Source organism: Sus scrofa, chromosome X, assembly GCF_054392235.1.
Source record: "Sus scrofa isolate SSC_HxYL_T2T_F1_AM1 chromosome X, Sscrofa_HxYL_maternal_Yorkshire_Landrace_v2.0, whole genome shotgun sequence".
NCBI lineage: Eukaryota > Metazoa > Chordata > Mammalia > Artiodactyla > Suidae > Sus > Sus scrofa.
Window position 1 is genome coordinate 16876652 of NC_139401.1, and position 137580 is coordinate 17014231.

Sequence of the window (137580 nt, forward strand, 5' to 3'; positions counted from 1 at the left end):
TGAAAAGTTAAGTATGCACTTCTTTAATCAGCAATTGTCCTAAAGTCTAAAACGATGACTACTCAGGAAGAAAATTACCATTATTTAGTAAAATCGAAGATAAATCAAAGGCTACCTTCTACATGCAACTAGGTGGCAAGTGCAAAAATAACCCTGGGGTTATGCAACCTGGGGGCCTCAGGCTGCACCCAACCCAAAAGTCCATCAACGCATGCTAACAGGTGAAGAGGCTGTGAATGGAGGAGTTCCGATCATGGCACAGCCGAAAGGAATCCGAGTAGGAACCCAGACGTTGCGGGTTTGATCCCTACGCTCCCTTGAGCTTCTGTGTATGTCGCAGACTCTGCTTGGATCTGGCGTGGCTGTGGCCGTGGTGTAGGCCTGGGAACCTCCATATGCAAAAAAAAGCAATTTATGATCATAAATAGAAATTCTATGGATCTCACACAATTTAACCTTTTTTTGGGTCTTTTTGGAAGGTCTAATTGGAGTTACAGCTGCCGGCCTACACCGTAGCCGCCTACACCACAGCCGCACCAGCTCCGAGCTGCGGCTGGAGCCTACACCAATGCTCATGGCGACGCAGGAAATCCAACCTGCAACCTCCTGGCCGGATTCGTTTCCGCCGCGCCACGACGGGAACTCCCCATCAACAAAGAAAAAAAAAAGGCAAACAGGACATCAGTTTACGCACCACTAAATCACAACGAGAAAATAAGAAAAACAAACAGGAGTTCCCGTCGTGGCGCAGTGGTTAACGAATCCGACTAGCAACCATGAGGTTGCGGACTCCATCCCTGCCCTTGCTCAGTGGGTTAACGATCCGGCGTTGCCGTGAGCTGTGGTGTAGGTTGCAGACGCGGCTCGGATCCCGCGTTGCTGTGGCTCTGGCGAAGGTTGGCAGCTGCAGCTCTGAATCGGCTCCTAGCCTGGGAACCTCCATATGCCACGGGAGCGACCCAAGAAGTAGCAACAACAACACCATCAAAACAAAACAGAAAAAAAAAAACACAAGAAAACGAGAACAAAACGCTCAAGTTCTGCTTTTTCACCCACAATTAGCAGCCTTGCCAATGCAAGGCCTCAAAAAATTGAGGCCAAATTCGCGAGCTCCCTCACACAATAATCTTTAGTGAAAGACACAAAGCTTATACAGTGTGAAGAGAAGCATGAGTAAGATAACAACACAACGCTGGAGGACCAAATATGTAGCACGCATCACTCCTGGTTCGGTAACGGTGAATGTAAACCCAGGTCAAGCGCTTGCAGCAGCTTTCTCCAGTCAGTTGCATAAAGTCTCATTCTTTCAAATAATGCCTTTAAAGGAAACTACAGCTTTTTAGCTTGAAAATACATTGCATGCCGTGCATTGTGGTTATGCAAATGAAGGCTGAGACCCCGCCCTCGAGATTCCGGGGTTACTCCCTTACCTCCGTGGAATAGCTTGGACCCCGACTCCATCTCTTCTGCTCATCCGGCTTCTGAGTAGGATTTCGTTTGAATAAAGGATTTTGCTTAAGAAAATGATATCGGAGCTCTGCATCTGACTTGAGAAAAGATTCACGGTATAATATCACATGAAATATAAAAGATATAACAATATATTTAATAGTACACTTTTTTCCTTCCCAAAAGAAAGGTGTACGTGTGTTGGGCACGTATATACACAGAAAAATGCTCACACCAAAACTGCTTACACTGAAAGAATAATGAGTGTTGGGCCTTCTTGTCTACGTTTTCAGAAATTTCTGTACTTGACATATGGAGAAAAAATAAGAAAAATCAATAAGATGATTTCATAAGCAAAGATGAAGAAATACCAGACAGGCCCTTTAGCCAACTAAGCAACACAGAAGATAAATTAGAAGGAGGAGTTCCCGTCGTGGCGCAGCAGAAACAAATCCGACTAGGAACCATGAGGTTGCGGGTTCAATCCCTGGCCTTGCTCCGTGGGTTAAGGATCCAGCGTTGGCCTGAGCTGTGGTGTAGGTCTCAGACACGGCTCGGATCCCGCATTGCTCTGGCTCTGGCGTAGGCTGGCAGCTACAGCTCCGATTAGACCCCTAGCCTGGGAACCTCCATATGCCGCACGTGCAGCCCTAAAAGGACAAAAGACAAAAAAAAAAAAAAAAGAAAGAAAGAAAGAAAAAAAGAAATTAGAAGGAAAATAATAACCACAGCAGAAGGACAAAATAAAGAATCAAGGAAGTCAGAATGAATTATTAATTTGATCCAGGGGAAAAAAAAGCAGGCGTGACTAACATAAGGAATGAGAAATGGGGTATAACCAAAGATACAAAAGTGTGGCTAACCAAGCCTGCTCCCTATCCAGCGTCATTTCTCTGCATTCCCAGGGGCAGCAATCTGTTTGCTCAGTTTGGAGGATAAAACTACATTTCCCAGTGTCCCTAGCAGGTGAGACTGGCCAATGAAAAACAAAAGCCTTTAGGCGAACTTCCAGAAAAGCTGAGTCCGCCTCCCTCTTTCCTGTCTCTTGTTCCCTGGAACATGGATGTGACAGCTGGAGCTGCAGGTACCTCCTTGAGACCAAGAAAGAAAAGTCAAAGAATTGCAGATGTCAACTCCCATAGTTGAGGCTCTAAACCAAAGGTCAGTTTAAGAATCCCTGGAGTTTCCGTCGTGGCACAGTGGTTAATGAATCCCACTAGGAACCATGAGGTTTCGGGTTTGGTCCCTGGCCTTGCTCAGTGGGTTGAGGATTCAGCGTTGCCGTGAGCTGTGGTGTAGGTCGCAGACGCGGCTTGGATCCTGCGTTGCTGTGGTTGTGGTGTAGGCCGGCGGCTACAGCTCAGATTGGACCCCTAACCTGGGAACCTCCATGTGCCGCGGGAGCAGTCCTAGAAAAAAGGCAAAAAGACAAAAAAAAAAAAAAAAAATTCAAGAATCCGTATTAACTGATGGGTTTAAGTATATTTTATGTCTGTTAAGTATATTATTAAGTATATATATGAAGTATATTATGTCTTTTAAGTATATTTTATGTGAGTGTATTTTATGTCTGTCCATTGCAGTTTTTATCCTTATTATTTTAATTGTCCTACCTTAGGCCAATAGGAGCTTCTTCAAGGAAGTCCCTGAATCCCTTTGACTTAACCTTAGTAAGTTGTCTTTGATAGCTCTTTGCTTTGTGGCGCACACACGCGCGCGCACACACACACGATAACTAGATATTCCATACACATCTTTTATATTTCCTGTCCCAGGCTTGAAATTAGGCGTTTCGGGAGTTCCCGTCGTGGCGCAGTGGTGAACGAATCCGACTAGGAACCATGAGGTTGCGGGTTCGGTCCCTGCCTTTGCTCAGTGGGTTAACGATCCGGCGTTGCCGTGAGCTGTGGTGTAGGTTGCAGACGCGGCTCGGATCCCGCGTTGCTGTGGCTCTGGCGTAGGCCGGTGGCTCCAGCTCCGATTGGACCCCTAGCCTGGGAACCTCCATATGCCGCGGGAGTGGCCCATAGAAATAGCAAAAAGACAAAAAAAAAAAAAAAAAAAAAGAAATAAGGCGTTTCTCCAAAGAGCCCTGATTCCTTTCAAAAGAACCAATTATTGGGAGTTCCTGTCGTGGCTCAGTGGTTAACGAATCTGACTAGGAACCATGAGGTTGCGGGTTCGATCTCTGGCCTTGCTCAGTGGGTTAAGGATCCGGCATCCATGAGCTGTGGTGTAGGTCACAGATGTGACTCAGATTCTGCGTTGCTGTGGCTGTGGTGTAGGCTGGCGGCTGTAGCTCCGATTCAAACCCTAGCTTGGGAACCTCCATATATATGCCACAGGTGCAGCTCTAAAAAGCAAAAAAAAAGAAAAAAGAAAAGAAATAGACCTTTGCTTTTGCTAGCCATCCTCAAAATTCCCTCTGAGCACCAAGTAACTGCTCCCTTCCTCCCTGGAAGACTTTAAAAAAAAATTTTTTTTTAGTATAGTTGATTTATAATGTTCTGTCAATTTCTGCTGTACAGCAAGTGACCCGGTCACACATATGTATAAATTCTTTTTCTCATATTGTCATTATCATGTTCTGTCGCAGTGACTGGATATAGTTCCCTATGCTATACAGCAGTATCTCATTGCTTGTCTATTCTAAAGGTAATAGTTTATATCTACGAACCCAGACTCCTCATCCATCCCACTCCCTTCCCGCCTCACTCTTGGCAACCACCAGTCTGTTCTCCATGTCTGTGAGTCTGTTTCTGTTTTGTAGATAGGTTCATTTTTGCCATATTTTAGATTCCACATATAAGTGATATCATATGGTATTTGTCTCTTTCTGGCTTGACTTAATATGAGAATCTCTAGTTGCATCCATGTTGCAGCAAATGACATTTTTTTATGGCTGAGTGGTATTCCATTGTGTACATGTACCACATCTTCTTAATCCATTCATCTCTTGATGGACATTTGGGTTGTTTCCATGTCTTGGCTGTTGTGAACAGTGCTGTGATAAACATGCGGGTGCGTGTGTCTCTTTCAAGGAAAGTTTTATCCGGATATATGCCCAAGAGTGGGGTTGCTGGGTCATATGGTAGTTCTCTATTTAGTTTCCTGAGGAACCTCCATTCTGTTCTCCATAGTGGTTGTACCAATTTCCATTCCCACCAACAGTGCAGGAGGGTCCCCTCTTCTCCACACCCTCTCCAGCATGTGTTATTTGTTTACTTGTTAATGATGGCCATTCCGACTGCTGTGAGGTGGTACCTCACTGTAGTTTTGATTTGCATTTCTCTAGTAGTTAGTGATGTTGAGCATCTTTTCATGTGCCTGCTGGCCATCCATATGTCTTCTTTGGAGAAATGTCTCTTTACATCTTTTGCTCATTTTCCATTGGGTTTTTTTTTTTTTTTTTTTCTGCTGTTGAGTTGTATGAGTTGTTTGTATATTTTGGAGATGAAGCCTTATTGGTTGCATCCTTTGAAACTATATTCTCCCATTCCAAAGGTTGTCTTTTCTTTTTTTGTTTTGAGTTTTTTTTTTTGTGTGTGTGTGTGTGTGTGTGTGCGCGCGCACGTGTTTAGGGCCACACATGCAGCATATGGCGGTTCTCAGGCCAGGGGTCTAATCAGAGCTACAGCTGCCAGCCTACACCACAGCCACTGCCACACCAGATCCGAGCCGTGTCTGCAACCTACACCACAGCTGGCGGCAACTCTGGATCCTTAACACTGAGGGAGGCCAGGGATCGAACCCGAGTCCTCATGGATCCTAGCTGAGTTTGGTACCGCTGTGCCACAACGGGAACTCTCAATCTCGATTAGTTTTGATCACATCCACACAAGTTTAGGTGGTGGCTGTTCTCAAAATCAGGAGACATGGGTGGTTTCTCCCAGCGGCCCTTGGGAGCTGTTGATATTCGGTGCCTGGCTCATCCATTCACTGGGGGGTTGCGAAATCACCCTTTTCTATTACTAAATGGTTAAAATGGTAAATTTCATGTTATGTATATTTTACCATATAAAAAACCTGAAAAAGGAGTTCCCGTCGTGGCGCAGTGGTTAACGAATCCGACTAGGAACCATGAGGTTGCGGGTTCGATCCCTGGCCTCGCTCAGTGGGTTAACGATCCGGTGTTGCCGTGAGCTGTAGTGTAGGTCGCAGACGCGGCTCAGATCCTGCGTTGCTGTGGCTCTGGCGTAGGCTGGTGGCTACGGTTCCGATTAGACCCCTAGCCTGGGAACCTCCATATGCTTCGGGAGTGGCCCAAGAAATAGCAAAAAGACAAAAAAAAAACCAAAAAACCTGAAAAAAATGCATGTTCAGGGATGTGTGCTGGCCATCGGTGTTATGTGGAAAACAAAACTGGAAAGGCAAACAGTATGGTGTTGATGATTCTATCTTGGTGGTAAATTACAGGCAATGATTTTTTTTTTAATTAATAATATTCATTTACTTACTCATTCAGCAAATATTTTTTTTTTCCCACTGTACAGCAAGGGGGTCAGGTTATCCTTACATGTATACATTACAATTACAGTTTTTCCCCCCAGGCAATGATTTTTAACTCTTTATATCTGTCTGAAATGTTTTCACTTAGTATATATACTTTTAGGACGTAAAACAGCAATAAGGTAATTTCATTACAGATCAAAAAGAGTAAAGAACAAAATAAAAAAGATAACAGAAATAAATGAATAAAAACCAAGATTGGGGTCAATGGAACATTGATGCAGAAAGAAAAGAGAACGTTTAATAATATTAGGAATGGGGAGTTCCCGTCGTGGCGCAGTGGTTAACGAATCCGACTAGGAACAATGAGGTTTCGGGTTTGGTCCCTGCCCTTGCTCAGTGGGTTAACGATCCGGCGTTGCCGTGAGCTGTGGTGTAGGTCGCAGATGCTGCTCGGATCCCGCGTTGCTGTGGCTCTGGCGTAGGCCGGTGGCTACAGCTCCGATGGGACCCCTAGCCTGGGAACCTCCATATGCCGCAGGAGCGGCCCAAGAAATAGCAACAACAACAACAACAAAAAGACAAAAGACAAAAAAAAAAATATATATTAGGAATGAAGGGGAGTTCCCGTCATGGTTCAGCAGTTAACGCACCCGACTCGGGTTCAATCCCCGGCCTCGCTCAGTGGATTAAGGATCTACCGTTGCTGTGGCTGTGGTGTAGGCCAGTGGCTATAGCTCGGATTGGATCCCTAGCCTGGGAACCTCCATATGCCACAGGTGCGGCCCTAAAAAGACTAATAATAATAATAATAATAATAGGAATGAAGGCGTTCCCTGGTGGATCAGCAAGTTAAAGATCTGGCGTTGTCATGGCTGTGGCTTGGGGGTCACTGCTGCGGCTCAGTTTCAATCCTTGTCCCAGGAACTTTCACATGCCTCAGGTGCTGCTAAACAAAGGGATAATAATTGGAATGATAAAGTGTTATAGTCACTGCCATATGCCTTTCCTCATGAATGATACTTTACAAATTCTATACATGTGTGTATGTGTGTGTGTGTACATTATGCTAAGTGAAAGAAGCCTCCCATAAAGGTTGTATGTTTCGTGATTGCACTTGTATAAAATATGCGGACAAAACAAAGATTGGTAATTGGGTGAGGAAGGAATGTGGACGAATTGCTTAAAAAGTAAGCGGTTTTATTTATTTATTTACAATTTATTTTTTTTAACAGCTGACGGGTTTTATTTTGGAACAGTGGCAATGCTTTGGAACTAAATAGAGATGGTGGTTACTCAGCATCGTGAATGTACCAAATACTACCGAATTGCTCATTTTGAAATGACTAACTTCAGCGTTCCCATCGTGGCACAGTGGAAACGAATCTGCCTAGCATCCATGAGGAGGCAGGTTCAATCCCTGGCCTTGCTCCGTGGGTTAAGAATCCGGCATTGCCGTGAGCTGTGGTGTAGGTCGCAGACATGGCTCGGATCCCGCGTTGCTGTGGCTGTGGTGTAGGCCACTGGCTACAGCTCTGATTCGACCCCTGGCCCGGGAAACTCCATATGCCACGGGGCTAGCCCTAAAAAAATTAATAAACAAAATTAAAAAAAAGAAAATGACTAACTTTAGAAAGTTCCCTTGTGATACAGTGGTTTAGGGATCTGGCATTGCTGGAGCTGTGGTGCAGGTTGCAACTGCCGTACGGGTTTGATCCACATGCTGCAGGTGTAGCCTTCAAAAGAAAAAAATAAAAAATTAGGAGTTCCTGTCGTGGCGCAGTGGTTAACGAATCCGACTAGGAACCATGAGGTTGCGGGTTCGGTCCCTGCCCTTGCTCAGTGGGTTAACGATCCGGCGTTGCCGTGAGCTGTGGTGTAGGTTGCAGACGCGGCTCGGATCCCGCGTTGCTGTGGCTCTGGCGTAGGCTGGTGGCTACAGCTCCGATTCAACCCCTAGCCTGGGAACCTCCATATGCCGTGGGAGTGGCCCAAGAAATAGCAAAAAGACAAAAAAAAAAAAAAAAAAAAAATTAAATAGCTAACTTCATGTATGTGACTTTCACCTCAACAAATTAAAAAATATAGCATATGATATTAGATATATATGTACACTTTATACATTCTTGAAACAACAGGGTAAATTTGAAAATGGACTGGATATTGGATGATGTTAAGAAATTATTGTTGGAGTTCCCTTGTGGCTCAGTGGGTTAAGGACCCACTCTCGTCTCTGTGAGGATGTGGGTTCGATCCCTGGTCTTGTTCAGTGGGTTAAGGATCTGGCATTGCTGCAAGCTGCAGCTTAGGTCACAGATGCATCTCAGATCTGGTGGTGCTGTGGCTGTGTTATAGGCCTGCAGGTGCAGCTTTGATTCAACCCTTGGCCCAGAAACTTCATATGCTACAGGTGTGGCTGCAAAGAAAGGAAAAAGATAAATTATTGTTAGGTAGACTTCTCCGTGGCACAGGGGGCTAAGGATCCCGTGTTGTCACTGCAGCAGCTCAGGTCGCTGCTTTGGCACAGGTTTGATCCCTGGCCTGGGAACTTCCATATGCTGCAGGCACAGCTGAAAAAAAAATATTGTTAGAAATTTCACATTGATAATGACACTGTAGGTATATTCCTCTGCCATTCGGGCCACTGACACCGAAAAAGCCCGGCCAAGACCCCAACCAGTCAGAAGCTGAGCCCCTGTGGTCATTACACTTTCGTCTGGAGCTTCCCCCGCCCTGCTTTCTGTTGGCCACCCGCCCCCTCCTTTTAGTTCCTGCCACTGCGGGGCACTAGAGGGCAGGCGGGAGTCCAAAGGGGACTTGATTCTGGCTTTTGCCAACAACAGCAGCCCCCTTCTCCTGGCTCTAATTGGTTTCAGTGGTTGCAATTGATTGCCTTTCGCAGCTTTTCCCCAGAACCTAACTCACCTTGCCCTCTGAGACCTTGGCATCGACAGCGCCCCCTCTTCAGAGGTCTGGGCCCCTCCTCCAAATTTTGCAGTCTTTTTTTTTCCCCTCTTTCTTTTCTTTTCTTTTTTTCTGTGTGTGTGTGTGTGTGTGTGTGTGTGTGTGTGTGTGTGTGTTGGTGTTTTCTTTCTTTTCTTTTGGCCATGCCTGCTGCATGCAGAAGTTCCAAGGCCAGGGATCAAACCCGAGACACAGCAGGGACAATGCTGGTTCCTTAACCTGCTGAGCCACCAGAGAATTCCTTTTCTTTTTTCTAATTAAAATGTTTTTTTTTAAATTGAAGTATGGTTTATTTACAATGTTCTGTTAATTTCAGGTGTACAGCAAAATAATTCAGTTATACATATATATGAATTCTTTTTTTATTCTTTTCCATTACAGGCTATTCCAACATATCGAATATAGTTCTCTGTGCTATAGTTCTCTTTTTTGTCAGTCAGTAATAATAACCTCTTTCTTTTTTTCCCTCCAGTTCTAGAAGCCATAGCTGTTTTTAGCACCTGCTACCTTAGTGTTCCCTTTTTGTCTTTTCAGCTCTCCAATACATGAGTTAGCCATTCTTTATTATTATTTTTTATTTGTTTGTCTTTTTAGGGCCGCACTCGTGGCATACGGAAGTTCCCAGGGTCTAACCAGAGCTGTAGCTGCCGGCCTACACCACAGCCACAACAACATGGGATCCAATCCAAGTACATCACAGTTCATGGCAACACAGGATCCTTAAACCACTGAGCGAGGCCAGGAATCGAACCTCCAACCTCATGGATACTAGTCAGATTCTTTTTCGGTGAGCCACTGCAGGATCTCCTATTTTTTATTTTTTGCTTTTTTTTAGGGCTGCACCCCTGGCATATGGAAGTTTCCAGGCTAGGGGTTGAATCATAGCTGCACCTGCCGGTCTGTGTCACAGTTACGACATTGGCGAGCGACACCACAGCTCACAGCAATGCCTTATCCTTAACCTGCTGAGCAAGGCCAGGGATCAAACCCATGTCCTCATGGATCCTAGCTGTGTTCATTACCACTGAGTCATGACAGGAACTCCTATTTTTTAATTTGTTTAAAAAGTTGTTTATTATAGTTAATTTATGATGTTCTGTCAATTTCTGCTATACTGCAAAGTGACCCAGTCATACATATATATTCATTCTTTTTTTTTTTTTGTCTTTTTGTTGTTGTTGTTGTTGTTGTTGTTGTTGTTGTTGCTGCTGCTATTTCTTGGGCCGCTCCCGCGGCATGTGGAGGTTCCCAGGCTAGGGGTCGAATCGGAGCTGTAGCCTCCGGCCTACGCCAGAGCCACAGCAACGCGGGATCCGAGCCGCATCTGCAACCTACACCACAGCTCACGGCAACGCCGGATCGTTAACCCACTGAGCAAGGGCAGGGACCGAACCCGCAACCTCATGGTTCCTAGTCGGATTCGTTAACCACTGCGCCACGACGGGAACTCCTCTTTCTCTTTTTATTTCAAATGATTGTTTTTCCATTATAGCTGGTTTACAGTGTCCTGTCAATTTTCTACTGTACAGCAAGGTGACCCAGTCACACATACATGTATACATTCTTTTTCTCACCTTATCATGCTCCACCACAAGTGACCAGACAGTTCCCAGTGCTACACAGCAGGATCCCATTGCTTATCCATTCCAAAGGCAATAGTTTGCATCTATTAACCCCAGATTCCCAGGCCATCCCACTCCCTCTCCCTCCCCCTTGGCAACCACAAGTCTGTTCTCCAAGTCCATGATTTTCTTTTGTGTGGAAAAGTTCAAAGGTTCCTTTGTGCTGTATATTAGATTCCAGATATAAGTGATATCATATGGTATTTGTCTTTCTCTTTGTGACTTCACTTAGGATGAGAGTCTCTAGTTCCATCCCTATTGCTGCAAATGGCATTTTGTTCTTTTTGATGGCTGAGTGGTATTCCATTGTGTATATACACCACATCTTCTTAAGCCATTCATCTCTTGATGGACATTTGGGTTGTTTCCGTGTGTTGGCTATTGTGAATAGTGCTGCAATGAACATGCGGGTACATGTATCTTTTTGAACGAAAGTTTTGTTTGGATATATGCCCAGGAACGGGCTTGCTGGGTCATATGGTAGTTCTATATTTAGTTTTCTTTCTTTTTTTTTTGGTCTTTTGTCTTTTTAGGGCCACACCCGTGGCATATGGAAGTTCCCAGGCTAGGGGTCTAATTGGAGCTGTTGCTACCAGCCACAGCCATAGCCACAGCAACGCCAGATCCCAGCCATGTCTGTGACTTAGCTCACAGCAATGCCGGATCCTTAACCCACTGATCGAGGCCAGGGATCAAACCTGCGTCCTCATGGATGCTAGTCAGATTCATTTCCACTGAGCCATGATGAGAATTCCTATATTTAGTTTTCTGAGGAACCTCCATACTGTTCTCCATAGTGGTTGTACCAGTTTCCATTCCCACCGACAGTGCAAGAGGGTCCCCTCTTCTCCCCACCCTCTCCAGCATTTGTTACTGGTGGACTTATCAATGATGGCCATTCTGACTGGTGTGAGGTGGTACCTTGTAGTAGTTTTGATTTGCATTTCTCTAATAATCAGGGATGTTGAGCATTTTTTCATGTGCTTGTTGGCCATCTGTACATCTTCTTTGGAGAAATGTCTATTCAGGTTTTTGCCCATTTTTCCATTGGGTTGTTGGCTTTTTTGTTGTTGAGTTGTATAAATTGTTTGTATATTTTAGAGATTAATCCCTTGTCCGCTGCATCATTTGAAACTATTTTCTCCCATTCTGTAAGATGTCTTTTTGTTTTTTTTTATGGTTTCCTTTGCTGTACAAAAGCTTGTCAATTTGATTAGGTCCCACTGGTTTATTTTTGCTTCTATTTCCGTTGCCTTGGGAGACTGACCTGAGAAAACGTTCCTAAGGTTGATGTCAGAGAATGTTTTGCCTCTGTCCTGTTCCAGGAGTTTGACGGTGTCTTGTCTTATGTTTAAGTCTTTAAGCCCTTTTGAGTTTATTTTCGTGCATGGTGTGAGGGTGCGTTCCAGTTTCATTGATTTACATGCAGCTGTCCAGGTCTCCCAGCACCCCTTGCCGAACAGACTGTCTTTTCCCCATTTTATATTCTTGCTTCCTTTGTCGAAGATTAATTGACTGTGGGTGTCTGGGTCACTCTTTTTCTCATATTAGCCCGTCTTTATGTTAAATTTAGTCTGTGAAAATAAATTTTATTTCTGTCTTTTGACAGGATATGACTGATGCATCAACTGTGGACAGTTATTCATTATATTTTCTGTGTAGCTTATGGCATGTCTGAAATATTTCATTCTAATGCTTCATTTTGCTGTTTTAATTAGCAACCCCAAAATATAAGGTGGCTGAGAATAATACATGCCATGTAGGGGTATTTTAACACCTAAATAAGGGAAAGATACACTACATTCGTGGATGGGAATCTACATTCATATCACTAAAGATGCCAATCTTCAAATTAGAGCTTGGAAGGGAGCCTGGAACCTGTATTTTCCCGTCCCAGGAGAATTTGAAACTGTGGCTTTCAGACCAACTTTGGAAAACACAGGAGAGCAAGGATAATATTTCAAGTCAGAAATATTTTCTCAGAGTTTCTGTCGTGGCACAGTAGTTAACGAACCTGACTAGTATCCATGATAACTCGGATTCGATCCCTGGCCTCGCTCAGTGGGTTAAGGATCTGGTGTTGCCATGAGCTGTGGTATAAGTCGCAGACACGGCTCGGATCCTGTATTGCTGTGGCTGTGGTGTAGGCCGGCAGCTACAGCTCTGATTGGACCCCTAGCCTGGGAACCTCCATATGGCACAGGTGCAGCCCTAAAAAGACAAAGGACCAAAAAAAAAAAAAAAAAAGAAAAAAGAAAGAAAGAAAGAAAGAAAGAAAACGAAATATCTTCTCAAGGAAAACTTGACATTTTATATAGTGATTTTAAACAGAACCTAACCCCACAGGTATTTTGTATTTTTCTTTACTGTTGTCTTTACACGTAACTATAGTTTCCATTTCCTTGAAAGTCTGTAATTCTGGCTGAGAATTTGCAGAAATAAATCAGAACAAAATTCGTGAAGCCTAAATATGCAATATACTTATTTGAATTTTTGAAATGCATCTCCTCTCTCCCAATATTTCATACCTGTCAAAAGTCTGAAGTGTCCTCCTCCTGCTGGAGCTGGCACCCCCGTGAGTGCCAAACTAATCGTATACTCTACAGCCTGCCATCAATAGGCTTGAGCAAGCTGGGTATAAATTATCATTATTTTTTAAATCTTACAGTGTCTGCCAGAAATGTGGACGTGTATAGAAAAGTCGAAATCAGCCAAATTCCTACAAAGGACCAGAATGAAAGTGAGCGCAGAGGGATGGCAACACTGTGTATGTCTGTGTGTTGTGTTAAATTAAGGGCTTGCAGTGGCCTGCCTCAGGGTTTCACACACCAGGGGTTAGATGGCTGTCATAATCAGAGGGTCCATATTCCATATTCCAGATTCTTGCTATTACAAATGCGTCTGTTAGTCACAGCCAAACAAGAGCAGAAGCTTGGCTAAGTAGAGAAATGAAGGTTAGAAATGGGTTTTCATTGGTGAAATTAGTAGCTTGTTGGCCAGTGTGAGAGGTGTCGGAAATGGACTCACCACGGTGAAATTAACAATATTCAAGACACGTGCGCGCTGCTTGAAATTTCTGAGCGTCTCCTCACACTTTCATTGACAAGCTACAAGAACCTAGAAACCTGAAGCGTGTTCCCTTAGACGAAATGCTACAGATCAAAACCTCTAAATGATGCTATGTCCAGCTCTGAACTCTGTGGGTGCCATTTTCCTGATATTGGCTATTATGAAGCCCAACAGAGTCCTGCCTCTGTAATTGTGGTAAGCTGGCCTCTGAATAGGACAGAGAGCTGAAGGCATCAATGAGCTTACTGCTTTGAAGAATTTTCTGCCTCAGGCTGCTGGCAGTTTTACCAAGCATCTGCATAAGGGGGCCCACATTCAGGTACACGCATAGTCTTTAGGAAGGTTGGGGTTGAGAGAATACCAACCCCCCCCACAACCGCTGGCAAGGAGCTCTTTGTCTTGTGACTTTCACCTTTCTGGCAGGTACAGTTCTTAAAAGAGTCAATAACTCCCTGAGCGAACCTGAGAAAAATTAAGGCAGACAGAACATAGGATGTCTCCTAAGGATTTGGAAATAAAAGAAATGATAGCCCTTGAAGACCTAAAATAAAAAACTACAGATCCCAGCAGAGATAAGCGTATTGCTTTACAAAGCCTTGGGCTAAGGCTAGACAGAAACCGCTTTGAAGGCATTTGAGATAAGATTCTAAACAAAGAATGGGTCTCTCAAAAATCAGGCTAGTCTGCGGAATTCCCATCGGGGTTCAGTGGTTAATGAATCTGACTAGGAACCGTGAGGTGGCGGGTATCGATCCCTGCCCTCGCTCAGTGGGTTAAGGATCCAGTGTTGACCTGACCGCAGGGGTGTAGATCACAGATGCGGCGCAGATCCGGAGTTGTTGTGGCTGTGGCCTGTTTAGGCCAGCGGCTACAGCTCTGATTGGACCCCTGGCCTGAGAACCTCCGTATGCCCAGGGTGGGGCCCCAGAAAAGACCAAAAAAAAAAAAAAAAAAAAAAATCAGGCTAGTATGACCCAAGAAAGAAGAGAGTGATCTGAGACCCAGAGAGCCAGGCAGAAACTAGTCTTTCTCTCCCCAGCTTTGGAAACTACAAATCCTTGCTGCTGCTAAGCTGTCTTCCTTAAAAGCCAATCACTAAGCCTAGGGACATGCAAGAAAAGGGGAATCAGATTCCTTTTTTTGAAGGGAGAAGGATCGAAAAACTTGTGGACAGATTTAAAACACACCGTTGCCTCCAGTGAAGACATTATAAGAAGCAGATTGAAATTGATATTTCTCCTGGGAGCAGTAATAGCCATGTTTCTCTTAAGCACTCAGTTTAGGTTTAATATTTTGTAATGTTGTGAATCACTGTGTAAATTGTGTTTTCTTCTTTTCTCAGCTGTCAAGAAGCTTAAAATAAAAATTTCGCTCATGTTCAGCTTGTGGACAAGACCTCACGGTGTGTGTTTTATGGGCTGAACTCACCCATGACGTCATCTTATTTTTCCCCCATCCTTCTTTCACTTTCACTTTCTTCTCATTTCTCTATTTTTTTGTGTATAAACGAATGATGTGATATGTACCTACGCGATATGTATATCATGGCATATTGTGTCTATTTTACAAGCCTTCCAAATACCTTTGAAATAAGAATGTATATAAAAAATACAGTTAGGTATTTTTCATTTCTCTGAAGACTTGAGGTCACTTGCATAGTCCTTTTGTTTTCTTTGTTTTCTTTTTTGGCCATACGTACCCTTGGCATGTGGAAATTCTCGGGATTGAACCTGAGCCATAGCAGCAACCTGAGTCACAGCAGTGACAACTGCAGGTCCTCAACCCACTGAGCCACCAGGGAACTCCCTAAATGGATTTTTTTTTTTTTTCTTTTTAAAGCTCACTGTGCTATGTATATTTTCTAGGTCAATTTAAAAAAATGTTTAACGTTTTTAGTAGCTGCATGGTGTTCTATGGTACCATAATTTAACTACAGTGCATTTTGACATCTAGTTCTCTGGATGTGTTAGAATCATTACCGATAGACTTATTCTGCATCTCTCTGGGACTTTTGCCTTTAAAAAGGTGAGGAGTGGTGGTTGAGGCCATGAGCTTTATACACAGTCTGGGTAAGATTCATTATCTACTACTCTAGTTTTGAAATCTCAAAACTGGACTGAGGAAGTTCCCTTGTGGTTCAGTGGATTAAGGATCCCACATTGTCACTGCAGCACCCCAGGTCACGGCATCCAGCCCAGGTTCGATCCCTGGCCCAAGAACTTCTGCATGCTTCAGGAGCAACCAAAAAAACAACAAAAAAAGCTGGACTGAGGTGTTCTGCCAGTGAAATAAAATAATGGTACTTCTCCCCAAATGTACAGAAATAATTAAAATTAATAGAAGTAATTAACCCAATATTGGAATCTACTCTCAAATAAGTTATTAAATTTGTGGTGCCTGCTACCACTGTTTTGTATTCTTTATTTTAAAAAATGGCATAGGAGGAGTTCCCCTGTGGCTCAGGGGTAAGGAACCCTACTAGTATCCATGAGCACTCCGGTTCCATCCCTGGCCTCGCTCAGTGGGCTAGGAATCCTGTGTTGCCATGAGCTGTGGTGTAGGTCACAGATATGGCTGGGATCCTGCGTTGCTGTGGCAGTGGTGTAGGCCAGCAGCTCTGATTTGACCCCTAGCCTGGGAAAGAAAAAAAAAGAAAGAAAAAAAAAGGCATAGGATTTACAAAAATTTTCATAATGAGTTATTTAAGGCAACATGTCAGGATTTCACGATGGTCTGTGACTATCAGAAACTCGGTCATTGGAACTCTGGTTCCATCAGATGTAAATGGGGAGTATTTCTGAGGATGGGGTATTTTCTCCATCTTTGCCCCAGTCACGTCAAGGAAAAAAAGAATCGCTTCAGCTAACCGAGTTAATTAAATTTCAGTGACGAAACGAGTGGTGAAGAAAGCAGGGTACGTTCAATGTGTATTAACCGCCAACTAAGGGGGGAGAAATGTGCTAGAAGCCGGGCAGTTCAGCCAAGATGAATACGACGCAGCCCCCACCCCGCAGGGCCTCAGGTCCAATAAACGATGCTGAGTGCTCAGTGGAGGGGAAGGAGTCGCGACAGGTGTTGGGGCCAGAAACTGTCAAATTACTGAGCAATTACAACTCTCCCACCTTGAAGCAATTACAACTTGCCCCCATCCCCCAATCATTCAGGCTCACTTCCGAAGAAAAGCAAGAAAAACAAAAGCACATCAATGTGCCTCCAATCCCGCTCCCTCGCAAACACTGAAATACTTCTAAACTTTTCCCCTAGGATAATACAGAGTACCTTCCGGTACAGGTACATCGCCCCTAAAAAACTACAAGTCCCAGGAAGCTGCATGCTCAGCACGGCAGAGTCTCTCCCCATCTCAAAACGCTGAATGACGCTCCAATCCTGATCCGGGCCTGAGAGCCGTGGCCGCGCAGCCTGCCGGGACTTGTAGTCCGTCCTAGAGTCCCTTTTTTCGTTCGCGCAGACTCGCGCGGCCTCCGTTCGCCCTTCGGCCCTGCAGAAGCCCGGCCCAGGCTCCAATGTTCCCCACCCCCATTCTGCTCAGTCCCCTCGGGGGCCAACCTCCTCCGGTCACGTGAGGAGTCCTGCAAACGGCGGTTGGCGGAGGGGTTCAGGGGCGGGGAGCGAGGCCCTGCGAGGTTCCGTGCCCCTTGTCGGGCCGCTTGTTTGGCTGCTGCCGTCACCTCATGGCGACGCGGGTAGAAGAGGCAGCGCGGGGAAGAGGCGGCGGCGTCGAGGAGGCGATTGAGGCCGGACGGGGCGGACGGCGACGCAGCCCGCGGCAGAAAGTCAGTCTGGGGGGCGCCCGCCTTGTTGCCGGGTCGGGGGAGTGCTGGGGCTAGCGAACTGGGGTCCACCTCTTCACACTCGCGGGTTACCTCTAGCCACGGGACGAACATCCGGCCCTCTTCCCTCTCGGGGGTGACGGCAGTGGGAGCAGGTGGGAGGAGTGGGACCAGGATGGATGTGGGAGGGGGCCATGGTTGGGGTTTGGAGGCGCGCGCGCGCGGCGGAGGCGGGAGGAGGGCAGGGGGGCGAAGCCTGGTGGGAGGGGGAAGGGGTGTTTGGCGGGGGCGCGCCAGGTGTGACAGCCACGTGCGGCCGGCGCCGCGGGGCCCCGGGCGCCAGGTGTTCCCGCTCCCAGCCGCCGCCCTCCACATGCTTGCCGTGTTCCCAGCGCTGGGCGCCGCCGTCGGGGAGCTGCCCGGGGTCACGGGCCGGCCCTCCTCGCGCGGGGCAGGTGCGCAGGGCGTGCTGCGGGGTTGCGCCCCGGCGGCGCGGTTGAGGCTGTTGCGCAGTAAGATAACCGCGCGGGAGCCGGGGCTGCACTGCGCCCCCCTTTACCCGCCCCCCCTCCACCCCGCGCTCCCCGCCACTGCGCGGGCTGGCGAGCCGGGCCGCTCGGCCCGCGGGACCCAGGCCCTGGGGCTCGTCTCTGGGCTCCACGGATTTGGCTGCACGTGGGGCGGCCCTTGGGGACGGGATGTTGGCGGACCTGGGTCCCACAGAGTTGGGAGCAGCATCGCGGAGAGCTGATCTTCCCAATCAAGCCCTCATTCCCTCTTCTCGATATTCCCTCCCCCCCCCCGGCCTTTTTTTTCTTTTTTTATTTGATGGGTGAAAACTCGAGCGCGTCCCCTACCTTGGCCTTTGGTCTCTTAATCTGGGAGTCAGTCTGGACCGTTTCCCTTGCCTTACTTGACTCACGTCAAGGAGCTTTCGGTGACTCCCTGGATACAGGAAAATCAAGACCTTCAGAACGAGAGAATTCCACTTGTTCTGGAGTCAGTGGGTGGAGTTCAAAAAAGATTGCACAACAAACGGGGTACAGGGCTGTCAGGGCCCAGGAATAGAGAAATGCGGGGAAAAGGACTAGAAAGGTGGAAGAAGGGCTGTAAAGATGGAAAGGTGGAAGTCTCTTTCCTTGGAGTTGAGCAGATTGAAATGTTCAACTTGTTGGACGTCCTGCTTTATCACTCGGGGCTATTTCGTGTTACTTAATTACGCATTTGAGTACTCAAAGATTGCTCCTGTAGAAAATTACGAAATAATATTTTCCTAATGCGATTTGTGTACTTGAAAAAGGAGAACAAAGGTTCGGCTTACCTCTGCAGAGTGTCAAGAACTAGCTTGAGGGGGGGAGCTGTTTCTAAGGTCGGGTGTTTTCACCTCTCTGCATGAGGGTGTTACTGCCTCTCAATTACCTCTCTTTCTTTCCCTCTTTGTGCTCTAAAAGAAAGATCCAGCACTTGCAGGACTGAAAAAAAAGCCGTGGACGGAACGTACTCTAGGGATTCAACACTGTCACTTTGGACACCTCACTTATTTATTCCCTGAGGGTGGGGAGCCAATCTCAGTGTTTGATTTCATAGGTTCCCCCAGGGGAGAACTCTGATAAAAAGCTGCTGCAATTGAGGGCGTAAGTTCCTTTTTATGCCGCAAGGATAAGGACAAAAAGTCTGAATTAGGAACTGAGGTTTAATCAGCCAGCATTTTAAATGGTAATGACCCTTTGAGGCAGTGCTCTGGTGAACAGCTGGATAAGAATAGTCCTGTGTGTCTACTGTCTCATTTTTGTTTTTTGTGTTTTTGTGTTTGTGTGTGTGTGTGTGTGTGTGTTTGTCTTTTTGCCTTTTCTAGGGCCGCTCCCGTGGAATATGGAGGTTCCCAGGCTAGGGGTCTAATCGGAGCTGTAGCCACCGGCCTACACCACAGCCACAGCAACGCCAGATCCGAGCTGCATTTGCGACCTACACCACAGGTCACAGCAATGCCAGATCCTTAACCCACTGAGCGAGGCCAGGGATCGAACCCGCAACCTCATGATTCCTAGTCGATTCGTTAACCACTGCACAACGACAGGAACTCCCTCATTTTTGTTTACTTATCTCAGACACCTTTCCTCTTTGCTCGGGCTTCTCTGGGCCTCTTTTTTCCTTTTGATTTCCACTTGACTCTGACATGGAATTAAAATGCATGGTTCAATATGAGTTTTTGAATTTTCATTAAAAAATTGGTTGAATATCTCCTATTTGCGTAAGTCACTTTTAAGTTCTTTCCTTAGGACCTTTCGTTTTTTTATTTCCTCTGGGCTGCTAGCTTGAAAACATATTCCTAATTCTAACTTGACCTCTGCCCTATTTCTCAGGACGCAGAAATGATATTTAACTCATTGGGTGGTTTTGAAAATGTTGAAGGAGTTTAAGGAACAGTGACCCTTCTGTCACTTTTGTGTTACATTATGGGACTTAAAGGGAGAAAAAATGGAGATGGGCTTTGTTGCTTCCTGGTTGTCCTGACCATCTAGTCATTCTGGGCCTCCGCTCTCTGTGGTATTGTTTCATAACTCCAGCCATTTGAATGGTTTCTTAAGGTAACTTTCTTAAAGTTAGTATTCCACTGCATTTCTACGAATCCCTCTCTCTCTTGTTTTTGTTTTGTTTTGTTTTTGGCCTTGCCTGTGGCATGTGGCAGTTCCCAGGCCAGGGATTGATCTTGTACCACAGCAGTGACATCACGGGAGCCTTAATCCACTGAGCCACCGGAGAACAACTCACCCTAAGGGTCTCTTGAATCTTCTAAACCTGTGCTCATGGGAATTCTCACTGTGGTGCAATGGGATCGGCGGCATCTTGGGAGCGCTAGGACACAGGTTCGATCCTCGGCCCGCCACAGTGGGTTGAGAATTCGGTGTTGCTGCACCTGTGGGTTAGGTCGTGTCTCTGTCTGGGATCTGATCTCGTCCGGGAACTCCGTATGCCGATGGGTGGCCAAAAATAAATAAATAAAAAATAAAACTGCTAATGTGATAGCCATTAGCAGTCTCTGGCTATTTAAATGTTAATTAAAATTAAGTTACATTAAAAATTCTTCAGTATAGTAGCCACACTTCAAGTTTTCAGTAGCCATATGGCTAGTAGCTACTATACTGGAGCAAATTTAGAATATTTCCGTCATTACACATCACATAAAGTTCTGTTGGACAGCACCGGTCTGAAAAGAAGGGATAGCTGCAGGTGCAGTACTAAAAAGAAAAAATAAATAAAAATAAAAAGGGATATTACTTTGTCAAGTGTTCCAGACATTTTTTAGAATACCAAGCTCATTCATAGTCTTTCCTATATCCCTGTGTAGAATTTGTTTTTTTATAAGGTTGAGGTTTTTTGGTTCTCTTGTTTGTTTAGTTTTGTTTTGTTTTTTGCCACGCTGGTGAGGTATGTGGAAGTTCCCTGGCTAGGGATCAGACTTGAGCCACAGCAGTGATCCAGGCCACTGCAGTGTCAGTGCTGGATCCTTAGCCTTCTGTGCCACGAGGGAACTCCTATAAGGTTGAGGGTTTTTTTTTTTGTCTTTTTAGGGCCACACCTGTGGCATATGGAGGTTCCCAGGCTAGGAATCTAAACAGAGCTGTAGCCACCGGCCTACGCCACAGCTCACAGCAGCACTGGATCCTTAACCCACTGAGCGGGCCAGGGATCGAACCCACGTCCTCATGAATACTCGTCGGGCTCATTAACCACTGAGCCACGATGGGAACTCCAGGTTGAGGTTTTTTTGTTTTTTTGGTTTTTTTATTTTTTGTTTTTTTGCTTTTTAGGGCCACACTCGTAGCATATGGAGATTCCCAGACTAGAAGTCTAATGGGCGCTGCCGGCCTACGCCACGGCCACAGCAACACTGGATCCAAGCCATGTCTTCCACCTCCACCACAGCTCATGGCAACCCTGATCCTTAACCCAGGGAAACCTGTGTCTTCGTGGATGCTAGTCAGATTCGTCAGCCACTGAGCCACGCTGGGAACTCCAGGTTGAGGTTTTGAAAAATTAATAGACTTCATTTTTTTGGAGCAGTTTTAGCTTTTCAGAAAAGTTGAACATTAATTGCCGAGTTCCCATCTATCCCCTCACATCACACCCTTTTCCCCATTACTTATATCTTCCAATAGTGTGATAGCGTTTGTTACACTGGAGCCAATATTGATACACTCTTAGTAACTAAAGTCCATAGTTGGCCTTAGGGTTCATTGGCGGTGCTGTACATTCTAAGAGTTTTGATGGTGTATGATGACGTGTCTCTACCATTACTATACCACGCAGAAGAGGTTCACTGCCTGAAAAACTTCTCTTCATCCCTTCCTCCCCCAAACTACTGGCCACCACCGATCTTTTTGACTGTCTCTGTAGTTTTTGCCTTTCCAGCATGTTTAAGGTTGGTATTTTTTCCCTCGAATTTTGCTTGGGGGTGTTACAAATTATTTCACTACTATTAAACTTATTTTTAGGAGTTCTTGTTGTGGCTCAGCCTTAACGCTCAGCGCGTTAAGAACCTGACTAGTATCCATGAGGATGTGGGTTTGATCCCTGGCCTCACCCATTGGATTAAGGATCTAGCGTTGCCACAAGTTACAGCTCAGATTTGACCCCTAGCCTGGGAACTTCTGCATGCTGCAGGTGCAGCCATAAAAAGAAAAAAAAATAGGAGTTCCCGTCCTGGTGCAGTGGTGAACGAATGCGACTAGGAACCATGAGGTTGCAGGTTCGGTCCCTGCCCTTGCTCAGTGGGTTAACGATCCAGCGTTGCCGTGAGCTGTGGTGTAGGTTGCAGACGCGGCTCGGATCCCTCGTTGCTGTGGCTCTGGCGTAGGCTGGAGGCTACATCTCCGATTCGACCCCTAGCCTGGGAACCTCCATATGCCGAGGGAGCGGCCTTAGAAATGGCAAAAAGACAAAAGACAAAAAAAAAATAAATAAGTAAAATAAACTTTTTTTTTTTTTTTTTTAAAGTTCTCTGGTGGCTCTGTGGGTTAGTTTTTTTAGGTAAAATGGGAAGGATAAAGGTGCGTGGAACCTGTGCTCAAATTAATGAAATCTTACATTTACATGGTGCTCTCTAGTTTTTATGGCATATTTACGCATTAACTCTGTCAGCATCACTGATGCTCTGGAGAAGGCTGGGCAGCTGTCATTATCCTCACTTACGGATGATAAATTGCTCAGCAAGGTCAAGTGATTTGCCCAAGGGGTGAAGCCGAGTCTGAAACCTAGTGCCCTTTCATCTGCACCACAGTAATAAGTAGCATGGTAGTAGGCAAATAGGATGGATTTGGAGTCAAGACTCCCGGCCCTTTGCCACCTCTTAGCCGTGCAGCCTTGGGCACGTTTCGCCATCTCTCTGTGCCTCAGTTGCATCATCTGTGACGTGGGGATGATGCTCATCCCTCCCACATAGGAGTGTTGTGAAGCCTGAGTTGATGTGACACCCTCAGCACAGTGCCGGGCATGCAGACTTTTACTTGGTCTGGAGAGGAGCATAGAAGAAAGATCCATTGCTCTTGCCTTTAGGGTGCTGCTCTGTGAAGCTGTCTTGCAACCCTTGTCTTCCTTCCTCTTCCCAGAATCTCTCCGCGGTGGACCAGAGGAGGAGGCATGGGGGGAGGCGCAGCGCATGGGGTGGGAAGAAACCATTTCATTATCTTGTTTTTCTCGCCATTTGTGGACTTGATAATGAATTTCCACTCTTCTGGCATGAATAAAAATTAAAGTGATCATCTGTTTACCACACTGTCATCTAATTCTGTCAGCAGGCTTTGGTAAATTTTATTTTCATGGAGAGGCAAACGGGCGAAGCAGTAATGAGAGCAGACCAGATACCCCACGTCCCTCTAGCAGTACCAAGTTCATAGATCATAATATGCCACATTTATTTATGACGTTACTGGAAGGCATTGTTTATGTCATCTTCCGTCCTTTATATTGGTCTTGACTAGACAAGCTTAGGCCAAATCCAGATTCCATAAAACCGAGAGAGTGTGGTTTGCCTTTGTGTGGGATTCTTCACAGGAGTCACTATAAGAGATTTCTTTTCAACAGATGTGCTGTTTAGATTGTACAGTTTTTCGGAGAGATGTGTTTCAAAGGAACTGTTGGCTGCATTATGTTGGCCACTTAAAAATGTGCTCGAGTTCTAAGGTCTCCTGACCTCGGCAGAGTAGGTGGTATCCGTAGTATACAGATAAGGCACCTGAAGCTCAGTCAAAAAAGAAAACGCAAAAAAACAAACCTTGCTCAAATTAAATAACACAGCTCAGAGTTGAAGTTGGCTAGAGCTGGTATATAACTGTGTAGTTGGTAACGCAGCTGATGGCCCCTACTGCATGGACAGTTGCTGCTTCCCCAGGAAGTTTGGACCTAATATCCCAAAGAAATCCCTTTGCCTCTTCCTCCCCCTTCCCCCAGCTGCCTTTTTGTTTGGTTCTTAAGTGGTTTTCAGTAACTCGTAGTTAGTATAGTGTGTGTGACAGTGAGGCGTGTAAGCAGTAAACAAGTTTAACATAGTATTCACTCGCATCGAGAATGAGCTGCGCTTCAAATTTCCCCAAGTGGGGAACTTCAAGAAGAGGATAAAAATAGGTCAGGTGACCCTTTGAGGTTTGGAACCTTGAGTATGTATTTTTACGATTCAGTTTATTTCCTGGTTGAAATTCTCTTGGTACTTACAACTACTTAGATTTTCTTACTTGGAGGAAAAGACATCTAAAATGACCAGTGTTGTCCTCTTGTGTGGGCAGCTGTATAACTGTATTAACATCTGTTGCTCAGGGTGCTGATTTGCGTTCTGTTACATTTCCGTTACGTCCCCAAATTGACCACCATGATCCCCCACTTCCCACTCTGTAGTCTGCCAGGAGCAATAAACTGCTGAACTCTCACTTCGTCATTTTTCTTCTTTTCCTCCTCAGGTCAGAGTAGAATGGTTCCAATGGTTTGGTGAGGAAGGTGTGCCAGTAGCTTAGTAGTGTGGGTTTTTTTGGCCGCAGCAGGCAACAGCTTAATGTGGGATCTCAGTGTCCTGACCAGGGATTGAACCCAGGCCAGTGGTGAAAGCACCAGGTCCTAACCACTAGACCTCCAGGGAACTCCCACCAGCACATCTTTAAGGAAGTTTTGGATTGACAAGTGGGCCGTATTGAAAGTGAGAATGTAGGCATTGTGCATAATTTGCAGATGCATCCTTATGTAAATCTTGAAAACAGTTCTGCTGCATGGTAGCAATGTATAGTCCTTAATATAAATCTTCTCAGCAACTCTAGAAGGAAGGTACTGTGCATCTGTAAGTTTACAGATCAGGAAGCTGAGAGGTTCACCTCCCGCAGCCAGACAGGAGGTAGTAAGTGGTGTATTCAGAGGCCGAGCTCTTGGGGCTCCGAAGCCATTACCCATATTCCACGTGTCTTGTGCTGTCTAAACACATTGCTTTTTTTTTTTTTTTTTTGCTTTTTAGGGCCGCACCCGAAGCACATGGAGGTTCCCAGGCTAGGGGTCCAATGTGAGCTACAGCTGCCGGCCTACGCCAGAGCCACGGCAGCGCCAGATCCGAGCCGCGTTTGCGACCTACACCACAGCTCACTGCAATGCTGGATCCTTAACCCACTGAACAAGGCCAGGGATCGAACCCGCCACCTCGTGGTTCCTAGTCAGATTCATTTCCACTGTGCCACAAAGGGAACTCCTAAACGATTTCTTGAGGAGAGTAAATAAAAATGTGCTCCTTGTTGAACATGAGTAAAACTTGGTGGTAGTGGGTAAAATGAGTAATAGTTTTTGCTTAATGAAAACAAATTATGGAGTTCCTGCTGTGGTGCAGTGTCTTTAGGATCCAGAGTTGCTGCAGCTGTGGAATAGGTCGCACTTGGGGCTTGGATTCAATCCCTGGCCCTCGAATTTCCATATGCTGTGCGATAACAACAACAGCCATAACAATGACAAAATTATGGAGGGTGCACTGGGGTCCCTGGGGGTATAGGAAAGCTGTTGTAATCTGGGAACTGGGGGAGTGTTGAGCCTTATACCTTTAATACCTTTTGTTGCACTCCCTTAGTCTCTAGGTTGATCTTAAGAGATGTGATTTAGGAGGTGTGCTGCCCTGTAAATCCCTCCAAAGGCACCTCCAGGTGTCACTTGGATGAATTGAAAGAGGGTTTAGAGAGACCTTTCTTAAAAAACTCTTTTAAAGTCTACACAACACAGTGTTAACAAAAACTCGAAGTGGTCGAGTGAAGCAGGCAGGGCAAGTAAAAAGAGAAGGCTTGTTTCAAAGGTGCATCCTGATTGATCCACCAGGAGCTGGTGAGGCTGACCTCGTAGAGTCTGGGCAGGGATGTTGCATTTAGGTAACCCGTAAAGGTTGAGGACCGCTTTACGTCTCAGGAGCCTGGCTTGAAGATGCTAAGTGTGCAGCCCAGCCCCTGGTCCTCTGAGAAATAGGTCAGGCCTGAGCATATTTCAGTAGCTTTGGGCATTAAAATCTTAATTCCTGATCCCTTTGTTGCCTAGATAGGTGTTGAGGCTAATACAGGTATCTCAGATTACTGACAGTCACTGGATTAGTTTTAGAACTGGAAGTGATTTTTGCAAATCATGGAGCCCAGTACCCTTCCTGTTTTTTTGCTTTTTGTTGTTTTGGTGTTTTTAGGGCTGCACCCGAGGCATATGGAAGTTCCCAGGCTAGGGGTCGAATCAGAGCTGCAGCTGCTGGCCTGCACCACAGCCACGGCAATGCCAGATCCTTAACCCACTGAGCGAGGCCAGGGATCGAACCTGCATCCTCAAGGATACTAGTCGGGTTTGTTACCGCTGAGCCACGAAAGGAGCTCTTTCTTTTTTTTTTTTTTTTTTTTTGTACCCTTCGTTTTAATAAAAGAAATGGCCATAGAAGTTAATGTGAAATCTACTGCCATCATCCTCGGATTAACAGGCACATGACGTGCACTGGCTGAGATGGGTGTTAGCACAAACCCTCTAGATGGAGCGCCAAGCCAGAGAAGCTGCATCCCAACTGGGCCTCTCATGGACCTATTGGCTCCTTGGCTTCTTCACCATTGGGAGAAATCAAGTGCCCTCATCTGAACTTCAGCACTGGCTTGTCCCTCTGCTTCTTACCTCGTTTAATGCCTCCGTGTGCTCCCCTGTCCTCCTACATACTGTGACAAGTCACTTGGGAGCCTTGTGCTGCCTCGAGTTGGGACAGCTCCAGAACATTCATTCAGTTTTTGTATCATGATTTTATTGAGGTATAAATCATATACCCTATCATTCATCCACTTAAAAGCACACAGTCCATTGGCTTGTAGTATATTCACGGTTGTGTGACCATCACCCTTATTCTTTTTTTTTTTTTTTTTTTTTTTTTTTTTGTCTTTGCCATTTCTTGGGCCGCTCCCATAGCATATGGAGGTTCCCAGGCCAGGGGTCGAATTGGAGCTGTAGCCACCGGCCTACGCCAGAACCACAGCAACGCGGAATCCAAGCTGTGTCTGCAGCCTACACCACAGCTCATGGCAACGCCGGATCCTTAACCCACTGAGCAAGGGCAGGGACCGAACCCGCAACCTCATGGTTCCTAGTCGGGTTCGTTAACCACTGAGCCACGATGGAACTCCAACCCTTGTTCATTTTTAACATGTCCTTGGAAGAGCGTGTTCTTCCAGGGGAATATTTGAAAGGTAAGAAATCAGTCTCTCTTTTCCACGTCCTAGGCCCGTGACTGGACACATTACTTAAAATTAGCTGGTCGCTCAGGCTGTTTGTCCGTCCTACCTGGCTTTGAGATAGTTCTGAGGATTAATGAGGCCATGTATCAGGTGCTGTTGGAGAGGCTTCTTTTTTTTTCTTTTTTTTTTTTTTTTTTTGTCTTTTTGCTATTTCTTTGGGCCGCTCCCGTGGCATATGGAGGTTCCCAGGCTAGGGGTCGAATCGGAGCTGTAGCCACTGGCCTATGCCAGAGCCACAGCAACGCGCGATCCGAGCCGCGTCTGCAACCTACACCACAGCTCACGGCAACGCCGGATCGTTAACCCACTGAGCAAGGGCAGGGACCGAACCCACAACCTCATGGTTCCTAGTCGGATTCGTTAACCACTGCGCCACAACGGGAACTCCAGGAGAGGCTTCTGAATGAACCACAACTCCAGAGAGGGCTTAGACCAGTTCTCCCTCCCACCCCTGTGAATTATACTGACCCAGAGGGAAAGAGGCTGATTTGTTAGGTGTAGTTGAACAAGAAGGAAACGACGCTCCCCTCGCTGTCCTCCTGCCTGGTCCCAGGGCATGTTCCCTAGAGATGGGTCTGCTAGGTCGGGGAGCCCTCTCGGACTGTCCTGTGACTCGGCTGGCCTCCTAGTCTCCCTCGACCCCTGCGCCACCTCAGCCAGCGCAGCCGTTCTCAAACATTTTGGTTTCAGGATCTTTTTGCACACTTAAAAATTATTGAGAACCCCAAGGGATTTTTGGTTTATGTGGGTTCTGTCTAACAATGTTTCCCATATTTTAGAAATTAAAACAAATTTTAAAATTATTATTCATTTAAAAAATCAACTGGTGGTGTACTGGTGTCTGTTGCCGTAGGACATGTTGTCCCAAACTTAGTGCTTGAACCAAACAACCTTTGTCATCTCCCTCCCGGTGGGTCAGGAATTTGGGAGGGGAGCGGCTTAGTTGAGGCCTCTGCTTCAGCGTCTTGTGGGCTGCTGCAGTCATCTGGAGGCTCGACCGGGCAGCATCCTCTTCATCGCAGGGGTTGTGGCAGGAATCGGTTTCTCGCCGAGTTGTTGGACTGGGGCCTCAGTTCCTCGGGAGCTGTCAGCTGGAGGCCTCCCTTGGTTCCTTGCCAGTGGACCTTTCCGTAGGCATCTCACATGGGGGCTGGCTTCATCGGAACGAGCAGGAGAGGGTGCAGTCTTGTCACGTGATCAAAGAAGTGCCGTCCTCTCACTTTTTCCAGATTCTTTCTTCATTAGAAGCAGTCACGAGGTCCAGCTCCCCCTCAAGGGGACGGGATTATACAAGGTCGTGAATACCAGGAGGATCACTGGGGGCCATGTCACAAGCTGCCCAAGACACAGTAACGTAAATAATGTTTTTAAAGTTAAAAATCACTGATTTCCCAGAATAAGCATTGAGAACAGTGGCGTTGTTTTATGTTTTTGCAGATTTCTCTAGTGATGGGCTTAATAGGAGAGCTGAATTCTGTAGTCTGCTCCTGCACCCCGACCGCGGCAGTATGTGCTGCTGTAGTTGAAGTATGAGACCACAGTCTAGCCTCACACATACATGCAGGTGAAACAGGGAGGAGTATTTTAATAAATAGCCTTTTTACGTAATGGTGGAAATTTTTTTTTTTTGTCTTTTCTATGGCTGCACCCGTGGCATATGGAGATTCCCAGGCTAAGGGTCGAATCGGAGCTGTAGCTGCTGGCCTACACCACAGCCACAGCAATGCCAGATTCGAGCCGAATCTTCGACCTACATCACAGCTCATGGCAGTGCCAGATCCTTAACCCACTGAGCGAGGCCAGGTATCGAACCGACAACCTCATGGTTCCTAGTCGGATTCGTTAACCACTGAGCCACGACGGAAACTCCGGAAATTCTTTGATACTACATCAAAACTCAGCAAGTGGTAGTTGTTGAAGTTCAGGTGTTGCCAGGGTGGGACCTGAAACCCTGTCAAAGTTTTTGTACTGCTTTAAAACTACGGGTCTGTTTTGCACTTTGAATGGTTGTTTTCCCCATGCATCATTTTGTAACATCATCCATTAGTCATTTGGAAAATACTGGTTTACTGAAATGTGTTGATGTTCCAAATGTTAGCACTTGTGTGTGCGTGTTGGGGGGGCAGGGGGGAAGGCTTGTTTATTTTTGGCCAGCTCACGGCATATGGAAGTTCCTGGGGCCAGGGATTGAATCTGAGGCACACCTCGGACCTGTGCCTCAGCTGTGGCAATACCAGATAGTTAACCAATGGTGCCACAGTGGGAACTCAGAGCATGTGTTGTTTCATGATATCGAAATGACATTACGAGTTGTTCTGTGGTGCTGTGGGTTAAGGATCCGGTGTTGTCACTGTAGCAGCTTGGATCGCTGCTGTGACATGGGTTTGATCCCTGGCCCAAGAATTTCTGCATGCTGTGGGCACAGCCCCCCCCCCCCAAAAAAACCTAATTTTTTTTTTTTGAATATCACATTTTATCTTTGGCAACAGACACTGTAAATTGTTTGCCTTGAAGTGACAGGCTCACTTCGTGTCTTTAGGAGAAAATGTCTGCCAAATACCCAAGTCTGAATAAACAGCCATAGATTGTTATTTCTTTTCTTTTAAAAACAACAAGGCAATTCATGAAAAAGCTTCTAGTTGGACTTCTCATTCTAACAGCTGCATGCGTGCTTTTCCTCAAGATCACGACCATCCTTCGTTGTGTAGCCGAAGTTCTTTCTGAATAGGAAACGATAAAGTACTCGAGGGTTGAGACTTAATTAAGACTTTTTTGTTGCTGTCTCAAGGGCACTGTTAGATAAAAGGGCCCCCTCCGCCCCGCCTCGAGTGCAGGGCGCAGTGACAGAAAGTGTGGCTCCTCATCTAGTTGGTGCCTCTGCCTCCATGTGTTGTAAGGAGCCAGCAGTGTTGCTCGTTACTGCTTTTGCACCGTCAGTGCAGGTGTCAGTGCCACAGAAGGCAAGTGCCGTTTCAGTGTAATCAGGAACATAGCTGTTCAGCTTGCAGACTACCTGAAGGGGTCCGCAGGCCGCACTTGAGAACCGCTGTCCTCCAGCTTTATCAGAAATGGGATCTATTTTTTCTTGTTTGATGTTTCCCAAGACTCTTCTGTCGGAAGAGAATAGGCTTATTTTTCCTGAGCCTTTTCCTAAGACCTGTTCTGAGGAATGTGGCATTCCAATTATCCCTGACTCACCTGCTTTATCTTGCTAATGGAGCACGTCAGCAGTCCTATAGCAACCGGAATGTTTTTACATTCATTCCTAAGGACCAGTGTAAGGTGAGGTTTTATGTGCTAAAGGCTTGAATGTTCAAAATCTTGATTCTTTGTCTGTGGTAAAACAGTCATAACGTAAAATTGACCTTTTTAAGCATTTTTAGGCCATTCAAGTTCATTGGCCATGAGAAGTTAGCAGCGTTGTGCCAGTTCCATCGCCGTCCATCTCCAGAACGTTTCCGTCTTCCCAGACTAACCCTCTGGACTCTGCTCCTGGCGGCCCTCGTCCTTGGTATCCACCATCCTGTTTTCTTTGTCTGTGAATTTGACTGCCCCAGGTGTTTCACACAGGTACAGCCATGCAGTGCTCTTTTGTGTCTGGCTGTTTTCACTTAACAGAATGTCTTCAAGGTTCATCCACATTGTAGCCTGTGTCAGAATTCTTCTTTTTTAAGGCTGGATAATATCCTAATGTTCTCATATACAGGTGCACCTTGGACGTATTGCAGGTTTGGTTCCAGACCACTGCACTAAAGCCAGCAACACAGTAAAGTGAGTCCGACGAAGTTTTTGGTTTCTCAGTGCATATAAAAGTTACGTTTACACTAAACTGTAATCCGTCAAGTGTGCATAGTGTGGTGTGAAAAAAGTACATACCTTAGTTAAATAATAGTTATTGCTAAGAAATGCTAATCACCATTTGACAGCGTAGGGTTGCCACAGACCTTCAGATTATAGAAAGATGCACTATCTGTCAAGCACGATAAAGCGAAGCACAATAAAATGAGGTGTGCCTTTACCATATTTTATTTAACAGTTCATTCATTGATAGACATTGTGTCTGTCTCAAGTTTTTAAACTTTTTTTTTAATTTATTTATCTATTTGTCTTTTTGCCTTTTCTAGGGCCGCTCCCACGGCATGTGGAGGTTCCCAGGCTAGGGGTGGAATTGGAGCTGAACCTGCCAGCCTACACCACAGGCACAGCAATGCAGGCTCCGAGCCGCATCTGCGACGAACACTACAGCTCGAAGCAACGCCAGACTCAACCCACTGAGTGGGACCAGGGATCGAACCCACGTCCTCATGGATATTGGTCAGGTTCATTACTGCTAAGCCACAATGGAAACTCCTTGAAACCAACTTTAAACGAGATATTTCAATTTTCAGAATTGTTTTAAGAAGAAATAAATCAAAATGCCTACAAAAATTCATGCTTAGTAGATCCTACTCCTGTTATAATCCAGTAGAATATGTAGTATAAAGATTTGAGGGGACAGGCCCAGAGGTCCATAGAGCAAGGGGAAGGGAGATGACATGAAATTGAGACAGACTTCCTGTCATCTTCAGACTCTGAGCCTAGGGTGTGGTAGAATAGTGAAAAAAGGAGTTCCCGTCGTGGCGCAGTGGTTAACGAATCCGACTAGGAACCATGAGGTTGCGGGTTCGGTCCCTGCCCTTGCTCAGTGGGTTAACGATCCGGCGTTGCCGTGAGCTGTGGTGTAGGTTGCAGACGCGGCTCGGATCCTGCGTTGCTGTGGCTCTGGCGTAGGCCGGTGGCTACAGCTCCGATTCGACCCCTGGCCTGGGACCCTCCATATGCCGCGAGAGCAGCCCAAGAAATGGCAAAAAGACCAAAAAAAAAAAAAAAAGAAAAAAAGAAACAACACCACATCCTTAATCTTTGGTGCTGTGCTGGGCCAGGGATTGAATCCTGTAATTGTAGCACATTAACCCACTGTGCTACAGCAGGAACTCCCTTTTAAAAAAATTAGTACTTTTAAGTTTTATGGCTGCATCCGAAGCACATGGAAGTTCCTGGGCCCAGGACTGAATCCAAACTGTAGTTGTAATACCTGTGCCACAGATGTGGCAAAGCAGTATTCTTGAACCCACTGAGCCACAGAATGAACCTGTGCCTCCATAGTGACCTGAACGGTCTTTTTTCTGGCCGCCCTGTGGCATATGGAGTTCCTGGGCCAGGGATCAGATCTGAGCCGAAGTTGTGTCCTGTGCCATAGCTGTGGCAACTCTGGATCCTTTTAACCCACTGTGCTGGGCTGAGGATCGAACCCGCGTCTTGGTGCTGCAGAGATCCTGCCAGTCTCATTGTGCCACAGCGGGAACTCCTGCAGTCAGCTTCTTAACCTGCTACACCACGGTGGGAACTCCTAGATGTTTCTTTTTTTCCTCCTTAATTGTACAGTGAAGATCTGTTTGTATTGACATGGCTCTACCTTAGTCCTTTGAATAGCTGCCTCTTTTTACTTTGTATGAATGACCATTATTTGTTTAACGAGTTCTTCATTGGTATACATTCTGGTGGTTGTCCATCATAACACGTGGTGGTTTGCTGAGTAGCCTTTGCCCTTGAGTGAAAGTATCTGTGGGGTAAACTACAGTGGACTCAAGAGTAGAAGTGAATGCGCATTCATACATGAGCTGCTACAAAATAACCTCTGCAAAACTAATATGCTACCAGTATAGACTTCCCAGGATTGTACTGAGGGACCTGTTTGCCCACATGAAGGTTTTTTTGTTTTTGTTTTTGTTTTTTTTAATCCTTTTAAATCTGGTCAGTAGAAGATAGTGTGTTACTTTGATTTTAATTTTTATTTGTATTTCTCTAGTTAGGTATTTTGGGGGCCGCATCTGCGGCCTGGGCCAGGGATCAGACCCACATCACAGCAGTTACCCAAACTGCTGCAGTGCCAATGCTGGACCCCTAACCTGCTGTGCTACAAGAGAACTCCTGTATTTCTCCAGTTATAAATGAGGTGGAACAGGTTTTTGTGTGGTGGGCATTTTTAGTTCTTTAACTGTGATCTGCTTGTTCACAGACCTTTGAAAATTGGGTCTCTGACTCATTTGAAGCCCATATGAACTTAGTCTTTTGATTAATCTGAACTTTTCAGTTAATATTTAGTAAGGTGATCTTCTTCTCCTTTAAAAAATAAAATAGCTTATTCCTTTTCTGCTTTACTTAAAAAGTCCTTTTCCCATGCCAAGGTTATGAAAAAAAAGATTTATTTTTTGATCCTTTTGTCTTTTCTAGGGCTGCACTCATGGCATATGGAGGTTCCCAGGCTAGGGGTCTAATCGGAGCTGTAGCTGCCGGCCTACACCACAGCCACAGCAAGGCCGGATCCTTAACCCACTGAGCGAGGCCAGGGATCGAACCCGTTAACCTCATGGTTCCTAGTCGGATTCGTTTCTACTGCATCACGACGGGAACTCCATGAAAAAATTTTTTACTTAGAATGCTTCTAGTTCTTTGTAGTGTTGCATTTTTATGTTTCAATCTTGGTATATCTGGAGGGGTAAGATAGGATATCCCCCCACCCCTACCCCCAGAATGGCTTGGGAGATAGCGCAAATCATTTATTTCCTTTACCAATTTGAAGTGACACCATCTTCTGTTTTCTTTTTCTTTCTACGGCCACACCCGTGGCATATTGAAGTTCCTGGACCAGGAATTGAATCTGAGCCACAGCTGCAGCAATGACAGATCCTTTAACCCAGTGTGCCTGGCTGGGGATTGAACCCGCACCTCTGCAGGGACCCAAGCTGCTGCAGTTGGATTCATCACCCACTGCGCCACAGCAGGAACTCCGACACCATCTTTAATACAGTAAATTCCCATACATGGGTCTGTGTGGTCTGTTTCTGGAGACAGTGATGTATAATTAGGAAGTCTCAGGCAAGTATTTATTTCATGTCTAAGTAAAAATAAGATCTCGCCTTGGGAGTTTATTTATTTTTTGACTGCACCCGTGGTATGTGGAAATGCCCAGGCCAGGGATTGAAACCTTGCTGCAGCAGCAACCTGAGCCACTGCAGTGCCAGTGCCAGGTGCTTAACCTGCTGCGCCACACAGGAATTTCCTTAGGAGTTTATATTTTGAAATATTAATAATTTATTGTCTTACCATATGATATCACTTATATGTGGAATCTAAAATACACTATCAGTGAACATATTTATGAAACTAATTCACAGACATAGAGAACAGACTTAGGGTTGCCAAGGGGAATGGGGGTGGGGTGGGGGGGCAGGGTGAGAGTTTGGGATTAGCAGATGCTTAGGATGGATAAACAACAGGGTCCTATTGTACCGCACAGGGGACTATACTCAATATCCTGTAATAAACCATCATGGAAAAGAATATGAGGAATTATATATATACATGTATGTATAACTGAATCACTGCTGTATAGCAGAAATTAACAGCATTGTAAATCAGCTATGCAGTAATGACATTTTAAGAAAAAAAGTGTTACAAGGAAAACAACACCAACCTGGGGCAATAAAAAAGAATTTATTGGAGTTCCCGTCGTGGCGCAGTGGTTAACAAATCCAACTAGGAACCATGAGGTTGCGGGTTCGATTCCTGGCTTTGCTCAGTGGGTAAAGGATCCAGCGTTGCCATGAGCTGTGGTGTAGGTCGCAGATGCAGCTCGGACCCGAGTTGCTGTGGCTCTGGCGTAGGCCGGTGGCTACAGCTCTGATTCGACCCCTAGCCTGGGAACCTCCATATGCCCTGGGAAGCAGCCCTAGAAAAGGCAAAAAGACCAAAAAAAAAAAAAAGAGTTCCTGTCATGGCTCAGTGGAAACGAATCTGACTAGTATCCATGCGACACAGGTAGGATCCCTGGCCTTGCTCAATGAGTTAGGGATCCGGCGTTGCTGTGAGCTGTGGGCCGGCAGCTGCAGCTCTGATTGGACCCCTAACCTGGGAACTTCCATCTGCCGTGGGTGCGGCCCTTAAAAGCAAAAAAGGAAAAAAGAAAAAAAAAAGGAGGCATTGAGTTATGTAATACATATTTTAAGGGCTTTGGTCCAAAATGGTTAAACAATTTTGAGATGAGTGATCGATAAAAGTGTTAGCTGTGTGGAAAACCTTGCTATCCCGAATAATTCTTTGGAAGATTAAAATAGCCTTAGTATATAAACTATTTTAAGTGATATATAAAGTTAAAGCTACCTTGCTAATGAATTATCAACTCCCTCCACCTATTTTTAAAAAGTAATAAAGCATGTGAAAAAAGTCATTTTTATATTAGGTTTGTTTGTAAAATTTGTATTTGGAAGTTGTAAAAGCCCCTCAAAATACTGGAAGCATTTAGGGAAGAGGTTCATAATTTCAAAACCAAATGAGGCCAAGAGTGCAGTGCCTGCTGAGAGGTCTAGTGTCAGCCAGGCATGTGCACTCAGGTTCGTAGTTGACGACTCAAGGGAAATTATTAGAAACGTAGGGTTGAAGGGGTTTTTAGACATAAGTTGGTTTAATCGTAAGACACAAAAAAAGTTAAAGAGAAACTCTCAATGCCTTAAATATAATCGCTTAAAATTATTTAAAGATTCCCCCCCATTAGTCTTTTCTCACCTCCTTAAATCCCGGAGTTAATTACTACTAAAAATTCTCCAGCTCTTTCCCCATGTTTTCCTAAATTCATGCTGGTATATTTAATGTCTTAGATTTCTTGTGTAACTGCATGTTTGACTTTATGTTCCAAGGCTGATGTGTGGAGGGAGGGGGAGCAGTGTAATGAAAAGAACAAAGGCTCTTCAATTTGGCAGGCCTGGTTTTGAGTTGGGTTTTTTTGTTTTTGTTTTTTGTTTTTTTGTCTTTTTGCCTTTTCTAAGGCTGCTTCCCGTGGCATGTAGAGGTTCCCAGGCTAGGGGTCTAATGGGAGCTCTAGATGCCGGGCTACGCCAGAGCCACAGCAACGCCAGATCTGAGCCGAGTCTGCGACCTACACCACAGCTCACAGCAACGCTGGATCCTTAACCCACTGAGCAAGGCCAGGGATCGAACCCGCAACCTCATGGTTATTAGTCGGATTCCTTAACCACTGAGCCGCGACAGGAACTCCTGGTTTTGAGTTTGGGTGGCTTTTTACTGACTTTAATATCATCTTGGGCAAGTTATTTTCACCTCAGTAAGTGTCATTCTCCTTATCTGGGAGCAGTAAAACCTCCCTTTCCGTGGAGTGGAGGTTATATGGGGTAACAGGGCTTGTAGGATCTAAATGTTCCTTTTATCTACTTGGTAAATTTCTCAGGCTGTTTGGGAAGCAGAGGCAAACTCAGGGCCTGGGCCTGGGCAAGGCATCCGTGTACACAGCCTTGCCCTGCTCCCTCTGCAGGCCGAGGTCTGAGCAGCTCTGCTCTCAGCACCTGCGCCCGAGGCCTCTAAGCTGATTTAAGCAGATGGTAGTGGAAATGATTAGGAAATGAATGTGGGTGTTGGCTTTTTTGTTTTTTCTTTAAACTAGTCTTGGTAAAAGAACAACCATCACTAAAAATATTTAAGCTCTGGAGTTCCGTCTTGGCTCAGTGGTTAACGAATCCAACTAGGAACCATGTGGTTGCAGGTTTGATCCCTGGCCTTGCTCAGTGGAGTAAGGATCCGGCGTTGCTGTGAGCTGTGGTGTAGGCCAGTGGCTACAACTCCAATTAGACCCCTAACTGGGAACCTGCATATGCCGCGAGTGCAGCCCTAGAAAAGACAAAAAAAAAAAGAAAAAAAAATTTAAGCTCTTTTAAACAAAATAAGCCAAAGAAGTATGTTTTTGTTTTGTTTTTTTGTCTTTTTCTTTTTTTCCAACATTTTATTCTGAAATTTTTAAAATTTATTTATTTATTTTTTTTTTATTTTCCCACTGTACAGCAAGGGGGTCAGGTCGTCCTTAGATGTATACTATTCTGAAAAATTATAAACATACAGTAAAGTTGAAAGAATTTGATATGAACATCCATATTGGTAAACTCCAAGTTCTGTCATTGACAGTTTCTTCTCCTTGTCTTTGTATTTGTCTGTCTATCTGTGCTTTCACTGATGAAGCCATGTTATGTATGGATGTGCTGCATTTTAACAAATGCTTGCAGCTCTGGAATGCAGACCCGTATCAAGATATATAGTATTGGAGTTCCCGTCGTGGCACAGCAGAAACGAATCCGACTAGGAACCATGAGGTTGCGGGTTCGATCCCTGGCCTCGCTCAGTGGGTCAAGGACCCGGCGTTGCCGTGAGCTGTGGTATAGGTCGCAGATGCGGCTCGGGAACCTCCATGGATGCCACAGGTGTGGCCCTAAAAAGACAAAAGATGAAAAAAAAAAAAAGATATACAGCATTCCCGTCACCCCAGAATGTTACCTTGCCCCCTTCCCAGCCCTCCCCCCACACCTGTCTTCTTTGGTAACTGTAAGTTTTTCAAAGTCTATGAGTCAATTTTTGTTCTGCAAAGAAGTTCATTTTATCCTTATTTATTTATTTATTGCTTTTTTAGGGCCGCACCCACGGCATATGGAGGTTCCCAGGCTAGGGGTCGAATTGGAGCTCTAGCCGCCGGCCTACACCACAACCACAGCAATGCAGGATCCAAGCCGCCTCTGCAACCTACACCACAGCTCACGGCAACGCCGGATCCTTAATCCACTGAGCGAGGCCAGGGATCGAACCCGAAGCCTCATGGTTCCTAGTCGAATTCATTTCCGCTGCTCCATGACAGACACTCCAATTGTATCCTTTTAGATTCTGCATATAAGTGATGGCCTATGATGTTTGTGTCTCACTGACTGACTTTACTTAATGTGATAATTTCTAGGTCCATCCATGTTTCTGCAAATGTCATTTTTCGTTCTTTTTATGGCTGAGTAATATTTGATTGCGTCTCTGTACCTCGTCTTCTTGATCCACTCCTCTGTCGATGGACGTTTAGGTTGTTTCCATGTCTTGGCTATTGCAAAGAGCGCTGCAGTGAACATCGGAGTACGTGTGTCTTTGTGAGTTGTGGTTTTCCCTGGATAGATGCCCAGGAGTGGGATTGCTGCATCAAATGGTAGTTCTATGTTTAGTTTTCTGAGGCATCTCCATACTGTTTTCCACAGTGGTTGCACCAATTTACTTTCCTACCAACAGTGTCATAAGGTTCCCTTTTCTATACACCCTCTCCAGCATTTATTGTTGGTAGATTTTTTTGATGATGGCCTTTCTGGCTGGTGAAAGGTGGCACCTCATCGTGGTTTTGATTTGTATTTCTCTAATGATGAGTGATGTTGAACATCTTTTCATGTGTTTTTTGGCCATCTGGATGTCTTCTTTGGAGAACTGTCTGTTGAGATCTTCTGCCCATTTTTTGATAGGGTTGTTTGTTTTTTGGGTATTGAGCTGAAGGAAGTGTTTATACATTTTGGAGATGAATCCCTTGTCAGTTGCTTCATTTGCAAATATTTTCTCCCTTTCTCTGGGTTATTTTTTTGGGTTTTTTTTTTAGGGTTTTCTTTGATGAGCAAAAACTTTTAAGTTTGATTAGGTCCCATTTGTTTATTTTTGTTTTTATTGTCATTAGGAGGTGGATCTGAGAAGATAATTGCTGTGGTTTATGTCTGAGAGTGTTCGCACTATATTTTCCTCTAAGAGTTTTATAGTATCCAGTCTGATATTTAGGTCTTTAATCCATTTTGAGTTTATTTTTGTGTACGGTGTTACAGAGTGTTCTAATTTCATCCTTTTACATGTAGCTGTCCGGTTTTCCCAGCACCATTTATTTTTTTTAAATGTTGTTTGCTCTTTAGGGCTGCACCCATGGCATATGGAAGTTCCCAGGCTAGGGGTCAATTTGGAGCTACATCTGCCAGCCTATGCCACAGCCACAGCAGCATGGGATCCAAGCCATGTCTCTGACCTATACCACAGCTCATGGCAACACGGGATCCTTAACCCACTGAGTGAGGCCAGGGATTGAACCTGCATCCTCATGGATACTAGTCAGATTTGTTTCTGCTGTGCCACAATGGGAACTCCTGAATTTCTTTTGTTTCTTTTTCTTCTCTGATTGCCATGGCTAGGACTTCCAAAACTATGTCGAAAAGTAGTGGCAAGAGTGAACATCTTGTCTTGTTCCTGATCTCATTGGGAAGTCTTTCAGCTTTTCCCCATTGAGAATGATGTTAGTTGTGGGTTTGTCATATATGGGCTCTGTTATGTAGAGGTAGGTTCCCTCTCTGCCCACTTTCTGGAGGGTATTTATCAGAAATGGGTGTTGGATTTTGTCAAAGGTTTTTTCTGCGTCTATTGAAAGGATCATATAGGGTTTTTTTTTTTTGTTTTTTTTTGTCTTTTTGCCATTTCTTGGGCGGCTCCCGAGGCATATGGAGGTTGCCAGGCTAGGGGTCGAATCGGAGCTGTAGCTGCCAGCCTACACCACAGCCACAGCAACGTGGGATCCGAGCCGCGTCTTCGACCTACACCTCAGCCATGGCAACACCGGATCCTTAACCCACTGAGCAAAGCCAGAGATCGAACCGCAACCTCATGGTTCCTAGTCGGATTCATTAACCACTGAGCCACAATGGGAACTCCTGAAAGGATCATATGGTTTTTACTCTTCAATTTGTTAATGCGGTGTATCACACTGATTGATTTGCAGATATTGACAAATCTTTGCATCCCTGGGATAACTCCTGCTTGATTATGATGTATAGTCAGTTTAATGTATTGCTGGTTTTGGTTTAGTATTTTGTTGAGGATTTTTGCGTCTGTGTTCATCAGTGAAATTGGCCTGTAATTTTTTTTTTTGTGGTATCTTTGTCTGGTTTTGGTATCAGGATGATGGTGGCCTCATAGAATGAGTTTGGGAGTGTTCCTTCCTCTGCAGTTTTTTGGAGTAGTTTCAGAAGGATAGGTGTTAACTCCTCTAAATTTGTGATAGAATTCACCTCTGGTCCTGGACTTTGGTTTGTTGGAAGTTTTTTTTTTTTGTTTTTTTTTTTTTTTTAAGGCCACACCTATGGCATATGGACATTCCCAGGCTAGGGGTAGCTGCCGGCCTATGCCACAGCCAGCACAATGCAGGATCCAAGCCATGTCTGTGACCTACACACAGCTCGTGGCAACACCAGATCGTCAACCCACAGAGCAAGGTCAGGGATCAAACCCACATCCTCCTGGGTGCCTGTCGGGTTTGTTAGCACTAAGCCACAGCAGGAACTCCCTATTAGAAGTTTTTTATTTTGTTTCACTTTTCAGTACTTGTGATTGGTCGCTCATCTTTTCTTTTTCATTTTGGTTTAGTCTTGGAAGATCATACTTTTAAGAATTTGTGCATTTCTTCTAGGTTGTCCGTTTTATTGGCAAATAGTTGCTTGTAGTATTCTCTTATGAGCCTTTTTATTTCTGTGCTGTCTGTTGTAACTTTTTCATTTCTAATTTTGTTGATTTGAGTCTTCTCTCTTTTTCATGATGATTCTGGCTAAGGGTTTATCAATTTGTTGATCTTTTCAAAGAACCAGCTTTTAGTTACATTGATCTTTTCTGTGATTTTCTTTGTTTCTATTTCATTTATTTCTGCTCTGATCTTTATGATTTTTTTGCTTCTGCTAACTTTGGGTTTTGTCTGTTCTTTCTGTAGTTGCTTTTGGTGTAAAGTTAGGTTGTTAAGTAAAACAAGATTTTTCTTGTTTCCTTAGATAGGATTGTATTGCTATAAACTTCCCTCTTAGAACTGCTTTTGCTGCATCCTGTAGGTTTTTGGGTTGTTGTTTCTTTGTTGTCATTTGCTGCTAGGTATGTGTGTACGTATTTATTTATTTTGCTTTTTAGGGCCACACTTGTGGCATATGGAAGTCCCCAGGCTAGGGGTTGAATCACAGCTACAGCTGCTGGCCACAGCCACAGCAACGTGGGATCACAGCCATGTCTGTGACCTGCACCACAGCAATAACAACACCAGATCCATCCTGCAGCTATGACCTACACCACAGCTCATGGCAAAGCCAGATCTCCTAACCCACTGAGCTAGGTCAGGGATTGAACCTTCATCCCCATGGATACTAGTCGGATTCATTTCTGCTGCATCACAAAGGGAACTCCCACTTCTAGGTATTTTTTAATTTCTACTTTGATTTCTTCAGTGATCCATTGGTTATCTAGTAGGATGTTGTTTAGTTTCCACGTGTTTGTGGTTTTTTGCAGGTTTTTTCTGTTGATTTCCGGTGGTATGGCATTGTGGTTGGAAAAGATAGTTGATATAATTTCAGTTTCTCAAATTTACTCAGGCTTTATTTGTGGCCCAGAATGTGGTCCATCCTAGAGAACGTTCTTTGTGCACTTGAGAAGAGTGTGTATTTTGCTGCTTTTGCATAGAATGCTCTATAAATATAAGTCCATCTGGTCTAATGCATCAGTTAAGGCCTGTGTTTCTTTTTTTTTTTTTTGGTCTTTTTGTTGTTGTTGTTGCTATTTCTTGGGCCGCTCCTGCGGCATATGGAGGTTCCCAGGCTAGGGGTTGAATTGGAGCTGTAGCCACCGGCCTACGCCAGAGCCACAGCAACTCGGGTTCCAAGCCGCATCTGCAACCTACACCACAGCTCACGGCAACGCCGGATCCTTAACCCACTGAGCAAGGGCAGGGACCGAACCCGCAACCTCATGGTTCCTAGTCGGATTCGTTAACCACTGCGCCACGACGGGAACTCCAGGCCTGTGTTTCTTTGTTGATTTTCTGTCTGGATGATCTGTCCATTGCTGTAAGTGGGGTGTTAAAGTCCTCTGCTATTATTGTCAATTTCTCCTTTTAAGGTTGTTAGCAATTGCCTTATATATTGAGGTGATCGTATGTTGGGTGCACATATATTTAAAATTGTTATATCTTCTTGGATTGATTCTTTGATCATTAGGTAATGTCCTTCTTTATCTCTTTTAATATTTCTGATTTTAAGGTCTCTTTTGTATGATAGGAGTACTGCTACTCCAGCTTTCTTTTGATTCCCATTTGCACAGAATATTTTCTTCCATCCTCGCACTTTCAATTTGTATGTGTCCCTAGAACTGAGGTGGGTCTCTTGAAGACAGCACATGTATGGGTCCTGTTTTTGTATCCATTGAGCCAGTCTATGTCTTTTGGTTGGGGCATTTAGTCCCCCCTTTTTTTTTTTGGTCTTTTTAGAGCTGCACCCATGGCATCGGAGATTCCCAGGCTAGGGGTCAAATCGGAGCTGTAGCCACTGGCCTACACCAGTCGCAGCAACACCAGATCTTTAACCCACTGAGTGAGACCAGGGATCAAACCTGCATCCTCATGGATGCCAGTCAGATTCATTTCCATTGAGTCTCAATGGGGACTCTGGTATGGTTTTGTTTTTTGTTTTTGTTTTTTTTTTTTTTTGCTTTTTTAGGGCCGCACTTGCAGCATATGGAGGTTCCCAGGCTGGGGATCTAATCACAGCTGCAGCTGTCGGCTTATGCCACAGCCAGATCCAAGCCACATCTGTGACCTGTACCACAGTTCATGGCAACACTGGATCCTTAACCACTGAGCGAGGCCAGGGATCAAACCTGCAACCTCCTGGTTCCTAGTCGGATTCATTTCCGCTGTGCCACAATGGGAACTGCTGGATTGCTTTTTCTTATTTGTGTGTGTGTCTATTATAAGATTTTTGGTTTGCAGTTACCATGAAGTTTTGGTAAGTTTCTGTATACACACAAGTTTGTTTTAAGTTGTTGGTCTCTTAATTGCAAGTTCATCTCCCGGATCCTGCATTTGTATCCTCCTTTTCTCATGATTTCTGTTTGGGTAGCATGTTTGTATGTGGGTGATTTCCTACCTTTTCTGTATGTGTGCCTTTACTGATGAGCCTTGTCATTTGTAATATTTGGGGGGGGTGCATTTTTTTTATTACTCAATGAATTTATTAGATTTATAGTTGTACAATGATCATCACAATCCAATTTTATAGAATTTCCATCCCACAACCCCAGCACATCCCCCACCCCTCAAACTGTCTCCTCCGAAGACCATAAGTTTTTCAATGTCTGTGAGTCAGTATCTGTTCTGCAAAGAAGTTCATTCTGTCCTTTTTTCGGATTCCACACGTCAGTGAAAGCATTGGATGTTGGTGTCTCATTGTATGGCCGACTTCACTTAGCATGATAATTTCTAGGTCCATCCATGTTGCTGCAAATGCCATTATTTCTTTCCTTTTAATGGCTGAGTAATATTTGATTGTGTCTCTGTACCACATCATCTGGATCCACTCCTCTTTCGATGGACGTTTAGGTTGTTTCCATGTCTTGGCTATTGCAAAGAGTGCTGCAGTGAACATTGGAGTACGTGTCTTTGCGAGTCATGGTTTTCTCTGGATAAATGCCCAGGAGTGGAATTGCTGGGTCACGTGGTAGTTCTATGTTTAGTTTTCTGAGGCATCTCCATATGTTTTCCACAGTGGTTGCACCAATTAACAATCCCACCAACAGTGTCATAGGGTTCCTTTTTCTCCACACCCTCTCCAGCATTTATAGTTTGTGGAGTTTTTGATGATGGCCATTCTGGCTGGTGTCAGGTGGCACCTCCTAGTGGTTTTGATTTGCATTTCTCTCCTAATGAGTGACATTGAACATCTTTTCATGTGTTTTTTGGCCATCTGTATAGTCTTCTTTGGAGAATTGTCTGTTTAGATCTTTTGCCCATTTTTTGATGGAGTTGTTTTTTGGTTATTGAACTGCAGGAGGTGTTTGCAAATTTTGGAGATGAATCCCTTGTCAGTCGATTCATTTGCAAAGATTTTCTCCCATTCTGTGGGCTGTCTCTTCATTTTGTTTAAGGTTTCCTTTGCTGTGTAGAAACTTTTAAGTTTGCTTAGGTCCCATTTGTTTATTTTTGTTTTTACTGTCATCACACTAAGAGGTAGATCTGAGAAGATGTTGCTGTCATTTATGTCAGAGAGTTTTTGGTCTATGTTTTCCTCTAAGAGTTGTTTTTTTTTTTTTTTTGTCTTTTTGTCTTTTTTTTGTTGTTGTTGTTGTTGTTGCTATTTCTTGGGCCGCTTCCGCGGCATATGGAGGTTCCCAGGCTAGGGGTTGAATCGGAGCTGTAGCCACCGGCCTACGCCAGAGCCACAGCAACTCGGGTTCCAAGCCGCATCTGCAACCTACACCACAGCTCACGGCAACGCCGGATCGTTAACCCACTGAGCAAGGCCAGGGACCGAACCCGCAACCTCATGGTTCCTAGTCGGATTCGTTAACCACTGTGCCACGACGGGAACTCCCCTCTAAGAGTTTTATAGTGTCTGGTTTTATGTCTAGGTCTTTAATCCATTTTGAGTTTATTTTTGTGTATGATGTTAGGGAGTGTTCTAATTTCATTCTTTTCCATGTGGCTGTCCAGTTTTCCCAGCACCACTTATTGAACAAGCTGTCCTTTCTCCATTGTATATTTTTGCTTCCTTTGTCATAGATTAGTTGGTGTAATATTTTTTTGTTTCTATTTTTGTAATTTTTTTTGTGGCCTTTTCTTTTCCATCTAGAGAAGTTTCTTTAGTATTTGTTGTAAAGCTGGTTTAGTCTTGCTGAATTCTCTTATCTTTTGCTTATCCATAAAGCTTTTGATTTCTCCTTCAAATCTTAATGAGACCCTTGCTGGGTGGAGTCATCTTTGTGGGAGGTTTTTTCCTTTCATCACGTTAAGTATATTATGCCATTCCCTTCTGGTCTGCAGAGTTTCTGCTAAAAAATAACTGGTAACCACATCAGGGTTCCCTTGTATGTTATTTGTTTCTTTTCCCTAGCTGCTTTCAATATTTTCCTTTGTTTTTAATTTTGGTCAGTTTGTTTGTTTGTTTGTCTATTTGCCGTCTCTTGGGCTACTCCCGCGGCATATGGAGGTTCCCAGGCTAGGGGTTGAATCTGAGCTGTAGCCGCCGGCCTACACCAGAGCCACAGCAAGGCGGGATCCGAGCCGCGTCTGCAGCCTACACCACAGCTCATGGCAGTGCCGGATCCTTAATCCACTGAGTGAGGCCAGGGATCGAACCCGCAACGTCATGGTTTCTAGTTGGATTCATTAACCACTGAGCCATGACGGGAACTCCGGGAACTCCAGTTTTGGTCAGTGTGATTAATACGCGTCTCAGGGTGTTCTTCCTTGCGTTTATCTTATATGGTACTGGTTGTGCTTCCTGGATTTGAGTGAGTGATTCCTTTCCCATGTTAGGAAGGTTTTCGGCTATCATCTCTTCAGATATTTTCTCTGGTCCTTTCTTCTTCTGGCACCCCTATAATACAGACGTTGGTGTGCTCGACATTGTCCTAGAGTTCTCTTCAACCATCTTCATTTCTTCTCAATCTTTTCTCTCTTTTTTGTTCCACGTCAGTGATTTCCACCAGTCTGTCTTCCACCTCACTTACTCATTCTTTTGCCTCCTGTAGTCTGCTGTTGGTTCCTTCTAGTGAATTTTTTATTTTGCATCTCTGCTTGCTTCATCCTTAAATCTTCTATTTCTTTGCTGAATGTAATTTATCAATCTTCGCCTCCAGTTTATTTCCAAGATCTTGAATCATCTTCACTATCATCAGTCTAAAGTCCTTTTTTGGAGGGGGGGCTGCACCCACAGCATATGGAGGTTCCAAGGCTAGGGGTCAAATCGGAGCTACAGCTGCTGGCCTATGCCACAGCAACTCGAAATCCGAGTTGAACCTGTGACTTACACCACAGCTCAAGGCAATGCTGCATCTCTGACTCAGTGAGCAAGGCCAGGGATCGAACCTCCATCCTCATGGTTACTAGTCTGATTTGTTTCTGCTGCGCCACAACTAGTCTAAAGTGTTTTTCATGGAGGTTGATAATCTCCAGATCACTTAGCTGTTTTTCTGGGGGTTTTTTTGCTCCCTTTTCTGAGTCATATTTCTCTGCCTTTTCATTTTGTATAGATTTTTGGTGTGGTCCCTTATTTGCAGACAGTAGGGTCGTAGCTTCTCTTGCTTCTGATGTCTGCCCCCCTTGTTGCTAAAGTTGGTAGGGGGGCTTGCTGCAGTGTGACTGGTGCCTGTCCACTGGTAGATGGAGCTGTTAGCCCTCTGGTGGATGGGGCTTTGTCTGTGGGTGTGATTGGAGGCAGCTTTGTGTCTGGGGGTCTTTCGGTAGCCTGTTTGCTGATGGGTGGGGCTGCGTTTCCCCCAGATGACTGCCTCTAGAGGAGCACACCCTGATGATCAGTCCCGAGACCTTTGCTCCAGCGTCCTTCCCCCACAATGAGCCATAGTCACCCCGTTTTCCCAGGAGATCCTCCAAGAACTGCAGTCAGGTCTGACCCAGATTCCTGTGGAGTCTCTGCTTTGCCCTGGGACCCAGTGCACATGAAAGCCTGCGTGTGCCTTTCAAGAGTGGAGTCTCCATTTCCCCCCCGCCCCGTGGAGCACCTCCCCGCACGCCCTGCCGGTCCTCAAGGCCAAATGCTCTTTGGGGGCTCTTACTCCCATGGGCGAGCCTCTGTGGTATAGTAGTGCCTTTCCGGCCTGTGGGCCACCCACCTGGTGGGCATGGGGTTGCTTATATTGTGTAATCGCCCCTCCTACCCTCTTTTTTTTTTTTTTTTTTTTGTCTTTTTGCCATTTCTTGGGCCGCTCCCGCAGCATATGGAGGTTCCCAGGCCAGGGGTCGAATCGGAGCTGCAGCCACCAGCCTACGCCAGAGCCACAGCAACACGGGATCCGAGCCGCGTCTGCAACCTACACCACAGCTCACGGCAACGCCGGATCGTTAACCCACTGAGCAAGGGCAGGGACCGAACCCGCAACCTCATGGTTCCTAGTCGGATTCATTACCCACTGCGCCACGACAGGAACTCTCCCCTCCTACCCTCTTGATGTGGCCTCCTCCTTGTCTTCTGGAGTGCGATATCTTTTTTGATAGTTTCCAGTTTATTTTGTTGAAGATGGTTCAGCAGTTGGTTGTGATTTTGTTCCTTTTATGAGAGAAGGTGAGCTCCAGTCTTCTACTCTGCCATCTCAATCCCGTCTCCACAGCTCGCTCTCCTCATTATGAAAAGGACTCCTGTGAGATGGCTGGTTTAGGACGAGGGTGTTCGTGCAAAGGGTAGACAAAAGGTGCTCATGAAGCTGTACGTCGCGGTGGTTAAGGGCGTGGCCTCGGAAGGCAGCCAGCCAAGGTTCAGATTTGCCCTACCCTTCACTGTGACCTTAGGCTGCATGCGTAACTTTACCATGCTGCGATTTGCTCATGCGGGAAACAGATAATGCACCTACCTCCTAACATTATTGTGAGGATAGGAATGTGCTTACAATAGTGCTAGGATGTAGTCCTTTTTTTTTTTTTTTTGCTTTTTAGGGCTGCACCTGTGGCATATGGAGGTTCCCAGGCCAGGGTCCGAATCAGAGCTACAGCTGCCAGCCACAGCCACAGCCACAGCAACTTGAGCTCTGAGCTGATTCTGAGACCTAGACCACAGCTCATGGCAACACCAAATCCTTAATCCACTGAGTAAGGCCAGGGATTGAACCCGTGCAGAATGTAGTATTTGCTATGTAAGTGTTAGCTGCTGCTGCTCTTGTTTATACAAGAGACTGTACCGAAGCAAAGGCATCTAGAATGGGCATCAGAGAGGGCAGAGCAGAAAGTTGTATTGGCCATAATGATACAGAATTTTCTGCTTAAGGAGATGAAGGCTGAGAAATCATTTGCAATTTAAAGTTTTTGGTCCTAAGCCGTTGTTTCATACCAAATGGTTCGGTGCAGAACCTCAAGTAGGGAAAATTGGGGCCTAGAAGTGTTCCCTGTAAGAGTACTTATAAGGCGTTTCCTGGTGGTTCAGTGGGTTAAGGATCCAGCATTGTCACTGTTGTGGTGCAGGTTGAATCCGTGGCCCAGAAACTTCCACATGCTGTGGGCATAGCCAAAAAGAGAAAAAGTATTTGTAGACTGTGGTTGGAATCACCCCCAGCTGGAATGCTTACTTTTAAGTAAAAAGATTTTGTAGCCAAGTCCTTTACTAACAAATGTGAAAAATACATCACAATTAATTCCACAGTGGTGTTTTTCTCAAGCTTGTGTGGTAGCACTTAGACACCTCCCCAGCTTGTCTTTTTTTTTTTAGGGCTGCACCTGCGACATACGGAACCCAGGCTAGGGGTCCAATCGGAGCTGCAGCTGCTGGCCTACGCCAGAGCCACAGCGACTTGGGATCCAGCTGTGTCTGTGACCTACACCACAGCTCTCAGCGATGCCGGATCCTTAACCTGCTGAGCGAAGCCAGGAATCAAACCCGAATCCTCATGGATCTAGTCGGGTTTGTTAACCTCTGAACCATGAAGGGAACTCCCTTGTTTTGTTTTAGTGGCTTGTTTTGAGCAGTCATTTTGGCACCTCGTGTTGTCTGTCATTTGACACCTGATCCACTTGTATGTGTAAGCTGTCACTATCTAGGAGGCTGTACCTACCAAAGAAGCGATAATGTAATAAGTGTGACAGGAGTTGAGAGGTGAAAGGAGTGTCTGGAAAGACAAAAAAGAAGTAGTGTTAACTAAAAGTAGAGAATGATGAAATAGAATTAGAAAGATAACGTGAGGTATGTTGGTTGGGCGCTATACAAATGCATTTACTATCACTTATGCTCAGAGCCACCAGCCGTTGCTTTGAGTTGGGTGAACATTTTGGCCTTTCTAAACTCTCTTTTTGCTGTCTCTGGTAGTTGTTAGTTAGTTGTAATTGATCTATATACCTTTAATATGAAAGCCAGAGTAACTTTTAGCTAAATCTCTAAGACATTTTGAAATTGGTGAATAAATATACTGTGCCTTTTCTTCAAGATTGAGAGAATGAAGAATAGTAATAGAAAATTTTTACACAAGTTCCCGTCATGGCTCAGCGGTTAGCGAACCCAACTAGCATCCATGAGGACACGGGTTCAATCCCTGGCCTTGCTCAGTGGCTTAAGAATCGAGTGTTGATGAGGATGTGTTGAAATTGTAACCCTTACACACTGCTGGTGGGAACGTAAAATGGCTTGGTCACTTAGAAAACAGTGTGGCAAGTCCTCAAAAGGTTAAACTTAGGAGTTCCAACTGTGCACAGTGGATTAAGGATTTGGCATTGCTGCAGTTGTGATGTAGGTCACAGCTGTGGCTTAGGTTTGATCCCTGGCCTGGGAACTTCCATATACTGCCAAAAAAAAAAAAAAAAAAAAAAGGTGGAGTTCCTGTTGTGATGCAGTGGAAACTAATCTAGCTAGTATCCATGAGGTTTCGGGTTCAATCCCTGGCCTCACTCAGTGAGTCAGGGATCTGGCGTTGCCATGAACGGTGGTGTAGGTTGCAGATATGGCTCAGATCTGGCGTTGCTGTGGCTCTGGCGTAGTTCGGTGGCTACACTCTGATTCGAACCCTAGCCTGGGAACCTCCATATGCCTCAAGTGCGCCCTTGAAAAAAGAGGAAAGGTTAAACAGAGTGACCATATAACCCAGCAATTCCACTCCATCATATGTGCGCATATACCCTAGAGGAATGTGAACAGACCTCACTGTAATGTACAAAGAGTTGTGCGTTAGTGTTCATTGCAGAATTGTTTATAATAGTCAAAGTCAAAAATAATCCAAACGTCTGTCAACTGATAAATAAGGTGGATAAATAAAATGCGATATATCCATATAGTGGAAGATTACTTGGCAATAAAAAGGAACAAAGTCCGGATACAAGGTACAGCGTGGAGGAACCTTGAAATTGTTAGGCTGTGTGAAGAAGCCAGACACAAAAGCTCACATATTGTATAATTTCATTTATGTGAAATGTTCGGAGTAACCACATCTGTAGCGACAGAAAGTGCACGAGTTGCCTAGGGCTGGGCGTAATGGAAGGATGAGGGCTTTGGAATTGAGAAGGGTACTGGGTTTCATTTTGAGGTGACGAAAGTGTTCTAAAATTGATTGTGGTGATAGATGCACAATGTTGGAAACACACCTAAAACCAGTAAATTGTGTGGCATGAGAATTATATCTCAATAAAGGTGTTAGGAGAAAATCACTAATAGAGCTGGCGAACTAGCAATGAACCAATTCCAGTCCTCAGGTAGCTTTCTTACTAAAATTGATCCTAGGAAAGGCCTCAGGTTTTCCTTTGTGAACATTATTTTTGCTCCCCCTTCTTCCAGCAAATTGCTTGTTTATTATATTTTTGATATAGTTTGACACTATTTTCTTCCTTCCTTCCTTTCTTTCTTTCTTTCTTTCTTTCTTTCTTTCTTTCTTTCTTTCTTTCCTTCGTCCTTCCTTCCTTCCTTCCTTCCTTCCTTCCTTCCTTCCTTTCGTCCTTCCTTCCTTTCTTTCTTTCTTGTCTTTTTGGGGCCGCACCCACAGCATATGGAGATTCCCAGGGCAGGGGTTGACAGTTGGAACTGTAGCCACCGGCCTACGCCAGAGCCACAGCACCTCGGGATCCGAGCCTTGTCTGCAACCTACACCACAGCTCACAGCAACACGGATCCTTAACCCACTGAGCGAGGCCAGGAATTGAACCTGCGTCCTCATGGATGCTAGTCGGATTCGTTAACTGCTGAGCCGTGACGGGGACTCCAACACTGTGTTTTCTGCACTAATTTTTTTTAAGAAATGGAAGTATTACTTGTACATTTTTTAAAAAGTATAATGAAAAGCAGCGCATCTTTTCTCTTTTCCCAGGGGGAAATATTTCTATTTTGATTCTTCATAACTCTTTGAATACTATACAAATGGCAACTTTTTTTTTTTTGGCCATGCCTGAGGCATATAGAGGTTCTCAGGCCAGGGGCTGAACCCTTGCCACAGCAGTGATAACACCAGATCCTTATCCTGCTGCACCACCAGGGAACTTGTAAATTACAACTTTTAAAATACACCTTATTGAAGTAAAACACTCCAGAAAAGTATACAAATCATAAAGGTTTAGGCTAACTGAATTTTCATAAAGCGAACATCTGTATCAGCCCATCTAGGTCACCAAATAGGATGTTACCAGGCACTCCAGAAGGCCCTACCCCCAGTGGTAAGCAGCATCTTGATTTTTAGCACTGTTGGTTCACTTTGGCAGTTTTTAAACTTCATATGTAAATGGATTCCTTAGTGTGTTTTTTTCCTGGCACCTTCCTTACAACATGGTTTGAGACTCATCTGTGTCGTTGCATGTAGCTAGAACTTCTTCTCATTGCTGGATGGTATGAACACACTGTAGTGTATTCATTCGCCTGTTGATAGAAATTTGGGGTGATTTCATTTGGAGGAAATTATGAATAGCGCTGTTTTAAACATTCTTGGCCTTTGGCTGCATATCTGTACACACTAGGGTAAAATCCTTGGGGTGGAATTAACTGAGTTGGAGGGTATCCATATTGCAAAAGAGTTTTTAGAAGTGACTGTACCAGTTCTTGCAAAAGCACAGTATTTGGTTTATCAACATTAGACTACAAAAAGATAAGGATTTAGTTCTCTTAACCTCTCTGTGCCCTCCTCCTTTAAATTATTTTCAATTGGATAGGGTTATAATTTGAAATAATAAGTCTGTTTTATTAACTTTGTAAAGTAGCTTTTGCCCACTTTCGATAAGAGAAGGGTATTAGCCTCCTCGCTGTCAGTTGTATAAGAAAGGAAGAGTCCCTGTTTTGTACAGAGAGGAATGAACAGAATTAAAATTTGTGTTTCATATGACCAAGTAGTGTTAAAGGGGAAAAGCACCCCCATAAATGGGTTAAAAAGTATGATAGAGGAGTTCCCATTGTGTGTGGTTCAACGGGTTAGGAACCCAACATAGTGTCCATGAGAATGCAGGTTCGATCCCTGATCTCGATCAGTGGGTTAAGGATCTGTCTGGTGTTGCCACGAGCTGTGGTGTAGGTCACAGATGCAGCTCAGATCCCACATTGCTATATGGTTGCGGTGTAGACCGGCAGCTGCAGCTCTGATTCAACCCCTAGCCTGGGAACTTCCATATGTTGCGAATGCACCCTAAAAAGAAAAGAAAAAAGTGTGATAGAAAGGGAGTTCCTTGGTGGTGCAGTGGGTTAAGGATCTGGTGCTGTCAGTACAGTGGCTTGGGTCACTGCCCTGATGTGGGTTTGATCCCTGGCCTGGGAACTTCGACATGCCAGAACAAAAAATTAAAAAAATAAGGAGTATGAGAGCATAGAGAGTAAGGTTAAATTACTGTTTCAAGAGTAAAACACTAGAATGAAGCCGTCTCTCCCATACCAACTATCTGTATTTGTTAGGGCAGGGATAGCTGCTTAAAACATAAGTCTCAAAATGTATGTGCCTTCGTATGAGAGAAATTTTTTTTTTTTTCTTCTAATAGTCCAGTGTGGATGTTCTTAGGAAGAAGGGTGGCTTTCCTTGCTCATGTTTATGAGGTTTGGGGCCCAGGCTGCTTTCATCCTGTGGCTCTGCTGCCTCTTAGGGTCTTGCAGACCATGTGTCCAGCCCCAGTGAGAGAAAGAGCTTGTGCTTCTAAGCAGAAAAGTTTTATTGCAGAAGGGAAAGTCGTCACCTGGGATCACATGTTATTGCTGGGAACTTCACAGGGGACCCCAGCCCGATGTTAGGGTTCTAGTCTGAGCACTTGGCCAGCAGTACCAGCTCCGCAGGATATTGGAGGAGTGTGGGTTTTTGCTGGATAGCTAGTGAGCCATCTCAGTGGTACCATCTCCTTGAGGACCTGACCAAAATAGTTAACATTTGTTAATTTGGGATGGTTTTCTTTTAAGATGCTAATTATTTTACTTTATTTTTTTGTCTTTTGAGGGCCGCACCTGTGGCATATGGAGGTGCCCATGCTAGGGGACGAATTGGAGCTGTAGCCGCAGGCCTACGCCACAGTGACAGCAACGTCAGGTCTGAGCCGCTTCTATGACCTACACCACAGCTCTCGGCAACGCCAGGTCCTTAACCCACGGAGCGAGGCCAGGGATGGAACCCGAAACCTCATGGTTCCTAGTCAGATTCGTTTCTGCTGCATCACGACAGGACCTCCTCAAGATTTTTTCATTTTAAAATTTAAAAAGCACAAAATGTTAAAGAGCATGATTTTTCCTGTGGTTTCTTCTGTTTTTGTCTCTATGACTCTCATTTCTGAGCCAAGTTTCCTTCAAAACGCAACATTGTTAGAATTAGTCTATTTTATCAGTGGTATTTTCTAGTATTTCTTTTTTTTTTGTCTTTTGTCTTTTGTCTTGTTGTTGTTGTTGTTGCTATTTCTTGGGCTGCTCCCGCGGCATATGGAGGTTCCCAGGCTAGGAGTTGAATCAGAGCTGTAGCCACCGGCCTACGCCAGAGCCACAGCAATGCGGGATCCGAGCCGTGTCTGCAACCTACACCACAGCTCAGGGCAACGCCGGATCGTTAACCCACTGAGCAAGGGCAGGGACCAAACCCGCAGCCTCATGGTTCCTAGTCGGGTTCGTTAACCACTGCGCCACGACGGGAACTCCTCTAGTATTTCTTAATGGTATTTTTGAGCCAAGGTAAAGATCTCCAAGATATATATATATTTTTTTAATGGCCACACTCACGGCATATGGAAGTTCCTGGGCCAGGGCAACACCAAATCCTTTAACCCACTGTCTCAGGCCAGGGATCAAACCGCACCTCTGCAGAACCCAAGCCGCTGCAATAGGATTCTTAACCCACTGACTACATCACATTGGAAACTCTCAGTGACGAATTTTTATAAGGAAATAAGTTTATTTTTTATTGGCCAGGGCACTATCATGACATGATACTTTTTTGCTGGGGGTGGGTAGGGGGTAAATTTAGATGTAACAACTAAATAGCATTTCTTGCTTCTTTTGGTACTACTTAGCCGTGTGATTTGTCTTCTGTTTTGTTTTACTTTTGTTAGGGCCGCACCTGTGGCATATGGAGGATCCCAGGCGAGGGGTCAAATCAGAGCTAGACAACCGCCAGCCTACACTACAGCCACAGCCACGCCAGATCCGAGCTGCATCTGCAATCTGCACCACAGCTCGTGGCAATGCCAGATCCTTAACGCAGTGATCAAGGCCAGGGATCGAACCCACATCTTCATTGATGCTAGACAGATTCTTTTCTGCTGTGCCACACCGGGGACTCCTGTGTGATTTGTTTTAACTTAAATTTTCTTACTCTTTACAGTTAGGTCACCTCTCAGTGATGCTTAGAAACTACCATATTTATATCACTATAACAAAGCACTGAGAAAATAAAGCTGTCACCCTATGAAGTGCAGTTGACTGTATTGATTACATTTGATTTACTCCCCCTTTGCATCTTTTTTCTCCTTCTCCTCCCTTCTAGTTTGTGATGGGCACAATGGAAGAAGCTGGAATGTGCGGGCTAGCGGTGAAAGCGGACATGTTGCATAACTCTCAGCCGAATGATATTCTTCAGCATCAGGATTCACATTGTGGTGGCACAAGTAACAGGCACGCATTGGAAGAGGATGCCAGCAGTGACTTTATAACAAAGAGCAGGAGTTTGGTGAGCCCGGCGTACTGCACACAAGAGTCAAGGGAGGAAATTCCTGGGCGAGAGGCTCGAACAGATCCCCCCGATGGTCAGCAAGATTCAGAGTGCAGCAGGAGCAAAGAAAAAACCTTAGGTAACAGCCTTTGCTCAGGGGTTGGGTGTTTGACACGTTGCTCATGTGACTTGTATTTTCTGCAGCACAGGTGGTCATGAGTGTGGCCAGTGTCGAGGTCCCTGTTGCTCAGCTAATCCATCCATCCGCTGTGTCTAGTGGGGCAGGCAGCCTGTCCGCTGCAGTGCTGTGCAGGAGGCCAGGGCGGCAGACTCAAGGGTATTTGTCTCTCAGTAATCAAGAGTTGGCTCTTGTGGAAAAAATATGAGGTCCACCTGACAGAAGCTTCTTGCTTGATTTCCCCCCCCACCCCGTACAGCATGGGGATCAAGTTACTCTTACATGTATACATTTTTTTTCCCCACCCTTTGTTCTGTTCAATAGGAGTATCTAGACATAGTTCTCAGTGCTACTCAGCAGGATCTCCTTGTAAATCTATTCTGAGTTGTATCTGATAACCCCATTACTTTCATCTTTAATGTAGTCTGACTAAAGTTTACAGTGAAAACTCTATTTGATCGTTTATTTTAAAACTAGTCACAAAAATTTAGAGACAACATACTGTTACATGAAGTCCGGAAAGTAGGTTAAGACTGGTTTTCAAGGATATGTCTTCTTTGTCCTGCTTTGCCTGAGATCTAGGACTAAAAATGTAGTATGTTAATTAAATCTCATTATGAAATCAGAATTCCCCTTTTAATTTAAGCTTACTGGTTGCTCTACATTTTCTTTATACCCATTATGCCAGAGGTTCATATATGGTTTTCTGTCTGCTGAGTTGGAATGATCCTTCTTATTAAATCTATTTTCTATTAACTTAGAAAACTTTAGAAAAATGTATAGAAATACAAAAAAAATGATTTTAATTCCTTACACACGACACATGTCTTCAAAATCAGCAATCCCAGTTAAATGTGTAAATGCAGATGGAATCTTAAAAACGTTACATATGATGTTACCATGTGACCCAGCAGTTCTGCCTCTAGTTATGTTCCCAAGAGGGTTGGAAACCTGCCCGTGAGTACTCGAGGCGGTGCCCGTGAGTACTTGAGGCGGCTTTGTGCACAGTAGCCAAAAAGTGGAAACAGTACTTTACTTACCATCAGCTGATGGTTGGAGAAACAGAATGTGTGCTCTGTCTGTACAATGGAATATTCAGCCCTAGAGAGGAAGGAAGTACTGGTGTATTGTGGGTGAACCTTGAAAATACTATGCTGAGTGAAAGAAACCAGACTACGTGATTCCAGTCTCTGGAGTGTCTGGAATTGGCACATCCATAGAAACAGGAAGAGTAGTGGTTGCCGGGGGCCTGGAGGAGGGGGTGTGGGGAGGGACTGCTCGTGGGCACGGAGGTGGTGATGAAAATGTTCTGGAATTAGTGGGGAGAGTTGTATCCCTTGGTGATACCCTCAATCGCGCCCTTGCAAAAGGTGAATTTTATGATATGTGCATCATGTATCAGAAAAAAACAGATGGAGTATGAGTTTAAAAATCTTCACCAAAATTGCAGGCTGCTTTATAGTTATTTCTAATCATATTCAGTAATCATGTTGAGTCATCTCTTAAAATTCGTACCAATCTTGGCCTGAGTGAGAGGATTTGTTACTAACATTTTCTCTGGATAGAAAAGGCTTCTGTCTTGAAACTAGCCTGTTTGGGAAAAAAAAAAAGAAAAAGAAAAGAAATTAGCCTGTTTGTTTTCCTCCTAATGGTCTATACACCATGTACCAAAGTCATTTTCACATGCTCCCCCCGCCCCCCTTTTAGGGCTGAACCCACGGCATGTGGAGGTTCCTAGGCTGGGGGTCAAATCAGAACTGTAGCCGCCAGCCTCCCCCACAGCCACAGCAACGCCAGATCCGAGCTGCATATGCCACCTACACCACAGCTCACGGCAACGCCAGATCCTTAACCCACTGAGCGAGGCCAGGGATTGAACCCATATCCTCATGGATACTAGGTGGGTTCTTAACCTGCCAAGCGATGACAGGAACTCCTACCTTTTTTTTTCTTTTGGCTATAATCATGACATGTGAAAGTTCCTGGGCCAGGGATCAAACCCATGCCGCAGTGACTTGCGCCACATCTGCAGCAAAGTCATTGTTAACCCAGTGTGCCACACAAGGACTTCCTCATTTACTTTTTTTTTTTTTTTTTTATGTCCACACATGCCACATATGGAAGTTCCTTGGGCTAGGGGTCAAATCAGACCTGCACTGAGGCCACAGCAACACCAGATGCAAGCCACACCTGCGACCTATACTACAGCTGTGGCAATGCTGGATCCTTAACCCACCGAGTGAGGCCAGGGATCGAACCCCACATTCACATGGACACTAAGTTGGGTTTTTGGTTTTTTTTTTTGCTTTTTTTTTTTAGGGCTGCACCTGTGGCATATGGAAGTTCCCAGGCTAGGGGTCAAATCAGAACTATAGCTGCCGGCCTACACCACAGCCGCAGCAACAGCAACATGGGATTCAAGCTGCATCTGCAATGTACACCACAGCTCATGGCAATGCCAGATCCTTAACCCACTGAGCGAGGCCAGGGATTGAACCCACATCTTTATGGATCCTAGTCAGGTTCATCAACCACTGAGCTGTGAAGGCAACTCCCTATGTTGGGTTCTTAACCCACTGAGCCATAACAGGAACACCTCATCTACGAATTTTAATGAAATACTGTTCATGAAGAATGAACATTACAAAAGATGAAAGTGGTACCTACTACCCAACTTAAGAAATAAAGCATAGTACTTCTTTTGAAACCCCATTTGTCCTCTCCTGTCTTAGCCACCTGCTTCTCCCTGCCAAAGTCCTGAAAATACTGTTCAGCTCTTTTTCCCAAGGGAAGAACCATCTTGACATCCTTTTTAAAAAAAAAAAAAAATACTGAACTTGATTAACACATGGAATATGCTTGCTAAATCATCAGAAGGTATTTAAATTGCTCAAAGGAAAAGATGTGTGTCATCAGTGATTATGGGTGTCTTAGGCAGAGAATACCCACAGAAATTGGCTTTGAACTTCCTTCTTTGTGCTTACTTGGTTAGGAGGAAGCTTTTAAAAATATTCTGCCCTTTGTTAAGTTGCCCTTCGTCTTAACTTGGTATGAGTGGTTATGCAAGGAAGTTTCTAAGCCTTCAGCACGAGTTCTTTTTACAAATAGCGCGCAGGGCTCGTGAGTGAAGACATTCGGGGTGGAGGTGGGGAGGAAGGGATTCCTTTTGATCCAAATTTTCGAAATAGCTTTCTTCATTTAGCTCATAATCTCTCTTTCTAGTTATAGCAGAAATTATTTTACTCTGGATGTCAGAACATTTCAGGAAGTGTTACTTAGAATTTATAGGTTAGATTTGATTGCATTCTCCTTCTGAGACTTATTTCTTATTTTGCTAATTATCAGGAAAAGAAGTTTTATTATTGATGCAAGCCCTAAACACCCTTTCAACTCCAGAAGAGAAGCTGGCAGCTCTCTGTAAGAAATATGCTGACCTTGTGAGTATTAAATGGAGGGAATGAGATCCATGTAAAATATAGCAAAGTTTATATGTGGTTTTAAAATACAATTTTGATGCAGCTTGAAATGTAAAATTATGTTTTATTCCAGAATTGAAGGGGAGAATCTACTTTCTTAGGGGCTTTTTGTTGCTTGTAAGACTTAGTTTTTTTTGGTTTTTTGTTTTTTGTCTTTTTAGGGCCATAGGTGTGGCATATGGAGCTTCCCAGGCCAGGGGTGGAATTGGGAGCTATAGCTGCACACCCACGCCATAGCCGCAGCCACGTGGGATCTGAGCCGCATCTGTGACCTACATCCCAGCTCACGGCAACACCGGATCCTTAACCCACTGCGTGAGGCCAGGGATTGAACCCGTGTCCTCATGGATACTAGTCGTGTTCGTAACCCACTAAGCCACAACAGGAACTCGTGAGTTCCTTTTATAAGGTGATATATAGAGCGTTAGAATACTAAGCCACAGCATAGGTATTCTAACACTCAGTATTTCTGAGTCTACCTTTTCCATTCCTGTGTTGCGATGCTTTAGATGCCAGTCAGTTGTAGTGTCGTCGTTCCTGTATTTAACTTTTCCTGAAGGAATGCTAGAGCTTACGGCTCTACTGAAGGAGTCTACTGAAACAATACTGCACCTCAGGAAATAGTTGTTTAGCATCCACTATGGGCCAGGCATTCCTTTTTCCATCTTCCAAAGAAATTGACCTCATTTGTTCTGGGCCTGTGTTATTCCAAGTAGCATTAATTCTCTTTGTAAAATTATGAAAGCATTCTCAATATAGGACCACTGGCATCCTATTTTAATTGAAGCATGGGAATGTCTCAGAACCCTTTGAATTAAGGGTTGTAAGAAACTTTTAGAATGAGTGGTTCCAATATGCTAAATTAATGTAATTTGTGAAAGACTTAGGTGAATTATTATGGACAATTTTTATGCATTTTCATCTGTTGTTAAAGCAGTTATCTATGTCATAAACACTACTTTTTGTTAATGACCAGCTTTTGAAAATGAATTATTACTCAAAGAATTACAGTTACTTTCCTTCAGTTTTCAACAGAGTCCAAGTATCCCCTCACTTAGCTGGCGCTCAACAGTCAGAGCAGCAGGAACCCCTCCGCCTCAATGAGAACGGCCTACAGCAGTCACAGGGCAAAGGTGGCAGAAAACTCAACGGGGAGGTCCAGTTGCCGGCTTTAGGAAAGCCGTGCTTCCTATGGAAGGCAGTCCCGGTGACAGGTGGTGGGAAAAGAGGACAAAAACAGGAGCTCCCTGCTGGCCAGTGGGTTAAGGATCCAACATTGTCACTGCTGTGGCTCTGGTTACTGCTGTGGCACAGGTTTGATCTCTGGCCTGGGAACTTCCACATTCCTCGGGCACAGCCAAAGAAAAAAAGGTGTGTGTGTGGTGGGGGGGGGAAATTGGAGAAAAGAGTAAAAAAGAAAAAAGCAGTATAGCAGGTTAGCTCCTTGACCCAGTGTTGTGACAACAGGGGACAGTCCTACACGGATTAGAAGAATAGGCACATAGTTGCCTGGGGCAGTCCTTCTTAGACTTGCACAGATATCGGGACTTCTGGTCAAAGGCACCTTGTGTTTCTGGTGGGCCTGGGCTGGGGCCTGAGAGTCTGTGTTTCAAGAGGCTCCCAAGTGAGGTTGATGGTGGTGCCATCAGCCCTTGGGTCACACTTTTTAAGTAGCAAAGGTGTAGGATGTGTTGTTTGTCGCATTTGTTTTGTGTGTGTGTGTGAGTGTGAGTGAAGGGTATGGTTATTTTTTTTAAAGTACCAGTAATAATCTCTCCATTCATTATAGGATGTGACACGTTGAATACCTGCTTATTGAGCGACCTCTTTAATTAGATTTGTGCTGAGCATATGAAGGACGGAACATGTACTGTTTTCAGAAAATGTAATGAAACTTTGGTTGTTGGTTTTTTCTTTTTTTGCCTTTTAGGGCCACACCTGCGGCATATGGAAGTTCCCAGGCTAGGGGTCGAATTTGATCCGTAGCAGCCGGCCTGCGCCACAGCAACAGCAATGCCAGATCTGAGCCGCATCTGCGACCTACACCACAGCTCGTGGCAACACCAGATCCTTAACCTACTGAGCGAGGCCAGGGATCGAACCTGCAACCTCATGGTTACTAGTTGGATTCGTTAACCACTGAGCCACGACCAGAACTCTGAAACTTTGTTTCTTGAAACAGCAGTCATTTCTTCTGAAAGGTTGAGTATATGGGTTATGTGGTGGTGAGATCATTAAAGGAGTAGCCTTTTCCTAAGGATTGTTCAGACAACTTCCCTTTTGCCGTCAGTGTCCTCTGTCCTTTTTGTGATAGCATCGTCTGACCCCCTGGTGCTTGTGGTTCAGGCATGGAAAAGGCATGTAGGGCAGCTGGAGTGGTGCAGGGCTGAAATCGAGATTGTCCCTTGGGGAGGTCTTGTGGCCGTGACACTCCGCAGAGAACATGGCTTTAGGAGGTCATCACATTTTACTTGCTACCGTACCATCAGCCACGTTGGACTAGCTACCATGTGGTACCGTTAGGCCTCTCCTGGGGTCCCTCAGTACGTTATGGTGCTCATCTTTCCCACGCCCTAGTTTGTGTGGATTACTAGAGTGTGGGAGTAAATCTTGATTATCCGGTTGGGTAGGTATATCTTCATCAGAAGTATCTTGACTGTTCTTGACTTTTTGACTGTCTATAATATTTTAGCTTCAATGTATTAATTTCATTGGAAAGAATAACCCTTGGGAATTTTGAAGAGCATTGTATGGAATTTATAGTTGCATTTAGGGGAGAATTACCATCCTTATGAAATTAATGGAGCTTAAAAAGTGGATATCCTTATGGGGGGAGAAATGAAATTAGATCCTAAATTAGATTAGATTACACACTGTACACAATGATCAATTCCAAATGGATTATGGACTTAAATGATATTTTTAGATATCATTTAAATATGTTAACAGGTGAATATTCTTCTAAACTTGGTTTAAGAGAAGGATTTCTTAATCTTTTTTTTTTTTTTTTTTTCTTTCCACACTCACAGCATGTGGAAGTTTCTGGGCCAGTGATTACACCCAAGCTGCAACGGTGACAACACTGGATCCTTAACACACTGAGCCACAAGGGAACTCCAAGAGAAGGATTTCTTATGACAGAAAGCACTGTCAAAAGAAAAGGTTGCAGGACTTGCTGTTGTGTTGCAGTGTAAGTAAATCCGACCAGTATCCATGAGGAAGCAGGTTTGATCCCTGGCCTCGCTCAGTAGGTTAAGGATCCAGCATTGCCTTGAGCTGTGTGTGGTGTGGGTCTCATGTGGCTCGGATCCGGCGTGGCTGTGGCTGTGTTGTAGGCCGGCAGCTGTAGCTCTGATTGGATGCCTAGCCTGGGAACCTCCATGTGCCGTGGGAGCAGCCCTAAAAAGACAAAAAAAAGTACATAAAGGTATGAAGCGATGTTTGACTATGTGAATAATCAGGGAAATGCAAGCCAGGAACACTGAGATGCTATGTCATGTCCATTGTAAGTGGTGTAAATGAAGACTTGGGATCGTGTGACGTTTTGGAGAAGGAGTGCATCTACATAATTTCTTTAAAATTGCCAATGGAATTTAGAAGATTTATTTATTTATAAATAAATAAATTTGCATCCTGGAGAAAGTCTTGCATGGTGTATATACCAGGGGCACGTGTGAGAATGTTGGAATTGTGAGTCATAGAACCTGTAAACAACCCGAATGTCCTCTCGTAAGAGCCTGGGTCAACAAAGTGTATCGTGTCCTGTATGTTTTTGGGTAAGTGGAATATTATACAACCTGTGAGCCAAGGCTGGCAAGGCCTGTTTTCGTATTGCCCACAAGCTAAAAATGGTTTTACTTAAGATGTCGATGACACAACAGACACCAGATGTGGTCTGCGAGGCCTAAGATACTTTCTGGCCATTTACAGAATTAAGTTTGCCGTTCCCTGCTCTCTAGCTACACACACGCAATCTGGATGAGCCCTTGCAGTGTCATCTGTGGCTGCTCTCCAAACCAGTAGCCATTTAAGCTTGAATTCGTTTAAATTAAAGAAGGTTAGAACCTTTTTTTTCCTCAGTTACAGTAGCCACAGTAAAGTCAACTTGAACCAAAACCATTTCTTCAGAACCACACGCAGATGATATGAAATACAAAGGGTAACAAAGCAGAGCTCAGGGCAGTGGCTACCGTGAGGGGTGGGGGGGGAGTTCCCGTCCTCAGTGGAGTCACTGCTCCTATGTGCACGTCCCATGGTCCAGAGCAAGATCACCTAAGGAGAGTATTTTACACAAAATCATTCTCTGGTGGGAATTTCTGTCAGGGTGTTCTGAATAGCTGTGAGCCGCTGGCCTGTAAGCATGCGCGGTGTGTTTTGACAGGCCTCAAGGTGTCGCTCTTGCTCTCTTAATGGTGACTCAGCATCCTTCTGCGACAGGTCAGTAAGGCTGCCATCTTACCAGTTACGAGTTGATTTAACCTTGAGACAAGTTGATTTAACCTTGAGACGGGCACATTTGCTTCAAACCTAGAATTGCAGTGATCCCCTTCTCACTTGCAAAGAGCTTCGAGTGCTGCTTACTGAGTTCTAATTTGAAAGATTGTTTGAATAAAGTAGCTTGTGTTTTTCAGGAAAATAAAACTTGATTGTGTTGATTCCTAAAAAGCTTTCTAAAACATCATTTTTTTGTTGTTTTTAATAAATAAATGAAGAGATTAAGATTTTTTTTCCTGGGCGTTCCCGTTGTGGCTCAGCAGAAATGAATCCGACTAGGAACCATGAGGTTGCAGGTTCGATCCCTGGCCTCACTCAGTGGGTTAAAGATCCGGTGGTGCCACGAGCTGTGGTGTAGGTTACAGATGCAGCTCGGATTCCGTGTGGCTGTGGTATAGACCTGCACCTGCAGCTCTCATTTGACCCCTAGCCTGGGAACTTCCATATGCCATGGCTGTGGCCCTAAAAAGTAAAAACAAAAACAAAACAAACCTTTTTTTTTTTTTTTTTTTGGCTGCCTTTGCTGTCACGATGGGAAAAGAGAAAAGATTGGCCGAGCAGCCTGGTGTGAAACCATTTAAATGTGACACTACAGTCCTGTCTCTGCTGTAGTTCTTACTCTAATTCTTCCTACCATAACTCAAGGGTTTTCACCGCACTTCCTAAATGTGAAGTACTTCTTAATTGTAGCTGGAGGAGAGCAGGAACGTTCAGAAGCAAATGAAAATTCTACAGAAGAAGCAAGCCCAGATCGTGAAAGAGAAGGTTCACTTGCAGAGTGAACACAGCAAGGCCATCTTGGCAAGAAGCAAACTCGAGTCTCTTTGCAGGGAGCTTCAGCGGCACAATAAGACGTTAAAGGTGAGTCAGGTCCTTTTCCTCTTGTTCAGGAGGGGCTGACTTAGCTTGATGTATGCTCACCTCGTACCTGCTTGAAATAAATCCTGTCTCTTTGTGGACACGGGGACGTGCCCTCTTTCCCTTTTGCTCGGCCTGAAGCTTCTTAACTCACCTCCTACTTGCTTCTGCGGCGTCTAGATGAGGTGGGTGTTTAGATGGTAGGTTTCCTGCTTGGAGCCGGGGCGTGGGAAGGTCAAAGTTGCCAGTTTCTGCTGAGCACTGAGGTTGTTCATTAGCATGTATGAAAAGGGGGCAAAACAAGAAACTGAGTAGGAGCAGCCTTGAGGCGGAACGAGTCTGGGAAGCTGAGCTCCTCAAGGGCTGTTCACTGGCCACATTGCCAGGCACCCGTATCCCTCCCGGCGCCAAGTACTTTAGAGTAGAAGGGCGCTCACACTTCGGCTGATTCAAAAGGAGGGAGCAGGTACCCAGAGTTTCAGCGGGACCGGCAGGGCAGCAAGGGCAAATGGCAGAGACCGGGGCGGGCCTGTCCCCGAGTGCAGACGCCACACCGTGGCACGGGCCCAAGTCCTAGACGACAGGAGCCCCCAGGACATGGATCTCCACCTGACGTGGGAGCCCTTCGTTGTTGTTTGCTTCGGACTCCTTGGCTGTCGGTGTTCATGAAAGCGAGTGGTATTTTTCCCCCTAGCGGTCCACACTGCGGCCTGGTAGTGGTTTGCACGGGTGAAGGTGTCTCAGTACTTGTAGCCGAGCAAGAGTTGGCAGTGAGCGTTTGGGGCACTGATTGCTTTGGTCCCCTGCTGTCTAGGGAGCAGAGGGCCTGACCCAGAACGTGAGGTGCAGGAAGGGATCCTGTCTTCAGGCCGATTTCAGACGCTCTCCTGTGAGACCAGCGAGGGAGGGCATCTGCGAACCCAGCCTGGAGGGAGCTGGCTGCGTGGACGAGGGCAGGGGGCGGGTGGGGGCGGCGGAGCCCTCGCGCTAAAGCAGGGCCGTCCTCGTCGCTCTGATCCTCTGCCCGGGAGAAGCTGCTTGCTTTTCCGTGAGGGCTCACAAAGGAGGAGGAGGCCTTCTGGCTGGGAGGGCCCCCTTCGGGGCGGCAGTGAGCGAGCCCGTGGCCCGCAGCGCCGTGTGGGAGCGTCCGACCTGTGGTCTGCGCTGTTAACCCGAGCTGTTTGGGCTCCTAAGGAAGAAAACATGCAGCAGGCGCGAGAGGAGGAGGAAAGACGGAAGGAAGCCACGGCGCACTTCCAGATGACGCTGAATGAGATCCAGGCGCAGCTGGAGCAGCACGACCTGCACAACGCCAAGCTCCGCCAGGAGAACATGGAGCTGGGAGAGAAGCTCAAGAAGCTCATCGAGCAGTACGCGCTGCGGGAGGAGGTAGGCGCCCCCGGGCGGCCCGGGCCCCCGGGGTGGAAGCCGGCTCTGGGATCCAGCTTTAGGAGCTCGGCGCGTGCCTGGTGGACGCCGGGCCTTGCTCAGCAAAGGCTCCGGCTCCTCGCGAGCAGGCTTCTTGGGGGGCGTCCCTCCATGGCCCAGAAGCCAGTGGATGCGGGCTCCTGAGGCGGTTTCTTGGAGTCGGGTTAAGCCCTCCTGGCCTTCATGGGATCCTGGAAGGTGGGGATTTTAGCAAGCATCTTTTTCCCCCTTGTCTGGACTAATGATGAATAATAAATATCCGGCCCCCGAACACCCCGTATTTCAGACATCGCTGATCATCTGTACAGTCTGTACTGTCACTGCATTATACTGATGTTTCCGTTTTTTGTTTTTTTTTTTTTTTTTTAATAAGCGGGACTTTTATACTCTTTGGGGGAAAAAAGATCTGTTTCTAAACCTCTACACACCCCAGTTGAAGTCAGAAGTTTACTGAAGGGATCTAGGGTCACTCATGCTGCAAAGACTTAGAAGCTAGTTGGGAAATCTGGACATGGTGTCTAGATTAAATGCAAATAGGTGATAATATGCTTTTGAAAAAAATTATAGTTGATTTACAGTGTTGTGTTTTAGATGTACAGCAAAGTGATTCCGTTACACATACCTTGTTTTGTTCAGGTTCTTTTAGGTTGTTGTAAAGTACCGAGGAGAGTTCCCTGTGCTCGACAGTAGGTCCTCGTTGTTTATTTTATATGTATCAGTGTGCATCTGTTAATCCCACACTCCTAATTTATCCCCCTCCCCATAATGTGCTTTCTAAGGTTCCTTCTAAAAAGGTCAAATGGGCAGGAATAAAGAGTCGGGCTTTTTAACTGTTCCATCCCCTGCCTTTGTTAGTAAAATGTTCTTTTATGGGTGTTTGATCTGTTATACAGACTAGCCGATTTGAAGGGTAAAAAAAAAGATTGTGCTGTCTCTGTGGGTTATCTTATCCAGTTGTTTTTCTTTTTCGGGTTTTTTTTTTTTTTTTTTTCTTTTTTCTTTTTTTCTTTTCTGTACCTACAGCATGTGAAAATTCCTGGGCCAGGGATTGAACCTGCACCACAGCAGTGACCCAGGCCACTGCAGTGACAATAGATTCTTAACCCACTGAGCCAGAAGGGAGCTCTCACTCAGTTTTTGAGACAAACTTCAGATTATATTAGAGTTCTACATACGGCCAGCCCTTCCAAAAGATTTGAAAAAAACTTGCTGCTTTTGGCTTATTACCTTTTGTTTTTTTTTTTTTTTTTTTTTTGTCTTTTGTCTTTTTTGTTATTGTTGTTGTTGTTATTGTTGCTTATTTCTTGGGCCGCTCCCGCGGCATATGGAGGTTCCCCGGCTAGGAGTCAAATCGGAGCTGTAGCCACTGGCCTACGCCAGAGCCACAGGCATATGGAGGTTCCCCGGCTAGGGGTCAAATCGGAGCTGTAGCCACTGGCCTACGCCAGAGCCACAGCAACGCGGGATCCGAGCCGTGTCTGCAACCTACACCACAGCTCACGGCAACGCCGGATCGTTAACCCACTGAGCAAGGGCAGGGATCGAACCCGCAACCTCATGGTTCCTAGTCGGATTCGTTAACCACTGCACCACGATGGGAACTCCACCTTTTGTTTTTTTTCCAATGGAAAATTACGAACAAAAGTAGAGACCGTATCACTTGGCTTCAGCAGATGAAACCATAGCTTGAGCTGTATTCCCATCACCTTCCCCTGGGTTATTTCGAAGCAAATCCAAGTTATCAGTCCATTCATATATATTTGAGGGGACACCTCAAAAGTTGAAGGATTCGTTTTTGGTGTGACCCCAGTATACTATTTTCAAACCTGAAAAATTAACATTAATTATTAAATAGTCATTTTTTAAATTTTTCATCGATTGTCTTCTCCCCCCCCTTTTTCCTTTTTCCTTTTATGTATTTATTTATTTTCCTTGTTTTTTTTTTTTTAGGGCCACACCCACGGCATAAGGAGGTTCCCAGGCTAGGGATCGAAATCAGCTACAGCTGCCGGCCTACACCACAGCCACAGCCACGCCAGATCCGAGCCGCATCTGCGACCTACACCAGAGCTCACGGCCACACCGGATCCTTAACCCACTGAACGAGGTCAGGGATCAAACCCGCAACCTCATGGTTCCTAGTTGGATTCGTTTCTGCTGCGCCACGACAGGAACTCCCTCCTTTGTCTTTTTAGGGCGGCACCGGCGCATGTGCTAGTTCCCCGGGTTAGGGGTTGAATAGGAGCTGCAGCTGCTGGCCTGCGCCACAGCGCCACATTGAGCTGCATCTTTGACCTACACCTAGCTTGCAACAACGCCGGATCCTTAACCCACTGAGTGAAGTGAGGCCAGGTTCCTCAGGGATACTAGTCGGGTTCTTAACCCGCGGAGCCACAACAGGAACTCCCCCTCCCCACTTTTTTAAAGCTGTATGACTCAAGATCCAAGCTCATCTCTTTTCACTGGTTGATATCTCGGATTCGTTTCCGCTGTGCCACGACGGGAACTCCCTCCTTTGTCTTTTTAGGGCCACACCCACAATATATGGAGGTTCCCAGGCTAGGAGTTGAATTGGAGATGCAGCCCCCAGCCTATGCCACAGGCACACTGAGCAAGGCCAAGGATCGAACCCATGTCCTCACGGATACTAGTTAGGTTCGTTACCACTGAGCCACAATGGGAACTCCTCCTTCTCTCTTTTTTTACATTCTTAAAGTGTGTTTATTGAGGAAACTTTTTTTATCCTAGAGAATAAATTTTTTAGGATATTATAAAGCCCTCAATTTTCTTGAAAGTATTCTTTCAGTTTTGTTGTTTAATATGGCAGTCTGCCACTTTATAGATGTAGAAAATTTGAAAGCTATATATATTTAAATCACATTACCAGTGAGTCTTATTCATTTTAACTATAATTGAATGTTCTTTCTTTAGCCAGGAAAGGGGTGTTCTGATGACTTTATTGTACATAAATAACCACTTAAACAATTTTGCTCGGAAATAATAACAACCTTTTACCAAATATCTGATAAGTGCCAGGCACCAAACACCTTACAATCGTATAAGCATTGTGTTGGCTTGTACACTTCCGAGGTGTCGGTGTGGTTACCCCCATGGGGAGGGGACGGAGGTGCAGCAGGAGGGGGAACTTGACTGGGGCCACTGCTCCCCTCACAGCATGCCGCACATTTAATGGGGAGAAAAAATATCCAGGAACCATGTGGATGATGTGTGGGTTCAACACTTAGATCTCCTGGTCCATCTTTTTGCTTGCTGCAGTTTGAGCTTCATTTTCATCTTGGGCAGAAATAGGAGGCACGTGGCTATGGCCCACCTCCAGGGGAGCGCCGGGGGCCGCCAAAAGATGTGGAGCCCACGCCACCTCCAGCTGGTATTAGCTGTGATGGGATGAGCAGGAAAAGCATCGTAATGGGCATGGTCTTGTCGCCTGTGTTGCTTCCTCATCATTCTGTTCCTTTTTTCGTTAAGTGATAATAGAAATTTCCGTCTCCCTGTAGCACATTGATAAAGTGTTCAAACATAAGGAACTTCAGCAACAGCTTGTGGACGCCAAGCTTCAGCAGACAACGCAGCTGATCAAAGAAGCAGATGAGAAACATCAGAGAGAGAGAGAGTTTGTAAGTGCCAGTTCTTAAAAAAAGAAATGATTGCCAAAGTTGTAACCAAAGCCACTGAAAACGTTTAAGCTTCGTCTGCATGTAATATAACACTGGCCTGTACTGATTGGTGTTTTGCTCCAGGTTGTGAAGGGGGTGTGTGTGTGTGAGAGAGAGAGAGAGAGAGAGAGAGAGAGAGCGCGAGCTCGCAGTAGCCTTTTATTTCTACTTTACATACAGAGATGAGACCAAATGAGTAGAGAGACCTCCACTCATTGAACATTACTCTGCTTAGAATATTTATTTCAATTTTAACACCAAGCTTCAAACGTGGATCTACATACAGCTACATTTTGTTTTCAAAAATAACTTGAAACTAGGGAAACTGTTCATTTATTCTAGTGTAATTTACTGATAATATTTTAACAGAATTGTCTATAGCCTGATCACTCAGCATTGATCGCAGGACGCGTGCTCAGATTATAGTGCCCGTCAGTGATGGTTCACCCAGTGGGATCTCAGCTGCGTGTGTGTGTTTAACACGTGCAAATTCAACCCTATCTGCTTAACCAAGAGAATAATAATAAAAGTCATAGATGGTTGTGATACTGGGGACTGTTGCATCCACCTTTCACTCAAGTAACCGAGGCCCCAAGGCCAGTCTGGCACGAAGACTCGGATCCCGAGAGGCCCTCATGCTGTGAGCACGTCCGCTGAGCATGTGCGTCGAGGGTTGGAAGAGATGCGGTTTAGCGCAGCGTGGTCCTTCCACGTGGCTCATGCCCAACTGAAGAGACATCTGTCGTCTCCCAGGTTGGCGGATAAATATCATGTATACAAGCACGCGCACGCACGCCCACACGATACATGTATTTCTGGTTGGTTTTAGGGACTTTACACACTTACTGAACTGAGTGACGTGCTCCTAGAGGGACTGAGTTTCACAGCTGCCTGCTATGCAGTTTCCTTTATCATTTTCTTAAACTCAAGTATATAAACGAAAGCTCCTGTTTCCTTCCCCCCACTTTTAAAAAAGTGACTAAAAAACCAGGTTTCTGATTTCATTGTTTTGCTCCAGACCCTTCCACCTGCTTCGTCTTGCCTCGCATGGAGCAGCGGGGCTTTCTTAATCACCCACATAAGGTCACGATTCCTGGCCATTGGACAGTGTAGTCACATTTGTAATAGTATTTTGCCAGAATGTTTCTGTTTTCCAGTTACTAAAAGAAGCAACGGAATCGAGACACAAATATGAACAAATGAAACAGCAAGAAGTACAACTGAAACAGCAGGTAACTGGGCGGCAGGGGTAGTAGGACTTTGAAGAAAAAAAATCTCTGGTTCATCGGATATATACCTGGAATCTCCTCTGCGATGCTTTCACTAGTGCCCGGCAGACCTGAGGTAGCTCCCGGGTCCCTCTTCATCTGGGGTGACCACCTCGTCCCACCTGGCCCGGGACCTTCCTGGGCTTAGCACTCCACGTCCCGTGTCCCCGCTGTCGGCGGGGTCTTCTTGCCTGTGCCCCGCACGTCTTAGGTTCTGTCTGTCCCCATGTGTAGCAGCTGATTCCCGACTAAAGAAAGGCTGAAAGATCTTCGGGTTTTAGTTCCTTTGTGTGCAGTGGAACCCTGTGAAATTGCTGATACTTGTTTGACCTATAAAATGGCAGTTTCATATCATGTACCCTAAAATCTTGAGAATTTGTGCTATGAGCATGTATCCTCTCTGGAAAGCTACCTGTTGGCCAGGCACTTCCACCCCCAGGTAGAGCTGTGGAGGCGCTGGCCACCTTGATGGGGTACCCTGCCGGCTTTTCTTCCTTCCTGCCTTCCCCTGTGCACTGTCGTTAATTCAGGCCCCGGGGCCCCGGCGTCTTTGTCATCCTGTAACTGAGAGCCTGTGCCCCTGGACCAGCTTCCCTTCCCATCTTCCCACCCTCCACCCCTGGGCCACTGCCACTCTGCTCTCTGTCTCTTTGAGTTTGGCTTTTTTCTTTTTATTATTTGTTTGGTTTTTTGGCCGCACCCAAGGCAGGCAGAAGTTTCCGGGCCAGGGATCAAACCTGCACCACCGCAGTGACCTGAGCCACCGCAGGGACCATGCTGGATTGTCCAGCCCGGCAAGCCGCGAGAGAATTCCCGCGGGGGCTTTTTTAGATTGTACATCGAAGCGAGATCATACGGTGTATAGGGTTCGTCCTGTGCCTCACTTCTTCCACTGCGTGTCATGGCTCACCGCCCATCCGTGTTGTCACAAACGGGAAGGTTTTCTTGCTTCTCGTGGCTGCCTCCTCTTCGTTGCCCCCATTCTCTTTGTCCCTTCGCCTCTTGATGGACACTTTGGCTTCTCCCGCGTCTTGCTGTTGGGGTCAGGGCGGCAGCAGGCGCGGGAGTGGAGAGCGCGTGCAGATCCTCGCCTCGCTTCTGGTGGGTGTGAACCCGCAGGCGGCGCTGCCGAGTCTCGAGGTAGCTCTGCTGTGGCCTTCACTGGCGCCCTGACCCGCTTCTCCACGGTGGCTGCAGCAGTTGCATTCCCTCCAGCAGTGCGCCCGGGGTCCCTTTCCTTCTGCACACCCTCTCCGGTGTTCCTTCTCTCTCGAGTGTCGTAGCCGGCCTGACATGTGTGAGGCGACGTCGCACTGTGGTCTTGATTTCCCCTTCCCTGCCGACGAGTGACCTTGGGCACCTCTTCATGTCCCTTTTGGCCATTTGTATGTCTTCTTTGGGAAAGTGTCTACTCACGTTCTCTGCTGGCTTTTTTTTTTTTTTTTTTTTTTTTTTTTGGCTTCTGCTTTTTAGGGCCGCACCCGCAGCACATGGACGTTCCCAGGCTACGGGTAGAATCGGAGCTACAGCTGTCAGCCTACACCACAGCCACAGCTACGCCAGATCCGAGCCGCGTCTGCGACCTACACCACGGCTCACAGCAATGCCGGATCCTTAACCCACGGAGCAAGGCCAGGGACCGAACCCTCGTCCTCATGGTTCTTTGTCGGATTCGTTAACCACTGCACCACGATGGGAACGCCCTCTGCTGCTTTTTAAATTAGATTTTTTTGGGGGGGGGGCTGTTTCTTGGGCCGCTCCCTCGGCATATGGAGGTTCCCAGGCTAGGGGTTGAATCAGAGCTGTAGCCACCGGCCTACGCCAGAGCCACAGCAAGGCGGGATCCGAGCCGTGTCTGCCACCTACACCACAGCCCATGGCAACGCCAGATCCTTAACCCACTGAGTGAGGCCAGGGACCGAAGCCGCAACCTCATGGTTCCTAGTCGGATTCGTTTCCACTGTGCCACGACGGGCACTTCAGCCTAGGCTTTTCTCTGTTGCCTCCCTACTTGTCCATCCAGACCCCTCAGATTGGTTCTAATGCGGTGTTTCTCTGTGGCTGCCGCGTGTGGAGTGAGGGGAGTACATGGCCCCTCCACTCCAAGAAGAGGTGCAGAAAGGACTCCCAGTGTCTTTACAAACCTGTGGAACTAGGTATTTGTACGTGTGATTCACCCTTTCTCAGAAAAAGTTAACTAGGTGTATTACTCATTTCGAAAGTTTATTATGTATTAAGTTTCTTTAATGTAGTTCTGATGTTAGTTCTAAACTACAGAAAAGGCTTAAATCTTTTTTTTTTTAATTCCATTTTTACAGCCGCACCTGCGGCATATGGAAGTTCCTGGACCAGGGGTCGAGTCGGAGCTGTAGCTGCTGGCCTACACCACAGCCACGGTAGCGCCCGATCTGACCCCCGTCTGTGACCTCTGCCACAGCTCACGGCAGCGTCCGATCCTTCACCTACTGAGCGAGGCCAGGGATCAAACCTGCATCCTCCTGGATACTAGTCGGGTTCTTAACCTACTGAGCCACAGCAGGAACTCCCTAGGCTTGAATATTTATGAGCACATCTTCTGAGTGCTATTTGTTTTGAGGGTGCATTTTCCGATGTGGTGATAGTCATTTCCTATCAGGCAGCCTAAGTTGAAAATTGAAGTCTTTTGAACGTTCCACCGTAAGTTATGCTAGAATGCATCTAGGAACTTTGAACCCCCATTAGCCCTATAAAATCAGTTGTCCATGTAAATGGAGAAGAGGATGAATGTGCAAAAAGGTATAAGATGGTATAAAAAGGCTCAACCCTTCTGTTGAGGTGAAGGGCAGCTGCCATTCTGTTGTACTGTCGGCACTGCAGCTTCTGTGGCCCTGAGTCCTGTTACCTGTTCACTCGTCGGCTTCCTTTGCTGCCGCCTCTTCCTTTTCCTGCTCCCTCAAGAGTTCTTGCCCAGAGTCGGTCTCATTCTGTGCTCTGCCCTGTCTGTCTCCAGGCCTTGTCGCTGATCTCTTGGTCTTAGCTGGTGTGTTCTGCCCACTCTTTTGTACTCCGGGCCCCTGCGGCCTCGGTGGGAGTTACACAGGCACTGAGCGCCGATGGGACCGCCTGGCCGGTCCATCTTTATGAAGAACAGACCGTGCTGAGCCTGCCGCAGCTTCTCATCACCTGCAAGTGCCACCACAACTGCTCCCTCAGTCCCAGGAGCCCCTCCGATGTCCCCTTCACTCTGCCCCTAAGTGGTCTGAGCTCTTCTCCTCTTGGCCCCGAGGTGTCCAGACCTCCTGGCCCTCGGCCTCCCCTCCCTGCAGCCGTGCTTTGGCCATCTTCTCAGGGCCTCATCCGGCCTGTTGGCCCGATAGCCCTTTCAGCCCCCATCCCTCCCCACACAGCAGAGCTGGCTTCTTGCTGCCTGAAACTGCCGCTGGTCACCTGCTTCTCCAGCCCATCCCCGGCCTCTGGTGCTCTTTTATGTGTTGTGTGATCTTGAGCAAAGCGCTTGACTCCTCTGGGCCCGTCTCCTCAGCCTGAAGTCGCGTGGTTACACGAGATGGGCTCCCAGGCTGCCTCCCGGCCTCACGTGGCATCTCCCACCTACCTCCCTTGGGACCTGGCCCACAAGGTGCCTCTCCTCTGACCCCTGCCGCCCACCCCCTCCTCCTGTTCTCAGGGACAAGGTGACGCCGCATTCTCCATTCTGCCTGGCTTGTCAGCATTTTTCCAACTAGAATAAAAATTTCTTGAGGGTGGGAGGTAAAAATTGGTGTTGCTACCTCTTTCAGCTTTTTTTTTTTGGTCTAATTTTACTCCCACTGAATCTTTCTTCCTCCAACCAGACCACGTCTTCGGCTTCTGCTTCATTTTCCCGCCTGTGTTAAGGAAAGAGCAGTCCCTGATACATCAGGCCCAGAACTGTGCAGGTGGTTCTCAGAGAATGCTCCTTTCCTAAGGACAGTTCTTCACATAGACGGAGGGAAGGTAGTTCATAGGGGGATACTTAGATGAAATTGGCAGCCGTTCCACATCCTTCGGGTTTTTAAAAAATCACAGTTGGTGGAATGGAGCTAATAAATATTTATACATTTTAAACACATCTCAAGTTGGTGAGGTCAACCTCATTTCCTAAGTTTCAGTGCATTCCAGTGAGTTATTAGAAATGCTGCCATTGGGAGTTCCTGTTGTGGCTCAGCAGGTTAAGAACCCAACTAGTCTCCATGAGGACACAGGTTCAATCCCCAGCCGGCTCAGTGGGTTAAGGATCTGGCATTGCTGTGGCTGTGGCGTAGGCTGGCAGCTGCAGCCCCAGTTGGACCCCTAACCTGGGAACCTCCATATGCCACAGGGTGCAGCCCTAAAAAGACAAAAAAGAAACGCAGCCATTGATGTCTTGGGTCAAGAATTGGTTGGGTATGTGTTTGTCCTTATTTTTGTCGCTTATAACAAGAAACTAATGTTTCACCATATTATGTTCTTTTTGAAAATCTTTGGAATTTTAAATCATTTAGCTAAAACTCAAAAAGTGTCATACTTGTTTTCTGTAGCTTTCCCTTTATATGGATAAGTTTGAAGAATTCCAGACTACCATGGCAAAAAGCAACGAACTGTTTACAACCTTCCGGCAGGAAATGGAAAAGGTATTTGCCTATTTTTCATGGAGTACTGCCTGAAGGGGAATTTATAGAAGCAGCTATGTTAATGAGCATGATCTGTCCTTGGATGAGTTTGTGTTGTTATTATAGCGCCTTCATTTCAGAATGTCTCTCCTGACCCTCCAGGGGCATCATATTGAGTCATTTTGCCCTCACTCACCCCATGTCGCTAGTGATCTCTAGGCTCTCAAAATTTTGTCTTTATTCACGGTAGTTCCTCTATGAAATACAATTCGTTGCCAGAAATAAAGCGGTTTCTTTTTTGTTTTCTGTGTCTTTTGTTTTATTCGCTCCAGGTGACACCACCTATTCCCTACCCCAGCCCCCTTTTCACAAAGCTCCGTGTCCCTGGAGATTGGTTAAGACACCCAAGCCCAGAACAGTGGGACTGGGATTTTGGTTGGTTGATGCATTTGGGGGTTTCTACCTTTTCAGCTGTTTTTTCCTTCAAGTTACACTCCCCCTGAATTCCTTCTCCCTCAACTAGAGCGATTTTTGCCCTCTGCTTCCTTCTGGCTGGGATAAGGAGAGCAGTTATCCCTGACATTAAATTTAGAACCTACCTATACACGGCATCTGTCCCGAGAGGGGAGCTTTTAGGGATGGAGGTGGCGGTGGCAGGGACATGGCCAGGATTATTCTGTGCCTTCCTCACTGCAAATAACCACACCTGCCGTGGTGGACCAGCACGCTCCTTTCTGGCGGCGCTCGGCTGTGGGAAGCTCCTGGGGAGCCGGGAAGGCGGGCAGCCCAGGGTGTCCCGTCCCAACCCTGTGCCACCAGCCCCCTGGCCACTGCCCACGTGGTCAGAGTGCTAAAAGGCTCTGGACACCCCAGCTCATGGGAGGCAGAATTTGCAAAAACTGGGCTGTGGTAGCATAGGTTTAAGAAGGTTCCCCTGATTTATGGACCCACGTTATTTTGAGCCGAGGCCAGGCTGCCCTGACTCTGACCTTTTGAACCTGCGCGGGTTGGGGAGCACCGGCTCTAAGGCCATTGTGCAGGAACCACGTGAATGAGGCACAGAAAACCCTGGCACTTAGATAATCTGGATGCAGCCTGGAGACGAGGGCTGGTGGCCCAGGGCCGCCTGCACCAGGCGCTGCCTGTCAAGGTGCCGAAATGAGCCCACGGTTTCTGGAATTCTGCCACCCTGAGAGGAGCTCTGCCCCAGCACGTGGACTGCCGGGCGGGGCGGGCTGCAGGGGTCACACGTGGGACTTGGCATTTAAATTGGCACTTGTGTTGATTCACAGATGACGAAGAAAATCAAAAAACTGGAAAAAGAGACAATCATATGGCGGAGCAAATGGGAAAACAACAATAAGGCTCTCCTGCAGATGGCTGAAGAGGTGAGGAGCTTGCCCGCGACGCCACAGGGACGCTCTTAGCCAAGGCTGCCGACGGCCAGGCGCCGCGCGGGCCAGGGGACACGTGTTGTGACCCTGCTGGCCTAGCTGAGCACGCTGGCCGGAGCCAGGCCTGAGTGGGGTGGGGCCCTGGGCTGGAGGGTGGGGCCCCAGGGAGGTGGCGCTTCCAACCCGACCCCTCGCCCCAGGCCCTGGGCCACCCAGCGCCCCGAGTGTCACCCACTGGGTCTGGGCCGGGCTCTGGGAACCTGCCCCCAGACCACGGCTCTGGTGCCCACCTGGCCAAGCACCAAGCTCGGATCGGGGCCTGGTTGAGAGCTCAGGTGCCCCTCTCATTTCCCCGCAGCTTCCTCCCGCCTGGGCAGTCCTCAGAAGTTTTTTCATAAGTGGATTTCAGGGAGTTCCCATTGTGGGTTAAGAACCCGACTAGCATGCATGAGGTTGCGGGTTCCATCCCTGGTCGCACTCGGTGGGTTAAGGATCCCATGTTGCCGTGAGCTGTGGTGTAGGCCGCAGATGGGGCTCGATCCCGGGTTGCTGTGGTTGTGGTGTAGGCCAGCGGCTAGAGCTCCAATTCGACCCCGAGCCTGGGAACCTCCGTGTGGCCCTAGAGAGCCAAAAAAGAAAAGCAGATTTCAGTTATTTTTAGGAAACCTGACAGGAAGTAGAGTGTTGTCACCCCAGAGCAGCGTTAACTGTGTTAAAATCACTGGGCGTACACAGCCAAGGGTGCAGAGTGCGGCCAGCCGACGTCAGGAGGCGTCTGCAAAAACGGAACACGGTCGGGGTGGGGGGCTCAGACCCGTGGCCCTCGAGACGCGGGGTCCCCGTCAAGCCACGTCCTCCTCGGGGGCGGGCTCCGTGACCCTGCCCTTGCTTCTCTCTGCAGAAAACTGTCCGCGACAAAGAGTACAAGGCCTTTCAGATAAAGCTGGACCGGCTGGAGAAGCTGTGCCGAGCCCTGCAGACGGAGCGGAACGAGCTCAACGAGAAGGTGGAGGTGCTGAAGGGCCAGGTGGCGGGGAGGGCGGCGGGCGCGGGCCCAGCGCCCCCCGGGGCCCAGCCCTGCGCCGCCCTGCCTGCCCCGCAGGAGTCCCGCACCGCCTGGCCAGTGGCCCCTGGGGTCCCCCCGGAGGCCGCGTCCCCGGGCGCCGGGCCCGGCATCGAGTCCGTGGACTGAGACCCAGTGCGACCACTGTATGGAGAGCTCTATTTTGTGTATACCTTCCTCTGTTAGTAGTAACGATTGGTTTTGTGGTGACAATTTTCTTACTTTTTCTACCATATCTGTATTTTCTTAGAACTACTGGACTTATGTGGTACAGGAGGCTGCTTGGCAGTTCTGAATAGTTTCCCTCCACATCTCGCTCAGCTGCGCTGGCTGCACATCCGCCTCGTTCCCCTCCGTCGGATGCATGTGTTCACTGCCTTGTCCTCTCCCCCGCCCCTTGCGCACGACTGTCACTCACCAGGGCCGCCCCTCACAAGGGAACGTTGTTCTGCTGATACAGTTCCTGGATGTGAAAACAGTATTCATTTACATGTCCCGGCCCCCGTTAATATTATTCAAAAAAGAGGAAAAAAAAAAAAAAACCAACCAAGATGATTAGATTTGTGTCGAATTGCCCATCGAAACGCCAAGTAAAAATAAAACTCTAGGCTTGGGTCGGAAACAAACAGCATACTTGATTCACATTAGCTTCCTGCTCTTTCCATCCCTTGACAAACGGAGACGGCCACAGGCCCAGAAGGTCTGCATTTTGGCAACATATGTACATAAAGGTGTGGCTTTTTAACAAAACAGTTCTGTCCAGCCAGATCCCTGGACAGACAGGCTTGTGTTTATGTCACTGCAGACCAGCCCCATGGTGCTCTTTTCAGGTTAGAAGCAGGGGAGTTTGGACACCCAGATGCCCATGGTGTGGGGAGCCTGGGGGTGGCTCGCGTTCCCTTGGGGATGGGGGTGCACACCCCTGCGCACCGAGCGCTGCCGCCGCGGCCCCCCTTGTCACTCAAGACACGTCCCGTGTAGCCTTCCCAAGCGGGGGTCCTCTGCTACCCTCCTGGCTACTGGCAGGCTGGTCCAGTGCTCCAGGGCTTTGAAGAGGGGGTGTTCCTGGTCATGCTAAGCGAAGATGGATGTCGGGGCTAGAGCACAAAGACGGGAACCAGCATTTTTAAGGTGGAGGAAACGTGACAGAGAGTTAAACAGCCAGGATCTATTTATTATACTTCCGATCTGCTTCTCGCCCTTTTCTTAGTTTTCCTTTTTCTCCTTCAAAGACCACACCCCACCCCACCCCCAGTGTTATGAAGGCGTCCAGTCTGGGAACGGGGGACTCGGGAAAGGCAGCGCCCCATCACTTGGGCCCCAGTTCTCTAACGTGCTTTGTTCCTCAGTGTCCAACGTGGCCAAGTCTGTACACACCATTCACCAGGCTGCACTGCTCAGTTTGGACTTTGTCCCTGGTATCATTTGCATTGAAAGACCTTATGAAATAAAAAGGCTCTGCTAGAACTGATGTTAGCACATTCCACCGAGCAGAACTAGCAAACTGACACTTCGGAAATTGCTTACTGGACTGAATAAACTCTCTTCTGTCCAGTTAAAAAGGGTTTTTCTCTTTGTTAAAGTTTTATTTGTCCCGTCACATTCATGGTCTAAACTGGGTGGAAAGAATAAGAAAACTGTCTTGACAGGCCGGCAGCAGCGCCTGCAGGGAAGGATTTTATCCAGGCTCCCACCGGCGGTCACGTTCATCGAGGGGCCAGACCGTGGAAGCAAGGAAACCCACCAAGTCGGTTCCCCAGTGACTGTCGGAACGTGTCGGAGGCCAAAGTACACCCTCTGCCAACACACACCCTCTTAGAAACACACACCCTTCAGCTACATGAAACACCGGACTTCATTTCCTGAGAGGGGAAATGAAGGCGCGTGTCAGAAAGACACGCGACTGTAAAATGACCACGTGCGCTGACCTGGCACAGGAACGCTGCTGGACGCACAGCCCTGACGCCTTTTAAGCCGGTGGTGTCGCCCACCACGCTTCCTTGTGCTGCTTGTCCCGTGTGGGAGATGATTAAGCTCAGACCTGCTGCTCATCTTCCAGGGCTTTCTAAGGCGACGTGATGAACAGCACTTGGCCTGCTGCTTTTGGCTTCCTCGGTGGTTGTAGCTAGACGCTAGCCCGGTGTTTGAAGGACATGGATTCTGGTGGAGACATGTCTGTATCCCTTCGGGATCTCTCCTCCCATTACCCTGTGAATAGTAAATACAAACGGGACCCTCTCTGCAGAGGACATGCTCCTAAAACAATCACCTCGGCAGCCCAGTGTTGTGGTTTTGTAGCACGCCCTGTTTCTCCCACATTCTAGAACACTGTAATAGGACGAAGACTGGCCCAGAAGAGGTTGAGATGTCGAGTTCACTTCAACTGCATTTGTTGCACCATCGTGGAGTCTTGATTTGTATTACTTAGAGTGGCAGGAGACCCCAAGGCATAGAGAAAACTTGGGTCTTAGGTAAGGACCGTTTCATCCTCAGACTTATAGGAGTACCTTTCTTGGTCTCGAGACCAGTGTTTTTTAGTTATGTATGCAACTGCCTTTATGACACCTGGTTATCGACTCACTTCTCAGGTGTTGCAGAAAAATCTACCTCTTTCAGACTGTAGATGGAAATAACTGTGAAAAAAATGATGCAGATACCTTCTAGTTTGTGCTAAACACACTGCTTTATTTTTACAGCCCACGTCTTTCATGAGGATACGAATTGTTAAGAGGCAGTCTTGTTTTGCTTTTCAAAAACATTTTGTAGAGATTTTTCACTAATGTGAATCTGATTTTATCTACTCAATTCTGTATAGATTCAGTAAATATGTATGATAAATTGAACAGCTTCCGTGTGTTCTTTTGTGTGACCTTCAGTGTCGACCAAGGGCAAAGGCCGCTGAAGGCCGTTTCATTATTGCACAACTGAGGAAAGAAGGGATGGGGCGCCAGCCACTCCTGGCAGCAGATGACTTTTACACACCCGGGCCCGTGAGCGCCTCTAACCTCCAACACAGGCGCCTAGAAAAACTGAACAGTGTGGCTGCCGTCGCAGCTTTAAAACTCTCCAAGGACCATGGGTGTCTTTGGTTTGGGCAGCTCCTGGTATTATGCTCTGGAATGAGCTGTCTGAAGAGCAGGAAGGCGCGGGGTGGGGACAAGCACGGAGGCCGACACTCAAGGCCTTCTCTGCCGGTGGCTGACAAGCACTTGAGCACATGATACAATCAAGTATAAGAAAGGGTTGGCACATCTTTTCTCCGAGTCAGGTCGAGTAAGTATTTTAGGGTCGGAAGGTCATTCTCTGTCTTTGGGCTGGTGAATTTTTTTGCTCAACCACCATGAAAACTCGATGTAAAAACCATCCCTAGCTGGCAGGCCTTACAGAAGAGGTTTCAGGCCAAGCTGCAGGCTGGTTTGTCCCCTTTGCTGACCTGCCACATCAGCAAGTCAGCTTTCATTCTTTCTTGGGGAGAAATCCAGCGTTTAAAACTAACGGCCCAAGTTAAGGCACAAATAGCCTATGGGGCAAATGACATGTAAATTAGGTGGTTCGAGATTCCCAAAGCAACCACAAAACACAGACCCCTACCTTCTGTCCACATGTGCGTTAGGATAAAATCACGTACCTTGGAAAGAAAGCCCGTAGGTTCTCAGCGTGTGTACCTAACAGCTTCCTCCTAAGAAGGGGACAGACAGACATACACGACCACCACACCACCCCCGGGGTTCTAAGAGAATAAAACAAAATTTATTTTAAAACTTTATTTCTGCAAAGCCAATCAAGAAGTGTTGGAGGGAAAAAGTGTAAAAGTTATTCTTGCATATTTGGGAACAGCAAGCACTTAGTTTGAGAAAACAAGACTTAAAATAGTTGAATCAAAGGCAGTCCCCTGCTACTCGTATTTTAAAACAACGCTGATCTTTCTTTCTTAAGCAACATTTCTTTCTTCCCTAAAAGCTACAATATGATACAGTACGCAACAGCTCACTCAAAGTGCTAGGATCAGAAGGTAAAGAACGCCATACGCCACCACTGAGACTTCCTACTATACAATGCCATGTTGGCGCTTGATAAACCAAGCATGTGTGTAGCATTACATTCAAGAGAAACATTGCTCGTACTTTGGGTTTAAGATCCTTGCCCCTCCAGTTCCGATGTTGTGACATCTGACTCTTCATCATTGTAAATATTTTCAGCCTGGAGATAATAACCAAATAAAATCAGGTAAAACTGCCCGGAGATTTTACAAGACTACCTAGAAATAGCATTGAATCGTTCTGTCCAGACGCTAGGAGTCACAGAGTAATTACTTAGCAGTTTCCTCTCTGTGTGCCGCCCTCCAAGGCTTTAATGAATGTAATGAGGAAAAAGGCCAGTGTTGTCAAAAACTACTTGCCCATGTCGATTCCCAAAAAGAGACCTAAGCCGCCCATGTACTACTACTTTGGCGTATCCATAAAAGATGTTCTCCAAAAACAGTTCCGACCTAAGAGGGAGCAAGAGTCCTGTGTTTTATGAAAGGGCCTCTTCACAGCAGCGCCTTAGAAATGTCAAGTGCTTTGTGCTCCTCGCCACAGAACTCGGGATCGTCCCCTCCTCTCCCCTTCACGCCTGCGACACAGCGGCTGCTGCACAAAGAGCAGCGAGGCCAAGAGGCGGCTGAAGAGGGCAACGGTCACGAACATCGGAGCAGATGCTCTGTCTACATCAACACGTCCACAGCTCTCTCCCAACCCGACAGGTGCACAGTGAGCTAAAGACATGGTCAAGTGGGACAAGGACAAGACTGTTTCCTTTTCCGAAATATCGGATATAACACGCACCGAAATGTGTGAAATAGTTCTATTACGTGGTATCCTTGGTAAAATCTCTCCCTGACAAGATAGTTCTTAAGGAAAAAGGAGTATCTCAGCTCACCATTTGCCATATCTGCATGATGTTATCCTCCGACACTGAGCAAATGACCCAAGGCTCATTGGGGTTCCAGCTAAAATCTGATATCTTGGCAGTGTGTCCTCCATGAATGAACTGTAAAGAAGAACAAAGAAGCTTTGGTTTCAAATCTTGTGTTAGAAGTTAGTTTTTCGGGCATCATTCCTGCAGCTGGGGGTTGCTGAACTGCAGCAGAGTCCTCCAGCCCTTTTGATTTTGCCACTTTTCAAACCCTCTGAAAAGGTGAGAGGACAGGGCCATGAATGCCTGAATAACCTTCACCTAGATTCTCCAAACACTGCTGTTGTGTGAGCACGACGCCTGCGGAGAAGACTCCAGCAACCTGGCAACAGGACACCTCACCCCGAAATACGTCAGCCTGCATCGCCTAAAACAAAGGACATCTTCCTACACGACCGCAGTGCCATTTCCCCAGCTACGACAAGCAACACACACATTCAGCCTCATCATCAGATAATACAGTGAGATTCGAATACTCAAGCTAATGCATCTCCAGGATGTCGTGTATGACATAGGCCTTCCTAAAACCGGCCCCGCTTCGGAGTCTCCTGCTTCTGCAGCCCCCGAAGGACCCCCTCGTCCCCGCTACTCTGAAGGAAGGGCATCCCCCTCAGCCAGCCAGCTCTTCAGGGTGCGCCGCCCCAGCGCTTGGCGGGGAAGGACTCCAGGGCCTTGACAAGGTCCTCGTCCGAGTGAAAGGGAGCTATTTGCTGCGAAATGCTCTAGGGGGCAGACAACCTCACGGCAAGGCCGTGGAATGACGATTCAGAAGCAACTCATTCTCCCAAGGCCGACAGGAACACTTTGTCAGGAACGGAGACACCGCCCTTCCCGACAGAAGGTCTGATCTGACGCTACCTCGGCAAGAAGCGCTGCTGGCTCTTCACCAGTTAGGTTATAAGCAAGTTAACTACTTTACCTCGCAATGTTATCAGTTTTAAAATGAGATGGGTTAAGTAGCTTTTAAAAATCCTATGGGGGGAGTTCTCTGGTGGATCAGTGAGTGAAGGATTCAGTGTTGTCACTGCTGTGGCTCTGGCTACAGCCATGGCACAGGTTTGATCCCTGGCCTGAGAACTTGCGGCAGGCAGTCAAAAAAAAAAAAAAAAGTTATAAATGAACATACTTGGACCAATGGCTGGGAATATATGCAAGAGTCATCAAATCAAGATATTATATGTAAATTAGTATCCAGTTTATTACACTCAAACATCCCTTGATTGCAGACTCCCCCACACCCCCCCCCGGCTTTTTTTTTTTGGTCTTTTTAGGGCCGCACCCACAACACATGGAGGTTCCCAGCCTAGGAATCGAATGGGGGCTCCAGCTGCCGGCCTACACAGCCACAGCGAAGCCGGATCTGAGCCGCATCTGCAACCTACGGCACGGCTCAATGCCAACAGTGGATCCTTAACCCACTGAGCAAGGCCAGGAATTGAACCCGCATCCTCATGGATACCAGTCGGGTTCATTAACCACTGAGCCACGATGGGAACTCCCAGAGTCCCACTTTCAAAAAAAGGAAAATCCTAGATGTCCTCAGAGACCATGAAATTGTTACAGAGGCATAACACACTACCGTCTCCCTGCAGCATCAAAAAACAGCTGCAAACCTTAACATTATGCTAAATGCAAGAACGAGTCACAAAGACCACATATGATTCCTTTCATATGAAATGTCTAGAACAGGTACATCTAGAGACAGAAAGTAGATCAGAGGTGGCCAGGGGCTGGTGAAAGGAGAAGCCTGGGGGCCAAGAGGTAAAGGGCACACTTTCTTTACAAGGGGACAAAAATGTTCTAAAACAGACTTGTGATGGCTGTCCAACTCTATGAACTACTAAAAACCACGGCAGTGTTTACTCTAAAAACAGTTCGTTGTATGTCCTGCCAAATATTCATCAATAAAGGTATTACTAAAGTAAAAAAAAACTGCAGCACTATGTTAACACGAAATACGCTGGTGTGTCTTTGCCACAATCCAGTGCTGCAGGGCATGGGAACAGCGGACAGGAGCAGAGGCTCCCCGATGGGCACAGTGCGCCGGCTTTAGCAAGCCTCTTCTGCGAGCAGGGCTCACCCTCGACAGCCTTCTTTACAAGTGGTGGGCAAAGCCCAAGTGTACAAAGCGAATTCGTACTGGTCTAAGAGCTAAGTACGCGGAACAGAGGAACAAGCGATTCTGCCAAACGACTGGCAACGCTTCCCAGAAAAGGGACTTCAAGTGTACAACGAAGGACTGAGACAGAAGGACAGGACAGGACAGATACCACCTCGTAAACCTTCAAAGGGCTGAGGAGATGCCAAAATAATTTAATTAGGAACAGGTGAAAGATCGGGGAAGCATTCATTTTTCTGAGCAAGGAACTTACAAGTCAGGTCATACCGTTTTTTCACACTGTGAGAAAGTGTTAAGTCCTGCTAACAGCATCAAAGCCCCGCCCCACTAAACCCTCAGAAACATTATTACTGAGAACCAGGGAGAAATTACTATACACTATTTGCCAGGAGCCTAAATTCTTCTCACTGAAATATTGGTAAAAATCCACTGGGCTCTATTTACTATTTTTAATAAACGCCAAAACCCTATCACGATAACCTCTAGCGCTTCCAATTTGAAATCATCTTTAAGAGGTGAAATTTGAGGTTTTTGACTCATTTTCCAGAGATGCGAAACAATGATAAACAGGCCAATGTCCACATGACATTTCATCTTGTATGAGGAAAGCCAGTACACACCAGGAGTTCTGGAGGCCCATCTTCTGCGTCTTCTGCCGACTGTTCTTCTCCAATTTTGCTATTAAGAAAGAACATGCCTTCGTTACTGAAGTTCTTATAGCAGGAGTATTTGCAAAGCCAGCATCAGCCCAGACATCACATCTTATTCTTTCTTTATTTTTGCTTTTTAGGGCCGCACCCACAGCATGTGGAGGTTCCCAGACTGGGAGTTGAACTGGAGCTGTAGCCACTGGCCTGCAACACGGGATCTGAGCCACTTCTGCGACCTCCACCACAGCTCATAGCAACACCGGATCCTTAACCCACTGAGCGAGGCCAGGGATCGAACCTACATCCTCATGGATATGAGGTGGGTTCATTAGCACTGAGCCGCAATGGGAACTCCTTGTTTTAGGTTTCTAATTTTACTACTAAAATTGTTTTCAAATGAAAAAGAATATACTGAAATGCTTGTTTTAAAGATTCTCTACATTTCCCAGCATCTATCATGGCCATAAGAACATGGAACATTGGCTGTTTAGAATTTTTACATACAAACATTTTCTCCTCAGTGTCTCTGTTCCGTACACTGAAGAGGGGGCCTCCTGTCTCGATAATGAAGGCAATCTGGACTAAAAACTTAGTCCATGTCAAAGCAAAGTCAAAGCAACACAGGTAGGAATGAAGTTACTTTCGGCATTTTCATGATGTGAACTTGAGATAAGAACATCTTGGGGGAATGTACGGAACTGTGCAACATCATCTATGGCTCTAAAGGCTAAAAAAACCCCAAAGGCGTCTGAAATTCTTAGAATAGCAACTCTGTAGTCAGGGAATTGAGAGTTGGGACCACGGTGAGTCCCCAAAAGAACATGACCTCTCTGGCAGCATGGGCTGTGCTGGCGTCCCAGTTCATCCTCAGCACTTACACAACCCACAGCCCGGGTTCATCCCTGAGAAAACAGTCAACGAAAGCACAGAACAGCAAACGGGAGAAAAACGGAGACCAGTGCTGCAGGTGGACGTGAGATCCAATGAAACAGGAGGCGCCGACGCCTTTACGCTTTCTTTCCACAGCAAGCGGGTTGTGAAACCCAACATACGGATGTCACACCCCCCGCCACCCCGTACCCCAACGTCAGGCCTGAGTAGGCACAGAGACACAAAACTCACGTTGGCATACATTTATTTTACAGACCAATGCTGATTCGCTTCTATTTTATGGAACAAAGACTCTTCAGGAAGGCACTTAAAATTACTTTTAGACTTATTAATGGGGTTAGCAAATTGCTCTGCTAGTTTATGAATTATTACATAACCTGCCAGATTAGCATATTTATGCAATTTCTTGTCACGAGATTCTGAGTTACCTTAAATCCCACACGTTCAGACGGCGATCAGTACCACTTGAAGCCAGAATAGTTTCATTATGTGGAGACCAGTGGACCTGCAAGTTTACATTTGCAAATGTAAAGACTCATCCATTCCAAAGTTGGTGGATTTTGTTCTAATCCTGGGTATGTTCCCATTTCGTGCACGGTAGCCTCGCCTTGGCCTACAGGCCCTCACCCTCCTTGTCCTATCCTTTCAGGCACTCAAAGTGGCCCATCTCTCCAAAACACAGGGAAACTCAGCTAAGGGTCCAACACACTTATTCGGCCCCAAAACCACCCCAGAAGCTTCAAAATCTTTCAATGAAGTGAAAATCTCAATTTTCAACCATATACAAGGTATTTTTTCACTAGAGAACCCACTATGCTGACATACCTTCAAGGAAGAATTCTTGGATTTCATTTTTTCAATGGATCCTGTTTTGCAAGATTTTTCTTCTACCTCTGAACTAATAGTTTCTAAAAAACCTCCACATTATTTCCCATTTATATAGTGGAAGAGGAGCTTAAAAAATAAAACACCGTGTTCTATGCTGACCGTATAAAAGGAGAAATCTTTTTTAATTTCCCTCTACCAAAAAGTTATGAAAATCTGACACAAACACCAGAAAACTGTCACTTACCTGGAAAATTTCATCTTTATGAGATTCGAAGGTATGGAGTTTCAATTTTAAATTACGCAGGTCCCATAAAGCTACAGTCTGAAGAACAATAAAAAGGAATTCGTTTCTTCACGTTACGTAAGAAAGTTCAGGTGTTACAGGACAAGACAAGGGCGTTCATAAAATACCAAGTATGCAAAAATTGAGAAACCTTATCCGCAGAGCCAGTGGCGAGAATGAACTCGCTGTAGGGATTGAACGACAGGCAATTGACCTCGGCGGTGTGTGCATCCACCAGGTGGCTCGGCTTGGAGGTGGTATTGGACCTGGTGTCCCATCTACAACACAGGGGTACAAGGCACACAGGACACAAGCAGGCCACTCCACCCCGCCCCGCCTCTCTCCCGCGCCCCCGTCAGCAGCGTCTACACCACTGCTCTCCGCACACTCGCCTCTTCAGAGACCCCAAGCACGCAGAGTCCAACCCAAGGGGTAGGCTCTAAACCTACAGCAAACAAACCCCGGCCACTGCGGCTTTCTCCTTCAGGTCCCCCCTGGACTTCCAAGTATTCCCAGCATCCGCAATATACTACGCTGAAAACAAGGTAACCATTTGATACCTAAAACCTAGCTGGCCTTCTCAAATTTCAGTATTTTGTCTTGCTTGCCTCCGACATGAGTTCATGAAATAAAAAGCATGTCAGGCAGCTGAATGAAGGCAGCCCTGGGGCCGGGCCTTGACACAATCACTCTTCTCCCTCGGCTTCAAAGGAAGCCACCTTGATCCCACCTGTGATATATATATACCACTGCCCCAAGCGGCCTTCCTCATGTTTACAGACCTGTTCTCCTTTCTTTTTCGAAATACAAAGTTGTGTTCAATCATACAGAACAGTAATTTGAATTTTAAAAGCCCATACCTACTGGCAGTTTATCATTCTATCAATTGGACCTCACTAAAGCTGGGTTTTGTCTTTTTTTGCAGGCCATATATAAATTAAAAAAAGAAAAACCAACCAACCAACCACAGGCCAGCACAATCACTGACGGTCATTCAGGACATCCCATAATGAGACCCCACTGAATTTTCCACCTTACATCATAAGTTTCTGATCATCAGCAACAGATCCAAACAATGACTCATGCAGCAGGTGCCAGGCCACATCCTCTACAACAGCCGAGTGGCCAGTAAAAATCGCTTTAGCATCCACAATTTTGCCTTCCTTTGGTCCTGCATTGATATCCCACAGACAGACAGTCTGAAGAAGGAACAAACAAGAGTTATAAGGGACTGAGTTTATTTACTTATTCTTTTTAGGGCTGCACCCATGGCATTTGGAAGCTCCCAGGTTAGGGGTCAAATCGGAGCTGTAGCTGCTGGCCTACACCACAGCCACAGCAACACCGGATCCTTTAACCCAGGGAGCAAGTCCAGGGATTGAACCTGCATCCTCATGTATACTTCATTGTCTTTTTTTTTTTTTTTTTAGGGCTGCACCTGTGGCATATGGAGGTTCCCAGGTTAGGGGTCAAATCAGAGCTGCAGCTGCTGGCCTACATCACAGCCACAGCAAGGCCAGATCCAAGCAGCATCTGAGACCTACACCAAGGCTTATGGCAACGCCAGACCCTTAACCTACTGAGGGGAGGCCAGGGATCAAACCCGAAACCTCATGGTTCCTAGTCGGATTCGTTTCCTCTGCACCACGACAGCAACTCCTAGCTTCCTCTCTTTTTAAAATCACTTTTTTACATGAAAATGTTACATAATACATGTGGCCCTTAGTCTCTGCTGATACTTAGACATGCAGATGCACAATTTACACGCATGTAACTCTTGCCCTCACCTGGCTCCTCATCTCAAAAGGATCCTGGGAACATTAACAAGATGCCTCGCATATGGGGAGCCCTTGGGAAATGTCAGCTATTAGTTAAGACTGGCAACTCACTGCGTGGTGTGTTCAAAAAGTACTAGCAATGAAGTTCCCGAGCATATAAGCGATTCTCTCGGTTTGGGAGACTCTCCTAGGTCCACTTTGAGGGAAACAAATGAAAGCTTCCTTTCAGGGAACTGAGGGAGACCCTTGAAGCATGGCTGCAAAGACATGGCAAGCTACCAGTGCACCAAGTCTGTGAACTGTGAACAGCACCAAAGGAGAATCTGTTCTGATGACAGGTGCCGGGGGTGTGTTTTACATCCATCCACTTTCCAGGGGTGGTACGAGTGACATCCTCACTGGCCTGATTTGGGTCAGCGATCTGGCCTCTCCTCTTTTCAGGTCACTTTCTAGCCAACGGAGCAATCGTGTGAGCGACCCACCCAATGCCCTTCCAATAAATTCCTTTTCTATTTAAATCAGCCAGTGTTGTTTTCGCAACCACTAAGGAAAATAGTTTTGGAGGTTCCTCGAAAAGTAAAAAAATAGAACTATCCTATGATCCAGAAATCCCCCTTGGGGATATATGCACCCCCATGTTCACTTCCGCACTATTTACTCACAAAGCTCATCAAGAACAAACTGGTGGTTGCCAGGGGTGGAGGGTAGGAGAAATGTGTTAAACAGGTATACATTTTTAAAAAATAAAGAGACTTAAAAAAGAGTCACTCAGAAAATTCACCTGAAGAGTAGTCTTAAAAAGAAAAAATGCGAGAATTTAAAACAAACAAGTAGAGAAAAATTATTATTATTTTGCTTTTCAGGGCTGTACCTGCAGCATATGGAAGTTTCCAGGCTAGGGGTCGAATCGGAGCCATAGCCACCACCTTACGCCAGAGCCATAGCAATGCCGGATCCGAGCCACGTCTGCGACCTACACTACAGCTCACGGCAACGCCAGATCCCCAACCCACTGAGCAAGGTCAGGGATGGAACCTGCAACCTGATGGTTCCTAGTCAGATTCATTTCTGCTGCGCCACGACGGGAACTCCGAGAAAAAAATTTTTTTTTTTTTTTTTGGTCTTTTTGCCTTTCCTAGGGCCACTCCCACGGCATATGGAGGTTCCCAGGCTGGGGGTCTCATTGGAGCTATAGCTGCCGGCCTACGCCAGAGCCACAGCAACGCCAAATCTGAGCCACGTCTGCGACCTACACCACAGCTCACGGCAACGCCGGATCCTTAACCCACTGAGCGAGGCCAGGGACCGAACCCACAACCTCATGGTTCCTAGTGGGATTCGTTAACCACTGCGCCACGACGGGAACTCCGAAAAATTATTTTTCAAAAAAAGCAGCCAGAATTGGGTTTGGTTGCTTATAACTAAATAATCTTGACTGGGCCAATTACCTACTTTCAGTATTTCACAAATCTTAACACAAATGCAATTAACAAGTCATTAAAGAAGGGCTGCTTTCAAAAGCTCCAGAAGTCTCCTCTCGGCTTGTGCTTGGGGTCACACCACACACTTTTGGCTTACGGTATGTGAACCACAAGAGAAAACACGCAGCTGTTTGTGCCAAGAATGCTACCACCGTTCATCTATGATAAATTAACAAGGTCCCTGTGTTTTAATGCTAATACACTTAACATGAAGGATGCCAAGACAACTCAATAGGCAAAAATGAGTCTTCTCCCTTTTTCTGGCCACACCTGTGGCATGTGCAAGTTCCCAGGCCAGAGGTCAAATGAACCTCTGCTGTAGTTGCAGCCTGCACTACAGCTGCAGCAATGCTAGATCCTGAACCCACTGCACCACGAAGAAACTTCCAAGATTAGTCTTTGTAACAAACCGTGCTCAGGAAACTGAATATCCACATGCACAGAATGAAGCTGGACCCCTACCTCATATCTATCAAAATGGATCAAAGACCTAAATATAAAAGATAAAACTGGAGTTCCCGTCATGGCACACTGGAAACGAATCTGACTAGGAACCATGAGGTTGAGGGTTCGATCCCTGGCCTCGCTCTGTGGATTAAGGATACAGCGTTGCTATGAGCTGTGGTGTAGGTCACAGACACGGCTTGGATCTGGTGTTGCTGTGGCTCCAGTGTAGGCCAGCAACTGTGGCTCCCATTCGACCCCTAGCCTGGGAACCTCCATATGCTGTGGGTGTGGCCCTATAAAGACTAAAAAATAAAAAAAAAAAAGATAAAACTATAAAACTCAGAAAAAACATAGGTGTAAATCTTTGTAATGTTGGATTATAGAATGGTTTCTTAGATATGATATCAAAAACAAAAGTGACATAAAAAAATAAACTGCATTTGAAATTTAAAACTTTTGTGCTTCAGAGGAAATCTTCCAAAAAATTGAAAAGATAACCCAAAGAATGAGAGCAACTTTTAACATCATATATCTGATCAAGAACTTGTGGGCATCTCCAACAGTAGCGCAGCAGAACCGAATCTGACTAGTATCCTTGAGGACATGGGTTCGATCCCCGGCCTTGCTCGGTGGGTTAAGGATCTGGCACTGCTGCAAGCTGCACTGTAGGCCACAGATGTGGCTCAGATCCCATGTGGCTGTGGCGCAGGCCAGCAGCTGCACCTCTGATTCAACCCCTAGCCTGGGAACTTTCATATGCCCCAAGCATGGCCCTAAAACAAATAAAACAGCCTGTGCGCACATGAAAAAATGCTCAATATTGTTAGTCATAGGGGACAAACAAATCGAAACCACTTCACACCCACCAGAATGGCTATGATGAAGACAGACCATAACAAGTGTTGGTGAGGATATGAAGAAGCTAGAACCCTTATACACTGTCTTAGTGGGAATGTGAAGCAGTGAAGCTGCTTTGGAAAAGAGTTTGGCAGTTCTTTAAACAGCTAAACATAGAGCTACCATATGACTCAGTAATTCCACTCCTAGGAATTAATTCCACCCAAGAGAAATGAAAACATACATCCAAAGACTTGTACAAAAATGGAGTTCCCGTTGTGGCACAGTGGAAATCAATCCAACTAGAATCCATGAGGATGTGGGTTTGATCCCTGGCCTCACTCAGTGGGTCAGGGATCCGGCACCGCTGTGAGCTGTGGTGTAGGTGGCAGACGTGGCTCAGATCCCATGTTGCTATGGCTGTGGCCAGCAGCTAGAGCTCCGTTTTGACCCCCAGCCTGGGAACTTCCCTATGCTGCAGGTGCAGCCTTAAAAAGCAAAAGCAAAAACAAACAAACTGGTACAAAAATGTTCAAGAGTCACGATACTCAAAATAGCCCCAAAGTGGAAATGATCCAAATGTCCACTGATAAATGAATAAACTGTGGTATAGCTATATAATGGAATATTACTCAGCCGTAAAAGGGGATGAAATACTGACATATGCTTTAACATGGATGAACCTTGAAAACATTATGCTAAGTAGATACAGCCCACCAGAAAAGGCCACAGCCCAACAGAAAAGGCCACATATTATATGCTTCCATTTATATATCAAAAAAGGACAAATCTACAAAGAAATTAGTGCTTGCCAGGAGCTAAGGCAAAGAGTGAGGAATGACTGCTTAGTGGGTATGGAGTTACTTTTTGCGACATTTGATGAAAATGTTTTAGAATTAGACAGTGATGATGGTTGCACACGTCTGTGAATATACTAAAACCCATTGAATTGTACACTTTTTTAAAAGTAAGGAAAAAAAAACTAAAACGTAATTTATATATTAATCAGGCTTCACAAACACCCTGTAGAGTGTCCATTACGGAGGTCCGCTTCTAATTAATGGGACACCTTTTGCCCACTTCCCCTCCATTCTAAGGCTGCTTCCAAAGAGTTCTGTGGAATTCTAAGGCTTCAAAAGGGCAGAGTGATAGCCATTGCTCTAAATCCTGTGGCAATGTTATCGCAACAATCAGTATCATCTTAGAAAACCTTTCATCTCTAAGTCTCTGTCAGTGCAGAGCTGTTTGTGTGACCCGGTCTTTAATTCGAGGTGCACGAGCTTAGGAAGAGCAAGTTTCTTACATGGTCGTCAGATGCACTTAGGAGATGTCCACTCAAGTTCGAATTCCAGGAAAGACCATAGCCTTCCTTTTGGTGGCCTCTTAGCCGAAGATCAGGATTACATTCTCCACTTGGGTCTTAAAAAAAAAAAAAAAAAAAGAAAACAAATACATGAACTACTGAGTGATCACCTGTCTATCAGAACGGGTAAGAGCAAATTCTCACTCCTGCCTGAGTTACAGCATTTATTCTAATGCCTGGAAAAGCACCACCACAAACAAGGACTTAGTTTGCCCCAGAGCCACCTTGAAAAGCTGTTCTCTGTGCTTCACTCCAAATACTCAATGCAAACCAGGTCTCGTGACCATAACATGACAGGTTCCTTTGCAAAATCTACTCCTAAGCTCTAACACAAAATACTGAAAACTAGAGCTATGTCACTAATTTACATAGTGACAACCCACCCCACCTCCAAGACAGTTTTTTTTTTTTTTTTCAGTAGATTTAGGAGGAAAGAATTAACACAGCACATCTGGCGGTTGAGTCCTCACATGTCTCCAGGGTAGCCTGCAACCACGACTGACCTAGCCAACCCTGGGAATGTGACCCTCACAAAATTCTTCAAGTTGCTGTCTGATGAAGCCGAGTACGCCCAGAGCGGTGGAGCATGCTGTGGCAGCTTGTTGAGACTTGCGGGATGGTTGAGCAAGATTCAAGATGTATCTGGCTTCACCGCTGGGGTCTTGAGTTTCCTTTGCCATGGCTGGTTACAGAACAGGATGTACCTATGTGACCAGACCTCCATAAAAAACCCCAGATGCTGGGACTCAAACGGGCTCCCTTGGGCAGAGACGCTTATGCCCCTGTGGTTTGCTACTAGAGAGAGAGCACGATGTACGTGACCCAGTGGAGAAGGCTTCACAAGCGTATGCCTGACCTCTCTGGACTCTGCCCGATGTGTATCTTTCTCCTCCTGTTTTTGCTCTGAACCCTTTGTATAATAAGTCTTAGCCAGGAATATAACCTGCTGTGAGGTCCTTCTGGTAAAATAGTGAACCTGAGCATGGTCATGGGACCCCCGAAACTGTTTCTAAACCTTAAAAAAATCCGAGTTTAAAAAATGACCTCAAGGAGTTCCCACTGTGGGGCAACGGAATCAGTAGCATCTCTGCAGCACCAGGACACAGATTTGATCCCCAGCTGGGCACAGTGAGTTAAAGCAAAGAGCCGGGAACTCCATATGCTACAGGGCAGCCAAAATAGGGGAAAGAGGAAAAAGAAAAAAACAAAAAAAAAACAAAAAAAAGGCCTCCAAGCAATTACCATTCTGAATCAGGAAGGGTCAAGCAGTGGTCTGACTTTCTTACTACATACCTGGTTTAGCAGGGTGCTTTGTATAGTCAAAAACCAGCACGTCAGAAGACGGTGTTTTTGTAGCAATGATGTGAGGATTCTGCGGCATGTATCGAGCACGGTTTACTTCTCCTTCGTGGTTAATTTTAATTTCACATTCAATTTTTCCTGTTACAGAACCAAAGCCACCAAATTCTAATGTGAGAAGAAAGAAATAAACACATACACTTACGATTAAAATCCACAAGTCACTTAGCTGAATCAACCCAAGAGATTAAGTTATTTTATTTTGGGGGGCCACGCCCACAGCATGTGGACGCTCCCGGGCCAGGGATCAAACCCATACCACAGCAGCGGCCCAAACCACTGCAGTGACAACGCCAGATCCTTAACCCCAAGCCAAGCCAGTTTAATCTGACAGCATACAATACAAACTGAGAAAGGGGGAGAGACAAAGAGAGAACACAAACATACGGGCTCATCTGACATTTGGAATGAATTTATTCTCCAAGTCCATGTGAACTGGAAAACAGTGTGACACAAGTATTTTACGCAAGTTACCTCGGTTCTACCTTGGATTTAAAACAATTAAAAATCAGCTTCTCTCTGTTTTGTTATTCACAAAAATTCAAATAACCACACAATAAACACACCTTTCAGTTCAAATACACCTCTTTTGGAAGTGTGGAAATAAATTAGTATCCAGGTAATAAGCCAAGTTCGTCCCCAGAAGTAAGAACACTCCTTGGGTCTGAAGTCAAAAACATCCTCATGTTGGAAATCCATGCTACCTAACCCCCAAACAGACAGACAGACAGACACACATACACACACACACAGGTTCCACCAGAATACGTGGCTCAACAGCTAGTGGAGGACCAAAGTGAAAACAAGCGGGCTGACCTCTCTGGTGTGGGAATATGACTACGGTGCTAAATAGTTATCAAAAAGGCCTTGGAAAAGTGACAAAGCCACATAAGAAGTACGATAACGTCTGAGAAGCAGCAAGATGTCACAGAAAGAATACAAGTAAAGAACATCTAAGCAGATAATAGCAACAAGAACATTTTCTTTTTTGTGCTCAAAGATAAAAACTCGAATTTTTTGCTGACACTTCAGAAGTTCAGTGGCTTCCCATCATAACTATTATTTCTTCCTGACCTATGTTGCTTCTTCTTTGCACGTTCCTTTTTAGCTCACCCTGTGTCTCAGGTCAAGGGACACTAATTCAAATGCCTAAGGGAGCCAAGCAGGTAGCCAGTAAAACAGACTGGCTGGGGCCTGGTGAAAACAGGGAAAGCAGGGAGCCATTTCTCGGTTTCAGCCAGGTCTCGCTCCGTGGGAACGCTCTGTGAACACGGGTTCCCATGGCTTCCGATCAGAACTTAGCCATTCTTCTCTACGGCGAACACCGCTTACTATGTCTGCGTGGCTGAACATCATGTCCCATTTCACACACCTCCTCTCACACAACCACACGCAATCACCCACTTCCCCCTCAGCACTTCCCCTTCCCATCATGTCAATGGAAGAAAATGCTTCGGCCTTTCTAAGACCCCCGCTCCTGATCCTATCGCCTGCCATCTCCGGAGACACAGTTCCAAAGCCTCCGCTTTTATTCTCAACCTCCCACCCCCGGGGACCCCAAGGGTTCTTTCTCACCCTCTGCTACAAAGTTTTCCAACTCCTTTACTTAAAACAAACTCAACAGATCTCCTTTAATAAAAACTGAATTTCTGGGTAAGATTTACTGGGCACACAAGGGCTTGTTTTCTCAAACTCAAAAAGTTTGAAAAAAAAAATCACTATCTTAATGATAATAGTATCCATTTAAAACACCGTAACTGAAGAGTTCCCCTGCAGTGCCACAGGTTAAGGAGCTTGTACTGCCACAGCTGTGGTATAGGTTGCAGCTGCAGTTCAGATTTGATCTTTGGCTAGGGAACTTCCATATGCCTCAGCTGCAGCCAAAAAAAAAAAGAAAATGCCATAACTGAAAACAAAGGAGTTAACTGTGAATTATTTCAGTCACTTGTTAGAATACGATACACTGGACGAGTGATTACTAACCTAATTATGCCCACATATTCCGTATATTATGCACAGAAACTAATTCTTAGGCTCAAAGTCCAATTAAGTACAGACTTTAGGACTAAAAGCCACTAAAAATTCTTTTTTTTTTTTTTTTTGTCTTTTTTGCTATTTCTTGGGCCGCTCCCGCGGCATATGGAGGTTCCCAGGCTAGGGGTCTAATCGGAGCCATAGCCACCAGCCTACGCCAGAGCCACAGCAATGCAGGATCTGAGCCGCGTCTGCAACCTACACCACAGCTCACAGCAACACCAGATCGTTAACCCACTGAGCAAGGGCAGGGACCGAACCTGCAACCTCATGGTTCCCAGTCAGATTCGTTAACCACTGCGCCACGACGGGAACTCCTAAAAATTCTGATTATAAAAATATCTACAGGAGTTCCCATCGTGGCACAGCAGAAACAAATCAGACTAGGAACCATGAGGTTGCAGGTTAGACCCCTGGCCTGGCTCAATGGGTTAAGGATCCGGCGTTGCTGTGGCGTGGGCCAGCAGCTGTAGCTCCGATTCGACCCCTAGCTTAGGAACCTCCATATACCGCGAGTACGGCCCTAAAAGCAAAAAAATGAACATAAAAAAATTAAAATTTACAGAAATAATGCATAACGTTGTAGGATAATAAACTATGCATTGTGAAAGTGGTTGAGTAAATCATTTTCAAAAACCGTTCTATATTCTTTTAAGTTGACAATGAATATACCATACAACTCAGCAATTTCACTCCACCAGATCAATTCTCCCCATGTATACAAGGAGAAACAAGACAGCCGTATTGCTCATAAGGGCAAAAATCTCACACAGATACAATTCAGCTGCACCTTAACAAAAGGATAAATGGAGGTTTAATCACAATGGTATACAGGAGTGGAAAGAATGAGATATTTATACAGTATACACACACGAATACATGAAAAAAGCAAACTGCAAAACATTATGGACATTGACTACTGTCTGAGTGACAAAAATACTTTAGTTGATGAGAGTACACTAATTTCAGGACAGTGATGAATTCTGGAGAGGAAAGCAGGGAGGAACGGCATAGGGATGGCAGGACTCCAGCTGTCAAGTAGTATTTTAGCTTTGGTAAGAAAAAACCTAAAGCAAATACTAGACAATGTTAGATCTGTTCAATCATCTGGGGCTGTGGGGAAAGCACTAACCCAGCAGGTCTGGTTGCTTAGCCCTCACAGCTTGACCAGCTCCTGGGAACATGGACCTCAGAATGTTCTATGTCACTGATGGGTTGATGATTTCGTGGTGTACACCTGGAGCAACGGACCATGCTGTACCAATCTGTCAGGCTTGCTTTGCGCAGATTTTAAGATTGACGATGTGCACCTGACTTCACCGCTAGGGTACCAAGTTTCAGGTGTCCTGGCCGGCTGCCCGCATGCTGTGCCTACAAAATCAGCCCCCCATGAAAGACTAAGAGCCTGGCCCTCAAATGGGTTTCTCTGGGCAGAGATAGTCCACAAGTATCCCTGTCAGTTGCTGCCAAAGAGAAAGCACATCCTGTGTGGACCTGGGTGAGACTTGTGCTGGACCTCCCTAGACTCCCTGATGCCTTATCTTTTTCCAGCTGCTTTTGTTCTGTATTCTTCATTGTAACAAATTCCAGCTATGAATATAATGTGCTACTGAATCCTGCGAGTCCTCCTAGCAAAACCACCAAACTTGGGTGGTGTGGGAATACCCAAACAGGGGAATGTACATTTGGATGGGGGGATGGGGGTCAAGAGCTTCCCTAAAACATCCGCTATTGAGCTGTGGTGCAGGCTGGCAGCTGTAGCTCCGATTGGACCCCTAGCCTGGGAACCTACATATGCCGTAGTTGCGGATATAAAAAGACCAAAAAAAAAAAATCCACTATTAACTGGTGTATATGCCTGACTTTTTCCTATGCATAGCAATATTCTTAGTGTTACCAAAATAGTTACTATAATCACACACACCAGTTACTCAATTTATCTTGGACACCTTTCCATACCAGTGCATACAGATTTACCTCACTCGGTGTATGTGTTTATGAAATTTCAGAGTTCTCTCATTCGTGGTAAATGCTGCACAGTATTTCAAACATACCACAATTTGTTTAAATGACTTCCGATGAACTAACAATGGAGTTGCAAGGTTGAGCCTAATTTTTCAATCCTGCAAATAATGCTACTGTCAAATCCTAACGCACATGTGGGTGAGAAGTTGTGTAAGATAAAGTCCTAGAAGTTAAACCGCTGGGCCAAAAGCTATTAGGACAGAGTGTTAATAACATATCATTAGAGGCCTACTCCTTTAGACACCGATATTGGAATATACAGTATACCTACCACCCTTCTCACTGTCACAGTGGGAAGCATCAAACTGTGCATCATCATTCGGAATATGGACCCGAGCAACCACGAGATGATTCTGCTCATCAGATGTGTGAGTCCCCAGCACTAGCCAATGAAGGGCATAATCCTTTCCTTCCGGTCTGTTTAGGAAAGAAAATAAGTCATACTAATCCTACTAGAAATCAGTTGCTAACAAATTCAGTCCATCACCGATCCCTGAATTCATAAATCATGACCTCTCACCTAACCCCTCCCCCCCCCCTTTTTGGGCCGCATTGGCGGCATATGGAGGTTCCCAGGCTAGGGGTCCAATCGGAGCTACAGCTGCCAGCCTACACCACAGCCACAGCCACACCAGATCCAAGCCGAGTCTGCGATCTACACCACAGTTCGCCGCAACACCGGATCCTTAACCCACGGAGCGAGGCCAGGGATCGAACTACAACCTCATGGTGCCTAGTCGGATTTATTTCCACTGTGCCACCAACGGGAACTCCTCAAAAAGCCTTTAATTTTAATACTCTAGATGCTTCTGCTCTCTCAATAAGAGGCAACAAAGTAGAATGAAAGAATAAAGGGTTGAGTCAGAAACACTGGGTTTAAATCCTGGCTCAAACTAAAATTAGCTATATGCAATTCCTTAAATCACAGCTTCCTTACAAGCCTCAGTTTCTTCACCTAAAAAACAGGTTATGAGTGCAAACAGCATGATGTAAAAACCCCTTATTTATGTTTACGGTGCTTAAATGAGCATTCTCATTTTTACGGAAGAAGGGTCTTTGTTTCCCTACCCTTTATAAACTCACTTTGAGGCTGAAAAAGACACTGATGCCTCCTGACACCCTGGTCCAAGCAATGATTGTGCACCTGTATTTATTAACAATGCATTCCCATTCGTATTATCTAGAATAGCAATTTTCACCCGTGTTCCATGGTCCCAGCTCAGTGAGGGGGACTGAGAAGTAGGGCTCTGAGCCCCAACAAATAGCAGACGACTTAAGACTATTTATGTATAACTAAATTTCAGTAGTACAAAGGCTTCAGTGGTTTAGAAAAAAGGCTTAGGGATTTATCTCCAGGCATGTAACTTAGTAATAACTGAAAAAATACAAGACAAAATTTTACCAAGATTTGGCTTGAGGTAAAAAAAGAGCAATAAACACACAAAAACTCCAAGAACAGAATAAGGCATCCATGGCTTAGCAACAGCAGCTTATGTGAAAAAAAGACACGGGTCTGAAATAAAATACGTTCAGTGGGCAAAGATGATGTGGCTCTCGAAGAAAGTAATTAATTTCATCTTAGATAAACTTACACAGGGAGGGAGAGGCAATACGCATGAGCACTCACCCACCTATTCTGAACTGGAAAAACCACACTTAGAATATTAGGCTCTAGGCAATGTACTTTAGGACTCAGAATGAAATCTTTATAGGGAATAGTGGCTTCAAATCAAAGTGGACTTCAACACATCTCATATGAAAACCATTTGGAAAGAGATTAGGAATACTTGAAAGGCCCCACAATGTTATGGATGACATAAAAGGAAGAAAATGACTTGTTTTTTATGGCATTAAGCAGAAATACTAAAACCAACAGGTACAAGTTACATACAGGTAAACACACCCATTCACATAGGAGCTTTCTAAGGAATGGGAGTGCAAAGTCTGGAGCATCTTAATTAAAAACTCCCTTAGACTCTAAAATTCAGTTATTCCAGTTTCCCCTGACTCCATCATATAAGGATTTTTCCTTTTACTAAAAATCCTTTTTTTCATCTCCATAATTAAAATACAAATCTGTTTTCTTGAGTCAATCAATATCACACCATTTTCCTCCAAAACTGGATGCACCTAAGGCTGCAGAAGCACTAATGATAAAAGACCTTGTCCATTCCCAGGCCAGAATCCTTGGACCACTTTGAATTTTGCTACGAAATTCAACCAACAATCACAGATTATTACAAGGTTATTCTCAGCAGCACTGGCGGAAGCAGCAAAAGACTGAAAACAAATATCCATCAGCAAAGAAGTGGTGACAAAAACATACCCATAAATCAAATTCTATGGAGCCCTCAAAACAAGAGCCCATATCTAAGCATGTCAATATGAAAAAGTTTCCATTATGAACTCCTAATTAAAAAGTCAAGTGAACAACTTGCTACCAGAGAAAAAGACGGAAGGATGTCGCATGTCCTTCTTCACGCCGGGCAGGATGGATAAGAAAGCAAATAAGGACTGCTTCTGCTCTGGGTGAGGGAACGAGAGAGAGGACGTGGAAGAGGACCTTATTTTTTTCACTCTATGCAGTCTGTATCGGAACTTGCGTAATTACACAGCTTTTTAGGTAGAGAGTTCCGGCTCGACATGTTTAAGAAATTATTCAAGGGAGTTCTCTTGTGTCACAGCAGATTAAGGATCTGGCATTGTCACTGCAGTGGCTTGGGTGGCTGCTGTGGCACAGGTTTGAATCCTGGCCCAGGGAACTTCCACATGCTGTGGGTGCAGCCAAAAAAGAGAAAGAGAAAAAGGGGTGGGTGAGTGGGAGAGGGACAAACAGAGATGAAATAATGACCCGCCATTTAAATAATTTCTTAGAGGTACCAAAATAAAAAATATAAAAGAGTCAAATCAATTTTATGGATTATCACCTAACTGAACTGAAGGACAACAGCTCCACGAGGGCAAGTAATCATTCGGAAGCACGTTATACACACACAGAAGGCCAGCCTTAGGAGGTTGAGTAGGCCTAGCTCTCAAAAAGCCAGGATATAAGAGTAGCCAATATTTCTACCGTTCTAAAGAGTGCCAAAACACAATCACTGTCCCTTCATACCCCGAACAGAACCCTGCAAAGTACCACACAGCTGTCCTCAACACCCAAGAATGCAGGCTGGCTGGCATTTTCTTGCATTCCCAGAGCCACTGCACATCCCACAACCAGATCCCACTTCCTCATATGCAGAGAACACCATGGAATACATAATTTAATTTCTGTTAAATTCCCAAGTGTTAATATAAACGTAACATCTGGGCCGAAAACACACAGAACTATTATCTTTCAAATCTTTACACACCAAATAAATAAAACCTTTACACAAACCACATCGTGGGTAACATTTTTTAAAGATTTCAAGAAGCAGCCTTCATTCAAATACAAATGAAGAGTTATTCCACCCTAACAAATTATTTCTCAATAGGAAGGGGTGGCAGAATTACCATCAGCCAGCACTTCAACATGTGTGATCTTATTTATTCCCTCAAATGTAGGCAGTGAGAACCGCCAACACCTCTGTTTACAGACCAGACTACTCGGGGATAGAGACTGACCGATTTGCCCTCATTCACAAAGCCAAGAAGCAGGAGGCATGATTCAAACTCAGGTCTCTAACCTTAAAGCCCTCCATCTTGTCTATTGTTACACTAGGTCAAAAAGATCCAAGGAAATGTAAATTGAAGTTTTAAACAAAGAGCCAAACGCACACAATGCTCTAAACCAGAACCTCAATACCCTGGTCAAAGTTGGTATAAATATCAATACTTAGAAGTCTGCAGTGTTTAGTTGTCGGCTCTTCTTCCCGCTGTACATTGACATTGAGATTTTGGGGTAAGCCCAATGGAAGTCCCTATCTGTAGAAGTCAATGTTCGCATATGGACAATCCAGCCGTTATATCGGTTTTATGTGAAGGTAATTTATTTACTCTTATTTCTTACATTACAAAATTCCCTCTCTCGAGTTGGATTAATCCTCATTAAATTATATGCTCACAATTTAACACACTTGTAAAAGTGCATGGCCAAGTTTCTATTAGGAAATGTGCAACTGTATGAAAAAGATAACCTAGGGCAGAGGTTGCCACAACTCTGGGGCCACCTGGCTTGGGTTCAAAAGCCCACTCCACCGCTTACCAGCTGTGTGATCTGGGGCATGTTATTCAACATTTCAGCCCGGTTCCACATTGGTAAAACAAGAATGATAAAAAGTAATTATTCTACTGTTGTATTAAACCAAATAACAGGACACAAAACTCTTGAGATGTGCCATGCCGTATTCTAAGTACTCAATAAATGTCAGTAGTTATCACCGGAGAATTTGACAAAGAATTGAAAAGAATACTCTTAAGAGGACCAAGAGCAATTTCAAAGTGTATCCCATCCCACACTATAAGCCAACAACCCCACCTTTCCGGTAGTGAACTGCTGCTCAGTTCTCTTCCCCTTTGCAATTAACACGTATTTATCTTGGGGGCTGGTTACAAGGATGTGTGCGCTTCGCAAAAATTAATCAAGCCATATTTTATGACTTGTGCACTTTTCTGCACGTAGCTGTTTTCTTTCTTCTTTTTTTTTAATGGCCACACCCGCGGTATATGCAAGTTCCCAGACCAGGGGTCAGATCCAAGCCGCAGTTTCGACCTACGTCGCAGCTGCGGCAATGCCAGATCCTTTAACACACTTTGCAGGGGCAGGAATAGAACTTGCGTCCTGGCGCTGCAGAGACGCCGCCAATCCCATCGCGCCACAGCCGCAACTCCTAGGCACGCTATTTTCCCATAAAGTTTTTAAAGAAATCCCACCAGTCTGGCACCCAAAAAGATGCTGCTCTATGTTAATGCCCAATAAATGTCAAACATATCCGGTGCCTCCCGCAAATAACATTAATCTCACAACAGATTCTTTCTCCCCCTTTAAGCGCCACATTATTACGCCAGAAACCAACCCCCAAATCACTTAAGTTTTAAAAATAAAAATCACCTGCCACCTCACCCAAGGGCTAAACTAACTACATGCTTACGTTCCATACAGAAAACGCCAAAAAGTAGGAAATCCAGGACAACAGTTAAATTTACGCAAAATAAAAGGTGCCAGAAACCCTTACTTAGTCACTTCAGGAAGCCACTGAACGGTAAGACTCGGCCACTGAAGAGCATGGGTCATAACCAGGTCATACAGAAACGGTGTATTCTTCTTCCAGATTTTATATTCTTCATTGATGACACGCTCCTCCACAGTATCTTCAAACACTGAAATTTGGAGAAAGCCCACACGATTAAGTGGCGGAGAGGGATCGAAAACAAAACCTGTACACAGATACCGGAGGTCACCTCGAGATGGCCACACCTAATCTCCTCTCTCTCTAATTTGGACACGAACTGCTCGTCCACAACGTGGAGAGAATATTAACACCAGGAAGCTTTTTTTTTTTTTTTTTTCCCTCTCCACTTTGAAATCAATAATGCCTGCGAATACAGAATCGGGTAATTAATTACACGGACATCGCAAATGTTTTGCCGCTACAGCTGTCCGCACCTGTTCGGAGATGACGAGCCGTATGTAAAGAGGCTCCCCGACCCACCCGGCGAGACGAATCCACGTGTAGCAGAAACCCATCGGCCCGCTCCCTCCATCCCCCACCAGGAGAGGCCTCGGCTCCCACGAAGCCCGCGTCGGCAGCCATAAGCCACGGGTTCCAGAATTCCCCCGGACAAGAGCCGCGACCCCGAGGCGGCCGCCGCGCGCGCGTGGAAGAAGCCGCCGCGCCCGCTTTCCGGCGACGGAGGCCGCCTCCGCCCGGGGACCGAGAGCGCCGCCGCCGGAGGGGGTAGGGGGGTGGCGGGGTGGGGGGGGAGGGGGCCCAAATCGCGGCCCCGCGCCCGGCTCCGGAAGTGCTCGCAGCCCTCCGCGCCGCGGCCGCGTCCCGCGTAGGCCCCTCGAGGCGCGCGCCCAGCCTCGCGCCCGGCCCCGCCCCCTGCTCCTCACGCCAATTCGCGCCTTTCGCCGGCGCGTGCCGCGGCCTCGCGCGCCCGCCGCCCCCCGCCGCCCCGGCGCGCGCCGCCCCGCAGGGCCTCTTACTCTCTTTACTCGCCATCTTGCGTCGGGTCGTTTGCCCCTCGCCGCCGCCTCGGACTCCCCTCGCTAGCCAAGAGCAGCCCAACAGTAGGCGCTCCTGCCTTTCCCAGGCGCGTCACACACTTCCAGCTCTCGAAGCCTCAGCTCCGTCTTTCAGCCTGGGTGCTCCCCAGACGCCGCGTCCTTCTCTCCTACCTCCTCCCCGATTGCGGGTACCGAGGTCTGAGACGCTCTTCTCTCTCTCTCCAAACTTGGAACGAGACTTTTCAACCCGCGCCTCCCAGCCCGCCCAGGCAGCTGAGCGCAGGCGCATCCGCCCTGGGAAAAGTGAGAGGCGGTGGAGAGGCGGGCCTGGGAGCCAACGGCTTGGTGGTTTCGACCAATCACGTGCAGCAGGCAGGTTTCACGCGGCGTTCGGAGGCGGGCTTCTGGAGGGTGGGCGGGACGTTTCGCGGCAGGAAGTTGGCGAGGCGCAGGCGCGAGGTCTCGCCCGGCGCTCCCAGGGCCGGCCGCGGGGGCGGATGGGGGCGCGCGGGGGTGGGGCGAAGGGAGGTGCGGCGTGCAAGCTGCGTGGGGGCTGTGAGCCCCGGGGCGGCGAGCCCTGGGGCCGCGGGGCGTGGCTGCTTGCAGCGGCCGTGGCCGTGGCGGTGGGGGGTAGGAGGGGGGCAGGGAGGCTGTTGCTGCTTAGCCAGGCACAATCTCAGAGCGAGAGAGGAAAATGGTTTCTGGTCTCGAGAGATTACTGTGCCCTCAAAGTCTCCCAGATAATCGCAGGCATGCAATTGTGTGCACCTCGAAAGGTCTCCCTCCACCCGACTAGCCTTTCCTGGGGCCTGGTGGAGCCGAGGTGTTGTTTGTCGGAGGCAAAGGGGGACTTTTGCAGAGGCCGCCGGGCCTCCCTGGTTGGCTAAACTGGGGCCTGTGCACAGGCCACCAACACCCCGAAGCTGATTTGAATTACGTTTTCACAAATTTGGGTTTTTAGAACGATGTTTGCAGTCTTTCAGACTGCAGGGGATTTTGCCCCTGCACAGGCTTTCTTCTCTCTATCCTAGCCCCGGGCCCTGCTGAGTCATGCTTGTCACCTGCGGGGGTCCTAGGGTGACCCCCCCCCCCCCCGCCAAGCTGGCGCAGCTGGGCAGAGTTGACCCGGGCCGGCTTGCCTGAGCCCTTTTTGCCCTGGAACTTGGCAGCCCCTGAGGCGTGCGTGGGGGTGAGGAGAAAACAGGCTACCTTGATACTTTCCAAGTGCCTTCTTGCCAGTGACCATGGTGATTCTCAAACGAAATCGTGCAGTTGCTGCTCTGATGCCCACCTTGCTGATCGGGAAACAAACCCAGTCCGTGGCAGAACCACTCCTATTACCTTATATAGAAATTTGCTGCCTGATGTCTCTGGTTTCCCATACGATACAATTCATTCTTATAACGCTCCCCCTTTCGTGTCAGGCCCAAGAATGTTAGCGACTGAAGCTAGGGAGCTGGGGGGGAGCGGCTGGAGAGGGAAGAGGATCGGAAGGGGTTTAAACAGTACAGTCCTCTGGTTCTAGAACACGAGTTGGTAAACGTTTTTCTAAAAGGGGCCAGATAGTAAATATGTTAGGCTTTGCGAGCAACGTACTCGGCCGCATTATAGCGAGAAAGCAGCCCTAAGGCAATATGGATGAACCTGACTATATTGCAGTAAAACTTTATGTTTGAACTTTATATAATTTTCACGTGTCACATAATGTTCTTTTGATTTTTGATTTTTTCCCCCACCTTTTGAAAACGGAAAAATCATTTTAAGCTCGTGGGCCACAGAAAAACAGGTGGTGGGTTACATTTAGACGGAGGACTGTAATTTGTCCACCTTGTTCTAGAATAATTGTCTTAACAACTCTGCTTCATTGAGAACCTCCTCGGAGTTACTCTGTGGCTCAGCGGGTTAAGGATCCCGGGTTGTCACTCCTGTGGCTTGGGTCACTGCTGTGGCACGGATTTGATCCCTGGCCCTGGAACTTCCATTTGCTGCCCTGCGCATCGGAAAAAAAAAAAAACAATAGGCGCTTGCTCACGTGCAGAGTAAGAGAAGGCTTGGCAGATGATTTCCAGTCTCCCATTAATATATTTTGCTTACTTATGATGAGTAGGCATGATTTCCAAAATCTAGTAAATGTTTAAAAGGTTGAAAGAAATCTTTCCAGATGATCTGACTTTGAAATCTTTATGCTGGCCACTTTACTGAGGGTTCCGGTAGGAAATAAGGAGCAGATATTTGGGGAGTTGCTGAAAATATACAGGCACTGTCACCCATTTGATCCAGAAGTATCAAGTACAGCATATTTGGTTAGTTGGGGATTTTTGTTGTTGTGATTCTGAATTGAATCTGTCAATTCTGTTTCTCTACATTTTTTTTTAGTCTTTTTCTGGTCAGGTACTTTTTTGCTTCAAAAATGTAAATATGAGGTTTCTCTCTGAATTGCTAACTGTTGCGTTTTGGTTTGGCCTTTCACCCCAATTTCTTAAGCTCTGGTCCTAATCTTTTCTCTCACTTTCTTTGTGGTTGTCTTTTGTTTTTTTTTGGGGGGGGGGGTCACCCGTGCAACTCAGCTGAGTCTGCTAATGGAATAAGGCACCAATAGGTGCACGCACAAGGTGTGGGCTGTCTTCACAGAGAGATGCCCGGTTTAGGTACCTTCCTCTAAGACTGCTTACTTTAAAGTTGCTGTAGTGTTCAGTTCCCGGTGTGGCGCAGTGGTTAATGAATCCGACCAGGAACCATGAGGTTGCGGGTTTGATCCCTGGCCTCGCTCAGTGGGTTAAGGATCTGGCGTTGCCATGGGCTGTGGTGTAGGTCGCAGACACGGCTCGGATCCCGCGTTGCTGTGGCTCTGGTGTAGGCCAGTGGCTACAGCTCCGATTCGACCCCTAGCCTGGGGACCTCCATATGCCGCGGGTGCGGCCCTAGAAAAGACAAAAAGCCAAAATAAATAAATAAATAAAAATAAAGCTGCTGTAGTGTTAACCACCACTTTCTCCGTGCTGACTCTGCCTTACAGACTGGTACACTTGTGTATAAACCAAAACAAATTACACCACACAGGGCTGACCTCTAATATGTGTGATGCACTCTGGCATTTTATTTTATTTTTTCAAATATGCACGTTACCCCCTACGGTGATTTCCTGCTGGGGCTTAGTCACAGCTTGTGGTTTGAAAATGGACACTAGTATGTTTTTGAAACCTCTAGCCAGCCCCCCCCACCCTTTATAAAATAGCAACACACCCTCATCCACTCCCACGGATGATCCCTTTCTATCCTCTTTCTTTTCTTTATTCTCTTAGCACTTATCACCACCTGGCGAATGTTTGTTCCTAGGCTTTTTCTTCTGCACTAGCATGTGGATTGATGGCCAGATCTTTGTTTTGTTGTACTCCCAGCAACTGGACCAGCGCTGACCAGACAGGAAGCCCAGGCAGGCAGTGCCAAGGTCCCAGAGCTAGTGAGTGTTGGAGTTGCAATTTGAATTTAATGGGTCTTGTATTAAGACAGCCAAAGTGATTGTGTGTGTGATAGAATGAACTGTTTACCACAAGGAATGAGAGCAGGAAATAATACACGGGCCGGTGTAGCTGCAGGTGATTCTGTGTTCATTAGCAACCCTGTCTCATTAGTTTTGGGCAAAAAATCTTAGCCATTCAGAAAAAGTTGTGAGAGTTCTCTGATGGCCCAGCGAGTTGAGGCGCCTGCGTTCTCACCGCTGTGGCTCTGGTTGCTGCTGTGCGGCGTAGATTCAATCCCTGACCCAGGAATTCCCACATACTGCCTGTGGGGCAAAACAGAAAAAAAAAATCCAAAAAAAAAAAAAAGAAGTTGTGATACCTATTGTGTGCCAGGTGGTTTGTGGGAACTGGAGATACCTGGGAATGAACAAGACATATACAGGTCCTGCTGTGTGTGTGTGTGTGTGTGTGTGTGTGTGTGTGTGTGTGTGTCTTTTTAGGGCCACCCCTGGGGCATATGGCAATTCCCAGGCTAGAGGTCAAATCAGAGCTGTAACTGAGCAAGGCTAGGGATCGAACCCAAGTCCTCATGGATACTAGTCGGGTTCATTAGCTGCTGAGCCACAACAGGAACTCTGCTCCTGCTCTTTTCTACATCCCTTTGTTGTTTGTTTTTCTTATTACAAAAGCAAAGCTCATGACAGAAACATTACACAAGCAAAAGAAGAAATAAAGAATACCAACTTTGTGTAGGTTGCAGACACGGCTCGGATCCGGCGTTGCTGTGGCTCTGGCGTAGGCTGGTGGCTACAGCTCCAATTCGACCCCTAGCCTGGGAACCTCCATATGCCGTGGGAGCGGCCCAAGAAATAGCTAAAAAGACAAAAAAAAAAAAAAAAAAAAAAAAAAGAATACCAACTTTGGAGTTCCTATTGTGGCTCAGCAGGTTAAGGACCTGACATTGTTTCCTTGAGGATATGGGTTTGATCCCTGGCCTGGCTAGTGCGTTAAGGATATGGTGTTGCTGCCAGCTGCAGGGTAGGTCCCAGATACAGCTCAGAGCCAGGGTTGCCCTGGCTGTGGTGTAGGCCAGCAGCTGCAGCTCTGAATGTCCACATACCCCAGGTGCAGCCCTAAAAAGAAAAACAAAAAAGACTACCAATTTTGTTTCTGGCTAAATTTTCATCCAGACATTAGGAATGGAAGAACATACACAAAAACAGTAATTGTCATTGGCTCTTGGTTACTGATACTGTGGGTGATGGTTATTTGATTCTTTATATATTGCTCTATTTAAATTTTTTCTCCAATGGACAGATAGTATTCTTATAAACAGAAAAAAGCCCACACATTTTAGAAAAAGAAAAAAATACATGAGTGATGCAGACATATGAGAGGAGTTGCCATAGTGTGATAGAATTCTAAGTGATTTCTCAAAATATTTAGCGCAATTGTGTGAGAGGGAATTGGAGGAAAATGATTATGAAATTGAAAGCACACTCGTTTGAACTTGTACTTGGTCTCCATTTACTATTGTGCTAATACGTAGAGTGAAGTAATTGTTTTCTGCTTATACATATGTTAATGTTTAACCTTCGTGGAGTGTCCCTCTGGATTTCCCAAAGGCTGCCTTAGCCCATCGTGCTAGCTGCAAACGTTAAGCTACCTGAGCTCTGCATTGGTGACAGTGAATAAAGGACCTCGACCAGAATCCCTGAGCCTTAGACTTAGGAGAACTGGGGCGTAGTAAATAAATATTTGTCAAGTGAAAAATACTGACTAGGAAATTCCTTCTGGCCTTGGCCCAATCCCTGAGCCGAAACGAGAAGGCTCCTTCGCGTGAAAACCTCCTTTTAGAAAAAGTGAGTATTCCACCCCAAGCAGGTTGTTTTATTGACGGTTTTAGAACACACTGCGTTTTGCTTTACAACTGCAGGCTTCCTCTGAAGTTCGCCGGGGTGAAAATGTGCGGTAATTGTGGGCCATTGTCCATTCTTCCTTCTCCAGGAAACAACATGCTACATTTGGGGGGAGAGGGGTGAGCAAGTCTTCTTCCTTCCAATTTTTCTATGGTTGGATAGGACTGTCCATCAGGATACCCTGCTCTCCACCAGCCAAAGTGTAGGTACTTAACCCCCACAGGGCAGTCAGCCACACCCTTGCTGGAATGTGGATTCCCTAGACTCTTGCTGGTGAAGCACCTCGAGGTGCTGGCCACCAGTTCCTGCTTCCAGCACCTCTCCCACAGCTCCTTTTTTTCTGTAAGCTCTTCCTACTCCTTTTTTGCACGACTTAGCCAGACTCCTGTTGCTCACAGCCAAAGGATCTCTGGTGTTCACTGAGTGATGTTCCCTTCCCCCTCCAAGTCCTTGGTTCAACCACAGAGCCTCCTGAATAAGGCCTCTGAGCCTTGTAGTCAGCGAGGAAATAGATAAGATATAAAAACTTTGCAAAATCGGATTTGCAATTCTGTAAACGCTACAGGCAAACAGAAAGTTGTGCAAAGTAGACACAGTACAGAGAATTGGGTGCACAGCTGAAAGAAAAGATAGCAAGGTAACCTGGATATTTGTCCCTGCTTACCTGTACCCCTAGGGCTGATATTAGTAACTGCCAGAAGCAGCTACCACACTTAGAGATCGGGGAACAAAGGGAAAGAAGTGGGGTTACCAGAACCTGGGAGCAGGGAGGAAAGGCCCTTCGCTGGCCGGTACATGGACCTCTAGTCAAGGCTCCTGCTCAGAGCACCAAGGAAGGCGTGGCTGGTGGGTACAGGTAGCTCTGTGGGTGATGTCTCGAAGGCTGAGCGAAGCTGGAGGCTGGATCCATGCGTGACATGGGGGGAGAACGGGGGCTGTGATGGAAGCTGGCAGCCAGCGGTCCCTTGTCCATCCTTCCAGTCTCCCATCAGAACCTCCCACTGATGGAATCTAATAGGAAGTCAACGGGGCTCGGGAGTTTGGGAGAAGCAGTTTGCAGAGTCTCAGCCCCGCTATCACAGAGCAGAGTCAAAAAGGGTCAGCTTAGAGCTAAAGCAGGTAAATAACCACAACAAAGCATCCTTTGCCTTGAAAAGGATCAGTAATGGTTCAGTAATGGTTTTTGAAAATAGAATTCCCTGGTAAATTGGGCATTTTCAGTCTATCTGTGGCTGAATGTGACTACATCGTTATTGTACTTTATGCCAAAAGGCTTAAGGGCACCAATTCAAACCTGTAACGTGTTCTCTGGCCCTTAGTGATGGCATATGGATATATCCGTTGGAAAATTGGTCTCTTGGTACATATTTATGAGGTACAGAAGGTACAGCAAGATTGCTCCATTTGACTATTACAAAGAGGAAATCAGCATTGATGTAAAGCTTTCTTAGTCATCAAAAGCTCTGTAATTGTAAGGTCATTTACAAATTCCTATTGAGACTTGCTTTTCAAAATATGTTAGAAGAAAAGCCAGAGAAATTCATTACATCGTTAAGAAAGTACTTCATAATCTCACTTAAGGGAAATTACACATGCTTAAAATGTAGAAGTCAATTAACCCAGCAGATTTTATTTGGAAAGTTTGCAAAATTACCGATCTTCTAAGATGCAGGAATAGAAGGAGAAATTATTATACTAGCAAAACAAAATGTCAGATGAAACACGCATCTGTGACTGTTCCCAGCAGCTTTATTGGTAATAGCCAAGAACTGAAATTAGCCCGCATGTCCTTCCTCTGGTGAATAGACAGACAAGCTGTTCTGCCATCCATACCGACAGAGTAGTACTCAGCAATAAAGAGAAAGGAACTATTGATGCACACAACAACTTGGGTGAATCTGTCGGGAATTAGGTTGAACGGAGGAAAAAAAGCCAATTCCAAAAGGTTACATACCTTATGATTCCACTCACTATAGCATTTTTGAAGTGATACAACATTAGAAATCGAGGAGAGGCGTTTACTTTCTGGGATAGTTAATTCAAGCAATAGGGTCTTTTCATCTTATGTTATTATTCCCGCCTCTTCCCGGGAAGGTCAGTTTCACGGAGTAAGAGACCAGAGTTCGCGTTGTGGCGCCACGGAAACAATCCGACTAGGAACCAGGAGGTTGCGGATTCCATCCCTGGCCTCACTCAGTGGGTTAAGGGTCCTGCGTTGCCAGCGGTGTGGTGTAGGTCGCGGATGCGGCTCAGCTCGGATTCTGCGTTGCTGCGCCTGTGGCATAGGCCGGCAGCTGTAGCTCGGATTCAACCCCTCCATATGCAGCAGGTGCGCCCTTAAAAAAGCAAACAAACAAACAAACCGTCGTGTGGCCATTCATACAAGTGCTTATTTGGGGAGCAAATGATTATGCTACTTTTGAACGGTCAGAATCCCTCCGCGGTTAAAACTAGTGTCACTGGGGAAGCCAGTGCGTGTAATACTAGTAATGCTAGGAGTTCCCGTCGTGGCTCAGGGGTTAGCGAATCCGACTAGGAACCATGAGATTGCGGGTTCGATCCCTGACCTTGCTCAGTGGGTTAATAAGGATCCAGCGTTGCCGTGAGCTGTGGTGTAGGTCACAGACGCGGCTCGGATCCTGCATTGCTGTGGCTTTGGTGTAGGCTGGTGGCTACAGCTCCGATTAGACCCCTAGTCTGGGAACCGCCATATGCCGTGGGAGCGGCCCTAGAAAAGGCAAAAAAAAAAAAAAAAAAGACAAAAAAATATATTAAGATTTAGGATTTTTTAGGTACTTTTTAAGGTTGAACTGAAATTCTTTTTGGACAACCAGCTATCACCAGGCTCGTTAAGCTTGTCACCTCTACTTATAAATCTTCTCACTATTGTGCCACATAGGCAAGATCGTTCTTGGAAACTGTTCATAAGTAGCTCGTCTGATTTCCGTGGTGCACTGGGTTAAGAATCTGCAGTGGCTTCAACCACTGCAGAGGCTTGGGTTTGAACCCCGGTCTGGGAACTTCCATATGCTGCAGGTACAGCCATGAAAAGAAAAGAGGAGCTCCCGTTGTGGCTCAGCGGATTACGCACCAGACTTATGAGGATGCAGGTTCAGTCCCTGGCCTCGATCACTGGGTTGGGGATCCGGCATTACCGTGAGCTCTGGTGTAGGCTGAAGACGAGACTCAGATCCCTAGCTGCTGTGGCTCTGGCTTGGGCTGGCAGCTGCAGCTTTGATTCTACCCCTAGCCTGAGAATTTCCATATGTTGCAGGCATGGCCCTAAAACGCAAAAAAAGAAGAAATCAAGGAGAGATTAGTAGTGGTTAGGGATTAGGGATGTGGATTTGGGAATGAATGTGGTTATAAAATAGCAAAGTGACAATCCTTGTGCTTGTGTTGTTGGAACAGCTCAGTATCTTGACAGTGGCGATGGATATATGAACCTACATATGGATAAAATTGCTTACACACACACACACAAACAAATGAGTCCAAGTAAGACAGGGAAGTCTGAAGATGGTGAGCAGATTCTATCAATAGCGATATTCTGGTTGTGATAATATATTGTAGTTTTACAAGGCGTTACCTTTGGAGGAAACTAGGCACAGCGTACAAAGGCCGTTTCTATATTTCTTTCTTTTTTTTTTTTAACAATAATCATCATTTACTTTTTAAAATTTATTTTATTTTATTTTTCTGTTTTTATTTTTTAATTGTTATTTCCCCAATACAATTTTTTTCTATGGTACAGCATGGTGACCGAGTTACACATACATGTACACATTCTATTTTCGCACGGTATCGTGCTCCACCACACTTCTATCGTTCTTACAACTGCATGTGAATCTATAATTATCTGAAAAGTTTTATTTACAAATTCAAGCTTAAAAAGGTGTGCAGCTCGGAATTCCCGTCGTGGCGCAGTGGTTAACGAATCCGACTAGGAACCATGAGGTTGCGGGTTCGGTCCCTGGCCTCGCTCAGTGGGTTAGGGATCCGGCGTTGCCGTGAGCTGTGGTGTAGGTTGCAGACGCGGCTCGGATCCCGCGTTGCTGTGGCTCTGGCGTAGGCCGGTGGCTACAGCTCCGTTTCGACCCCTAGCCTGGGAACCTCCATATGCCGCGGGAGCGGCCCAAAGAAATAGCAAAAAGACCAAAAAAAAAAAGGTGTGCAGCTCCTGCTGTGTAGCACGGGAAACTCTATCTAGTCACTTATGATGGAGCATGATAATGTGTGAAAAAAGAATGTATATGTGTGTGTGTGACAGGATCACCTTGCTGTACAGTAAAAAATTGACAGAACTCCGTAAACCAGCTATCATGGGAAAAATAAAAATCATTAAAAAAATAAAAAATGAAAAGTGTGCAGCAACACTTAAAAAACCTTAGTGATGCTTTCAGTCTTGTTCCATTGATTAACTGAAGATAATGGTTCCTGCAGGTGTGAGATTTTAAAAATGCTAAATGAGAGACAATTGCAAACACATACAATAGAAAATGGAATGATGGAATGCACCCCTGTGTACACACCATCCAGCTTCACCAGTTATCAGCTTATGGTCACATGTCTTTCGTTCACCTCTCCACCCACTCCTGCCGCCTCTCATTATTTAGAAGCAAATACTACATCTCCTATGACTTCATCTGTAAATATTTCTATATGCATCTCTGAAATACAAGAGCTCCTTATTTTATTTTTTAAATTGAAGTTAACATTAGTTTATAATACGTCTCATATGTACATCATTATATCTCTACTTCTCTTCCCTCCACAGCATACTCACCACCAGAAACTTAGGTTCCATCCTTTGCTTCCCCCCTCCCCCTCTGGTAACCACTACTCTGTTCTCCATATCTATGTGTTTGTTTTTGTTTGGTTTGTCCATTATTTTTGTGGATATGTTTTTGATATTCTACATAGGTGTGAAATCATATAGTATTTGTCTTTCTCATCTGACTTATTTCACTCAGCAATATACCTTCGCGGTCCATCCGTGTTGTCAGAAATGGCAAGAGGCCATCCTTTTTATGGCTGAGTAGTATTCCAGTGAGAGTGTGTGTGTATTGCATCTTCTTTATCCATTCATCCATTGGTGGGCATTTAGGTTGTTTCCATATCTTAGCTATTGTAAATGATACTGAGATGAACATAGGGCTGCGTGTATCTTTTTGAGTTAGTGCTCTCATATTCTTGGGGTAGATAGCCAGAAGTGGACTAGCTGGACTGTATCATAGTTCTGTTCTTAATGGCGGGGCTAATCTCCATGCTGTTTTCCATAGTGGCTGTGCCAGTTTACATTCTCATCCATGGTGTATGATGATGCTAAGGGCTCCTTTTTCAAAAGATTCGAAATAACTCCAATACCTCCCCCTCCCCCGCCACACTAAAACAGTCCCTGGATATCAGTATCCAGATAGCATGTACATTTCCTGGCTGGACTCAAATGAGGGATGTTCTTCAGCTTTATTGAGCGATAGTTTATGTACCATAAACTGCACCCATTTAAAGTATACAATTCATCAAGTTTTGACAGATGTAAACACCCATGAAAGTACCACCACACACACACACACAAAACCCCAGAACATTTTAATCATCCCCCAAAGTTTCCCTGTGCCCCTTCCTCCATCTCTGGCCACCAAAAAACCACTGATCTGCTTTTTGTCACTATAGATGAGTTTACAGAGCATGTGGTTTTGAAAAAAAAAACCCAACAAACCTAAATGGTACACGATTTTATAAAAATTAGAAATTTAGGAGTTCTTTTGTGGTACAGCAGGTTAAGGATCCAGCGTTGTCACTGCAGTGGCTTGGGTCACTGCTGTGGTGCAGGTTCAATCCCTGGCCTGGAAACTTCCACATGCGGAGGGTGTGGCCAAAAAGAAAAAAAAATAGAAATCTAGAGAATGAAGAAAAATATGTGTGTATTTTTGCCAGATATACAAACACACACACACACACACACACACACACACACACACACACACACACACACACATATATATTCGGCTGCACCTGTGGCATCAGGAAGTTCCAGGGCCAGGGATCCAACCTGTGACACAGCAATGACCCAAGCCACAGCGGTGACAACACCAGATCTTTAACCTGCTGAGCCACCAGGGAGCTCTTTGCCTGATATATTTTGATGGTGACTCACTGAGACAGGAAGCAAGTTAAACTTAGAATACTATAATAATAACCGTTAACAGAGCTCTTGTCGTGGCTCAGCAGAAATGAATCTGAGTAGCATCCATGAGGATGCAGGTTTGATCCCTGGCCTCGCTCAGTGGGTTAAGGATCTGGCATTGCCATGAGCTGTGGTGTAGGTCGCAGATGCAACTTGGATCTAACGTTGCTGTGGTGTAGGCAGGCGGCTACAGCTCCGATTCGACCCCTAGCCTGGGAACCTCCATATGCCACAGGTGCGGCCCTTAAAAGCAAAATAAATAAATACATAAATACCCGCTAACATTTACTGAGCAGTTAGTATTTGCCAGTTATTTTACATATATTATCTAATTTGTCTCATGATAGCCCCATGCTTATTATCAAACCCATTATACAGTTGAGTATGCTGAGGCTCAGAGCTGTAACTTGCACATGATTTCACAGCTTTTAATTGAAGGAGCTTAGATTATAAAAACTAGGTCTTTAATGCCAGAACAATTCCCTTAAACACAGCTGTAGTCAGTTTATCAGCAAAAAGAACTGACATGACACCACCCAAGTATGTTGTAAAAGTCTTATCCTTTCTTGACAAAGGAGCAAAGACAATTCAATGGACAAAAGGTAGTCTGTTCAACAAAGGCCGTGGGAAGAACAGGATCGCCACATACAAAAGACTGAATCGAGGAGCTCCCGTCATGGCACAGCGGAAACGAATCCGACTAGGAACCATGAGGCTTCGGGTTCCATCCGTGGCCTCGCTTGGTGGGTTATGGATCCGGCGTTGCCGTGAGCTGTGGTGTAGGTCATAGACGCGGCTCGGATCTGGTGTTGCTGTGGCTGTGGTGTAGGCAGGCGGCTACAGCTCTGATTAGACCCCTAGCCTGGGAACCTCCATATGCCGCGGGAGCAGCCCTAGAAAGACCAAAAAAAAAAAAAAAAAAAAAAAAATTGAAATTTGATGACAGAGTAGAACTTCAGTATTTTTATACACACTTAAAGGTGAATATGTCAGGTGACAGATACGTTCCCAGGAAGAATCCTTTAGCAATATGAAATCATCCTGTTGTCCCCTTTATCCTGGCAATTATTCCTGTTAAGCAGGGGGGAAAAAAATCTCCCGGAAAATAACATGGGAGAAAATCAAGGTGACTTTGGATTTGGTGATGATTTCTCAGCTAAAGCATCAAAAGCACGATCCATAAAAACAAAGGGAAAAAAAAAACCCCAAAACAAAACAAAACTAAGTTGGACTTTCTTAAAATTAACAACTTCTACTCCCAGTGAAGCTTCCTGCTATGTCCTGCCTGCTGTAGACTGTACACAGTGAGCCGTTGCTCCAGGACCCTTTGCTGCAGGTGTTCACCACCCCCTCAAATGCACGCCGTGTGCAGAACTATCCTGTGCCCAAAAAGCAACACATTCCAGGACTGCCCATGCTCCTGTGCTCTGGAAAACAAACAAACAAACCACCTTCTGCTCTGTTGTGGTAAGAATGAAATGCTAAGCCACAGACTGGGAGAAAATATTTGCAAAATATATGTCGATTAAAAGACTGATATTCAAAATATGTGAAGAACTCTCAGAGTTCCCTTTGTGGTGCAGCGGAAACGAATCCAACTAGGAATCCTGAGGTTTCGCGTTCAATCCCTAGCCTCACTCAGTGGGGTTAAGGATCTGGCATTGCCGTGAGCTTTAGTGTATGTAGCTCGCAGACACGGCTCAGATCCGGCGTTGCTGTGGCTGTGGTGTAGGCTGGCAGCTGTAGCTCTGATATGACCCCTAGCCTGGGAACCGCCACATGCCACAGGTGTGATCCTAAGAAGCCAAAAAATAGGAGTTCCCGTCGTGGCGCAGTGGTTAACGAATCCAACTAGGAACCATGAGGTTGCGGGTTCGGTCTCTGCCCTTGCTCAGTGGGTTAAGGATCCGGCGTTGCCGTGAGCTGTGGTGTAGGTTGCAGATGCGGCTCAGATCCCGTGTTGCTGTGGCTCTGGCGTAGGCCGGTGGCTACAGATCCGATTCGACCCCTAGCCTGGGAACCTCCATATGCCGTGGGAGCGGCCCAAGAAATGGCAAAAAGACAAAAAAAAAAAAACAAAGAAGCCAAAAAAATATATATGTATGTAAAGAACTCTTAAAATGCAAGAATAAGTAAATGATCTAATTTAAAAGTGGGCAAGTGATCTGAATAGACATCTCGCCAAAATGATATATTAGTGGCAAATAAACACATGAAAATATGCTTGATATCATATGTAATTGCAGAATTAAAAATTAAAACAGCAATGAGATGCTATTCCACACCTATTAAAATGGCTAAAATCTATGGAGACAGTAAAAGTTATGCCATGGGTTCAGGAGGAGGGAAGAAGGGATGAACGCACGGAACACAGGGATTTTTTACAGCAGTGAAGCTATTTTATATGATTCCGTAAGGGTGGACACTTGTCATTATGTGTTTGTCAAGATCCATAGAATGTACAACCCAAACAGTGAACCCTAAGGTAAACTGTGGGCTTTAGACAATAATATACCTATATTGGCTCATAAATTATAATGAATGTACCACACAAATGCATGATTAATGTATGTAAAATTGAATTAATGAAGATTAACCCATAGTTCCCTTGTGGCTCAGCAGGTTAAAGGATCCGGTGTTGTCACTTCTGTGGCTCTGATTACATCTGTGGCGTGAGTTCAATCCCTGGCCCAGGGACTTCTGAATGCTGGGGGCATGCTCCCCCCCCCCAAAAAAAGATAGACACGTGTGAGTTATGAGTTAACATAAAAAACCAGAAACTGGATTGGTAGGGTGGTGAGCTATATGGGAACTCTGTACTTTCCCATCGATTGTTCTATAAACCTAAAACTACTCCACAAAAGAAAATCTAGTGATTAAAGAAAGTCTTTTCCAAGCCGCAGTTTCCTCATCTTGGAGGTGAAGAGTTTAACTAGATCTCAGGATGAAATTCTCTCCTTGAAAGTAGATGCGGAGTTCCTGTTGCGACTCAGCAGGTTAAGAACCCGACACAGTGTCCATGAGGATGCAGGTTCAATCCCTGGCCTTCCTCAGTGGGTTAAGGATCTGGCGTTGCTGCAAGCTGCAGTGTAGATCACAGACGGGGCTCAGATCCTGTATGGCTGTGACGTAGGCCGGCAGCTTCAGCTCTGATATAACCCCTAGCCTAGGAATGTCCATATGCCTTAGGTGTGGCCGTAAAAACGCAAAAGAAAAAAAGGTAGAGATAACGTTTTTCCCCATATATTTCTCCAATTTTTACCTTTTGATTTTTATCTATTCCTGCCATGTGGCTTTCAGTGATAGATCAGCCAAGCTGGCGTCACTTGGTTGTGGGTGTTCTGGCAAAGACTCACACAGAAAATTCAAGTTTTCTTTTTTTTTTTTTTATGACCACCCCCGCAGCATATGGAGGTTCCCAGGCTAGAGGTCGAATCAGAGCTGTAGCCACTGGCCTACACCACAGCCACAGCAATGTAAGATCCAGGTCGAGTCTGTGACCTACACCACATCTCATGGCAACGCCGGATCCTTAACCCACCAAGCGAGGCCAGGGATCGAACCTGCATCCTCATGGATGCTAGTCAGATTGGTTTCTGCTAAGCCATGAAGGGACCTCCCCAAAAGTTTTTTTTTATCAAGTCTTCTTGGTGATCTTAGGAACTCCTTTTCAGTGCTCTTTTAAGGAAAAGTCTAGGGGAGTTCCCTGGTGGCACAGTGGGTTAAGGATCCGGCATTGTCACTGCTGTGGCTCAGGTCACAGTTGTGGTCGAAGGTTGGATCCCTGGCCCCTGAACTTCCTCATGCCTCAGGTGAGCCAAAAAAGAAAAAGAAATAGGAAAACTTTATGAAAACCTTCTTTTTATGTCTCTCAAATATTTCCTGTCCATGTTATTTTGAAAGCCATTTTGTGCATTCATCTGCAGTTTTTGCTGCAGTGACCTTGAAAATATAATGGTCATTTTCAGATGGAGTAAATGCTCTAACTTTTGGGAGAAACTTAGTTATATTATAATTTCAGTGAAGTCCTTTGTTATGTTGTAGCTAAATGTCACAATGGTTTAGTATTAAATGAACATAAAGATTTATACAATTGGGAGTTCCCGTCGTGGCGCAGTGGTTAACAAATCCAACTAGGAACCATGAGGTTGCGGGTTCGGTCCCTGCCCTTGCTCAGTGGGTTAAGGATCCGGCGTTGCCGTGAGCTTTGGTGTAGGTTGCAGACGCGGCTCAGATCCCGTGTTGCTGTGGCTCTGGCGTAGGCCGGTGGCTACAGATCTGATTGGACTCCTAGCCTGGAAACCTCCATATGCCACAGGAGCAGCCCAAGAAATGGCAAAAAAGACAAAAGAAAAAAGAAAAAGATTTATACAATAATGTAAAGTCAGTTGGTCTCATGGACCTCTTTTTGTTTTCCTGATGTGAAATAAAGATACTCAAGAGTAGGAGTTCCCTGGTGGGCTAGTGATTACGAGTGGGCAGTTTTACCACTGTGCCCAGTTTGATCCATCCAAAGCAGAAACCATTTTAATGTATACTCCGGTGCTGTTTAAATTGCAAACCTAGGAGTTCCTGTGCTGGCAAATCGGTAACGAACCCAACTAGTATCATGAGGATGTGGGTTCAATCCCTGGCCTCACTCAGTGGGTTAAGGATCTGGCACTGCTATGAGCTGTGGTGTAGGTCACAGATTCAGCTCCTGGCTGTGACATAGGACAACAGCTGTAGCTCCGATTCGACTCCTAGGCTGGGGACTTCCATATGCCGTGGGTGTGGCCCTAAAAAGACAAAAACAATAAATAAATAAATAAATAAATAAGATAAATTGCAAGCCTATAAAAGCATTGTGGATAACCTTTTTTTTTTTTTTTTTTGGCCACACCTGAGGCAAATGAAAGTTCCAGGGCAAGGGAATGAATCTGCACTCCAGCAGCAACCCAAGCCACAGCAGTAACAATGCTGGGTCCTTAACCTGCTGAGCCACAAGAGAACTCCTGGTGGATTCTTACTGAATTGTTTAATTCCGAAGGAGTAAGAGCAGTTTGAATTGATGGAGTCCTGTCTTTAAATTTACATAAACCATTATCTAGCATGGGACTCTGTGGCTTTTCTGGGGAGTAACTGTCAACATTAAGTATTTTTGCTTACATTATATTAATTGTTCTTTTTAGTCAAGATAAAATAGGTTTGCATCATCCATGATCTTGGTCCCATTATAGAAAGGAATGTTAACTATGTATTTAGATTGCTTTAAGCAGCGGCTTTACATTTTTTTCCTGGCTTTAATCCACAGCAACATGCGTATTTTACCTTATCAAACTATCTATCTTTCTATGATACTGAAATTTCTCACAAAGTAGTACCTAGCCTCACTGTGCATAATACACTCTGATCTGATCTCTTCTGTTCTGTTTCATTTTTTTTTTAAATGCCAATCGTGGAGTTCCAGTTGTGGCTCAGTGGTTAGCGAATCCGACTAGGAACCATGAGGTTGCGGGTTCGGTCCCTGCCCTTGCTCAGTGGGTTAACGATCCCGCGTTGCCGTGAGCTGTGGTGTAGGCTGCAGATGCGGCTCGGATCCCACGTTGCTGTGGCTGTGGTGTAGGCTGGTGGCTACAGCTCCGATTTGACCCCTAGCCTAGGAACCTCCATATGCCGCGGGAGCGGCCCAAGAAACAGCAAAAAGACAAAAAAAAAAAAAAAATGCCAATCGTGATCCTCTAATGTGGTTTCATTAACGGGCCAAGACCTGTAGTTTAAAAAATGTGGCTTGGAGCGCTCCAGATGAAAGTTACAGTGCATAGACCAAAGTATCACGTGTAATGATAAAAATGCATTAAAAGAAGGCTTTGGATTTCCCGTCGTGGCTCAGTGGTTGACGAGTCTGACTAGGGACCATGAGGTTGCAGGTTCGATCCCAGGCCTTGGTGGGTTAAGGATCTGGCGTTGCTGTGAGCTGTGGTGTAGGCCAGCAGATATAGCTCCGATTCAACCCCTGGCCGGGGAAACTCCATATTGCGTGGGTGCGGCCCTAAAAAGACAAAAGACAAAAAAACACAGTGGAAAATTGGGCACAATAGAAATGTGCAGTTAGTTACAAGGTAGTAGTTTCCTAAGTATGGATTGTCTGTGGGGTGTACCGCACAGCCATTAACAGTGATTTAAGGTCTAGCTCAGTGGTTCTCAGTCAGGGGTGATTTTGTCTCCCCAGGGACATTTGGTAATGTCCAGAGACACTCTGGGTTGGCACGTGAGGGGAGGGGAGTGCTCCTGACATCTAGTGGGTAGAGGCCAAGGATGCTGCTCAGCATCCTGCAGTGCACTCACCAGTCTCCCCAGCAATGAATAGTCCCCAAATAGCAGCAGTGCTAAGACTGAGGAACCCTAGTCTAGCGAAATGACTCTGTCTTTGGGAAACGTTCTCTCCTTCCTCATATCTGTAAATAATCTTTTCTGTTAGCGACTTTTTTTGGCTCTGTCTGCGTCTTGTGAATGTTCCCAGGCCAGGGATCGCACTGTGCCATAGCAGCGACCTGGGCATCGATCTTTAACCCGATGCGCCATAAGGGAACTCCGTTTTTTGGTAGCATTTTCTCTCTCTCTTTCTCGTACTTGGAATACAGTCATTTATGTTCATGTCTTGTTTCCCTTCCTAGATAGAAAGCTCCTTTATATAGATGGGATACCTGCCTGATTCATCTTGGTATAACTAGCAACCAGACCACCCTGTGTCTTGTAATTGTTTAATAAATGTTTGTTGAGTTATTACATAGGAATAAAGGATCTCGTCGCTGTAATTATTGAAATGAAAAGATGTCCACAATATATTTAACTGGGGAGAAAAAGTAGGTTATAAAACAGTGTGAGTGAGCTATAGATTCCATACAATCCTTATTCAGTCTCAGCTAACTTCTTTGCAGAAATTGATCATCTGACTCTCAAATTCATATGGAAGATCAAGGGGCCCAGAGAAGCCCAAACAATCTTGAACAGAGTTGGAGGACTCACACCATAGGACTCTCAGAAGAAAGTATAGGAGGAAATCTTCAAGACTTTGGGTTAGGCAACGATTTCTTAGTTATGACACTGAAAGAACAAGTGACCAAAAAAAAAAAGATAAACTGGACTTCAGCAAAATTTAAAACTTCTGTGCTGCTAATGGTATCATCCAGAAAGTGAAACGACAGCCCACAGAATAGGAGAAAAATTTTTGAACTCATATATATATGTATATGTGTATGTGTGTGTGTGTGTGTGTATATGTATATATATATATATATATATTTTTTTTTAAGGGCCAAACCCTGGAGGTTCCCAGGCTAGGGGTCGAATTGGAGCTGTAGCTGCCAGCCTACACCACAGCTCACGGCAACGCCGGATCCTTAACTCACCGAGCAAGGCCAGGGATTGAACCTGCATCCTCATAGATGCTAGTCAGATTCGTTTCCTCTGAGCCATGACAGGAATTCCATGAACTCATATAATTGATAATAAGATATAGCCAGAATATATAAAGAGCTCTGACAACACAATAACAAAAGATAACCCAATTTAAACATGGACAAAGGATCTGAACAGACATTTCTCCAATGAAGATGTACAAATGGCCAATATAGGGGAGGGAAAAAGAATTTTTCTTCTACCCTTCTCAGTTCCCAAGCTGAGCCCCTGTAACAAAAGATAAAACAAGAGAAAAGCATACAAGCGTATTTAATATGTTTTATGTGACACCAGAGCTTTCATAAGAAAATGACTTGAAGAAGTGGTTAGGGAGTTCCCGTCGTGGCGCAGTGGTTAACGAATCCGACTAGGAACCATGAGGTTGTGGGTTCCATCCCTGGCCTTGCTCAGTGGGTTAAGGATCTGGTGTTGCCGTGAGCTGTGGTGTAGGTTGCAGACGCGGCTCAGATCCTGCGTTGCTGTGGCTCTGGCGTAGGCCGGTGGCTGCAGCTCCGATTCGACCCCTAACCTGGGAACCTCCTTATGCCGTGGGAGTGGCCCAAGAAATGGCAAAAAGACGAAAAAAAAAAAAAAAAAAAGAAGTGGTTAAACCTGAGTGCCTTTATGCCAGGTTCGATGACGAGCAGAGAGTTGTGGGAAAAGGTAATAGTAAAGAATAGTAAATAGCTAAGAATCGTAAACTGGGGCAGTGTGTTCTGAACTCTGTCACCAACGCCACATGAAGAGGAAAATGTAAATAAAATCACAATGAGATGCCACTTCACACCCACAAGAATGACTAGAATAAAAAAGACAGGGAAGGGAGTTCCCCTTGTGGCTCAGCAGGTTAAGCAACTGACTAGCATCCATGAGGATGTGGGTTTGATCCCCAGCCTCACTCAGTGGGTTAAGGATCCGGCATTGCCATGAGCTGTGATGTAGGTCATAGATTCGCCTCGGATCCTTCAGTGTTGCTGTGGCTCTGGTGTAGGCCAGCAGCTGTAGCTCCGATTTGACCCATATGCCGCAGGTGCAGCCCTAAAGAGGAAAAAAAAAAAAAAAGTCCATGAGCTGATGAATGGCTATATAAAATGTGGCTTATCCATAGAATGGAATATTATTTGACAATAAAAAGAAATGAAGTAGAGATATATCCTACCTACGCCAGGGATAAAACCTTGCAAATATTATGCTAAGTGAAAGAAGCCAGGCATAAAAAGCCCCATATTGCACGATTCCGTTTATATGACATGTCCAGAATTGACAAATCCCTTAGGGACACAAAGTGGGTTAGTGATTGCTTAGGGCTTGGAGGTTTGGGGAGAGTGGTTGCTAACATGTTCAGGTTTCTTTTAGGAAGAATGAAAATATTTGAAAATTAAGCTATGGCGATAGTTGCACAAGCCTTTAAATATGCTAAAACCCAGCCAGTTGTAAATTTGAAATGGATGCGTTGTACAGTATGTGAATTATATCTCATTAGAGATATTTTTTTAAAGAATAAAAGCAACACTACGTGTTATTTGCTCCCTGGTGAGCTACGATAAATGTGGAATTTAGTGGGTCAGCTTGTACCTGGTTTTCAAAAACATTCATTGTGAAACCCCTGATTGATGACTTGCAGCTGCACTAGGAGGGATGTGATTTGGCACTTACTCGCCCAGACATGGCACCAAGCATAGCACACGCGTAGGTGCTGAATTTAAAGGGTGGCTGCCCTGAGGTAAAGTACTGGACGCCCAGTTCAACCCCAAGATCGCAACTGAGCATGCTCACGGGTTGGAGGGACCCAAAACCTGTGCCTGTCGCTGTGGCCGGGCTCCCAGGAAGCAGCTGCTTTTTGGCCACGTGCTGTTGCTTACTGCGTATCTTTTAAAGCTGGCTAAACTAGGGTGGGGGCCGGGGTGGGGGTGGGGTCCCACAACGAGTAGTGCCATCTTCTATTTCATTATATGAATTAGATTCTCTTGGGATGACAGAATTCCGGGGGATCTTTATTATCTTTATACCTCTCTGTATTTTCTGATTTTTTTTTTAACCTATAGGATTTTATTTTATTTATTTATGTATGTTTCCTTTTTTGGCCGCCCCGCGGCGTAAGGAGTTTCCGGGCAAAGGATCAACTCTGAGCCGCAGCTGTTACCTAAGCCGATGCTGTGGCAATGCGGGATCCTTAACCTACTGAGCTAGGCTGGGATCAAACCTTCGACCCAGCGCTTCCAATACACCATCCATCCTGTTGTGCCACAGCGGGAGCTCCAAGATTTTATTTATTTTTTTTTAATAAAATGCTCTGGAAAACAAGTCTTTGCGTTTCGTGGATTAAATCCTACTTGGCCGTGGTGATTGATTCTTTTCAAGTACTATTGAATTCTGTTTGCTATTATTCTGTTTATAATTTTTCATCTAGTGCTTTGGTCATCTGTTTTGATTTGTTTTGTTTTGTTTTTCCCAAGCTACAGGCATACCTCGTTATATCGCGCTTTATTGCGCTTCGCAGATGTTGCCTTTTTTTAACAAATTGAAGGTTTGTGGCAACGCAGCAGGGAGCAAGTCTGCTGGCGCCATTTTTCCAACAGCGTTTGCCCACTTGGTGTGTCACTTGGTGTGTGGCAATATTTTAAACTTTGTCATTATATTTGTTTTGGTGATCTGTGATTAGTGATCTTTGATGTTACTATTACAAAAGGATTGTGACTCGCTGAAGGCTCAGATGATGGTTAGCATTTTTTAGCAATAATTTGGGGGGGGCGGGGCGACACAGCAGGCAGCAGCTTGATGTGGGATCGCATCTCCCAGACCAGGGATTGAACCCCGGTTGCAGCGGTGAAAGCTCCGAGTCCTAACCGCTAGACCCCAGGGAACTCCCAAAAGCATTTTTAAAATAGGGCATGTGCCTTTTTTTCAAACATGATGCTGTTGCACACTCAATAGACTGTAGTATAGTGTAAACATAACTTTTATATGCCCTGGAAAAAAATTCGCGTGACTCTCTTTACTGCGATATTCCCTTTATTGCTGTGGTTTGGAACAGAACCTTGCAATATCTCCAAAGCCTGCCTGTAAACTGTTCAAGATTTGAGTTCAGAGTTGTCCTGTCCTCATAAAATGAGTTAGAGAGTGTTCATGCTTTTCTATAATCTGGAACTTGTTAGTTGAGTCATATAGGAATAATCTGTTATAGGTTGCTGATTTTTTTTTAATAAAAGGATATAACTAAGGAACAGCCAGATGGAAGAGATGCAGAGGGCAAGGTATAAGCAAAGGGCACAGGGCTTCCATTCTCCCTCTAGGCGCCACCATCCCAGCACCTCCGAGTGTTCACCAGCCCAGAAGTTCTCGATTTTGTTGCTGTTGTTGGGAATAATATATTAAAGTTGTCTTAAAAAATAAAGCTTTTCCAAGAGGTTAGCATTTTTGCTTTTAGCTTCCAGTAGTAAGGCTGGACCGTGGGCAGAAGAGTCAGCAGCTGCCTAGCACCCCCTCCCCCCTTCCCTCGTGTGCATCCAGTGGAGAGTGTGCCTGGCTGGGACTGCTGAATTCTGGCACCAACTGCTCCGGGAGCGGCCCCACGGCTTCGCCCCTGTGTGCTCTGTTTTTATTGCGCAAGCGCGTTGGAACAGCCTGCCCTAGCTAAGCAGAGCGATGGGGAATAAATTTCTGGGATCAGGCAGCAAGCAGGCTGAGTTTAGGAGCCAGCTGTGTAGGGGAGTGCCAGGAAGTGCCACGTGCCTGGCACCCAGAAACAGGAGTCCCCTTCATCCAGTGGCAAGCTGGGTCTCAGTTTAGCTCCCCCACCCCCAATACACACTGCGCGAGCCACAGGTTCCAGCTTGTTTGCTGCCAGCTACCACTGAGAGAGTTCCTGGGATCGTTCACCCAATACTCCCGGCTGTCTCTCCTCACTTTTAAGCAGTTACATAGTACTAGCCTTTGTTTAAACAGGGAGTGTCTATTTCACAAGCGTGGGCTGAGACCTTCTCAAACAGATTTTCCTTAGTGTCTCTAGAGAAAAATGCACGTACTGTTTTATGTTACATTCTTTCTATCGGTCAGATTGCTAAAAATCTTTTTTTATTGACGTACAATTGATTTATAACATTATTTTAGAGATTACTAAAGATTTCTGGACTATCCCTTTTATAAATGTGCTGGCTTCACCTTGGTTAAATACAGACTACTTTCCACCCTCAACCACCGGAGGGCGCGCAAACACATTAATCAAGTGAAGTTTGGTCTAAAAACTTTTGAGAGGATCCTTACTTGGGTTGAGAAAAACAACCTAAGCGGTATTGTACACTTGTTACTAAGTGCAGACCAGTATTGGAGGTTCCGTCGTGGTTCAGTGGAAACGAATCCAACTAGAAACCGAGAGGTTGCAGGTTCGATCCCTGGCCTCGCTTAGCGGGTTAAGGATCTGGCATCACAGTGGTGGCTACAGTTTAGATTCGGTCTCTAGCCTGGGAACCTACATATGCTGAGGGTGCGGCCCTAAAAAGCAAAAAAAAAAATGTTAGTCTTCTCCATCTGTGCTGTCCAGGAGATCAGCCACTAACTACGTGTGGCTATTGAACTCTCTCTTTCTTTTTAATGGCCGCACCCAAGGTGGCATATGGAAGTTCCCAGGCCAGGGATTGAATCCAAGCTGCAGCCGCGACCTACCCCGAACCTGCACCAACGCCAGGTCCTTAAACCACTGCGCCTCTGAAGTGACCCAAGCCCATGCAGTCAGATTCTTAACCCACTGTACCACAGTGAGAACTCCTAGGTATTGAACTCTTAAAATGTGGCTAATGTGATTGATGAAATGAATTTTTAATTATAAGTTAATTTAATGTATTTATTTTGGCCATGACCAAGGCATGCAGAAGTTCCCAGGCCAGCGATGGAACCTGAGCCACTGCAGTGACAATACTGGATCCTTAACCCACTACACCACCAGGGAACTCCTTAAATATAAATTTTAAAACCACATGTGGCTAGTGGCTGCTATATTGGACCGTTTGTGTCTAGAGGATTAGACCCTATAGGAATATTATTTTTTCTGAATGGCTTTAGATGTTGGCATTTAAACAACTTTGAATCTAACAATAAGTTAAGAGGTAAAGGAAACTAAAAGTGATGTTCCTGCTGTTGGCCAGCTACTCTGCCAGGCACACTTATATACCCATCTCACTAGGTACCTGAGAGGTGGATATTAGTGTTCCCATTTTATGAAAGAAGCAGCAGACTCCAGGGAAATGAAGTTACTGTCCCAAAGTCATCAAGATAGACAGCAAGTCAGATATACCAATTTCATATTTTTTGAAAACTTACAAAGTACCAATATTGGGAGTTCCCGTCGTGGCGCAGTGGTTAACGAATCCGACTAGGAACCATGAGGTTGCGGGTTCGGTCCCTGCCCTTGCTCAGTGAGCTGTGGTGTAGGTTGCAGACGCGGCTCGGATCCCACATTGCTGTGGCTCTGGAGTAGGCTGGTGGCTGCAGCTCCGATCCGACCCCTGGCCTGGGAACCTCCATATGCCGCGGGAGCGGCCCAAGAAATGGCAAAAAGACAAAAAAAAAAACCAACCAAGTATCAATATTTTTTTAAATTTTATTTATTTATTTATTTGCTTTTTAGGGCTGCACCTGCGACATATAGAGGTTCCCAGGCTAGGGGTCGAATCACAGCTACAGCTGCTGGCCCACACCACAGCCACAGCCACAGCGGATCCGAGCCGTGACTGCGATCTACACCACAGCTCATGGCAACGCTGCATCCTTAACCCACTGAACAAGGCTAGAGATGGAACCCACATCCTCATGAATACTGGTCAGGTTCCTTTCTGCTGAGGCACTACAGGAACCCCCTCTTTATTTTAAGATGTACTTTGAAATCCTCCCAGAGGCAAAAGCAGTGATCTTCTATGTGATCCTAAATCCGGTTTAGAATATTAAATTGCGTGTGTAATAATCACTGCTTCCCCAAGTGGCTGAGACATGGCATGCAACACACAAACTCAAAACTCTGCACTGCAGTGACGCCCATCCTTCCCCAGAGAACTGAAGATTAGCAAGATTAATCTTTTTTTTCTTTTTTTGTCTTTTGTCTTTTGTCTTTTTGAGGGCCACACCCACAGCATATGGAGGTTCCCAGGCTAGGGGTCTAATCAGAGGTGCAGCTGCTGGCCTACACCACAGCCACAGCAACACCAGATCCTTAACCCACTGAGCGAGGCCAGGGATCAAATCCGAAACCTCATGGTTCCTAGCTGGATTAGTTTCCTCTGTGCCAAGACGGGAACTCCTAGATAAATCATTTTTTAAAAATTCTTTTATTGGGGAGTTCCCGTTGTGGCGCAGTGGTTAACGAATCCAACTAGGAACCATGAGGTTGCGGGTTCGGTCCCTGCCCTTGCTCAGTGGGTTAACGATCCGGCGTTGCCGTGAGCTGTGGTGTAGGTTGCAGACACGACTCGGATCCTGCATTACTGTGGCTCTGGTGTAGGCCAGTGGCTACAGCTCCGATTCGACCCCTAGCCTGGGAACCTCCATATGCCATGGGAGCGGCCCAAGAAATGGCAAAAAAAAAGACCAAAAAAAAAAATTATTTTATTGGGAGTTCCCTTGTGGTGCAGTGGGTTAAGGATCATCATCACTGCAGTGGCTCAGGTTGCTGCTATGGTGGGGGTTTGATCCCTGGCCTGGGAACTTCCTCATACTGTGGGTGCAGCCAAAAAATGTTTTTGATTTTATCAAAGTATGGTTGATTTACAATGTTGTGTTAGTTTCTACTGTACAGCAAAGTCACTCTACTGTACAGCAAAGTCACTCAGTTATACATATATTTATACATTTTTTATGATGGTTTATCACAGGATCTTGAATATTGTTCCCTGTGCTGTACAATAGGTCCTTGTTGTTTATTTTTAATATAATAGTTTGCTTATCCGCAGAATTAATCTTAGGCAAAGTTGGGTGGTGGGTGTAGTTTTGTTTGTCTTGAGAGTTTCCCGTCCTTTTTCTTTATTGCTCTTCCGATCGCCATCTCTATCAGCTGCACTTAAAAGTAAATTAATTATTGACCTGTTTTCCCCTGAAGATTTATGACCAAAGAAATCACTAGGTACCAGCAATACATGTTTAACAGCGGGCTCTCTGTGGGTTGAGGTGGAGAAAGGCCTGAGTTGTAGCATTTGCTAATTTGTGTGTTATAAATAGTTCCACGGTGGCTGATTTGAAGCTCTTGTTATGATGGGAACCACTTTGTAAAATTCCTAAAAATGTCTGTTAGCTCTCAGGAGCCAATGTGTCCCTGCTCCAGTGCGCCACCACTTGGTACAGGTCTGATGATTCCATTCTTCTGCCACAATCCTATGGTGGTTGCTGATTGCCTCCAGGATAAAAGCCAGCTTCATCAGCCTGACATGGAAGAGCAGGGGTTGGTCCAGGCCTCATGGGTCCCAAAGCGATGTAGTTTGGGAGCCCTCTTTAAGAAGAAGAACACAGGCGTTCTCTTGTGGCTCAGCAGGTGAAGGATCTGGCATTGTCATTGCTGTAGCTTGGGTGGCTGCTGTGGCCCAGGTTTGATCCCTGGTCTGGGAACCTCCCCATGCCTCAGGCAGAGCCAAAAAAAAAAAAAAAAGAAGAAAAATACACACTTAATAATACAACTTTAGGTACGAAAGTGAATCATTCCTTGGAGTGGAACAAAATCATAACAAAGTACAATCGTTAAAAAGTTGACACATGGGAGTTCCCATCGTGGCCCAGAGGAAAAGAACCCCACTAGTATCCATGGGGATGCGGGTTTGATCCCAGGTCTCGCTCAGTGGATTAAGGATCCTGCGTTGTTGTGGCATAGGTTGCAGACTTGGCTCAGATCTGGCATGGCTGTGGCGTAGGCTGGCAGCTATAGCTCCAGTTTGACCCCTAGCCTGGGAACCTCCATATGCTGCAGGTGCAGCCCTAAAAAAAGGAAGAAGGGGGGGGGAAGCTGACAGCAGAATCATCACAAAATCTGAAAAATAAATCACATTATATGATTGGAAGAACTTTCCACAGTCTTGCTTATGACTGTATACATTTTAAACCTCTTTTCGGAGTTCCCCTTGTGGCGCAGCAGAAATGAATCCGACTAGGAACCATGAGGTTGTGGGTTTGATCCCTGGCCTCGCTAAGTATGTTAAGGATCTGGTGTTGCTGTGAGCTGTGGTGTAGGATGGAGCAACAGCTCCAATTCGACCCCTAGCCTGAGAACCTCCACATGCCGCGGGTGCGGACCTAAAAAGACAAAAAATAAGTAAATAAATAAACCTCGTTTCTTTCACTACCCACATACTTCCGGTGCCAGGTGCCCAAAGACATGATCATATTGCCATATGCCCTCTGGCAGTGGACCCTAGGACTCTTCTTGGGGGTCATTCCCATTTGGCGTGGCTATCAGTGACCAGCCATGCATGGCAGTGATTGTAAACCATGTCAGTGTGCCTCTCATGAGCTGGATCCCCCAAACGCCCATGGCCATCCCAGTGCCACCGAGCGCCCTGGGCAGTGTGTCAGCCAGGGCTCATCAGAGAAGCAGAGCTGCCTGCCACGTGTGACATCGAATAAGAGCCTCATGATAGGGTCCAATCACTGGCAGCTGTGGAAGCTGGTGGAGGAGTCTGTGTGGCTGCTGCCCCCAAGTCTCTTGTTGAGCTTGAAGTCTCCGTAAGCCAGCGGGACCAGCAGCTGGAAAGGAGAGCTGAACGTGGAAGCAGGTCTAGCCTCCAAGGATTGCCCAGTACTGGCAGCCTGGACTCACCTTTGGAGCTTCAGAAGTCGGGGAGTTCTCTTGTGGTGCAGTGGGTTAGGGATCTGGTGTTGTCACTGGCGCAGTGCGGGTGGCTTCTGTGGTACAAGTTCGATCCCTGGCCTGGGAACTTCCACATGCTGTGGGCACAGCCAGAAGAAAAAATCTAACTGCTGGTTCATATCTGCCTTCTGCAAAATGTGTCTAGGGGCCAGCACTAACCTGGAAGGATTCAGGGAAGAGAACGTGTGGGGGGGGCACTGGAGTGGAGAGAGCCCCTGTTTTGAACTAAATGAAGCTGTTTTTTTTTCTCACCTCAGCATATGGAACCCTAGGCACATGGAAGTTCCTGGGCCAGGGAGCAGATATGAGCTGCAGCTGCAGCCTGTGCTGGATCCTTGACCTACTGTGCTGCATTGGGAACTCCAGAGCTAAATGAAGCGTAAGCATTCTATTCTATTTGTTTTATTTTATTTGGCTGCACCCTAGCATATAGAAGCTCCCGGGCCAGGAATTGAACCCGAGCCACAGCAGTGACAACGTCAGATCCTTTATCTGCTAGGCCACCAAGGAACCCCTAAGCATGTTACTTTTGCAAACTTCACCATATGGCCATGTAAGCATGTTGCTAGAACCTTTCCTTAAGCTTTATCAGCCTCATGATAAACCCATCCTGTTAGAAATAGCGTCAGTTCCAGCCTACCTCTCAACCTCATTTGCTGTCCTTTCCCTTTCTCTCTGTTTCTCTGTCTCTGTCACTCACACTCACACACACACACACACACACACACACACACACACACATACACACTGAGCACTAAGGGAGGTAGGGAGTGGTCAGGGATGCGCAAAGAAGGCCTCGCTGATTAGGTTGAGCAGAAATCTGAAGCAGGGGAGGAAAGAAGCCACACGGTGACCTGGAACACAATGTCCCAGGTCCGGGAACCAGCACAGAGTCCCTGAGGCGGGTGAGGTGAGATAGCTTTGTTCTGGCAGAGCTGAGGCCGAGGGTGGGAGAAGAGCTCAGAAAGACAAGTGGGGGCGGCTCCTGCCAAGCCTGGCGAGCGATTAACCTTTCACTCCCAGAGCCTGGGAACCACGTGACGGCCCTGCAGGTTCTGGGGTTGGGATGGACCTTGGGAGTCCCGCCCAGAGGCTTGTGCGGTAATCCAGAGCCACCCCCTCTGTGCCCAGCCCCAGGGACGTTTCCCTCAACTTCCCTTTTCCCACTTGCTTTGCTTTGGCTGTTTTATCCTTATCCACCTGGATTCCTCTTCTCACTGAAACGAAATTTGATGTTAGAATTGGATTTCAATTTTATTTTTCAGATTTGACATGGTAAGTTTAAGTTTGCAGGATTGCCTTCCAAACCTCCCAAGAGGTGGCAGAGACTTGCTTAGGCTACAGGTGCTTTCAAAAAGTCAGACTTGGAGTTCCCGTCGTGGCTCAGTGGTTAACGAATCCGACTAAGAACCATGAGATTGCGGGTTCGATCCCTGCCCTTGCTCAGTGGGTTAAGGATCCGGCGTTGCTGTGAGCTGTGGTGTAGGTCACAGACACGGCTCGGATCCCGCGTGGCTGTGGCTCTGGCGTAGGCTCGGTAGCTACAGCTCCGATTGAACCCCTAGCCTGGAATCCTCCATATGCCTTGAGTGTGGCCCTAAAAAGACAAAAAAAGAAAAATGTTATTGAGACAGTTGGAAAAATTGGAACATGAACTATAGATTGGATAATAGTATTATAGGGATATTAAATTCCCTGATTCTTGTGATTGGCCTGTGGTTATATAAGAGCGTGTTTTTATTCTTGGAAAATACACTCTGAAGTATTTAGAGGATAAAGGGACATGGTAAACTTACTCTCATAAGCCAAAAAAAAAAAAAAAAACCCTCTAGGAGTTCCCAACATGGCTCAGCAGTTAACGAACCTGACTAGCATTCATGAGGATGCAGGTTCGATCCTGGGCTTTGCTCAGTGGGTTAAGGATCTGGCATTGCCGTGAGCTGTGGTACAAGTCAAAGGTGCAGCTCAGATTCTTCTTTGCTGTGGCTGTGGCTGTGATGTAGGCCAGCAGCTACAGATGCAATTCGACCCCTAGCCTGGGAATCTCCATATGCTGCGGGTGCGGTCCTAAAAAGCAAAGCAAAACAAAAACAAAAACAAAAACCCTCTATTCCTAGCTACATCTATGTATTATCTGCCTATCTATTTATCTATTGAAAGAGAACCAAAAAAAAAAAATTAAAAAATGAAAGAGAAATGTGGTAAAATACTAACCATTCATGAATTTGCATGAAGGTGATAGATTGGATTTTTTTCTTTTTCCTTTTCTTTTTTCTTTCTTTGGTCACCCTGGAGTTCCCAGGCCAGGGGTCAGATCCGAGCCGCAGATGCAGCCTACGCCACAGCTGCTACAATGCCACATCCTTAACCCACTGTGCTGAGTCGGGGATTGAACCTGCATCCCAGTGCTGCAGAGACACCAGATCCTGTTGTGCCATGGCGGGAACTCCATATGTGGCATTTCCTTGTGTTGATTTTCTTCTCCTTTTCTTTTAGGGCCACACCTGCGGCATATGGAAGTTGCCAGGCTAGGGGTTGAATCAAAACTGTAGCTGCCAGCCTACGCCACAGCCACAGCAACTTGGGATCCAAGCCGAATCTTCGACCTACACCACAACTTATGGCAATACGGGATCCTTAACCCACTGAGCAAGGCCAGAGATCGAACACACATCCTCATGGATACTAGTCAGGTTCCTAACCCTCTGAGCCATAATAGGAACTCCTCTTTGTATTGCTTTTGCAACTTTCCTGTAAGTTTGAAATAACTTCACAGTAAGAAAAAAATTTAAGGCAGCTACAGCCATAAACAAGAATGAAATATTGCCATTTGCAGCAACATGGATGGATCTAGAGAAAATTATACTAAGTCAGGCAAAGAAAGATATTATGTGATAACACTTCTATGTGGAATATAAAAAATATACAAATGAGCCTATATACAAAGCAGAAAACAGACTCAAAGTGTAGAAAACAAACCTACGGGTACCAAAGGAGAAAGGGAGAGGAAAGGATAAATTAGGATATGAGATTAACAGATATACCCTGTTATACGTAAAATAGATAAAGAATAAGGATTTACTGTGTAACACAGGGGACTATATTCAGTATCTTTTAATAACTCATAATGGAAAATAATCTGGAAAAATTTGTATAACAGAATCACTTTGCTGTACATCTGAAACTAACACAATATTATAAATGAACTATACTTCAATTTAAAAAAAAAAAGGCAGCTACAGTTCTAGACTTCTAGGTGAAGGGAATGGAGATTGGAATCATTCTTTATAGCAGGCGTCTCCTTTGCTTCCAAAATAAACACGATTGTTATCAACTAGTCATCTTTCTGCCACCAGAGGGGGGAGGATAAATCATTAACTTTTTGATGGCGTTGAACTTGCAGTTCCAATTTGCATCCTAAGTTCACTAGTGCTGTTAGAGTGGGCAATTAATAAGGTACAAATAGTTTTGAGTTCAAATGGCTAACCTGTTTATCTGTAATTGCTTGAATGGACAGAAATGCACAAGGAAAAATGAGCACGTAAAAATAGCATGTTATTAAAAATTGAAGTTCCCCCATATATAGATGTGTATTTTATATATTTTATAGCACTGCATAGAATTTAGCATAGGGCTTTGGATACAGTAGTCAGTTTGGCAATTCTGAACCTTGGCTGCGCGTTGGAATCATCTAGGGATTTTTTTTCTTTTTTTTTGGTCCCGCCTGCCACATGCAGAAATTCTCAGGCCAGCGATCGAACCTGTCCTACAGCTATAACCAGAGGCACAGCAGTGATATCACCAGATCCTTAACCCACTGAGCCACCAGGAAACTCCTGGGGAATTAAAAATTTTTTTTATTTTAATTTTTTTTGTCTTTTGGGGCCACAACTGAGGCATATGGATGGAGGTTCCCAGCTTAGGGTCCAATAGAAGCTGTAGACGCTGGCCTACACCACAGCCACAGGAATGCCAGATCCAAGCCTCGTCTGCGACCTACACCACGGCTCATGGCAACGCTGGATCCTTAACCCACTGAGCTAGGCCAGGGATCAAACCTGCATCCTTATGGATACTAGCCAGATTCATTTCTGCTGAGCCGCGATGGAAACTCCCCTGTGGAATTTTTTTTTTTTTTTTTGTCTTTTTGCTATTTCTTGGGCCGCTCCCGCGGCATATGGAGGTTCCCAGGCTAGGGGTCAAATCGGAGCTGTAGCCACTGGCCTACGCCAGAGCCACAGCAACGCGGGATCCGAGCCGTGTCTGCAACCTACACCACAGCTCACGGCAACGCCGGATCGTTAACCCACTGAGCAAGGGCAGGGACCGAACCCGCAACCTCATGGTTCCTAGTCGGATTCGTTAACCACTGCGCCACGACGGGAACTCCCTCCCTGTGATTTTAATTTGTGTTTCTTTTATGACTTTGAGGATCTTTTCATTTGTTTATTGGCCATTCATTTATCTCCTTTGGTGAAATGTCTATTCACATCTTCTGCCCATTATTAAACTCCGTTATTTGACCTCTTATTATTGTGTTGTAAGAGTTATTTACATATTCTATGTACAAATGCCTTATCTGATGTCTGATTTGCAAATGTTTTCTTCTAATCTTGTGGCTTACACTGCAGCTCGAGGCAATACCGGATCCTTAACCCACTGAGCAAGGCCTGGGATCGAACCCACATCCTCCCAGATAGTAGTCAGATTCTTAACCTGCTGAACCACAACGGAAACTCCAAGAATATAATGTTAAATGAAGAATTTAGCTAATTAGGCCTGCTTTCCCACAATGATACATTCTATGGCCACAGGCTGTGCCTCTAACCGTTTTGTTTCTGAGTTTACTGAAATTTTATTTAGGATGTGGCATCTGCGTTCCTAAGTGACGTTAGCTAATCATTTTCATCTTTCATGCCTGTATCAGCCAGGGGCAGTTTAGGAGACAAAAACCGCACTGGTTATTTAAAGCAAAGACAGACACTGCATGCTCTCACTTATATGAGGTCTGAATTAGTCACATATCTAGAAGCAGAGTAGAATGGTGGTTGCCAGGGCCTGGCTGGAGGGGGAAATGGGGAGGTAGTGGGCAAAGGGTACAAAGTTTCACTTATGCAAAATAAATTCTGGAGGGAAAAAAAGGTCACCTGGAAGAATGCTCTTCCTCTGTATGGAATCCTAACGGAGTTGCATGATGTGAACTAAGCAAAAGAAAGTTTCTATTCAAAGAATATTCTTTTTTGGGGGAGTTCCCGTCGTGGCTCAGCGGAAATGAATCCGACTAGGAACCATGAGGTTTCGGGTTCCGTCCCTGCCCTCGCTCAGTGGGTTAAGCATCCCGCGCTGCCCGTGAGCTGTAGCGTTAGGTCGTAGATGCAACTCGGATCCTGCGTTGCTGTGGCTGTGGTGTAGGCTGGCATCTACAGCTCCAATTCGACCCCTAGCCAGGGACCCTCCATATGCCACAGATGTGGCCCTAGAAAGCAAAGAAAAAAAAATTTTTTTAA

The 137580-nt window shown here is 45.8% G+C and overlaps 2 protein-coding genes and 1 long non-coding RNA gene across 10 annotated transcripts; 1 reads left to right on the forward strand and 2 right to left on the reverse strand.

Moving 5' to 3' along the window:
* The first annotated feature begins 2480 nt into the window (after positions 1 to 2480).
* On the forward strand, positions 2481 to 79865 carry TXLNG (taxilin gamma). Of its 4 annotated transcripts, XM_003134955.7 has the most exons (11): positions 17187 to 17347; positions 54418 to 54721; positions 58106 to 58197; positions 63421 to 63591; positions 64783 to 64977; positions 68532 to 68651; positions 69848 to 69922; positions 74494 to 74586; positions 75858 to 75953; positions 76861 to 77168; positions 77273 to 79865. In XM_003134955.7, exons 1-10 carry the CDS (start codon positions 17246 to 17248, stop codon positions 77149 to 77151), a joined length of 1539 nt encoding a protein of 512 aa, XP_003135003.3. In that variant the 5' UTR covers positions 17187 to 17245; the 3' UTR covers positions 77152 to 77168; positions 77273 to 79865. The 4 variants fall into 4 exon arrangements, 3 of the variants coding, with proteins under 3 accessions (XP_084864698.1, XP_003135003.3, XP_013841395.1); XM_085008572.1 differs by lacking the exon at positions 17187 to 17347 and adding an exon at positions 2481 to 2610 and having other exon boundaries at positions 76861 to 79865; XM_013985941.3 differs by having other exon boundaries at positions 76861 to 79865.
* LOC146394492 (uncharacterized) lies at positions 67939 to 80576 on the reverse strand. The gene is made up of 2 exons (XR_014835787.1): positions 78951 to 80576; positions 67939 to 68606 (listed from the first exon to the last, which is right to left on the reverse strand). It is a non-coding gene; the product is annotated as an uncharacterized LOC146394492 (long non-coding RNA).
* Positions 80577 to 80771: 195 nt separating this feature from the next.
* RBBP7 (RB binding protein 7, chromatin remodeling factor) lies at positions 80772 to 104499 on the reverse strand. Of its 5 annotated transcripts, none has more exons than XM_005673459.3 (12): positions 104204 to 104499; positions 103230 to 103374; positions 98345 to 98490; positions 93949 to 94095; positions 92596 to 92711; positions 87788 to 87948; positions 86901 to 87027; positions 86711 to 86788; positions 86067 to 86143; positions 84718 to 84775; positions 81943 to 82053; positions 80772 to 81222 (listed from the first exon to the last, which is right to left on the reverse strand). In XM_005673459.3, exons 1-12 carry the CDS (start codon positions 104217 to 104219, stop codon positions 81154 to 81156), a joined length of 1251 nt encoding a protein of 416 aa, XP_005673516.1. In that variant the 5' UTR covers positions 104220 to 104499; the 3' UTR covers positions 80772 to 81153. The 5 variants fall into 5 exon arrangements, with proteins under 5 accessions (XP_005673516.1, XP_003135004.1, XP_005673515.1 ...); XM_003134956.7 differs by having other exon boundaries at positions 93949 to 94122; XM_005673458.4 differs by lacking the exon at positions 104204 to 104499 and adding an exon at positions 103661 to 104092.
* Between the last annotated feature and the right edge of the window lie 33081 nt (positions 104500 to 137580).

Coding starts and splice junctions, on each gene's coding strand:
- TXLNG (XM_013985941.3), top strand. CDS start 17,246: ATGGCGACGCGGGTAGAAGAGGCAGCGCGGGGAAGAGGCGGCGGCGTC. Junction 54,722..58,105: donor GAGCAAAGAAAAAACCTTAG/GTAACAGCCTTT, acceptor GCTAATTATCAG/GAAAAGAAGTTTTATTATTG. Junction 74,587..75,857: donor TCCGGCAGGAAATGGAAAAG/GTATTTGCCTAT, acceptor GTTGATTCACAG/ATGACGAAGAAAATCAAAAA.
- RBBP7 (XM_003360236.6), bottom strand. CDS start 103,808: ATGGCTGCCGACGCGGGCTTCGTGGGAGCCGAGGCCTCTCCTGGTGGG. Junction 103,375..103,660: donor GGCTCGTCATCTCCGAACAG/GTGCGGACAGCT, acceptor TCCAAATTTCAG/TGTTTGAAGATACTGTGGAG. Junction 87,028..87,787: donor GATGATCAGAAACTTATGAT/GTAAGGTGGAAA, acceptor CCTGTGTTGTAG/ATGGGACACCAGGTCCAATA.